This window comes from Somniosus microcephalus, chromosome 20 (assembly GCF_052327205.1).
Source record: "Somniosus microcephalus isolate GS21.2 chromosome 20, FLI_Smic_1.0, whole genome shotgun sequence".
Taxonomy (NCBI): Eukaryota; Metazoa; Chordata; class Chondrichthyes; order Squaliformes; family Somniosidae; genus Somniosus; species Somniosus microcephalus.
Window position 1 is genome coordinate 2,122,741 of NC_141006.1, and position 144,179 is coordinate 2,266,919.

Below are 144,179 nucleotides of genomic sequence, written 5' to 3' on the forward strand. Positions count from 1 at the left end.
GAATCGCCTCCGCACCAAGAACAAGAAGCTCTGGAAAGGCGCTATCCAGAAAGGATCAGGACGTCGCCCCAAAGACTGAATCTATAAATGGATTATTTCAGTTTAATGTGCATGTTAAAGTGTTAATTGTTATTTGAATATTATGGGTACTGCTAATCTAAAAGGGGAGGAATTGTAGTGTATGTACCTTTGAGAGAGAACTACTTTTACAGCTCCTGTATACTGTAGTACCGGCAGTGACCACACCTGTATATAAGCCTTGAGCATGCCTCTGTACTGTTAGTCTTTAGACTTCCCTCCTCCAGTAAACACCTGTTGATTTTTAATTTACAGCCTCCGTAGTTATTGGAAAACATCATACATTAAGAATCACGGATTCAACATATCCCAGTGGTGAAGTTAGTTTAAAGTGCCCCCTGGGATCACGTGGGCCATGGAGAACCAATCAGAGCAGGGAATCTCTATTCATAGATTTGACAGGAAGACTTGTCCATCTATGAATAGAGATCGGCCCCAAACCCGAACTAAAACTTCAAATATTTTTTTTTTAATCACATTTTTAAAATAACTATAAATTACATAAAATAACTACTTTAAACAATAATTTAAATTTTTGAAAAAATTAGTTACAGTTTTTAATGGGACTAAATATATAATTACCTTTCTTTAAATTATTTAACAATAATAAACCTGTGGAAAAAATGTTTTAATTTTACTTAATTCACCACTTACCTTGTGAAAAGCAGGCCTTGCGACTGCTTTGTAAAAGCGTAGCTGCTGGAGACTTACCCTCCTAGAGAAACCTGTAAAAAAACGGAAGTTCCCAGCGTACGCGCTGCCTCTCCAGCGCAAGCATTCGACCTGTGAACACCTTCCTTTAAGGGAACGGATGTTCCGGTCTCCCGCGCATGCGCAGTGCATGCATGAAACCGGCACTTTCGTTGGACCTACGCGTGAGTACCCAGCGTGTACTCACCCGTGGGGACCCGAATTTCTGGCAGTTAACTCTGAGTTCTGTGATGTTGTGAGCTGAGACGGGGAGCAGGACATGACCCCCTACTATGGTTGTTTGTGTCGGCTTAATGCAGAATGTAGGGCTCTGGATGGGACATTCCTGATTCCCATGTTTCATCATCTCGGCATTGGTGGAAACACAGTACTTTCCCATCTGGAGGTACGTATATTTTGCGCTATCTGGCCCCCACCGCTGGATGTTTATGTTGCACATGGGTGACTCTGGATCCAGGGTGAAGCCAGAGGCTGGCTTTCCATGGTTCCTTACATCACAGCGGCACAAATAGGCCCCTCTTCGATTGGAGCAGCGTTCGGGGTAGGGGCTATCCCACGTCTGAGCTTGGTTGATCAGGATCGGGGGGAGCTTCATGTTAGATCCGTGTGTTAATGGAGACATGGAATGCAGGAGTTGATTTAACAAGTGTTTACTGAACAAAGTCAGGAGGTGAACTAACTACACAAGACGCTATACAGGCTTATATACCCGAGTGGTCACTACTGGTACTACAGTATACAGGGGCTTCAAAAACATAGTTCCTCTTAAAGGTACATACACTACAATTCCTCCCCTTTTAGATAAATAGTACATAACATTTTAAGTAATCATTAAATAACATTTTTACAAGAACAATAATATACACATTTGCTGAAGTTAATCAATTACAAATTCAGTCTCTCTGGAGGCTTCCTGACTCGGTCCGGATAACGCCTCGGTGGTGTAGTAGGTTCTTTTGGCAAGGTCGATTCGGCTTCAATGCCAGTGTCGGCTTCATCTGGTTTCAGTATCACCAGATCGGCGGTAGATACTATGGGTATCTCTGCTTCATCACTAGGCGTATAGAGTTGTGGTGTAGGTTGTCCTTTTTCGGATGACTCTATGATCTGGTCAGCATGGTGCCTTATTATGCTTTCTCCAATGTCCATGGTATACATCAGCAGTCCTAGTCGTGTGCAAATCGTTCCAGGCTGCCATTTCTCGGTATGCTAGTCCCGGGCCAAATCTGGTTGACCTATCTGGAAGGTTCTAGTTGGCCTTTCATTCATGCTTTGAAATTGCCGGTTCTCTACGTCCCTTCTGACGTTTGGCTTGACCAAATCCAGCCGGCATCTTAGTCTTCTATTGAAAAACATCATGGCGTGAGTTTGGTTTGTAACCACATGTGTTGCATTCCTGTACGCAAACAAGAAGTTATCCACCTTATGTTGTAGATTTATGTCTTCATTACCCATGGCCTTTATGGCCTTCTTGAAGGTCTGGACAAACCTTTCAGCCAATCCATTGGTGGCGGGATGGTATGGGGCGGACGTGTAGTGCTTAACCCCATTGTTTTTTAAGAACGTCCTGAATTCTTCGGATACAAATTGCTGTCCATTATCAGAACAGATCTGTTCAGGCAGCCCATTCCTGGCGAATATGGTCCTTAATACTGTGATGGTTTTTTCCGTGGTGGTGGAGGACATCTTTATTACCTCCAGCCACTTGGAGTGTGCATCCACCGCGATTAAGAACATTGAGTCCATAAATAGACCAGCAAAGTCGATATGTACCCTTTGCCATGGAGATGAGGGCCACTCCCATGGATGTAGAGGGGCTTGTGGTGGGGCGTTTTGGGGCCTCTGGCATCCTAGACAGCTTTTGGTCATTTCTTCGATGTCTCCATCGATACCTGGCCACCACACAAACGCTCTGGCTAAGTTCTTCATTTTCACTCCACCCAGATGCCCCTCGTGAAGCTCCTTTAGCACTCTATCCTTGAGTTTGGGTGGTATCACCACTCTGGATCCACACATCAAAGGTTCCTCGGCACACTGACAGCTGCTCTCTTCTTTGCGAGAATGCTGGCAACAGTGGTTCGCCATGTGCTGGCCATCCCTTCACCGTTAAATCGTAGACTCGTGAGAGAGTCGGGTCATTTCGCGTTTCCTTTTCAATGGTAGAATTTGTCACCGGTAGACATTCCACTATGGTCGAGTGGAACATCTCCACTGGGTCCACTGTAGGCGCCTCTTCCACCGTTGGCAACGGTAGGTGCGATAACCCGTCAGCATTCCCATGCTGTTTTGTTCCTTTGTATTCTATGTGATATTGGTGTGCCTCTAGGAAAAGGGACCACCTCTGTAGCCTTTGCGCTGTCATAATGGGAACGCCCTTTTTAGGGTTGAATATGGAGATGAGGGGTTGATGGTCAGTCAAAAAGGTAAATTTTTGTCTGTGTAGGTAATGGTTGAATTTCTTCAGCCCCCACACCAGGCTGAGTGCCTCCCTGTCGATCTGGGCATAGTTACGCTCAGCTGAGTTCAATGAGTGTGACGCAAAAGCTATCGGCCGCTCCGAGCCATCAGGGAATCTATGCGATAATACCGCTCCCACGCCGTAAGGGGATGCATCGCACGCCAGTCTGATTGGCAGTGATGGGTTGTAATGAGCCAACACTTCCCTGGACGTGATCAAGCCTTTGCATTTATGGAAGGCACGTTTACAGTCTTCACTCCATTTCCAAACTACTCCCGTTTGTAGCAGTGCATTAAGAGGGTGCAGAACTGTCGACAAGTTTGGTAAAAATTTATGATAGTAGTTTACTAATCCCAGGAACGACCTTAATTGTGAGACATTTTCAGGCGCTGGGGCCTTTACGACCGCTTCAATTTTTTTAGGTGACTTATGCAACCCTTCTTCGTTAATGACATGGCCACAATATGATATTTGTTTCTGGAAAAATTCGCACTTGGGGCGATTTGCTCATAGGCCCCGTTCTGTCAGCCTCGTGAGCACCTGCTCCAAGTTGGCAAGGTGCTCGTTGTCGTTTTCTCCTGTTACAAGGATGTCGTCTAGGCAGCATTGAGTCCCCGGAATCCCTTGCATGACTTGCTCCATAGCTCTTTGCCAGATAGCCGGAGCTGATGCCACTCCGAAAACCAGTCGTTTGTACTGGTACAGGCCTTTGTGTGTGTTTATTGTGAGATACTTTTTAGAGGCCTCCTCAACCTCCATCTGTAGATATGCCTGTGCTAAGTCAATTTTGGTGAAACGTTTCCCTCCGGATAGTGAGGCAAAAATATCATCTATCCTCGGAAGGGATACTGTACCGTGTGAAGAACCGGGTTTACAGTCACCTTGAAGTTCCCACAGATGCGAACTTTTCTCTGTTCTTCAGATTTATCATTATTCAACGTTTTCTTCATGACCGGGACAATGGGTGATGCCCACTCGCTCCAATCTACCTTGGATAACACGCCTGCTTTTTCCAAATTCTCCAGCTCTGCCTCGACTGCTGGATGAATTGCGTATGGCACCGGCCTTGCCTTAAAAAACTTGGGAATTGCCGCATCTTCCACTTTTATTGAGGCGGTGGCGCCTTTCAGGGTTCCTAGTTCCTGTTGAAACACTTCTTTGGCGTTAGCCAAGATTTCTTTTAATCGTCCAGGTATGACGTCATCATCGTTTTTTTTCTTACTGGTCACCGTCAGTGCCTGAATGGAGTGCCAGTCTAAACATATCTTTCTGATCCATTCACGTCCCAACAACGGTGGACCACCATCTTGCAGAACGTATAAATACAACTTCTGTATTTCCTTGCCATTGTATACAACAGGCACCCTTATTTTCCCTCTGGGGTATACTTTCTGCCCCGTATATGTCTTCAAGATAATGGATGTGTCTTTCAAAGGTATATGCGGAAATAGCCGCTCGTAATCCCGTCGACTCATGACGGTCAGAGCTGATCCTGTATCTAGCTCCATTTTGACTGGGGACCCCGTTATCGTGAGGGTAACCCAAATGGTCTGGTAATCTTCTTTGGCAATTACATTATGTAATTTGAGACAGCTTAGTCTCTTGTTTCCGGAGTCGCTATCGCTCTTCTGGTCTTCGGAGCTACTGTCCGTCATCATTTGTACCTTTCTGTACTTTTCCTTATTGACCTTTTTACTGTCAGCGGATTTCTTTCCAGATCTGCATACACGTGCAATGTGTCCCATCTTTCCGCATTGCCTGCATGCTTTGTCCTTGAACCAGCAGTCCTCCTGGTCATGGGTGGATCTGCCGCAGCGATAACATCTCTCGAAACCCCGTGTCATTTCATCGGTGCCGAAGTCCTGTGGCTTTTGCTGTATCTCTGCAGCTCCTCTTGCTGCTGCTTCGCATGATACAGCCACACTGAAAGCCTTGTCCAGTGTCAAATCTTTCTCAGAAAGTAGACTTTTCTGTGTTCCTTCGCTTAGGAGATCGCAGACGAATTTGTCTCGTAGAGAATCTGCCAGTCCTGCCCCGAATTGGCAGTGCTTTGACAGCTTTCATAATTCGGTGAGGTAATCAGCGTTACTTTCATTCTTGTGCTGATTCCTCCTGAAGAATTTGAATCGTTCCACTATCAGCAGCGGTGTTGGGTTTAAGTGCTCCTGTAAGGTATCAACAATCTCCTTAAAATTCTTGTCCATCGGTTTGGCTGAAGTGATCAAGTTTCGTAACAGCCCGTATGTCCTTGCGCCCATCAGATTTAGAAGTACCGATGCCTTTTTATCATCCGCTACTTCATTCGCCTTGCAATATACCTCCACTCTTTCCACATATGTGGTCCAATCTTCTATATCACTATCGAAAGCAGTAATATTGCCAGTCTTCGGCATCTTGAAAATCTAAAATGGCGCTTCCCGCACTTTTCTTTCTTCCCCGCCGAGTTAAGATGGCACCTCCCACGCTTTCCCGCCGCTGCCGCAGCTGCCAACGCTGTTCTCTGCGGTTACCGTTGTGACCTGCAGCTTTTCGCGGTATTTCTTTTTTTTTTATATATCGCTTCAATAGTTTCTCCGTTACTTGGAGAACCGTTCCCGTCGTGGAGCGGACCCTCTGGGACTTTCCCCTCCCTCTGCTCAGTTCGAACGCCGACCTGCTTTGCAGCACCGGCCGCGCCCTGAGTGCTCCACCCTCTCTCTCTCTTTGCTTCTGCTTCCCGACTCGCTGCCCGGCCCAGTTGCAGAGCCACCCGATAGAGCTCTAGCCTGCCGCAGCCCAGGAAGGATCAGTGCACTACCTGCCACCAGCCCGTTTAGCTGGTGAAACCACAGTTTTTTGTTTTTTTTCTTGCTTCTGGCTTCGACCTTCGTCTGAGGAATCGATCTCCTTGAGGTGCTGCCGAATTGCAGGTAAGTTTGTTTCTAACTCATCGCCACTGTTAGATCCGTGTGTTAATGGAGACACGGAATGCAGGAGTTGATTTAACAAGTGTTTACTGAACAAAGCCTGGAGGTGAACTAACTACACACGCTATACAGGCTTATATACCCGAGTGGTCACTACTGGTACTACAGTATACACGGGCTTCAAAAACATAGTTCCTCTTAAAGGTACATACACTACACTTCATATGATGTGTGGATGTCCCGGTCCGTGGTCCCTATGGATTCTACCTTGGATACTTCCCAATCACCTTCTGCCTGGAGGCGAGGTAGCCACAAAACCACCGGTATGATGCTTCCCTGAACCCCGTTCCCTTTAACTAGGTATGATAGCCTGTGCTATCAGGCTCCTCTGGTGAAGTTGTGCCCGGTGAACCATCGACAAATCAGGCTGTCATTTATGAAGGATGGAATTCGATCGTCTCCTATATCTCTGAGTCCATCTGCTATCTGGCTGAGGATATTACTCCCATAAACAGAACAGACCATAGCCCTGGATATGTTTTTCTCTGCTTCGCCCTTATCCTTGATGACTTCATTAACTGTTTTTTCTATTTGTTGGAACACCTTTACCATGCCTCTGATTGTCAAGATATTTTGGGACTGTTCTTGGAGCACATCCCGCCCTTCTTTGTTTGTTCCTGATGGAATCCCGTTTAATTGATTCCTCATTGCCTCGTTGTGTTCCCACATGTTTTCTGCATCGACCCGATTCCAGGCAGCTGTCCCTGCCACTGCCCCTATTCCGACCCACTCCCCCAATCCCCTGTTGTTCTTTGTTTCCTCCTGGCATTAGTCATGTTTAATTCCGCTGTTACCTTTTTCTCATCCCACGATTCCCAGTTATCCTGTGCCTGTTCTTTTTCCTAAGAAATCTCTCACTGTTTCCCCCACCAGCTAATTGAAGTAGATGCGGTATCCTGCGGGACACAGCCCCTGCGGGATATGGCCCCTGTTGGACACAGCCCCTGTGGGAGAGGGGTGTCCCTGAAGTGGAGTAGAATGAGCACTATCCCATATCTCACGTCATTGTGCAGCACTAACCCATTCCTTGGCCCTTTCTCTAGCAGCGAGCATTTCCTCACTCTAGTGCTGCCTGTTTCCTGGCTCTTGCCTTTCTCCTCTCTATATATCTCAATCTGTTGCACCCTCCCCTCCCGTGCTCACACCACAGGGGATCCGTCTTCATAATGCCTCACCCAGCTGCAGTAATTACAATAGAAAGTCATATTACACCTATCCTCTGAAATACTCAACGTGTTGTCCTCGGTGGACTCGTTAGTAGGTCGCAGGATCACTCCTTGATCACTCATGATGATTTGGACCAGGTGTACCACAGGGCTGGCTTGGTCTCTGATTGGGCAGGGTCCCACCCATTTAGGTTCGAAGGCATGTTCCCTTCTTAGGTAATTTAGGACCATCACCACATCCCCAATCTGATACTCGAAGGGCAGAACCTTTTTGTCAACGTACTTTTTATCTGCTGTTGGCTTTTCCCGGTCTGCTGGGCTATGAACTCATTCGTTCTCTGAATATGTTCTACTATTTTTTTTTCAACCACCGCTGGTTGGCCGCCCCCTGCAGGAGTGGGGTGAGAGATGGAGTGAGAAGGTGGGCCGGCGCTCTCATTAGATGCCCTGTCATAGCCTGGTAAGGTGAAATACCCCTGGTGCTATGTGGGGTTGCTCTCATCGCCATCAGGCACATGGGCAGCATGTTAACCCATTGTGCGGGGCGGGCTGCAGTAAACTTGTTCAGCATAGTTTTAAGGGTCCGGTTCCCCCTTTCCACCACTCCTGATGATTGTGGGTGGTGTGCTATGTGTAGTTTGTGGGGGATTTCCAGGAGTCTCTGGAGTTCAGTGAAGAAGTTCCCGGTAAAGTGTGACCCTTGATCACTATCCACCTGGATCGCGATTCGCCACCAGCAGACCACCTCGCACAATAGCAGTTTCGCTGGGGAAGGCCTCGAGCCATTTTGTGAATTTGTCTATCAGGACCAGACAGTACTTGTAGCCCAGGGCCGTCCTGGCTAGAGGGCCTATAAAGTCAATTTGGACATGTGTCCAGGGCCTGTTTGGTGGTGGCGGCCATCGTAGTATTGCCCTATTACAGTGATTGCCCGGGTTGTGCTGAAGATACGCAAGGCTCCTGTGGACCCTGTTCTCAAGGTCCTCATTACAACCGGGGTACCAGGCCATGCTGGAGAGTTTCTCCAGGGTGATCTTTGCAGAATAATGCCCCCCCCCCCAAACGTAACAGATCAAACAGTTCATCTCCCATCGATGGGGGAACGCAGGTTACGGAATAATCCAGGGTATCACCGTACATGAGGATGGGCATCAGGGTGATCGTGTCCTGGTAGAGGAAATTGAGCGAGGCCCATGGGGTTGGACTATAGAGTAACGGTCATACATGGCCTGCAGGGAGGCTAGATCTTTGACCCTACCATGGGAAGGGTGTTGGGTTCCCGCGGTCGGTCCCATGCCAGGGCATTTATAGCAGCTTGTTTGGCGGCCTGGTCATCCATGAAATTACACCTAGCGAGTGGTTCTACAGACCGGGAATGTGCCTTAACCTTACCCACATAAACAGGCACCGTACATCCCCACAACCCCAAGCCAAAGGCCCGCAACAAGGGGGCATGCAGCAGGGGCTTACCGGTGGGGGTACAAAAGTTATTCCCCGCATACTTTGGCAAGGACAGCGGGGTGTTGATAGCAGCGGCACTGTCAGACAAAATGTTAATGCTTTGGGAGGCGGTAACTTGAATGGCAGTTACGAGAGCAGCCACTTCGGTGTATTGCGCAGAATGTGGGGGGCAACAGTATTGGATAACCTAATTTGGTAGGATAATGGCAAACCCGGTGTGCGGTTTACCATCCTTGTGGATTGATGATCATTCAATAAAGACATCCGGTGTTCCCATAATCGGTTCTGCCTGGACCGGGGAGGTGTGGAAGTCCAGCGGGGTCCGTCGTAGAAGAGTCATTGGGGCAGCAGAGTAATTGATTTGGGGGCGACCGCCATGTCACGCTGGGTCAGTTCCAATGTCCAGTGGCTCAGCCGGGCCGATGACACCAGCGAGTCGCCGGGCTGTAGCAGCAGGTGTAGTGGCATGTGTGGGCTGTGTAGATTGAACTCCATGTTATAGCTGAAGTGTTTGATGGCCCAAAAGGTGGCCAGCAGGTGTCTTTCGCAGGCAGAGTAAGTCAGTTCAGCCCCGCTTAGGATTCTTGAAGCGTAGGTAATAGGTAATAGATTGCCCTGGTTATCCTGGCATAGGGCGGCTGTGAGGCTTTTCTCTGTGGCCGCTACCTCCATGTGGAATGGCTCGCTGGGGTTAGGTGAAACCAGACACGTAGCATGTGTGACAGCTTGATTCAGCAGTGTCACTGCGTTTGTACAGTCCTCATTCCAGCTGCGTTGGACTTGGTTGTCGTTTCATTTAAGTAATTGATAGAGCGGTGCGGCGCTTTCTGCAAATCGTGGAATGAAAGTCCGCTGGTTTCCCACCAGCCCGAGAAAGGAATGCAGGGCAGTCTTTGAAGTGGGCAGGGGGAGGCGCTGAATGGTTTCGATCTTATGCTGATCCGGGCTGATGCCAGAAGCTGAAATTCGGATGCCTAAAATGGTGACACTGTCCTGCACCAGCTGGGCTTTCCGCAGGTGAAGTTTTAGTCCTGCTTTTAACAATAGCTGCAGTAATTCCTGAAGGAGTATTAAATGCTCGGCGTGGTCTGTGGGAGCAAACAAGATATCATCAACATACTGGAGCAAACAGGAGGGCCGTGAAAAGTCCTTCAGGGCCGCAGCCATACGCTTGTGGAAAATGGTGGGGGCGTTATGGAACCATTGTGGCAGGCATGTCCAGGTATAGCTCTGATCTTTGAACGTAAAAGGAAATTTAAACTGATCTTCCTGCCTTATGGGGATACTCCAGAAACCATCAGAGAGATCGAGGGTGGAGAAGACTTTGCTGCCATTGGGGATCTGTGAGAGTAGGGTGGGTGTTTCTCGAACCACCAGAGCGCATGCGGGGTAACTGAATTGAGCTTTCAGTAGTCGCTAGTTATCCACCAGCTGTCATCCGGCTTTTTGAGTGGCCAGACGGGGCAGTTAGTTGTAAATGTGCCTTTGTGGACAACACCCTGCTTTAACAATGAGTCGATGGTAGTTCGAATATATGATATACTCCCGGCCGGGTATGAGTATTGTTTCATGGGAGCGTGGACCGGACCGTTAACCTCCTTGTTTTCGGTCATGCCCCCGCAATCATGTTTGTGAGTCGCGAATACACCCGGGACTGACTCTAAGATAGCCCGGACTTCTGGGTCTGCAGAGGTGGCTGGTTCATTGTCCTCTGTTTTTTTAATCGCGAGTACTGAGTGCGCACTGGACACTGGGGTGGGGGGTCCGTTTTGAATGTTCCACCAGATACAATTGTTGGCATAATCAATCACTGTCCGAAGACTGCCGAGCACATCACTGCCTAATATTCCCTGCCCGGTATGCATGTACATATAAATGGGGTTTTGAATCGCGACCTGCGCCCCTCCTATGTCCAATACTGTGAGAAGAGACCATTGTATGGTCGCTTGGGTTGAATTGGTGAAGCCTGATGGGAGCTGGGGCACACCCTTAGTGGATTCGGGGTGGGGATCATGGGTGACAGAGGAGCCAGAATCGACCAGCATCAGTTGTTGCTGGCCTCCCAAATCAACAGTGCAGACTACTGGCCTACCGTGCTCATCGTGTTGGAGAGGGGAAGCCCCCCTCTCTCTGTTAACACCGTGAGTTATAACGCGGATGGCGCTGGTAGTGAGCCCTCCTGCTGTTGTACCACGGAGACCGGTAGGGCTTTCTGACTGAGGCTTAGGGCAGAGGGCTGCCTCCACTCTCTCAACCCGCTGCTCGGTTGGGTCAGGGCCTACCTGCCTTGGGTGATTTTAGCATTGATGGACATAGTGGCCTAGGCCGTGACAGCGAAAGCAGCGTATTGAGATGTTTTTCCCCGGCACTGATTTTCTGGGTTCCCCTGACCTCTGGTTAGGCAGTAGGCATTCAACGGCCGCTACTGCACCTTGAGGGATACTGGCACGGGCCTGGCGCCACGCAGCCTGGCTGCAAGTCTGCAATTTTTTCCAGTTGGTGGCTTTAGAGACGTAAATCCCTAGTGCTTTGTATACCAATGGTTGGAGCCCGTTAAGGAAGAAGGTCTTGATCCCCCAGGTTGTCGAACTTTTCCCCTACCCCCTTTCCCCTGGTGCGCTGAAAGATATCGTGAAGTTTCTGCCCGTACGTATTCGGGCTATCAATAGGGCCCTGCTTGGCGTTAGCAAGGAGTTGGTGGAAGTCCAGGCTAACCTCCCCCAACACTCGGCATATCTCCGCCTCAATATCCTCAACATTGCCTCCTTCTAAAGTGTCCTGACAAGCGCAGGAGTTGTAACACTGCTCCTTCCCACTGTCCAGGGCCCCAAACACCCTTTCCAGGTGAAACAGCGATTTACTTGTACTTCTTGCAATCTAGTATACTGTATTCGCTGCTCACGATGCGGTCTCCTCTACATTGGGGAGACCAAACGCAGATTGGGCGACCGCTTTGCGGAACACCTCCGTTCAGTCCGTAAGGGGGACCCTGAGCTTCCGGTCGCCTGTCATTTTAATTCACCGCCCCATTCCCACTCGGACCTCACCGTCCTTGGCCTCTTGCATTGTTCCACAGAAGTTCAACGTAAACTTGAGGAACAGCACCTCATCTTCCAATTAGGCACTTTACAGCCTTCCGGACTCAATATCGAGTTCAACAATTTCAGATCATAACCTCGGCCCCTATTACATTTTTACTTATATGTTTTATCCACACCTTTGTTTGGTTTTTCACCCCCCCCACTTTCCTTTTTTTTCTCTCTCCCACATGGCAGCTGTCTCCCATTCTGCCAGCGCATTTCACACCTAATCTAGAGCTGTCTTTTGTCTCCACTAGTCGTATCACCATCTCGTCTCGTTTTGAATACCTCTTAATGTCTCTTCTCTTTTGTTCTCTCCCAGCCTGGCCTCTTAATCTACTTCATTCCCTGTGCCTCTTTACTCTTGATAAAGGGTTTAGACCTGAAATGTTGACTCTAATTTCTCTCCACGGATGTTGCCTGGCCTGCTGAGTTTTTTCAGCATTTTCTGTTGTTGTCCTGACCCATTTCTTGATTCAGTTCCGTGGAACATGCCTCCAGGAGGACCTGTTTAAGGTCACTCCCTTCTAGTTCTGGATAAGTAATTAAAAAAATCCTCCAATGCTGCATGAGCTCGAGGGGGTCAGTGCGGACTCCCAACGCTCCCAAGTTAGGTTTTAGTGTCCCGACCTTAACCACAGTAAGGGGCCGTCGGGTAACTATCTCTATCCTGCTAGTGCTCGAGGGGGTCTCCGCGTCTTCTGCTTCCTTGGGCTCCGATTCTGCCTTTGATCGGGTGACCACGCACACTGGTATATTGTCTGCCTCACCACCCCCCCCCCCCCCACCCACCTAACAAGGAAGACGGAGCTGGGGAAGCAGAGGGCATAGGCTCTGTCCGAAACTGTCCAAACAAGAGTCGGGATCTGCCGGTTTAAATTTGGAAACTGCTGCCACTACTGCTCGCTGTTGGCCAATTTGTGCCTGAAGCTGTTGGGTTTTTGCGATGCACAGGGCGTGATCTGCGCCGGGAGAGGCGGTGCTCTGCTGTAGATTCAGTTCCCTTACTGCCCCTGTCGCATCTTCCAACTCCTCTCTCAACCTACGGTTCTCTGCCTGTAACTCAATGTCATTGTCTGGGATCTGGTCTAGCTCACTTTGGGCACACTGTGTTTTATCATCTTCTCTTTGCTCCTGGGACAGCTGGGTGTGGAGCTTAGAGTTGTCCTGCTGCAGCCGGCACATTGATTTCCTTAACCCTTTAGCATCCTGATTTAGCTGCTCAGCAAGTCGGTGTGCCCCGTACGCCAACTGATCCCGGCCGTTCTTCAGCTAAAGTTTGTTTTGTTGGGTGTCTGCCGAAAGTGTGTCAAGAATGCAATGATATTTCCCGCTGCTATCTCCTAAAATTCCTACAACGCCCGTGGCTGCAGCCTCACCGACTTTTTCTGCCAGTCTGTCTAATTATAATTCTCGATGATATGACAACGATATTGTATTTCTGGTTTTACCTTTCAACAAGCTCTTTACCGCTCCCTTCTTTCAGAGAGAATAAAACACTATACTCAGTCTAAGCAACGTCACGTGGGTTCAACCGGTCCCTCCGGTCACCCGACCGGAACTCTACAACTCCTAACTCTGTGATCCCACTTCTGACACCACTGTAAGTTTAGGATCACAGGCCACACACACAGATTACCCAACAGGGCTTTAGAAGTTGCAAGGCTTTTATTAAAGAGCTACAATTTTAAAGCATAATCAGATATTACATATGGTTTAAGCTGAGTATAATAGACCTACAACCCGTGACAATAGAAAGCGATCTACGACTCCCGAAGTGGAACGCCACGACCGGACGGATGGTTGGTTAGACGTCTGATGAGACAGCTTGGAGGTCTCGGGTCAGCAGATTTCTGCAGTCAGTAACAGCAGTCGCCTCTGTCTATGCGTCCCCCGGACTGTTGGAGGTGTTAGGCGTGAGCCAGCATTGATCCACCTCAGAGGCTAAACTTAGTCAAGGTGATAGGCCTGAGCCAGCATTGATTTCCACCTCGGGGAAGCCTTCGCCCCTCGCTGTCTGATTCCCTCTCTCAGCCCTCTATATGTATAATAACAACAGAAAATGCTGGAAAAACTCAGCAGGCCAGGCAACATCTGTGGAGAGAAATTAGAGTTGACGTTTCGGGTCGAAACCTTTTTCAAAACTTGAAAGGAAATGAAATAGATCGAAGGCAGGGCTGCGATAGAACAAAAGAAGTAAAGAGACATTAAGAGGTATTCAGAACCAGACGAGATGGTAATAGGACAGTGGAGACAAAAGACGTCTCAGATTAGGTGTGAAATGTACTGGCAGGATGAGAGACAGCTGCCATGTGGGAGAGAGAAAAAAAAAAGAAAGGGGGGAAAGGGAAAACCCAAAACAAAGGGGTGGAAAAAAATTATAATTATCCCTCTATATGTGTAGGTATTTCGGGGGGCTGTGATCTGTCTAATGTCAATCACCTATAATCCAAGTGTTGTGCGGGAAGACATCCCTCACTGTTTCTCTCTGCATGGCTGACGAGCCCTTTCTCTTATCTTTCTGAGAAATGTTTTGTTATGTTTCTTTAAGGACATTTTATGGCTCCGTGGCTCCTTATTGTCTAGCTACGACTATCCTCCCGTGTTTTCTTGCATTTTATGACCTTCTTATCATTTTGACCTTGTTGACACTTCACCCATTTGTGACTGCAGTTTAGTTTCTGTTCTAAGAGTCAAACTTCATCTATGAATCTAATAGCTGTTTCTTACAGAGGGAAAGAGAGAGGGACAGAGGGAGATAGGGATAGAGAGACAGTGACAAAGGGCGATAGAGAGAGAAACAGAGGGAGTGAGGGACACAGAGAGAGAGGCACAGCGAGAGGGAGAGAGACAGCGAGAGAGAGAGGGGTGAGGGTCCAGGCGCATGTAGTTCATTCCCGGGGACACAGCAGCGGCCGCCCTTTGGAACAACACAGGTGGAGGCACAGCACATGTACAAGGGCTGCTGGAAGGAGGTGAAAGCAAACAAGTTTCAGGCCCCGTTTAAAGCCGGAAAAAATACAGGAAAGTGATGTTGAATGTCCCGCGGTAAGTTCCACTTAAATTTTGCCAGATGTTGTCCCCTTTTTGAAAGAGTTTATTAGAGTTATTGAAATCATGTTATGGGGAGACGGGGAAAAAGATTGTGCCCCTGTTTGTGCCTCTGAGTCTGTGAGAGATGGAGGGAATGGCAGCAGAAATAGAGGAAACAACTTCTCCAGAACTGATCCCAACTCATCGCCAAGGCTGGGGAGAGTTAACCTCACCGCCTTCTTCAGAACTTTAACCATTTTATTCACGTTCTTATTTGAGCTCCGTTTGGAGTTGGAGTTTATTTTATTTTATTGTTGCATGATTAACGACAGCATTGCAGAGGGAAAGACCTACTTGGAGCAACTACTTCTGTCAAAGCTGCAATGAGACTAGAAAGAATTTAAAGATTTTTAATGAAGTTTACACAAAAAATGAACGTTAAAAACACTTTTTCCCCCTATGTTTCCGGTATGATTTTGGAAGAAACAAGGATGAATCAATGTTGCCCTCATCTAAACAAGTTTCAAGCGGGTCCGGAAGTCCTAACGCTTTTAAGGAGGCTCTGAATTGCTTAAACAATTCTAAAATTGAATTTCTCAATATTTGATTTTCAACGATCGACTGAAGTGAGTAGCTTCACACAAACATGCAATCATGCTGTTGAGGATGGGAAGGCATTGGAGGATTTGTAGGAGTTACATATTACTTTTTATTGATTTAAAAAAAATATCATTAAGACGTTTAGGATGTGAACCAAAATGGGCAAAAACACAAACAATTTTACTTTATATAGTATAACAAGAGAAAATGCTGGAAATACTCAACAGGTCAGGCAGCATCTGTGGAGAGAGCGAGAGAAACAGATTTAACATTTCAGCTCTGTGACCTTTCGTCAGAACTGGAAAATGGTGGAGATGTAACAGATTTTAACCAACAGGGAAAGGCGGGAGGGGAGGAAGGAACACAAGCGATGATCTGTGATATGGTGGAAAGCAGTAGTGGGTAAATCCTACCTCTGCACCTGGTTAAAATCTGTTACCTCTAACTTTTTGCAGTTCGGATGAAAGGTCACAGACCTGAAACGTTAACTCTGTTTCTCTCTCGCTCTCCACAGATGCTGCCTGACCTGCTCAGTTTTTCCAGCATTTAGAAAACATAGAAACAAAGAGATAGGAACAGGAGTAGGCCATTCGGCCCTTCGAGCCTGCTCCGCCATTCAATGAGATCATGGCTGATCTTCATCTGAGATCTTAGCTGATCTTACCAGTTCAGTACCCCGTCCCCGCCTTTTCTCCGTAACCCTTAATCCCCTTAGCCTTCAGAAATATATCCAATTCTCTCTTGAAAATATTTATTGAATTAGCCTTCACAGCCCTCTGTGGTAGGGAATTCCACAGGCTCACCACTCTTTGAGTGAAGAAATTCTTCCTCATCTCTGTTTTAAATGATTTGCCCGCTATTTTTAGACTGTGGCCCCTGGTTCTGTGCTCCCCTGCCATTGGAAACATTCTCTCTGAATTCAGCCTGTCCAGGCCTGCCATAATTTTATATGTTTCGATGAGATCCCCTCTCAATCTTCTAAACTCCAGTGAGTACAAGCCCAAACTATTTAATCTCTCTTCGTAGGTCATTCCCGCCATTCCAGGTATCAGCCTGGTGAATCGCCGCTGCACTCTTTCCATGGCAAGAACATCCTTCCGCAGATGGGGCGACCAAAACTGTACACAATACTCCAGATGCGGTCTCACCAGCACCTTGTACAGCTGTAGTAAGGTATCCCTATTCCTATACTCGAACCCCCTTGATATGAAGGCCAACATACCATTTGCCTTCTTAATCGCCTGTTGCACCTGCATGCTCTCCTTCAGTGACTGGTGCACAAGAACACCCAGGTCCCTCTGCACTTCCCCATCTCCCAATCTATTGCCATTTAGATAATAATCTACCCTCCTGTTTTTACCCCCAAAGTGGATAACCTCGCATTTATCCACATTATAGTGCATCTGCCACGTATCCGCCCATTCCCCCAACCTGTCCAAATCGCACTGTAGCCTCCTGACATCCTCATCAGAGCCCACCCCTCCTCCTAGTTTAGTGTCGTCAGCGAATTTGGAAATATTGCATCCAATTCCCTGATCCAGATCATTTATATATATTGTGAACAGCTGGGGTCCCAGGACAGATCCTTGCGGCACCCCGCTGGTCACTGCCTGCCACTCCGAAAACGAGCCGTTTATTCCAACTCTCTGTTTTCTATCCGCCAGCCAGTTCTCTATCCACGTTAATACTTTGCCCCCAATCCCATGAGCCTTAATTTTGCATGATAATCTTTTGTGTGGAACCTTATCGAAGGCTTTCTGGAAGTCAAGGTACACCACATCCACTGGCTCTCCCCCATCTATTTTACCAGTTACTTCCTCAAAAAATTCCAGCAGATTAGTCAAACACGATTTACCCTTTGTAAATCCATGTTGACTCTGTCCGATCCTTTCCCCATTTGTCAAGTGCTCCGCTATTTTATCCTTAATAATGGACTCTAGCATTTTGCCCACAACCGATGTAAGGCTTACTGGTCTATAATTCCCTGCTTTCTCTCTACCCCCCTTTTTAAATATTGGGGTAACATTAGCTACCCTCCAATCCACGGGTACTGTTCCCGAGTCAATGGAGTTCCGGAAGATGATCCTTAGAGCATCTGCTATCTCCAGGGCCACCTCCTTAAGTACCCTAGGATGTAGTTTATCAGGCCCCGGGGATTTGTCGGCCTTCAGTCCCCTCAACTTACCCAACACCATATCCCTAGAGATACTAATTTCTGTCAGCTCCTCCCTCTCATTAGTCCCTATGTTTGCCGATATTCCTGGGAGGTTATTTGTGTCCTCCTTTGTGAATACAGAACCAAAGTATGAGTTTAATTGGTCTGCCATTTCCTTATTCTCCATTATATATTCTCCCGAATCGGACTGCAAGGGACCGACTTGGGATTTTACCAGTCTTTTCCTCCTGATATACCGATAAAAGCTTTTGCAGTCTGTCTTTATGTTTGCTGCAAGTTTACTTTCGTATTCTATTTTCCCCTTCCTGATTAATCCCTTTGTCCTCTTTTGCTGTATCCTGTACTGCCCCCAATCTTCCGGTCTGGTGCTTTTTTTTGCCAGTTGATATGCCCTTTTTTTTGATTTTATGCTGTTCCTAATTTCCCTCGTTATCCACGGTTGAGCCACCTTTTTAGGTTTATTTTTATGCCAAACCGGTATAAACATGTTCTGGAATTCTTCCATTCTATCTTTGAATGCTTGCCATTGTCTATCCACTGTCAATCCCCCCAGAAACACCACCCAATCAATCTTACCCAATTCCCGTCTCATACCCTCGTAATTCCCTTTATTTAAGTTCTGGACCTTAGTCTCTGATTCAATTTCCTCACTCTCCATCTCGACTGAGAGCTCGATCATATTATGATCGCTCTGACCCAAGGGGCCTCGTACAAGAAGATTGTTGATAAGTCCCTTCTCATTGCACAATACCCAGTCTAAAATGGCCTGATCTCGAGTCGGCTCCTCGACATATTGGTCCAGATAACCGTCCCGAAAACATTCCAGGAATTCCTCCTCCTCAGAATTTTTACTAATTTGGGTAGTCCAATCAATATGTAAATTAAAGTCACCCATGATGACAGCTGTGCTCTTATCGCACGCTTCTCTAATTTCCCTTTTTATGCCTTCCCTCACCTCCATATTACTATTTGGAGGCCTATATATCACACCCACTAACGTTTTCCTCCCCTTGCTATTTCTCATTTCTACCCATACAGATTCCGTTTCATCCGAGTTAATATCCTTCCTTTCCATTGCATTAATCCCCTCCTTTACCAGCAATGCTACCCCACCTCCCCTACCTTTTTGCCGATCCTTCCTAAATATTGTATATCCCTGGATGTTAAGTTCCCAGCCTTGCCCACCCTGCAGCCACGTTTCTGTAATCCCAATCAAATCATACTTGTTTACCTCTATTTCCACAACTAATTCATCCACCTTGTTCCTAATGCTTCTAGCATTAAGATACAAAGCCTTCAGGCTTGCTTTTTTCACACTCTCATTATGAATTAGTTTGGCCCTTTGTGTTTCTCTCCTTTGCTTATTGCTTCTCACCTTTCTACCATCTATTTCTGACTTCATATGACTTCCCTCTTTTCCACTATCTAGGTTCCCATCCCCCTGCCAAATTAGTTTAAATCCTCCCGAACCGCCCTAGAAAATATTACCCCGAGGACATCGGCTCCCTCACAGCTCAGGTGTAGACCGTCCCCTTGGTACAGGTCACTCCTCCCCAAGAACTGGTTCCAATGCCTCAAGAATTTAAATCCCTCTCCCTTGCACCACTGCTCAAGCCACGTATTTAGCTTATCTATCTTACTCTCTCTAAACTTATTAGCTCGTGGCACTGGTAGCAATCCAGAGATTACTACCTTTGAGGTCCTACTTTTCAATTTAGCTCCTAACTCCCTAAATTCAGCTATATATATAAATTTACTGTTTATATATCAGATTCCAGCATCCGCTGTATCTTGCTATTGTGAACGATTTTATTTTGTCTGTCTTCCGAAAGTTTGAACAAATCCCAGGAATAATGTAACTATAGATTTCTTCTTAAATGTTTAGTGGAGTGTTAATAGAAACAAGAACGCTGTACTGATGTATGAAAAATGCAGGAAGCTACTTTAGAAGAAACTACTATTTGTTTATTGAGAAAGACACACAAAATACTTTGATTGAACGGGTAATGTACAATTTCGATTTGGCATAAATGTTGGAATTAGGAGTTTGAAAATTGAGAGCACAATGAAGGTTGTTTCCTGCTATTTAATGGGGAAATACCTAAAATAATTCAACACTTTTGTGATAAGAACAGGGATTAATATTGTGGAGAATGTTTGAGAGAAAAAACATTGGAAGCGAAATTTGTAAATTATCCTCTTTATGTCGATATATTAGGAAACATTTCCAAGTCAGTCTGATTGGTTCTCTTGTCCATGAAGAATGATGAATACTTATTTGTGTTAAATCATAGCTTTTCCTGCTTTTTGTTTTTAATTCAGTGACGCAAATTGTGTGTGTGTTTTTCTGCATTTGTGAATAAGTGTTGCTTTTCTGACATGTTACTTGGGGGGTGTGCTGGTTCAACAAGACCACCTTTAGTAATGGAAGAGATTGAATTTGGAAATACGGATACCCGTTTTTGATCAATTATTTCTAATACTGTGAACTAAAGAACTACAGCACTTTATATTTGTTGGTTGTCTGGTTGTATTGTGATTAATATTCTGATTACATATCTGGATGTACAGCATGTCAGCACCATAGGAAAGCCGCCGCTTCTGCTGCTTGTGCAGCCATTGCTATAGTGAATGAGGGATGGGCTAATATGTTGAAAATTTTAAAATTAATACAAATTGCACGAATAGAGCTGTCTCATTCAGCTCACCTTGGGCTTTTGGATTGTTTGTCAATGTGTAACTGAGTGACGTTTCTGAATTGTTAATTTATTATTCTGCAGTTCTTTTATATCCCAGCCATTTCTGACAAGGATTTATTTAAATAGAGTTTGTACATGACGAACTAAAAGCTTTTAATTAATTCTATCGTAAACAAACTTGCAGAATGGGCATGGAAATGACAAATGAATTTCAATATGGGTAAGTGTGAGGTGATGCATTTTGGTGGCAGGAATAAGGAGCCTAGCTACTCCTTGGAAAGTAAGAGTCTAAATGGTGTTGAGGTGCAAAGGGAGCTAGGGGTATAGATTCACAAATCATCAGAAGTAGAAACGCAGGTTAAAAAGCCAGAAAAGTGCAAATAAAGTACGGGTTCATCTCTAGAGAGATAGATTTCAAAAGCAGGGAAGTTATGTTAAACTTGTCTGATTGTCTCATGATTTGAGATGGTGGGTGGCAATATTTCATTACTGTATATATGATATTAACTGGTTGTTGTTGCAGTCGTTGTTGTAAAAGTTGCTTTTCAAAAGTTGCTCTAAAATTTGTAGTTGTAAAATTTGCCCGCAGATGAAAAGGTCGTGTTCAAAAGAGTTTGTGGCCGCTCAGTACAAAAAAATTCGAGGGAACATTGGTGTGGAGGAGCTGAGTATATTAGGTGGGGTGGGGAGGAGCTGAGGCTAATGGTGGGGTGGGGTGGAGCTGAGGATATTAGGTGGGGTGGGGAGGAGCTGAGGATATTAGGTGGGGTGGGGTTGAGCTGAGGATATTGGGGGGTGGGGAGGAGCTGAGGCTATTAGGTGGGGTGGGGAGGAGCTGAGGATATTAGGTGGGGTGGGGTTGAGCTGAGGATATTGGGGGGTGGGGAGGAGCTGAGGATATTGGGGGGTGGGGAGGAGCTGAGGATATTAGGTGGGGTGGGGAGGAGCTGAGGATATTAGGTGGGGTGGGGAGGAGCTGAGGATATTGGGGGGTGGGGAGGAGCTGGGGGTATTAGGTGGGGTGGGGAGGAGCTGAGGATATTGGGGGGTGGGGAGGAGCTGGGGGTATTAGGGGGTGGGGAGGAGCTGAGGATATTAGGTGGGGTGGGGAGGAGCTGAGGATATTAGGTGGGGTGGGGAGGAGCTGGGGGTATTAGGTGGGGTGGGGAGGAGCTGAGGATATTGGGGGGTGGGGAGGAGCTGGGGGTATTAGGTGGGGTGGGGAGGAGCTGAGGATATTAGGTGGGGTGAGGAGGAGCTTAGGATTTTCGATGCATATATCGAAAGTCACAAAGTGAGGCTGAAGCAAAGAGGAGAGCAGTTATTTTATTTGAAATAAATAATATCTTCACCAATATCTTCGAAAAGAATAGTGGTACAAAGTGACAAGCCAAGAGTTTACTCTGCAATAAATACACAGATTTCCTGATAAAATTCCAAAACCACACACAGTTGTAGATGGCTGCGTTTATTAATTATTATTGTTTTTTATTCAATACACTGATACTTTGCTTCAAATATTGAATAGACATTTCTCTACATTACATCTCACAATAGACATTAGAAAACATGCAGACTGCGCAGTTAATTGAGAAGTGATGTTTAACATCGATGAATGCGAGGTGATGCACTTTGGTAGGAAAATAGAAGCATCATGAGGGTAGTGCGTTTGATGTTGTGTATATGGAGTTTCAAAAGGCGTTTGACCAAAATCACGTGACATACCTGTTCATAAAGTTGTAGCCCATGGGATTAATGGGACAGGGCAGCATGGATACCAAATTGGCTGAGGGTCAGAAAGCAGAGAGCAGTGGTGACGGGTTGATTTTATCCTGGAGGGAAGTCTACAGTGGTGTTCTGCAGGGGTTGCTATTAGGACCAGTGCGCTCTTTGATATATTTCAATGACCTAGAGTTGGGTATACCGGGCATCGAATCTCAGAAATGTAGCACACAATGAGAAGGATAGTAATATACTTCAAGAGGACGTAGATTGACTGGTCAACAAGATAACATAAGAAATTGGAGCAGGAGTAGGCCATTCGGCCCTTCGAGCCTGCTCATGTAACACCTTCTAACTGACCCTCATTCTTGCATATAAAGTTATCTCCTTACTCAGTTTAATGGCATATTTTGCATTAACAGAATAAAATATAATTGGAGCCGGAAGCAAGAAACTAAGGCCTAGAAATTCAGTATCACCACGTTTGGGGCGCTACAGTCGAGCGTGTGCTAAATTTAGCACCCGGCGCAAATTAGCGCCACCTTCAGCGAAATTGAGTTGCTTCACCCGAAGAGGTTCTTGCTGCGCTAAAGCAGGCGCTGCACGACTATCCTAAGGCGCTAAGCCGGCGAGTCGAGGCGCTACCACCAAGGGCGGGCGCAATGCAGGTGCAGCCAGTTAGCGATTGCAGGCAGACACGCTGGCACCGGTCACGTCTTAAAGTGGGAGGGTCGATTTGGCTTGCAGCCACGCCCTGCACATTGGAGCCCTGATTCTCGGCCTGGACAGACCTGCTGCGACATTGTAATGCCTACGACCATGGACTGGGCCAGAGAGCGAGCGCAGCGCTTCAGTGAGGGGGCCCTGAACGTTCTGGTTGGTGCAGTGGCGCGCAGGCGACCTATCCTGTTTCCGGACAGTGGCAGGAGGCTGCTGCCCAACGAATATCGAAAAGCTTGGAGGGAGGTGGCACACAGAGTGACCTCCAGCAGCATGGTACCTAGGACCCCAACGCAATGCAGGAAGAAGTTCAACGACCTCACTTGGGTTGTCAGGGTGAGTACCCTTTCCAGTATCCTCTTCATCCCTGCATGTGCAGCTCACTTTATGGCCAAAGGGTCCTGAAAGCCCCAATGCCCAGCCCTCATCCAACATGAAACTCACATGCACATTCACCACTTTACACACTGTAAGGGCTATTCGACCATGGGAGACAGTGCAGCCAAGATCAGGGCTTCACACTGTAAGGGCTATTCGATGATCGGAGACAGTGCAGCCAAGATCAGGGCTTCACACTGTATGAACTATTCGACCATGGGAGGCAGTGCAGCCAAGATCAGGGCTTCACACTGTATGAACTATTCGACCATGGGAGGCAGTGCAGCCAAGATCAGGGCTTCACACTGTAAGGGCTATTCGATGATCGGAGACAGTGCAGCCAAGATCAGGGCTTCACACTGTATGAACTATTCGACCATGGGAGGCAGTGCAGCCAAGATCAGGGCTTCACACTGTAAGGGCTATTCGAAGATGGGAAGCAGTGCAGCCAAGATCAGGGCTTCACACTGTACTCAGAGCCCGTCCTTTCTCTTGCAGGGCAAGCTGGCCCACAATAGGAGGCAGCAGCAATGGACTGGGGGAGGCCGTCCTGAACTTAAAGACCTCAGCGATCTGGAGCAGCAAGTGGAATGGATTATGGCAGGCCAGCTGATTGGCCCCGTCGCCACTGGAGATGCCGACCCCGTTCTGGACAGCAATGGTAAGGTCATCACTTTTTTGACTTCTCTCTTTCCACTTGTACCTCACACCAGCATCCTTTGTCACTGTCGAACCAATGCAGTGCATTGCAACACTCATGCCTCCCTCACTGCCGACCTCTCCTCATGCTAAAGCAACTCTTTTACCTCCCTGCTTTCAGATGCTGATTTGCCAGGTGAGGAGGCGGGCCCTCAAGCTGCCACTGTGAGTGATTTGGAAGGCGAGGAGGAAGAAGAGGAAGCCTGAACTTCAGTGCCACCCTCAGCCGAGGCAGCCCATGGCCATAATGGGGACACGTCTTCCCTGGAGGGGAGCAGGGGGGAAGGGTCTGATGAGTGTGAAGCTCCGGGGCCCAGCGGGCTGCAGCAACGCGGGGGTCTAGGGAAGCTCAGCGGCCTTCTCCCTGGAGGGAGAGTGTGGCCTCCAGTCCTGCTACAGTGAGCGCAGAGGAGGTGCGGCTCCTTGCTGAAATGGGCGCCCAGGTGGAGCACAGGCACACTGAGCTCATGGCTGCAGTGGCAATGATGCCTCACTCCATAGAGTCACTGGCAAGGAGTGTACAGAAATTCGGGGCAGCACAGGTGGCTTCCAGCCAAGTGCTTAGTCGTGCCATGCAGTCACTGGCTGGTCTGATGCAGACAGAGATCAGTGCCTCACGAGCACTAACTGCTGCCACCCTCGCTGGATCGGGCAGGATTCGCCGGGGCCCTCGCTGCACCACAGCAGGCCAGCAGTCTGTGCTTTAGCAGATTGCTGCGCATGCTTCAGTGCTGCCCTGTGTGAGTGCCAGTGTTTCGTCTGACCAGGGAGTGACTGTGCTCTGTCAGGTTGGCAGCTGCTGCCAACACTGTCACTCCTCCACTGCAGCTTCCACCACCTGTAGGACAGACTGCTGCCACCCAAGCAGAGTTGGAGCAGTCAGCAGCCGGGCCCTTCAGGTCCAGAGCTGGTCCAGGCCATTCCCCAAGGTCATCTGCCGACTCACTATCTGACACTCAGCAGCCTTCCCCCAGCCTTGCTGCAGCCACTGGGGTCCCATTGCGGAGGGGCTGCAGGGTGGGAAGGGGACAATCTTGCAAGCGAGGCAGATCACCCTCGCAGGCCAAAAAGTAGGAGGTGTGGCAAAATGCTGTGTTTTTTTTTTGTGAAGGCCGAGGATCATGGCCATTTTTGGTTATCTCTTTTGTTCATTGTCTCCAGGTTGTGAGAGCCAGTTATGTGTCTGACTGTTTTTTGGGGGGTTTCTCTGTATTTGTTTGTCATGCAGGAAGGGCACAGAGATTGTTAAATAAATAATTGTCTTTATTCAGATTGTGCATGTTTGCACTTTGAACTATTTGTTGCCTTGACCGGCTCAGGGTTTGCGGACCGGTTCCATTCATGTTCTTTCAATGGCACAAGCCATTCCCTCAGAGGGGGCCTAGAACCGACTTGCAATAAGCCACTGATGGATGGCCCTTGCACTTTGTGCCTCCCTCCCATCTTGGTGCTCCTCCTCCTCTGGTGGTCCTCCAATGTCTGCTGGCAGTGGCTGAGTCCTGAGGATAGCCAGGTTGTGCAGCATGCAGCACACTACAACGAAATGGGAGACTCGCTCAGGCGAGTACTGAAGGGCTCCACCGGAATGGTCCAGACAGCGGAACCATTGTTTTAGCATGCCAATTGTGTGCTCAATGATGTTCCTGGTCACTTGATGGCTGTCATTGTATCGCTCTTCAGCAGGGGTGCTGGGCGCATGGAGCGGGGTAATCAGTCAGGTGCACAAACGATAGCCCTTGTCCCCGAGAAGCCAGCCTCCTGGGTGAGCCAGGGCTTCGAAAAGGTCTGCCACAGAAGTCTGGCGCAGGGTGAAGGCATCGTGGCTGCTGCCTGGAAAGCGGGCATTGACAGCTAGTATCAGCTGTCTGTGGTCACACACCAACTGCACGTTCAACGAATGGAACCCCTTCCGGTTGCGGTAATCCTCGGCATTCTCTAAAGTCGCCCACAAAGCCACATGCATGCAGTCAATGGTGCCCTGGACCATGGGGAGCCCGCTATTCTTGCAAATCCCATTGCGCGCTCTTGCTGCTTGTCCAGGGTCTTGGGGTAGGAAATGTACTGACGTCTCCTTTTGAAGAGGGCTTTCATGACTTGGCAGATGCAGCAATGCACTGTGAACTGGGAGACATTGGCAAGGTCCCCAGTAGTGGATTGGAAGGAGCCGGTGGCATAGAAGTTGAAAGCCACTGTCACCTTCACTGCCACCGACAGAGACATCCTGCTCCTCAGCTGAGGCTGCATATCTGTCTGAAGCAGGTGGCAGAGCTCAGTGACCACCTCCCTTCTGAATCAAAGCCTCTGAATACAATGCTCCTCAGAGATGTTGAGGTATGAGAACTGCTGGGTAAGGCCTCCTGTGCCGACGCCTGTTGGCCCTCCTCTGTCTGGCCATGATTGGCACTCTCTCTCGGCGTCTCTGAGCCCTCTCAATGCAATGGAGAAACCCACCGTTTCCACCTATTGCAGCCCCCATTATATGTGGCCACTCAAGGTTATGCCAGTGAAAAATCAATCCAACTTCAAAGTTCTGGGCTGAAGCCAGAAGTACCTGTGCGAGCGCTGACTCGATGCAGAAAGCTCTCTCCCTTTGTCTCTCTGCAAATCTCTCTCTCTCACACAGAAGGAGTGGTCCAAAAATGGCTACCACTAAGAAGGCAGGAAGAGCCCCCTTTAAATAGCGCCCCCCCCAGCCCCACAGTGACTGGGAACTGTTCCACTCAACCAGTTGCTGGGAATGCCAGGCGGAAAGAAGGGGGGCGCCACTGAAGTTCTGGTTCGGGGCGCACCAAGGGTGTTGCACCATGAAATGACATCAGGACCTGCGCGTGCAGCTGAGCGGGCGTTGCGGTTTTGCGCCGCAGCTAAATTTCCACTCAATTTCGCGAGAGGCGCTGTTTGTGCCATGCCCGGGCGCTAGCCACTTCGTGCCCTACTTATCTCCCTCTTAAGGCGCTAGCGGCTGGCGCTAACAATTGAATTTCTGCCCCTAAATGCCAAGAAAATTTGTCTAGGCCTTTTCCCTTATAAACTGTTCCTCAGGCTGGAGGGTCTGAGAGCTTCAGATACATTCCTGACATGATGCTACACTTCTCTGATGGCGATTCATTCCGAATCCAATCCCTTTGCTTACAGCATAACCCGAACTCTGATTCAATGAGGCAGACATTTGGCAGATTCTATTTAAGACAGAAAATTGTGAAGTGAAAAATGAGAAGAGGCAATGTGGTCTCAATGTTACAATTTTAAAGGGAGTGCAGGAATAGAGGGACCTAGGCATCTATGTACACTAATCTTTGAAGGTGGCTGGACAATTTGAGAAGTATGTTAATAATGCATACGGGATCTTTCATTTTATTAATAAGCAGTAGAGTACAAAAGCGAGGAAGTTATGCAAAAACTTTATAAAGCACTGATTAGGCTTCAGGTGGAGTATTGTGTCCAATTCTGGGCACCACACTTTAGAGAAATGTCAAGGCCTTGGAGCGTGTGCAGAAGAGATTTACTAGAATGGTTCCAGGGATAAGGGACTTCAGTTATGTGGAGAGACTGGAGAAGCTGGGGTTGCTCTGATTAGAGCAGAGAAGGTTAAGAGGAGATTTGATAGAGGTGATCAAAAGCCTAAATAGATTTAATAGATTAATAAAGGAGCAACTGTTTCCAGTGTCAGTGGGGTCGGTAACCAGAGGACACAGATTTAATGTGATTGGCAAAAGAACCCGAGACAACATGAGGAGGATTGTGTTTTACACAGCGAGTTGTTGTGATCTGGAATGCGCTGCCTGAAAGGGCGGTGGAAGCAGATTCAATAGTGACTTTCAAAGGGGATTTGGAAAAAATACTTGAGATAAAATAAAATACTGTGGAAAGAGCAGAGGAGTGGGATTAATTGGACAGCTCTACCAAAGAGCCGGAACAGGCACGGTGGGCCGAATGGCCTCCTTCTGGGCTGTATCATTCCATGATTCTATCGTCACCGATACCTTCGAAAATAAGAAACTCAACGTGGCTACAGGTGAACAAATAATTAAAAGTTATATCACAGGACAGCAAAGCAATTAAAATGCTAACAATGAATTGGGGTTTATTTCTAAGGCGATAGAATTCAAAAGAAGTGAAGTTGGCCAATGGTGGGAAGTCGTGTTTCACAAGAATCGGTGCTGGGATCACTTTTGTTCACCATTTACTTAAACAGTTAGGACTCAGGAATCGGAAGTGCAATTTCAATCATTGTGGATGCCACCTTAATGGGGGTTTATAATTAATACAGAGGAGGACTGCGACAGAATAAAGGAAGACGTTAATAAATTGGCAGAATGGGCGTGTAACTGGCAAATGAACCTCAATGAAGTGTGAGGTCTTGCATTTTAATAGGAAGGATACGGAGGTCACATACTCCTTGGAAAATAAGTTCTAAACGGGATTGAGGGACAGAGGGATGTGAGGGTACAGTTACATAAATCACTAAAAGTTGCAATGCAGGTTGATAAGGCCATAAAAACAAAGAAAGCACTCGGGTTCATTTCTAGAGGGATAGAATTGTAAAGAATAGAAGTAATGTTCAACTTGTATGGAACCTTGGTTAAAGCACAGTTTGAGTACTGTGAACATGGTCTCCATCTTATAAAAAGGACACAGAGCGACTGGCGAAGGTACAAACAGTATTATTAGAATTATACCAGACCTGAGAGGTTATACCTGTCAGGAAAGATTGCACCGGCTGGGGCCCTTTTCTTTAGGAAAGTGAAGACTGAGCGATAATCAGATAGAGTTCTTTGAGATTATGAAAGGGTTTAATAGGGTAGATTAGAGAAGGTGTTTCCACTTGCAGAAGAGACTAGAACTCGGGGTCATAGATTTAAGACAGTCATTAATAAATCTAATCGGGAATTCAGGAGAAAGCTTTTTACCAAATGAGTGGTCAGAATGTGGAGCTCGCTACCACGAGGAGCAGTGGATGCGAACAGCACAGACACGTTTAAAGGGAACGAGATAAGCACATGAGGGGGAAAGGAATAGAACGATGTTTTGATTGGGTTAGATGAAGGAGGGTGGGCGGAGGCTCGTGTGGAGCATGGACACCGACATGAATATTTAGGGTCGAAAGGTCTGTCTCTGTGCTGTAAATACTTTGTAAATTGTATTAAACATGTATAGGACCCGGGTCAGGTCACACTTAGAGGACTGAGCATAGTTATGTTCTCCATAATATAAAAAGGACATAGAAGAAATGGAGACAGTGCAAACAATACTCACAACAACAACAAGTTGCATTTATATAGCGCCTTTAACATAGGAAAATTACCCAAGCGATTCACGGGAGCGTTATTGAACAAAACATAACACTGAGTCGAATAATCAAAATCAAATCAACTTTTATTGTTATTGTTAGTGCACAAGTGCAGTACAACGAAATGTAGGCTTGCGGCTCCCGAGAGTGTACATTTAGATTAAGACATTTAAACATTCAACATACATTTGGCTTGTAATACATTAACATAAACATAACCATGATAAAGTGCATTGGCAGATGTGCAGGCTTTAGAGTTTATTTGTGGAGTTCTGTAGGAATAATGACAAAAAGCTTAGTCAAAGAGGTAAGTTTTAAATAAGATTTAGAGAAGCAGAGAGGTTCAGGGGGGGAATGCTGAGCTCAGGGCCCAGGCAGCTGAAAGCACAGCCGCCAATGGTGGAGCAGTTCAAATCGGGGATGTGTAAGAGGCCAGAATTAGAGGAGCACAGAGATCTCGGGAGTGTTGTGGGGCTGGTGGAGCTTGCAGGAGTAGGGAGGGCGAGGCCAGGTAGGGATTTTAGCGCAAGGATGATCATTTTAAAATGGAGTCATTGCCGGAACGGGAGTCACTGTCGGTCAGCGAGCACAGGGGTGGCGGTTTACCGGGATTTAGTGTGGGTTCGGTTACGGGCAGCACAGCTTTGGATGAGCTCAAGTTATGGAGGGTGGGAGATGGGAAGCTGACCAGGAGAGGGTTAGTGTTATCAAGTCTGGAGCTACCAAAGGCATGGATGATGGTTTGAGCAGCAGATGAGCTGAGGCAGGGGCGAAGTTCAGCAATGTTACGGAGGTGGAAGTAAGCCGTCCTGGTGATGAAGTGAATATCTGGTCAGAAGATCATCCCGTGGTCAAATACGACACCAAGATTGCAAACAGCAAACTGGTGCTAAGGAGAGGGATAGAGTCAGTCGCTAGGCAACGGAGTTTGTGAAGGGGGCCAATAGCTTCGGTCTTACAAATATTTAGTTGGATGGCACCAGAACCGAAAGATTGCAGCTATCGGGAAAGATTGAACAGGTTGGGCCTTTCTGCTATAGAAGAGAGAGGGCTTTGATGAGGCCTGATAGAGATCTTGAAAATGATGAATGGGTTGGACAGGGTAGGTGTGGAGAGAATGTTTACACTTGTGGGAGAATGCAACACTTGTGGGTCATAAATACAAGACAGTTGCTAATAAGTCGAATCGGGAACTAAGGAGCAATTACTTTACTCAGAGAGTGGTTAGAATGTGGACCTCGCTACCACAGGAAGTGCTTGAAGTAAATAGCTTAGATTCTTTCAAAAGGAAAGTGAACGAGCAAATGAGAGAAAGGGGAATAGAAAGATACTCTGAGCGGCTGAGATGAGGTCGATGCAATGGGAGGAGACTGGTGTGGAGCATAAATACCAGCACACACTGATTGGGCCGAATGGCCTGTTTGTGTTCTGTAGATTCCATGTAATATAATCCCCTGAACTACAGCTCAGCTCTGTCTGCCTACCTAGTGACCAGGCTCTTACTCTGGAAGCTGCGAATGAATTGCTGCCCTCAATATCTGAAGGGTCTCTTTACAGAAGAGCTCAGAGGGAAAGCAGCAAACTAGTGGTCCTGTCCTGAAAGACAATGTGGGAATGTCAGTCAGAAACAGCGCGGAGTCCTGAACACAGAGCTCGCCCCACCACTGGCCAGACCTCCAGTGATTGAGGTGTATTTCAGTGGATGGCAGTCTGGGGCTGAATCTTACATTCCTGGACTGGAAACACTGGGAGCCGCCTCTGGGCTGCGCTCAGTTGTTCTGTTTATTAATGAATTGAATAATTGGGGTAAGTGGATATTTCACCGCCCTCTTCACCTGCTCTCTGAACTTGGTCTGGGTTACTCCATAAATAAATGTGTTTGTGCAGCAACTTAAATCCCGCAGCATATCTCCGACTTGTTCAAAGATATATAAAGAATCAGTGTAATCATTGGGTTTTGTTCCTGTAATACTATAATATAAGAATTCGATAACATTCAACAACCACAGCAGTATGAAACTGCTGGATATGGAGAAGAGTAAAATCACAGACTTCCTTCTGCTCTCCATCTCTGGGTCTCTGCCATTCTCTCCCTTGCTCTCACCCCTCAGTCGCTTACGGACCCGACTGGCCACTAAAATGTGTCTGACTGTCAGAGCATTGAACAACAGAATTAAAGCGAATGGGAGCAATGGGGTTAAAACCGTATCAAACCAGTCAAATCCCACCCACCCGGCCTCAGTAAAATAGTTTGGGATTATAGCACAGTACCACGGCATGTTGTCGATTATCTCCCAGGGTTGAATTGTAAAGTAGAAGGGAATGTTTTTTAAACAGAGCAGGATGCAACTTGTTGCTAGAACCACAGCCGCTGTTTTCCCAGTGCAATACAGTATTTAGTTTTCAGCTTCTGGCAACAAATGGCCACAAATCGATCAAAGGTGAAACTGACGGTGAACCAAACAGAACAGTCTGTGGCTGCACGAGTCAGGACAGTGCGAACACTACACACAGTGGTGATGTCCAGGAAACAGAGTGGGAAATAAAGTCCATTTATCTGGTTCAGTATGACCTCAGTGACAATGACCAGGAGATCCGCCGCTGCCATGCCCACCAGGTAGCGAGTGGTGCAGGTGGAGAGTCCGCACTTTCCCCAGGACAGGATCACAATCGCCAGCAAATTCAGTGTAAAATGGAGAAGGGAAAAGAGACTGGAAATTACTGATCGAACATTCTCCGTGTCTGAGCCAAAACTGGAGGGTGGGGGTCGGGTCAGAGGTGAAAATTTAAAAATATTGTCCCGACCACAACCGCCCGCTTCCGAGTTTAACAGAGACGGGACAGGAGGCGGGTTGGCGATTTAAATATTTTAATGAGGCTTAAAGTCTCTGATTTAACCTATTTTAAAGTTTTAACTATGGTTGACCGTGCTTCCTGTGCCTCGGGAATGCTTTCACCTGGCCCCGCAAGCTCTACCCATCGCCTGGCCCCGCAAGCTCTACCCATCGCCTGGCCCCGCAAACTCTACCCATCGCCTGGCCCCGCAAACTCTACCCATCGCCTGGCCCCGCAAGCTCTACCCATCGCCTGGCCCCGCAAGCTCTACCCATCGCCTGGCCCCGCAAACTCTACCCATCGCCTGGCCCCGCAAGCTCTTACCCATCGCCTGGCCCCGCAAGCTCTACCCATCGCCTGGCCCCGCAAGCTCTACCCATCGCCTGGGCCAGCAAGCTACCCATCTCCTGGGCCTGCAAGCTACCCATCACCTGGCCCTGCAAGCTCTACCCATCGCCTGGCCCCGCAAGCTCTACCCATCACCTGGCCCCGCAAGCTCTACCCATCGCCTGGCCCCGCAAGCTCTACCCATCGCCTGGCCCCGCAAGCTCTACACATCACCTGGCCCCGCAAGCTCTACCCATCGCCTGGCCCTGCAAGCTCTACCCATCGCCTGGCGCCGCAAGCTCTAACCATCGCCTCCCCCCCCCTGGATAGAACCCCACGGTCGGGGTCGGCCATCCACAAGACTGGGGATTGGTCAGACTCCTGGAACCGATTAAACCACCAGGTCTGGGATCGGGCACACCGTGGGATTGGACGCCCCTTCCCCCTCCAGTTTTGTGTATCGGACCTACCTGGTCCTGCTTCGTAGTCCCCCCACCCCCTTCCGACTGGATGCCCGACTGTCAATCAGGCTGACTTCCGGGGTGGGGAACCAGTCAAGGACAAAAGACGTACGCTGTGGAGTTTAGACACCCCAACGTCTAATATTCCGCATCCACCCTACCCCCAACCCGCGCCATCGCCTACGTAACCCACCCCTGTTAAAATCCAGGCCTATATATTTGAGCACAAATGAAATATTTAGACTGCTGCAAATCTGATTAATAAAAATACGTTGCTCTAAACGCTCAGCTGGTCAGGCAGCATCTGTGGAGCGAGAAACAGAGTTAATGGGCTCGATTTTATTAATGGAGGCGGGTTGCGGGCGGGCTCGCTGCTTGGAAGCTTTCGGAACCGCTCCCTAATGCCGCCTCCCAGCAGTAATGAATTTAGCTTGATTGGCCTCGCTACGGCCGACGTGCGAGTACCTCCAGGCAATTGATTGGAGCATATCAGATTCTGGCCTGTTGTTTGAGTAATGATTTAAAGGGGCCATGTCCCCTTTGCAGAAAATGTCAATGGGATGGCTTGGTGCTGTATTATCTAGAAAGGGGAGTTGACCACGGCTGGTGTGAACAACATTTATTGAATGAGTTTGCTGGTCATATTATTCCAGAAAAACATTTTTGATTTTTTTATATATCTAGTTAATATGTGACTAAGAAATGCAAAGTATGCCAGGTGTGTTCTAATCATTGACTTATTAATATTAACTTTTTTTTTCTCTGGCTGCGGCAGGAATGGCAGCCCGAAAACTAAGGCTCCACCATATGTTCTATGAGGGCTTCCTGCATGCTCTTGTGGAGCAGGTTGGAGGACGTCAGGAGGTCCTCGTCCCTGTAACTTAGCTGCAAATTGCTGAGGACGTGAGGCCGTGGTCTGTGTGCAGATGCTCATGGGTTCAGTGTCAAAAAAGATTTAATGATCTGCTGAGATCACCTAAAGTGTGGCCTCTGTGTTCTGGTCAATGGAAGTTCAAGAGTGAGGGCTCAGGGCGAATTCCATGTCGAATATTGGTGGTGAAACTGAGTGCAAACCACCGTTTATTGGACAGGTGATGCTGATGGGATTTTGAGAACGTTGGACTTATATTCATTGCGTGGGGGCGGGATGGAGGCGGTTGGCAGTCTGAAGCCATTTTATTCCGACACTGGAGGTGAATACTCAGCTGAGGAAATATGAAGACATTTCGGAAGCACTGGTGTAAATGGTGACATGGTCAGAACATATGCAACGGAGGCGGAGAAACTTTGTGAATAGAATAGAATCCTTCCAGGAAGCCGGCTGGGAGGAGGTATACTCAAGGTTCATGTGGGAGTCAGTGGGCTTATAGTAGATATTGGTGGAGGTCCTATCCCTGAAATGGAGCGGATGATGTTGAGGAGGGGAAGGGAAGACCACTTTGGTTCACCATTTACATGTTATTCCTGCATTAAAATGGAAGATAGAGCAATTCCAAGGATCTACAGACCAGTTAGCATCGGTGGTAGGAAAGATAATGGAATCCTTACTCAAAGATGTAGCAGAAAAATATCTATAAACACAAATTATAATAACGAGTAATCAGCAGGAATAGAATGGTTACAGCACAGTAGGAGGCCATTCACCCCGTCGAGCCCGTGCTCACTCTCTGCACATACTCCCACTCCCCCGCCCTTTCACCATAGCCCTGCAATTCTTTTCCTTCAGGTACTTCCCTTTTGAAAGCCACGATTGAATCTGCCTCCACCCTTTCAAACAGTGCATTTCCGATCTTAACCACTCGCTGCATATAAAAGATTTTCCTCATGTCACCTTTGGATCTTCAGCCCCTAAAATCTGTGTCCTCTGGTTCTCGACCGTCCCACCAATGGGAACAGCTTCTGTCTATCTACTCTGCCTACTATGTCTAGACCCCTCATGATTTTGATCACCTCTATTAAATCTCCTCTCAATCTTCCCTGCTCTAATGAGAACAACCCAAGCTTCTCTAGTATATCTACATAACCGAAGTCCCTCATCCCTGAAACCATTCTTGTAAATCTTTTTTACACCCTCTCTAAAGCCTTCACCTCCTTCCTAATGTGCGGTGCCCTGAATTGGACACAATACTCCAGTTGTGGCCGAAACAATGCTTTATAACTGTTCCTCATAAATACCTTGCTTTTGTATTCTATGTCTCTAATTAAAAGGCCCAGGATCCCGTAAGCTATTTTTTAACTTTCTCAAACTGCCCTGCCACCTTCAATGATTTTTGCACATGTACCCCCAGGTCCCTCTGTTCCTGCAGCCCCTTTAGAATGTCTTGCTTGAGTAACCTTAGTGAATTCTTTGAATAAGTTTCTGAATGAGTAGATAAGGGTAGTGCAGTAGATGTAATATGCATTGTTTTTTGAAAACCCTTCGATAAGGTACCACATAGCAAACTCGTGAATAATCACAGAGCAAGTGGAGTTAGGGGACCAGCAGCAGAATGGATAGCAGGCTGGCTACAAAAACAGAAAATAGGGAGTAGTGGATAAAGCTATTTACTCAGATAGGTGGACGGTGAGAAGTGATGTTCCACAAGGATCGGCGTTGCGACCACTGTTGTTCACCATTTACATAAACGATATTGGTTTGGGAAGCAGAAGCACAAATTCAACATTTCCAGAGGATTCCAAACTGGGAATAGAGTTAATACAGAGGAAGAATGCAACACAATACGTGAAGACAATAATGAACTTGCAGAATGGGCGTATAAATGGCAAATTAATTTCAATATAGCTAAGTGAGAGGTGCTGCATTTGCTAAGAAGAATAAGGTTCCCAAATACTCCTTGGAAAATCAGAGTCGGAGTGAGGTAGAGGGGTACCGATTAACAAATCATTTAAAGTACCAACGCAGTTTAACAAGGCCATAATCATGCAAACAAAGCACTGGGGTTCATTTCTAGAAGAATAGAATCGTAAAGCAAAGATGTTAGCTTAAACTTATATAGAACCTTGGTTGTCCCACACTGAACGTGTTGTGTAAACTTCTGCTCTCCAAAGGCAGTGATGAAGGTACAAATTGTTTATAGGAATGATACCAGAAATGAGAGATTATGGCCATCAGGAAATATTGAACAGTCTGGGGCTCTTTTCTTTAGAAAAGTGAAGGTTGCGGGCTGGTCTAATAGAGGCCTTTAAATTACGAACAGGTAGAATAGGGTAGATGTTTATACCTGTGATGTGAGTCGAAAACTGGACATCATCAATATAAGATAGTCACTAATGAATCCAATAAAGAATTCAGGAGGAATTTCTTTACTCAGAGAGTGGTTAGAATGTGGAACTCGCTCCAACTTGGAGTTCTTGAGGCGAATAGCAGAGATGCATTTAAGGGGAAGCGAAAGACGTACACAAGGTAGAAAGCAGTAGGAGGTTATGGTGATAGGGTGAGATGAAGAGGGGTGGGAGGAGGCTCCTGTGGAGCAGAAACACTGGCATAACCTAGTCGGGCCGAATGGCCTGTTTTGTGCTGTAAATTCTAAGGAGTTCTCCGTAACTTGAGTACAAATTAATCAAATTCATTGGTTATTTCATAACATTGCAGATATTGAAGTTTTTTTATTTTTTGAAGCAGTGCATGATTGATCTCATTATTACCAATTTATTAATGTGGTGGCCTGGAATGGGAAGAGATATAGCAAAACACTGTCACCGGTGTGTGACGTGTGCAGAATATAACCCAGGCAGGCCTGTAAAAATTAGAATGGCACATCAGCCTCGACCTAGGGGACCTTGGGAACACTTACAAATTGACTTTACTGGCACCCTACCATCATCACACTGAAAAATATATTGTTTAGTAATAATTGATCAGTTTAAAAGGTGGGTAGAGGCTTTTCCTACCCGAAATTGTACCGCATTAACAGTTGCGCGTCTTTTGGCAGAAGAAGTTATCCCAAGGTGGGGAGTACCATTGCAAATAGATTCTGATCAAGGAACGCACTTTACTGGAACAGTGGTAAATACCATTTGCAAATTGATGGGAATCAAACAGAAATTCCACATACCCTACCACCCCGAGAGCTCCGGGATGGTAGAGAGAATGAACAGAACTTTGAAATTAGCTCTGGCCAAAGCTATAGCCGAAACTGGAAAAACATGGGTGGAGGTGTTACCCATAATATTAATGAAGTTGAGAGCAACTTCCAATCGTACCACTGGACTAACCCCTTATGAACGAATGACAAGACGAGCAATGCAATTACCAGAAGGCATTATAACAGGTGGAGCAGATGTGGGGCCCTTAAAAGACAGGCTAAAACGATATGTGTTGGAACTAAGTAACCAACTAAAAGAAATGAGGGCGGGGTTTAGGAACCGTCAACAGGAAAGGGACGAGGAGCTGAAATTACAAATGCTCCCCGAGGTTCCACCTGGAAAACCGGGATTTGCCCCAAAATGGTCTGGACCCTATGAGGTTATAATCAGTGGAGACACCTGTACCTGTCTGGACATAACGTTTGTAGGAAAGTGGAAATATTGGACCCAATTAAAAGTCTATAACCCATAAATTGTTCCCAAGAGAAAAAAACCATGTAATTTAAACCTACAGATTGAATACTGCAAGCAAAAGGTGACAGCCCCAAAACAACATGAGGCTGTTAAGTGTTTTATGTATAGTTGCGTTAATTGGTATTGTCACGGAAGGTATACTTAACTCCCACAAGAAAAGGGAGCTGCATGTAAATACGTTTTAAAATATGTCATGTATAAGTATGTCAAACTGAGTGGGATAGATGCCTGTTGGGTACATACTCCCACAGTATGGCCTGAGCCATACTCCCACACATGCAAAAGGAGGGATACCCTTGCGACCAATACCCTTGAACCTCACAGATATGGCAGAATGGATAATTAATAAAATCATACGAAACAGAAAAATACCACCTTATCCACCTTCGGTAAAACATGGGAACAGAAATGGACTAGCCTAAGGAATGAGTTCCGGGGGGGAGGATATTCGTTAGAAAATTTTAAAGAATGGTATAAGCCAACATATGACTTTACGAAAGAACCCCCCTTTTTAGTTCTTACCAATATGTCAGGAAAGGGCCAGCCGATCGGGGAGATATGTTGGGAGCGCGGTACAGAACAGACTGAAGGGATCAGAATTGATGTGGGAAAAAGTCATTTTATACAAAATTTTACCACATATAATGCAGGAAATTCCATGGAAAGCTGGTGGTTCAATACTACCAATTTGATGAATTTGACCAATAATAAACCATGGAATGGGCCCAGGCGAACAGATACTACAACCAGATGGGTTTTACCATCTTCCGCGCCAACATAAACCCCGAACAACCGGGACAGATATATAATGACATATAGACAGCCTATAATGGGACATACTTCATATGCGGTCATAGAGCATACCCCTGGTGTTGTGTATGTACCTTTAAGGGAATAACTGGTCTCAGCCTGCAGTACCGGCAGTGACCACCCCTGTATAAAAGGCGCTAGCAGCCCTCTGTAGTTTCAGTTTCCCAATTGTCTCCATTCAGTAAAGACTTGTTATGTTCAACTCCTGCTGTCCGTGTCTCAATTATACACGGACATAATATTGGCGACGAGCAAATACGAACTTACCTACAGTCTGCACCAACTCCTGGGACCCATTCCTGAAGTGAAGTGAGCAGAGGTCGAGGCCAGAAGGAAGAAAGAAGCAGTAGAAATGGGCGTCGACCGTGGGCATCCGCCCCTGTGTTAGCGGAGTTGAAGATTGCAGGAGAGGCTGTCGAGAGCGGGGCTTGGTTCCTGTCGACGGTGCTTCAGCTAACCGGGCTGGTGGCAGGTAGTACACTGATCCTTCCTGGGCTGCGGCGGTCTAGAACTCGAGCGGGTGGCTTGCAACTGGGCCAAGCAGCGTTGTCGGGAAGAGGAGAGAGAGAGAGGGAGAAGCACACAGGGCACGGCCGGTGCTACGAAGCCGGGCTGCGGACAGACCCGAGAAGAGGGAGGCAAGAGTCCCACAGGGTTGTTCCATGACGGGAAAATAATAAAATAACAAAGGAAATATATATAAAATGCGCAGGAAGCCGCGAGGAGCTGCAGGTTGCAACGGAAACCGCGGAAAGCAGCGCTAGCAACAGCGGGGAAGAAGGCAAAGCGCGGGAGGCGCCATCTTAATCCAGCGGGGAAGAAGGCAAAGTGCAGGAAGCGCCATTTTGTTAAATCGGGGAAGAAGGCAAAGCGCGGGAGGCGCCATTTTAGATTTCCAAGATGCCAAAGACTGGCTGTATCACTGCCTTTGATAATGCAATAGAGGACTGGACCACGTATGTGGAAAGAGTCGAGGTATATTGCGAGGCAAACGAAATAGCCGATGAGAAAAAGGCATCGGTACTGCTAAACTTAATGGGCGCAAGAACGTACGGCCTACTGCGGGACCTGATTGCTCCAGCCAAACCGAAGGCGAAGAGTTTTAATGAAATTGTTGCTATCCTACAGGAACACCTAAACCCTGCACTGCTGCTGATAACAGAAAGATTTAAATTCCACAGGAGAACTCAGCATAAAAATGAGAGCAATGCTGAGTATCTTACGGAACTACGCAAGCTATCAAAGCACTGCCAGTTCGGAGCAGGACTGGCCGATACCCTACGGGACAAATTTGTCTGTGGACTCCTGAGTGAAGGAACCCAGAAGAGGTTACTCTCAGAGAAAGAGCTGACGCTAGATAAGGCTTTCAACATGGCAGTATCGTACAAAGCAGCAGCCAGGGGAGCTGCGGAAATACAACAAAAGCCACGGGAATACGGCACCCATGAACTGACACGGGGATTTGCAAAATGTTATCGCTGCGGCAGAACTAACCATGACCAGAAGGACTGCTGGTCCAAGGACAAAATATGCAGGCAATGCGGAAAGATGGGACACATTGCACGAGTTTGCAGATCTGGGAAGAAGACCAACGACAACAATAAGGCTACTAAAGAACCGTACAGGAAAGTACAAAAGATGACGGACAGTAGTTCCGAAGACCAGATGAGCGATGGAACAAGTCCTGCAAGGGATTCCGGGGACTCAGTGTTACTTAGACGACATCCTAGTGACAGGTGAAGATGACAGTGGACACCTTAACAACCTAGAACAGGTGCTCACTAGACTACGTGAACATGGGCTATGAGCCAACCGCCCCAAGTGCGAGTTTTTTAAGAAACAGATATCGTATTGTGGCCACGTGATTGATGAAGAGGGGTTACATAAGTCCCCTGACAAAATTGAAGCAGTTGTTAACGCCCCAGCACCTGAAAATATGTCACAACTGAGGTCATTCCTCGGATTGGTGAATTACTACCATAAGTTTTTACCGAATTTGTCCACAATTCTGCACCCACTGAATGCCCTACTACGAACGGGAGTAGCATGGAAACGGAGCAATGACTGTAAGCGGGCCTTTCAGTAGAGTAAGGACCTAATCACTTCAAGAGAAGTATTGGCTCACTACAACCCATCACTACCGATAAGACTGGCATGTGATGCATCTCCCTACGGCATTGGGGCGGTACTGTCACATAAATTCCTTGATGGGTTAGAGAGGCCGATAGCTTTTGCGTCACGTTCGTTAACTTCGGCCGAGCGTACCTACGCCCAGGTTGACCAAGAGGCCCTCAGCCTAGTGTGGGGGGTGAAGAAGTTCAATCACTACCTGCACGGTCAAAAATTTACTCTACTAACTGATCATCAACCTCTTGTCTCCATTTTAAACCCTCAGAAGGGCGCACCGATAATGACAGCACAACGGCTACAGAGGTGGTCCCTTTTCCTAGGGGCATACCAATATGACATCGAGTACAAAGGAACTAAACAGCATGGGAATGCTGATGGATTGTCGCACCTACCGTTGCCGACGGTGGAAGAAGAACTTGCAGTGGACCCAATGGAGATATTCCACTCGACCATAGTCGAATGTCTCCCTGTGACGAATGCAAGCATAGAAAAGGAAACACGGAATGACCCGACACTATCCCGGGTCTATGATTTAACGGTAAAGGGATGGCCCGCACATGGCGAACCACTGCTGCCAGCATTCCCGCCGAGAAGAGAACAGCTGTCAGTGTGCAGAGGAACCTTGATGTGTGGATCCAGAGTAGTAATTCCACCTAAGTTGACGGATAGAGTGCTCAATGAGCTTCATGAGGGTCATCTGGGTGGGGTAAAAATGAAAAACTTAGCCAGAGCGTTTGTGTGGTGGCCGGGAATCGATAGAGAAATCGAAGAGATGACCAAGAGCTGTACAGGATGCCAGAAGGTCCAAAACGCCCCACCACAAGCTCCTCTACATCCATGGGAGTGGCCCTCATCTCCATGGCAAAGGGTGCACATTGATTTTGCTGGTCCCTTTATGGACTCGATGTTTTTAATTGCGGTGGATGCACATTCAAAGTGGCCAGAGGTAATAAAAATGTCCTCAACCACCACAGAAAAAACTATCACAGTCTTACGAACCATATTCGCCAGGAATGGGCTGCCTGAACAGATTTGCTCCGACAATGGACCACAGTTTGTGTCTGAAGAGTTCCGGAGGTTCTTAAAGAACAATGGTGTTAAGCATTACACATCCGCCCCATATCATCCAGCCACTAATGGATTGGCCGAGAGGTTTGTTCAAACATTCAAGAAGGCTATCAAGGCAATGTGTAATGAAGATATACCCCTACAACACAAGGTGGACAACTTCTTGTTTGCCTACCGGAATGCAACACATGCGGTTACCAACCAAACTCCTGCCATGATGTTCTTCAATCGAAGACTACGATGCCGCTTGGATCTGGTTAAGCCGAACATCAGAAGAGATGTGGAGAACAGGCAGTTTCAGAATATGAATGAAAGACCGACCAGGAGTTTTAAGATAGGTCAACCAGTGTTGGCCCGGCACAGAGAAATGGCAGCTAGGAACGATTTGTACACGGCAAGGACCTCTCATGTATACCGTGGACGTTGGAGAGAACATTGTAAGATGCCATGCTGCCCAGATTCTAGAGTCACTGGAAAACGTCAACTCCACACCACGATCTGAAACACCTGGCGATGAAACCGACGTACCAATTGCATCTACCGCAGAACCGGTAATATTGGAAGCAGAAGAACCAAACAAATACATTGATCCCGACTTAACCTTGCCAGCAGAACCAAAGAGGCGTTATCCAGACAGAATCAGGAAGCCTCCTCAAAGACTGAACTTATAATTGCTTAACCTCAACCAATGTATCTAGCAACCGTAATTGTGATTGTAATTAGTTATCATTTAGTTGTTAAATGAATGTTATGTACTGTTTATCTAAAAGGGGAGGAATTGTTGTGTATGTACCTTTAAGGGAATAACTGGTCTCAGAATGCAGTACTGGCAGTGACCACCCCTGTATAAAAGGCGCTAGCAGCCCTCTGTAGTTTCAGTTTCCCAATTGTCTCCATTCAGTAAAGACTTGTTATGATCAACTCCTGCTCTCCGTGTATCAATTATGCACGGACATAATATCTGGCTACCAGAGAATTGGGCAGGATCATGCTATTTGGGGTATGTAGTACCATACGTACAACACATAAAGGAATTGAAAGACCACCACAAGCATAGTCGTACTAAAAGAGAACTTCCCACCTGGCAGGTGGTATTAGGAGCTATGTTCCCCATGGCTGGAATAGTGTTTACTTCTCAAGAAATATGGTTATTGGCAACCATAATTGAGGGAGTAGCCAATGACACGGCTGAATCCCTGAGAGAGATGAGTGCCAAAATGGTAGCCCAAAGAACTGTTGCCCTACAAAATAGAATGGCACTAGATTACCTACTAGCTGCACAGGGAGGTACACGTGCCATGATCGGAGCAGAATGCTGTACATACATCCCAGACAGTTCTGAAAATATTACCAACCTAGCGGACCATATTCAAAAACAAGTAGCTTTGCTCCATCAATCCAATATTGGAGGTGGATGGTTTGATTGGTTACTGGAAGGATCAGGCAGGGATGCTTGGCTAATGCAAATGATATTGATCATAGTTGTGATATGTATACTGCTGTGCTGTGCATTGAGTATCATTAAAATGTGCTGTCAAACTGCTGTGAAAGCTGTGCTGCCAGTAGCTTCTGTCGAAGAATACACCGACCTCCTGCCCAGAAATACGGGTGAAGAAGAAGCGTATGATGACGTGGCCGGAACGGCCGGTTCTCACGAGATGAGTCAGTGGTTGTAAACCAACCCTGTGAAGAAACGAAGAACGATGGTCATCTGGGAGCAAGAGGATCGTGCTCCAGGACCAAAAGGAGGGGCTGTTGGAGGAAAATTTAAAATGGCACCGTACTGCCTGCTGAAATACTTGACATTTATTGACATTTTTCAGACACTGGCATTACAGACAGCTGACTTGATCTGCTTGCGCCAACTTGTGATATCACTTGTACAGACGTAAGACAGGAACGGCTAGTCAACTGTTGGGGTAAAACTGTAAGAATGAAAAATTATGTTTAGGAAGAACAAGGGAGGTACAGGGTGTTTAAGGGCGGGGTTATGCAACTGGCAGGACTTGGGTATCACTGTGAGAATAGGGTTGCGAAATACCAACATGTCACATGAAAGAAGCTAGCTAAAAGTAATATAATTAAGTTGTTTGTGAAAGAAGCTAGCTAACGGTATAATAATATAATTAATTTGTTTTTGACAGAATGTGATTAAGGGTTGCTAAGGTATCGGATTGGCCAAAGTTGAAGGATGCTAAAGTACCAGATTGGCCAAGGAATTAATGTAATAACTGCTAATATGGTACCTTTCCTGTTTTTAAACTGTATAAAAGAAGCTCGGCTACTATTGTAAAACCGAGAAGCTGGCAGCTAAGACCACGGGGTCTACTGTTCTTCTTCTCCCAGAGCGCTCTGTACATTAAACTGTGCATTTTTACTTCTCTCAAACTATTTGGTTGTGTGAGTTTATTCACATAAGTCTAAGTTGGGTAACGCGTCGACGTCGTATATCACTTGGCCTGCTCAGGCTCCAATTAGACCCTAACACTCACCACCTGTCACAGGCCCAGACTGGCAGTTGTGTCCTTCAGGACTCAGCCAGCTCAGTCAGTGGTGGTGCTACAGAGCCCCTCTTGATGATGGGAACTGATTTTCTCAACCCAGAGTACATTCTATGCCCTTGCTACTCTCAGTGCTTCCTCCAAGTGGTGTTCAACATGAAGGAGTACGGATTCATCAGCTGAGGGAGCGGTAGGTGATAGTCAGCTAGGAGCTTTCCTTGCCCGTGCTTGACCTGAAGCCATGAGACTTCCTGGGGTCCACAGTCAATGTTCAGGACTCCCAGGGCCACTTCTTACTGACTGGATGCCATAGTGCCACCACCGCTGGTGGATCAGGACATACCCAGGAATAGTAATGGAGGGGTTTGGGGCATTGGCTGAAAGGTATGATTCTGTGAGTATGACTATGTCAGGCACTTGCTTGACTAGTCTGTGGGGCAGCTCTCCAAATTTTGGCACAAGTCCCCAGGTGAGGAGGGCTTTGCAGGGTGTGCCATTGCTGTGTCCATAGCGGGTGCCAAGGTCGATGCCAGGTTTCATTCTTATTATTTTGTTTCGTAGCAGTTAATTACAACTGAGTGACTTGCTAGGCCATTTCAGAGAGCAGTTAAGAGTCATCCACATTGCTGTGGGTCTCGAGTCTCATATAGGCCAAACCGGGTAAGGACGGCAGATTTCCTTTTCCTAATGGACATTAGTGAACCAGATGGATTTTTACGACAATCCGATAGTTCCATGGTTATCATTACTGATACTAACTTTTTAATTCCAGATGTATTTGATCAGCTAAATTTAAGTTCCCCAGTTGCTTTGGTGGGATTTGAACTCAAAGTCTCTGGATCATTAGCCCAGGTTTTATGGATTATTAGCCCAGTGACATTACCACTACGCTACCGTTCCCTTTCTTAAAAGCAGGTTGACTTTGTTTGATTGTATTATGATTTTCTAAATGCCCTGCTACCACTTCCTTAATAATGGATTTGAGCATTTTGCCAATGACAGATGTTAAGCTAACTGGCCTATAGTTTCCTGCTTTCTGTCTCCCTCCTTTTTTAATAAAAGAGTTACATTTGCGGTTTTCCAATCCGCAGGGACTTTTCCAGAATCAAGGGAATTTTGGAAGAGTACAACCAATGCATCCAGTATCTCTGTAGCCACTCCTTTTAAGACCCTAGGATGCAGGATATCAGGTCCAGGAGACTTGTCAGCCTTTAGGCCCATATGTTTGCTAGCACTTTTTCTCTAGTAATAAAAATTGTTTTAAGTTCCTCGCTCCCTTTTGTCCCTTTATTTTCTACTATTACTGGGCTGATTTAGTGTCCTCTACTGTGAAGACAGATACAAAATGTTTGTTCAATGCATCTGCCATTTCCTTGTTTCCCATTATTGGCCCAGAAATTCCAGAATGGGGCTTGCAGCGCATGCAAGCCCCGTATTTACACTTACCCCGCGCTACTGACGATCAGCTCCAGGGACGCCTGGACTTGGTGAATGAAAAAGAAGAATCCCGGGCAGCGTATGATGTCACGCCACCCTCCTGGGTGCAACCAGCGCGAAGCCAGGAGCGTGCAGTGTAAGTGAGACACGCCCCTTGAGGTCTCAGTTTCACTGGACACGCCCCCAATGTTTCTGTCAAGCTGCTAATCATTTTTACATGCAAAGCAGCAGTTTAAATAGGTTTTTGGAAGTTTTTTGAAGATTTTGGAAACTTTTATAAACTTTTTTAAATGTTTACATTATTTTGAGTAATCTGAAGTAGTTTTAAAGAGAATTAAAGCAATTTAAAGACTTTTAAAAGCCCTAAAAGAATTTTTTTAATTCCATTTATTTATTTAGCAATGTCGTCGTCATACGTGTCTTCACACTGTTCCCTTTGGGGAATTGTATGAAGTGGTGGAAGGATTTATGGCTGTGATTAACGCTCATTCCGTGACCGTAACCATCTTTGAACCAGCCATTAGGGCAGTTAGTCCTATGGCGGGAGGGTTTTACGGGCTCCCACAAGCTATGCAAGGGGGGGGGCCACCCACACCCACGGACGCAAATATCCCACTGGATGTCAACCCAGAATTTAGAGCCGGAGCTCCGACTCCACTTGCCGGGACTGTCTGGAGCGGGGTTCGAAACCCTACCCTGATCTGGCCCAGCGGCGGGTATCCTACCGCTATGACAAAGGCCCAATCCGATTAGCAACGTGAAATGGCAGCATAGGGCTCCAGTCACGGGGAGGGAAAAGGCGCAGGAAACGTATGGGTGTCACCTTTTGTGCGGAGTGGGCCTTTTGCGTAGCAGTAAGCATCCCCGCCGCTGGGCCAGAAGGAGTAGGGTTTTGAACCCCACTCCAGACAGTCCCGGCAAGTGGAGTCGGAGTTCCAACTTTAAATTCTGGGTGGACATCCAGCGGGATACTTGCGACCGTGGGTGTTGGTGGCCCCCCCCCCTCAGATGGGTTGTGGGAGCCCGTAAAACCCTCCCGCCATAGGACTAACCACCCTAATGGCTGGTTCAAAGATGGTTACGGTCACGGAATGAGCGTTAATCACGGCCATAAATCCTTCCACCACTTCATACAGTTCCCCAAAGGGAACAGTGTGAGGATACGTACGAGGATGACCTCTTGCGCAATGCACCTCCTTGGACCCTCAGTCGCAGATGCGAGGGGGCAAGTCGTGCAATTGTTAAATTTTTCATTTTATTGACATGTAAAATGTTGGCCCAGTAATTCCCTTCCAACTGCGCGAGTACGGTCGGGGTACTTACGCATCTGGCCGGATGAAATGCCGGTTTTCAGCATGCACAGTGCTTTTGGGGAAAACCGGCATTTCCTGTCCTCTGAACGAAGGGGTTCAGAGGCAGAATGCGTGCGACTGCACAGGCAGCGCGTGCGCAGTATAATTAGCTGCTTTCATTACTGCTTTCAGTGAGGTCAAGTCCTTACAACTTACACATGAAAAAAGCATGGGTACAGTTGCTCCAGAGGCTGCGGAGGAAGATATTTCTTATCGTGGAGCTTCTGAAAGTATGTATGTCTGTATATATTCCTTTGCGTGTTATGTATATATTCCTTTACTTATGTGTATGAATGTATTCTTTAATTGTGACTTTCAGAGAAAGTAACTTATTGGAAAATCATAATTAAAAACATACATTCATACACATTAGTAAAGGAATATAAAACATACATACATATACGTAAAGGAATATATGTGGACATACATACATAACTCATTCTCACATTCCATTCACACAGCCACAATTGCTCCTTCAACCTACCGTTCTGAAAACCCTTTAAAAAAAAAAAAAAAACTTTAACTTTAAAACTTACTTAAAATTTCTTAAAATAACTTCCCTCCCTTTCCCAAACAAAAATATTGCATTTCAGAAGCTCCACGATAAAATGTTTCTTCCTCCGCAGCCAATGAACCACTTTACACTTGCTTTTTTCAAGTGTAACTTCTGAGTACTTACCCTCACGGATTTCATGAATGAAATCTACGAAGTTCACTGCGCAAGCGCTGCCTGTGCAGTCGCATGCGCTCGAGGTCTGGAAATGCCGGCGTTCCCCGCATGCGCTGTTCATGCTGAACGCCGGCATTTCCAACAGCCAGATGCGTGAGTACCCCGAGCGCACTCACGCCTTTGGCCGCGAATTTCTGGCTCATTATTTCCCCAGTGTCATCTTCTAAGGGACTAACGTTGATGTTAGCTACTCTCTTCCTTTCAATATACTTGTAGAAGCTGTTTATGTCAATTTTCATGTTTCTTGCTAATTTACTCTCATATGCTATTTTCACCCTCTTTATTATTATTAGTCATCCTTTGCTGGTCTCTAAAATGATCCCAATCTTGTGACCTACCACTAATCTTTGCAACATTGTGTGCATTTTCTTTCAATTTGATACCATCCTTAACTTCCTTGGTAAGCCATGGTTGGTTCATCCTTCTCTTCGTGTTTTTCTTTCTCATTGAAATATATCTTTGTTGAGAGTCCTGAAATATTTATTTAAATGTCTGCCACTGCTTTTCTACCATCTTACCTTCTAATCTCTTTTCCCAGTCCACATTAGCCAACTCTCTCCTCATTCCTTTGTAATTGCCTTTATTTAAGTTTAATACTCTAGTTTCAGATGAAAGTTTCTCACCTTCAAACTGAATGTGGAATTCGATCATGTTATGATCACTCTTCATGTTATGATCACTCTTCCCAGAGGATCCTTTACTATGAGATCATTCATTAATCATTTTTCCTTTAACATTATCAGATCTAAAATAACCTGTTCCCTGGTCAGTTCCACAAAGTATTGTTCCAAGAATCTGTCCCGAATACAATCTATGAACTCGTCCTCAAGGCTGCTTTTGCCAATTTGATTTGTCCAATCTATATGAAGATTAAAATCGCCCACGATTATTGCAGTACCTTTCTTACAAGCACTCATTATTTCTTGATTTATACTCTGTCCTATAGCGTAGCTACTGTTAGGGGGCCTATAGACTACTCCCACCAGTGCCTTCTTTCCCTTACTAATTCTTACCTCCACCCAAATTTATTCTACTTCTGGAACTTCCGAGCCAAGATCATTTCTCACCTTTGTACTGATCTCATCCTTTATTAACAGAGCTACCCCACCTCCTTTTCCATTCCGTCTATCCTTCCAAAATGTCAGATACCCGCGAATATTCAGTTCCCAGCCTTGATCGCATTGCAACCACGTCTCTGTGATGGTTATTAGGTCATACCCATTTATTTCTATTTGTGCCGTCAATGCATCTATCTGGTAATGAATGCTGTATGCATTCAGATAAAGACCATTTAATTTAGTAATTTTATAATTTTTCCCTACTCTGACCTTATTTGCTGTTGCCTCTTATGTTTGTACGCTCTGTCCCTTCCTGTCACGTTGTGGCTTTCATTGCCCTTATCGCTACCCTGCACTATTGAACCTGTCCTTTCTCTTTAACTTTCTAAATTTCGCCTTGCTTGAACCCTCCCCCCACCCACTATTTAGTTTAGAGCCGTATCTACAGACCTGGTTATTGGATTCACCAGGACACTGGTCCCAGCATGGTTCAAGTGAAGGCCAACCCAATGGAACAGCTCCCTCTTTCGCCAGTACTGGTGCCAGTGGCCCATGTATTGAAACCATTTTCTGCCACACCAATCCTTGAGCCACGCATTCAAATCTCTGATCATATTGACCCTATCCCAATTTGCTCGTGGCTCAGGTAGTAATCCAATGATTATTACCTTTGTGGTTCTGCTTTTTATTTTAGACCCTAACTGCTCAAACTCTGTCAGCAGTACTCTCTCAGCAGAACCTCTTTCTTAGTCTTACCTATATCGGTGGTTCCTACGTGGACCACGACAACTGGATCCTTCCCCTCGCACTCCGAGTTCCTCTCCATCCCCAAGGAGATGTCCTTTACTCTGGCACCAGGCAGGCAACAAAGCCTTCGTGAATCACGCTCACGGCTGCAGAGAACAGTATCTATCCCCCTAACTGTACCGTCTCTTACCACTACGATATTCCTTTTTACTCTCCCCACGGTGCCGTGTTCAGTTTCATCATCCTCTTTGCAGTCCTTGCTCATGTACACACAGGCTGCAAAAACCTCGTAACCGTTGGACAAGTGCAAAGGATGAAACTCCTCCAATGCTACCTCCTGGATCCCCAAATCTTCATCACTCGCAGTCTCATAGAGAGACGGCCATCTCCTACACAGACATAGGGATCTCCTACACTGACACAGGGAGCTCCTAGAGAGACACAGGAAGATCCTACACAGACATATAGATCCGACACTGACACAGGGAGCTCCGTCACAAACACGTAGGTCCTACACTGACACAGGGTGCTCCTTCACAGACACAGGGAGATCCTACACAGGCTATGGAAGCTCTTTCACAGACACAGGGAGCTCCGACTCAGGCCCAGACAGCTCCGACACAGAGAAAGGGAGCTCCTACAGAGACACAGCCAAGCTCCTACACTGACACAGGGGGCTGCTACAGAGATACAGACATCTCATATACTGACACAGGGAGCTTCTACACAGACACAGCCAAGCTCCAACACTGACATATGGAGCTCCTACACTGACACAGGGAGCTCCTACACTGACACAGGGAGCTCCTACACTGACACAGGGAGCTCCTACACAGATATAGGGATCACCTACACTGACAGAGGGTGCTCCAAGATAGACACAGGGAGCTCCTAAACAGACACGTAGGTCCTATGGTGACACAGGGAGCTCCTACACTGACACAGGGAGCTCCTACACTGACAAAGAGAGCTCCTACACTGACACAGGGAGCTCCAACACTGTCACAGGGAGCTCCGACACTGACACAGAGTGCTCCTACACTGACACAAGGAGCTCCTACACTGACACAGGGAGCTCCTACACTGACACAAGGAGCTCCTACGCTGACACAGGGAGCTCCTACATAGACACAGGGAGCTACTACACTGACACAGGAAGCTCCTACACTGAAACAAGGAGCTCCTACGCTGACACAGGGAGCTCCTACACTGTAACAGGGAGCTCCTACACTGACACAGTGAGCTCCGGCACTGACACAGGGAGCTCCTACACTGACACAGGGAGCTCCTACACTGACACAGGGAGCTCCGACACTGACACAGGGAGCTCCTACACTGACACAGGGAGCTCCTACACTGACACAGGGAGATCCTACACTGACACAGGGAGCTCCTACACTGACACAGGGAGCTCCTACACTGACACAGGGAGCTCCTACACTGACACAGCGAGCTCCTACACTGACACAGGGAGCTCCTACACTGACACAGCGAGCTCCTACACTGACACAGGGAGCTCCTACAGAGACACAGGGAGCTCCTACACTGACACAGGGAGCTCCTACACTGACACAGGCAGCTCCTACACTGACACAGGGAGTTCCGACACTGACACAGGGAGTTCCGACACTGACGCAGGGGGCTCCCACATTGCCACAGGGAGCTCCTACACTGACACAGGGAGCTGCTACACTGACACAGGGAGCTGCTACACTGACACAGCGAGCTCCGACACTGACACAATGAGCTCCTACACTGACACAGGGAGCTCCTACACTGACACAGGGAGCTCCTACACTGCCACAGTGTGATGAAATATGCCATTCATCAGACTCTGTAGTTAACTGTATATATTGTATTGCCTGTTCCGGTGTTTGTACCTTGTATTGCGTATAGGGCACCGCCCCCTTTGTGTGTCGGCTCCACCCATACCTGGCCCTACTTAAGACAAGTTCAGGCTTGTCTTGCAGTAGTACAGCAGCATGCTAGGCAAAGCTAGGTGCAGACACCGGCTTCTTTTCTTTGCTAATAAAAGCCTTGTTTTATTCTGCTAACTTCGAGTCTTGGAGTTATTGAGGCACATCAATTTTATTAGCAAACTTTTAACGATGGATAAACTTTTGAAACCGGAACGCTTGGATTTGGACCCGCATGCTTTGGATGCATCGGCACGGTTTGGACACTGGTTCCAGTGCTTGGAATTCTTCATGGCCAACTCCAAAGCCGTCACAGCCTCTACAGCCACCGGAGATGTGAAACTCGGGATCCTGCAGAATCGGGTAAGCCACCGGGTTTTTCCACTCATACAAGACGCCGCCACCTACCTATCAGCGGCCTACCAATGAGGTGTACGCCAGGCACCTGCTTGCTACCTGCACACAGCGACCCGGAGAGTCGCTAGAGGACTTTCTAGTCACCCTAAAAGTGCTTGGCAAAGACTGCAAATGCAAAGACGTGAAAGCCACGGTATACACAGATGAGCTGATTCGAGATGCCTTTATCACAGGCCTTAGCTCTAATTACATCCGGCAGAGACTGCTAGAGAAAACGGGCCTAGGTCTGACACAGGCTGTGGACACAGCGCGATCGTTGGATGTGGCTCAGAAGAACTCTGACTCTTACTCGGCCCATGCCGCCTCTGTTTCCCCGCCCGGTAGCCCAACACCGTCGGGGCCCTGCTCTCCCCCCAGAAGCCCTACGACCGCCGCGACGCATCAGGGCCCCAAATGCTACTTCTGCGGGCAGCCGAAGCACACCAGGAACCTGTGCCCGGCGAAAAGCACCACCTGCTCTAAGTGCGGTAAGAAGGGGCACTTTGGGAAAGTGTGCAGAGGGAACCCCGCAGGCAAAACCGCCACCGCCGCATGCGCGCCGTGGGAGCGGCCATCTTGGACGCCATTTGTCCGACCTCGTGGGGTCCGCCATCTCGCGAGCAGACAGCGTGGACGCCATCTTACCCGGCCTCGTGTGGCCCACCATCTTGTCCCGATCAGGGCCCTACAGTGTCGTCGATCACAGTGGACCAGTCCAGACCGCACCCACTATCCAAATCGATGGTGGACATTGAGGTAAACGGGTGCAAGGTTAAATGTTTAATTGACAGTGGGAGCACAGAGAGCTTCATTCACCTGGATCTGGTACAACGACTCTCTCTAACTATAGTCCCAACCCAGGGCAGGATCTCTATGGCCGACAAAACCCAGATATCGACTATTGCGGGTTACTGCGCGGTACGATTGTCCGTTAAAGACACTGTATATAATAATTTTAAATTGTTAATTATGAAAGATTTATGTGTGAGCGTGATCTTGGGCCTGGATTTTCAGTGCCACCACCAAAGCATCATGCTCAATTTCGGTGGGACCCAGCCGCCCCTCACAGTGTGCGGTCTGGCTACCCTGAAGGTAAAGCCGCCTTCGCTATTCGCGAACCTTACCCCTAACTGCCAGCCAATAGCGACCAAAAGCAGGAGGTACAGCTGGGAGGACAGGCGGTTTATCGCGACCGAGGTAGACAGGCTCCTGAAGGAGCGCATTATCGAACGCAGCAACAGCCCGTGGCGCGCCCAAGTGGTGGTGGTGAGGGGTAGCGAGAAGAAGCGGATGGTGATAGATTATAGCCAGACGGTTAATCTATACACCCAGCTAGACGCCTACCCGCTACCCTGCATATATCCGAGATGGTGAACCAAATCGCCCAATACCGGGTGTTCTCCACCATCGACCTCAAGTCAGCGTACCACCAGCTCCCTATCAGACCAGAGGACTGTTCGTACACCGCCTTCGAGGCAAACGGACGCCTCTACCAGTTCCTCAGAGTCCCCTTTGGGGTGACGAATGGGGTCTCGGTCTTTCAGAGGGAGATGGACCGCATGGTCGATGACCACCACTTGCAGGCAACCTTCCCCTATCTCGACAACGTCACCATCTGCGGCCACAACCAACAGGACCACGACTCAAACCTCGCGAGGTTTCTGAAAACCGCACAAAAACTCAACCTCACCTACAACGAGGACAAGTGCATTTTCAACACCACGCACCTCTGCATACTAGGCAGCGTGGTGGAGAATGGGGAAATCGGACCAGACCCCGACCGATTGCGCCCCCTACGGGAGCTGCCCCTGCCCAACACTCCCAAAGCCCTGAAAAGGTGCCTGGGGTTATTCTCGTATTATGCCCAATGGGTCCCTAACTACTCCGACAAAGCCCGTCCCCTCTTGAAAGCATCCTCTTTCCCGCTCTCTGCTGAGGCCCATGTTGCCTTCAAAAGCATTAAGCAGGATATTGAGCAGGCCACGCTACAGGCAGTGGACGAGTACACTCCCTTTCAAGTGGAAAGTGATGCGTCTGACTTTGCCTTGGCGGCCACCCTCAACCAGGCAGGGCAGCCCGTAGCTTTCTTCTCGAGGACCCTCCAGGGGCCCGAGATCAGACACTCCTCCGTGGAAAAGGAGGCCCAAGCCATCGTGGAGGCAGGGCGCCACTGGCGGCACTACCTAGCTGGCAAACGCTTCACCCTACTTACCGACCAGCGGTCGGTAGCGTTTATGTTCAATAATAAACAGAGGGGGAAGATTAAAAATGATAAGATCGAGCTCTCCACCTTCGAGTACGACATCATTTACCGGCCGGGGGCCCTTAACGAATCCCCCGACGCCCTCTCACGAGGGATGTGTGCCAACGCCACCGGGGATCGGCTACAGACCCTCCACAACGACCTCTGCCACCCAGGGGTCACACGGCTGTTCCACTTCATAAAGTCTCGCAACTTACCCTACTCGATTGAGGAAGTTCGGTCCCTGACCAGGAACTGCCGCACTTGCGCTGAGTGCAAGCCTCGGTTCTACCGCCCAGATAGAGCCCACTTAATCAAAGCTACACGGCCCTTTGAGCGGCTTAGCTTAGATTTCAAGGGCCCCCTCCCGTCCGTCGACCGCAATGTTTACTTCCTGAACATTGTGGACGAATACTCCCATTTCCCATTCGCCTTCCCCTGCCCAGACATGACCAGCGCCACGGTCATTAAATGCCTCAACAGCCTGTTCTGCCTGTTCGGTATGCCAAGCTATATCCACACGGATAGGGGGGCGGCCTTCATGAGTGAAGAGCTACGCCAGTACATGCTGTCCAAGGGGATTGCCATGAGCCGTACCACCAGCTACAACCCCCGGGGTAACGGTCAGGTGGAGCGAGAGAACGGGACAGTATGGAGGGCAGTCACCCTAACTCTAAGGACCAAGGGCCTCCCTATCTCCTGCTGGCAGGAAGTCCTCCCAGATGTGTTCCACTCAATACGGTCACTATTATGTACCGCCACTAATATCACGCCTCATGAGCTAATGTTTGTGTTTCCCCGGAAATCCACCTCAGGCGTATCCATACCGTCATGGCTCTCCACCCCAGGTCCGGTACTTCTGCGGAAGCATGTGAGGGGCCACAAGACGGACCCCCTCGTGGAGCCAGTGCACCTGCTTCACGCCAACCCACAATATGCGTATGTCCGGCACACCGACGGACGGGAGAACACTGTGTCCATAAAAGACCTCGCCCCAGCCGGTAACAACAGCAACAACGACAACGACTGCAACAACAACAACAACAACCACAACAACTATTACCCACCCACTCCACCCACTATTCTTTCATCACCCCCGGAAGAACACCAGCCAACGGTACCCCCACCACCTACTCCTTCAACAACCCCGGTGGCGCCCCCGGCAGAGACCTAGGAGACCACCCGGGACAGCCAGCCAGCACCCGCGGCACCGCAACCGTTACATCGGTCACAGAGGACTATCACACCCCCAGACAGACTAAATCTGTAGAAGGGGTGAATGTGATGAAATATGCCATTCATCAGACTCTGTAGTTAACTGTATATATTGTATTGCCTGTTCCGGTATTTGTACCTTGTATTGCGCATAGGGCACCGCCCCCTTTGTGTGTCGGCTCCATCCATACCTGGCCCTACTTAAGACAAGTTCAGGCTTGTCTTGCAGTAGTACAGCAGCATGCTAGGTGAAGCTAGGTGCAGACACCGGCTTCTTTTCTTTGCTAATAAAAGCCTTGTCTTATTCTGCTAACTTCGAGTCTTGGAGTTATTGAGGCACATCACACAGGCAGCTCCTACACTGTCACAGGGAGCTCCTACACTGTCACAGGGAGCTCCTACACTGACACAGGGAGCTCTTACACTGACGCAGGGAGCTCCCACACTGACACAGGGAGCTCCTACACTGACGCAGGGAGCTCCTACACTGCCACAGGGAGCTCCTACACTGACACAGGGAGCTGCTACACTGACACAGGGAGCTCCAACACTGACACAGGGAGCACCTACACTGACACAGGGAGCTCCTACACTGACACAGGGAGCTCCTACACTGACACAGGGAGCTCCTACACTGACACAGGGAGCTCCTACACTGACACAGGGAGCTCCGACACTGACACAGGGAGCTCCGACACTGACGCAGGGAGCACCTACACTGACACAGGGAGCTCACACACTGCCACAGGGAGCTCCTACACTGACACAGGGAGCTGCTACACTGACACAGGGAGCTCCTACACTGACACAGGGAGCTCCTACACTGACACAGGGAGCTCCGACACTGACGCAGGGAGCTCCTACACTGACACAGGGAGCTCCTACACTGACACAGGGAGCTCCGACACTGACGCAGGGAGCACCTACACTGACACAGGGAGCTCACACACTGCCACAGGGAGCTCCTACACTGACACAGGGAGCTGCTACACTGACACAGGGAGCTCCTACACTGACACATGGAGCTCCTACACTGACACAGATAGCTCCTACACTGACACAGGGAGCTCCTACACTGACACAGCGAGCTGCAACACTGACACAGGGAGCTCCTACACTGCCACAGGGAGCTCCTACACTGACACAGGGAGTGCCTACACTGACAGAGGGAGCTCCTACACTGAGCCAGGGAGCTCCGACACTGACACAGGAAGCTCCGACACTGACAAAGGGAGCTTCTACACTGACACAGGGAGCTCCTACACTAACACAGGGAGCACCTACACTGACACAGGGAGCTCCTACACTGACACAGTGAGCTCCTACACTGACACAGGGAGCTCCTACACTGACACAGGGAGCTCCGACACTGACACAGGGAGCTCCGACACTGAGACAGGGAGCTCCTACACTGACACAGGGAGCTCCTACACTGACACAGGGTGCTCCTACACTGACAGAGGGAGCTCCTACACTGACACAGGGAGCTCCCACACTGACACAGAGAGCTCCTACACTGACACAGGGAGCTCCTACACTGACACAGGGAGCTCCCACACTGCCACAGAGAGCTCCTACACTGACACAGGGAGCTCCTACACTGACACAGGGAGCTCCCACACTGACACAGGGATCTCCTACACTGACACAGAGAGCTCCTACACTGACACAGTGAGCTCCTACACTGTCACAGAAAGCTCCAAGCTGTTGTGTATGTACCTTTAAGAGAAAAACTGGTCTCAGACTGCAGTACCGGCAGTGAACACCCCTGTATAAAGGGCGCTAGAGATCCTCTGTTGGTAAGATTCGTTTATGCCTTTCACCAGTAAATACTTGTTTGTTTCTCTCCTGCTAGTCCGTGTCTCTATCATTCATGGACTTAACACTGGCGATGAGTTAGAAACGAACTTACCTGCAACTCAGCAGCAGCTCCGACGACGTGTTGAAGGTCGGAGCCAGAAGAAAGAAAAAAAAAAAATAGGCCATTGAAACTCGAGAAACGGGCGTCGACCGTCAATCATCGATTTCAAAACTTGCAGGAGAGACTGTCCAGAGTCAGGCTGGGTTCCTCGGTCCGTGGTTTCCCAGCTAATCGGGCTGGTGGCAGGGAGTGCTCTGATCCTTCCTGGGCTGCAACTGCCGGGCAGCGAGTCGGGAAGCAAGGAGAGAGAGAGAGGGTGGAGCATACAGGGTGCGGCCGGTGTTTCGAAGCTGGGCAGCGTTCGGACCTCAGAAGAGGGAGGGAAGTGTTCCAGAGGGTCTGCTCCACGATGGGAAAATAATAAAAGAAAAAGAATACGCGCAATAAACCGTGGAAAGCAGCGCTAACAACAGCGGGGAAGAAGGAAAAGCGCGGGAGGTGCCATTTTGTTAAATTGGGAAAGAAGGCAAAGCACGGGAGGCGCCATTTTAGATTGCAAGATACCGAAGACTGGCTGTATCACTGCTTTTGATAATACATTAGAGGACTGGACCACGTATGTGGAAAGAGTCGAGGTATATTTCGAGGCAAATGAAATAGCGGAGGGGAAAAAGTCATCAATATTGCTAAACGTAATGGGCGCTAGAATGTACGGCCTATTGCGGGACCTGATTACTCCAGCCAAACCGAAGGTGAAGAGTTTTAACGAAATTGTTGCTGTTCTACAGGAGCACTTAAACCCTGCACCGCTGTTGATAGCAGAAAGATTTAAATTCCACAGGAGAACTCAGCACAAAGATGAGAGCAATGCTGAGTATCTTACGGAACTACGCAAGCTATCAAAGCACTGCCAGTTCGGAGCAGGACTGGCAGATACCCTACGGGACAAATTTGTCTGTGGACTCCTGAGTGAAGGAACACAGAAGAAGTTACTCGCAGAAAAAGAGCTGACGCTAGATAAGGCTTTCAGCATGGCAGTATCGTATGAAGCAGCAGCCAGGTGAGCTGCAGAAATTCAACAAAAACCACAGGAATACGGCACCCACGAAATGACACGGGGATTTGCAAAATGTTATAGCTGCGGCAGAACTAACCATGACCAGAAGGACTGCTGGTCCAAAGACAAAATATGCAGACAATGCGGGAAGATTGGACACATTGCACGAGTTTGTAGGTCTGGGAAGAAAACCAGCGACAACAAAAAGGCTACTAAGGAACCGTACAAGAAAGTACAAAAGATGACGGACAGTAGTTCCGAAGACCAGATGAGCGATAGTGAATCCGAGAACAGGAGATTAAGCTGTCTCAAACTTCACAATGTAATCGCAAAAGAGGGTCACCGAACCATTTGGGTCACCCTCATGATAGCAGGGTCCCAAGTTAAAATGGAATTGGATACAGGATCAGCGCTAACCGTCATGAATCGACGAGACTATGAGCGGCTATTTTCACACAAACCCTTGAGAGAGACATCCATCGTCTTGACGACGTATACGGGGCAAAAAGTATACCCCAGAGGAAAAATAAGGGTGCCTGTCGAATACAATGGCAAGAAAATACGGAAATTGTATCTCTACATACTGCCAAATGGTGGACCACCGTTATTGGGATGGGAATGGATCAGGAAGATAAACTTAGATTGGCATTCCATTCATGCAATGACGGTGGACGGTAAAAAAGATGAAGACGTCACTCCTGGACGATTGTCAACAATCTTAGTTGACGCCAAAGAGGTATTTCAACAAGAACTGGGCACGCTTAAAGGCGTAACCGCCTTGTTAAAAATAGAAGAGAATGCAGTTCCCAAGTTTTTCAAAGCGAGACCGGTACCATATGCAATTCGTCCAGCCGCCGAGGCAGAGCTGGAGAATCTGGAGAAGGCGGGCGTGTTGTCTAAGGTCGACTGGAGTGAGTGGGCGACACCCATCGTTCCTGTCATGAAGAAAACGTTAAGCAATAAGTCCGGAGAGCCAAGGAAGATTCGCATCTGTGGGGATTTCAAGGTGACGGTGAACCCTGTCCTTCACACTGTACAATATCCTCTTCCAAGGATAGAAGACATCTTCGCCTCACTGTCTGGAGGGAAGCGTTTTACAAAAATTGACCTAGCACAAGCATATTTGCAGATGGAGGTTGAAGAGTCCTCTAGGAAGTATCTCACGATAAACACTCACAAAGGTCTTTACCAGTATCATCGATTGGTATTCGGAGTAGCATCGGCTCCGGCGATATGGCAAAGAGCGATGGAACAAGTCCTGCAAGGGATTCCGGGGACTCAGTGTTACTTGGACGACATCCTTGTAACAGGTGAAGATGACAGTGAACACCTTAACAACCTAGAACAGGTGCTCACTAGACTACGGGAACATGGGCTGCGAGCCAACTGCCCCAAGTGCGAATTTTTTAAGAAACAGATATCGTATTGTGGCCACGTAATTGATGAAGAGGGGTTACATAAGTCCCCTGACAAAATTGAAGCGGTTGTTAAGGCCCCAGCGCCTGAAAATGTGTCGCAACTGAGGTCATTCCTCGGGTTGGTGAATTACTATCATAAGTTTTTGCCGAATTTGTCGACAATTCTGCATCCACTGAACGCCCTGCTACGAACGGGGGTAGCATGGAAATGGAGCGATGATTGTAAACGTGCTTTTCAGAAGAGTAAGGACTTAATCACTTCGAAGGAAGTATTGGCTCACTACAACCCAGCACTGCCAATCAGGCTGGCGTGTGATGCGTCTCCCTACGGCATTGGGGCGGTACTGTCACATAAATTCCTTGATGGTTTGGAGAGGCCGATAGCTTTTGTGTCACGCTCGTTAACTTCTGCCGAGCGTAACTATGCCCAGGTTGACAGAGAGGCCCCCAGTGGGGGGTGAAGAAGTTCAATCACTATCTGCACGGTCAAAAATTTACTCTACTAACCGATCATCAACCTCTTGTCTCCATTTTCAACCCTCAGAAGGGCGTACCGATAATGACAGCACAACGGCTGCAGAGATGGTCGCTTTTCCTAGGGGCACACCAATATGACATCGAGTACAGGGGAACTAAACAGCATGGAAATGCTGATGGATTGTCACGTCTACCGTTGCCGACGGTGGAAGAAGAAGACCTTACAGTGGATCCATTGGAGTTATTCCACTCGTCCATAGTCGAATGTCTCCCTGTGATGAATGCAAACATAGAAAAGGAAACACGGAATGAGCCGACACTATCACGGGTCTATGATTTAACGGTGAAGGGATGGCCAGCACATGGCGAACCACTGCTGCCAGCATTTTCGCCAAGAAGAGAACAGCTGTCAGTGTGCAGAGGAACCTTGATGTGTGGATCCAGAGTAGTAATTCCACCTAAGTTGACAGATAGAGTGCTCAATGAGCTTCATGAGGGTCATCTGGGTGGGGTAAAAATGAAGAGCTTAGCCAGAGCGTTTGTGTGGTGGCCGGGAATCGATAGAGAAATCGAAGAGATGACCAAGAGCTGTGCAGGATGCCAGAAGGTCCAATACGCCCCACCACAAGCTCCTCTGCATCCATGGGAGTGGCCCTCATCTCCATGGCAAAGGGTGCACATTGATTTTGCTGGTCCCTTCATGGACTCGATGTTTTTAATTGCGGTGGATGCACATTCAAAGTGGCCAGAGGTAATAAAAATGTCCTCAACCACCACGGAAAAAACTATAGCAGTTTTACAAACCATATTCACCAGGAATGGGCTGCCTGAACAGATTTGCTCTGACAATGGACCACAGTTTGTGTCTGAAGAGTTCCGGAGGTTCTTAAAGAACAATGGTGTTAAGCATTAGACATCTGCCCCATATCATCCAGCCACTAATGAATTGGCCGAGAGGTTTGTCCAAACATTCAAGAAGGCTATCAAGGCAATGTGTAATGAAGATATACCCCTACAACACAAGGTGGACAACTTCTTGTTTGCCTACCGGAATGCGACACATGCGGCTACCAACCAAACTCCAGCCATGATGTTCTTCAATCGAAGACTACGATGCCGCTTGGATTTGGTTAAACCAAACGTCCGAAGAGATGTGGAGAACAGGCAGTTTCAGAATATGAATGAAAGGCCGACCAGGAGTTTTAAGACAGGTCAACCGGTTTTGGCCCGGGACTACCGCACTGAGAAATGGCAGCCAGGAATGATTTGTACACGACAAGGACCTCTCATGTATACCGTGGACGTTGGGGAGAGCATTGTAAGACGCCATGCTGACCAGATTCTAGAGTCACTGGAAAACATCAACTCCACACCACGATCTGATACACCTGGTAATGAAATCGACGTTCCAATTGCAGCTACCGCAGAACCGGTAATATTGGAAGCAGATGAACCAAACAACGACATTGATTCTGACTCAACATTGCCAGAAGAACCTGATACTCCAAAGAGGCGTTATCCAGACAGAATCAGGAAGCCTCCTCAAAGACTGAACTTATAATTGCTTAAACTTAACCAATGTATCTAGCAACAGTAATTGTGATTGTAATTCGTTATCATTAGTTGTTAAATGAATGTTATGTACTGTTTATCTAAAAGGGGAGGAATTGTTGTGTATGTACCTTTAAGAGAATAACTGGTCTCAGACTGCAGTACCGGCAGTGACCACCCCTGTATAATAGGCGCTAGAGAGCCTCTGTTGGTTAGATTCGTTTATGCCTTTCACCAGTAAAGACTTGTTTGTTTCTCTCCTGCTAGTTCGTGTCTAAATCATTCACGGACTTAACACAAGCTAGACACAGGGAGCTGCTACACTGACACAGGGAGCTGCTACACTGACACAGGGAGCTCCTGCACTGACACAGGGAGCTCCTACACAGACAAAGGGAGCTCCTACTCTGACAGAGGGAGCTGCTACACTGACACAGTGAGCTCCTACACTGTCACAGAAAGCTCCTACAGAGACACAGGGAGCTGCTACACTGACACAGGGAGCTGCTACACTGACACAGGGAGCTCCTACACAGACACAGTGAGCTCCGACACTGACACAGGGAGCTCCTACACTGACACAGGGAGCTCCTACACTGACACAGTGAGCTCCTACACTGACACAGGGAGCTCCTACACTGACAGAGGGAGCTCCTACACTGACACAGGGAGCTCCTACACTGACACAGGGAGCTCCTACACTGACACAGGGAGCTCCTACACTGACACATTGAGCTCTTACACTGACACAGGAAGCTACTACACTGACACAGGGAGCTCCTACACTGACACAGGGAGCTCCTACACTGACACAGTGAGCTCCTACACTGACACAGGGAGCTCCTACACTGACACAGTGAGCTCTTACACTGACACAGGAAGCTACTACACTGACACAGGGAGCTCCTACACTGACACAGGGAGCTCCTACACTGACACAGGGAGCTCCTCCACTGACACGGGGAGCTCCTACACTGACACAGTGAGCTCTTACACTGACACAGGAAGCTACTACACTGACACAGGGAGCTCCTACACTGACACGGGGAGCTCCTACACTGACACAGGGAGCACAAACACTAACACAGGGAGCTCCTACACTGACACAGGTGTAAGGGGTCGTTTTAACGAGCTTATGGTGTGCTAAATCGGTTTTGATTTTTGCACTACTCGTGAGGGGTTTCGAAGCGCTCCCCCCTCACGGTTCTAGGCACTGGGCTTATTGCCAGACAACCTTTGTGTGTTGGCCCAACTCGTGACTCGGAAGACAAATGGTCAGATGAGACAGATTGAGTTTTAAATCAAAACGATCTTTATTTTTGAAAGAGAATGTACTCAGAGAAAATGGCAAGAATAAATGCAGACGAAAAATAACCTTTCTCACAGAGGACTAAATTATACACTGAGAAAAATAACTTTAAAGCATATAAACAGTTCTAAAATAGCGATAAGCTAAAAGCGGGGGTGAGGGAAGCGCACGGACACATCGAGGGATAAACCACACTCCTGACTTACAAATACCCTTAACGTTACAAACCCTCCCGTTACTGATTATACCTCAATTATGTCAGTTAGGAAGAGTTGGGCCTTTATGCTCACCAGAATTTCAAAACCCTTCTGGACCTTGGTACTTCTTGTTATGTCTGGAATTTCTGATCTTCACAGAATCACAGAAACCCCACAGTGCAGATAGAGGCCATTTCGGCCCATCGAGCCTGCACCGGCACATATCCCACTCTATCCCCGTAACCCCACATATTTTAATCCCCCTAACACTAAGGGTCAATTTATCCTTATGGGACCGGCTCCTGGACCCTGTTACTTGGTGTCGTCCGGGACCTCCGACCTTCCTTATGGGACCGGCTCCTGGACTCGCTCTCCTGTACAAACTTTGGAAGTCCTCCGAAATCCTCGAGCCGTTTTCTGTTCCGCACGGTCCTCGAACTCCTGATGGCAACTGCACTTGGGCTTCACGGTGTGAACCGTCTCCGGAGGAGTCTTCCTAACTCTGGTCGAATCTTAGACTGACTTGCTGACGATTTGCCTAAACGGTTATACTCTTTCCTGGCCCTAATCTTGGTGCCAAATCAACCGTTTTCCTTTGTTAAGGTTGCTTTAACAAAAGCAAGCACATTAATTTTAACTGCTCGCAAATCGAACTAATGGGAATCCGATTAGTGTCCCTTCGTTTGTGTGTGCTCAGCAGTTTCTGAGAGCGGTTACCACTCTGCCAGCGATTAGCGCACCTCCAGGTGCTAATAGTTTTGTTTACTGCTGTAACCACCTTACAATATCAAAAACAGTAAGGTTCTGGATTCTTCTTAATCGATGATGACTCAGACTGCTGTTAGGTACTGTGTGTGTGTCCTTTTGAACTGGGCCATGAGAACTGCCAACTCCATTCTGTGTTCTCACAAAGTGGCCACTTCAGGGGCCCTACCCATATACTGTATTTCATGGATTTTTGCGAATCTTACACAGGAAGCTCCTACACTGACACACGCAGCTCCTATACTGACACAGGGAGCTCCTACACTGACACACGCAGCTCCTATACTGACACAGGAAGCTCCTACACTGACACACGCAGCTCCTATACTGACACAGTGAGATCTTACACTGATACAGGGAGCTCCTACACTGACACAGGGTGCTCCTACACTGACACAGGGAGCTCCTACACTGACACAGGGAGCTCCTACACTGACACAGGGAGCTCCTACACTGACACAGTGAGCTCCGGCACTGACACAGGGAGCTCCTACACTGACACAGGGAGCTCCTACACTGACACAGGGAGCTGCTACACTGACACAGGGAGCTGCTACACTGACACAGCGAGCTCCGACACTGACACAATGAGCTCCTACACTGACACAGGGAGCTCCTACACTGACACAGGGAGCTCCTACACTGCCACAGTGTGATGAAATATGCCATTCATCAGACTCTGTAGTTAACTGTATATATTGTATTGCCTGTTCCGGTGTTTGTACCTTGTATTGCGTATAGGGCACCGCCCCCTTTGTGTGTCGGCTCCACCCATACCTGGCCCTACTTAAGACAAGTTCAGGCTTGTCTTGCAGTAGTACAGCAGCATGCTAGGCAAAGCTAGGTGCAGACACCGGCTTCTTTTCTTTGCTAATAAAAGCCTTGTTTTATTCTGCTAACTTCGAGTCTTGGAGTTATTGAGGCACATCAATTTTATTAGCAAACTTTTAACGATGGATAAACTTTTGAAACCGGAACGCTTGGATTTGGACCCGCATGCTTTGGATGCATCGGCACGGTTTGGACACTGGTTCCAGTGCTTGGAATTCTTCATGGCCAACTCCAAAGCCGTCACAGCCTCTACAGCCACCGGAGATGTGAAACTCGGGATCCTGCAGAATCGGGTAAGCCACCGGGTTTTTCCACTCATACAAGACGCCGCCACCTACCTATCAGCGGCCTACCAATGAGGTGTACGCCAGGCACCTGCTTGCTACCTGCACACAGCGACCCGGAGAGTCGCTAGAGGACTTTCTAGTCACCCTAAAAGTGCTTGGCAAAGACTGCAAATGCAAAGACGTGAAAGCCACGGTATACACAGATGAGCTGATTCGAGATGCCTTTATCACAGGCCTTAGCTCTAATTACATCCGGCAGAGACTGCTAGAGAAAACGGGCCTAGGTCTGACACAGGCTGTGGACACAGCGCGATCGTTGGATGTGGCTCAGAAGAACTCTGACTCTTACTCGGCCCATGCCGCCTCTGTTTCCCCGCCCGGTAGCCCAACACCGTCGGGGCCCTGCTCTCCCCCCAGAAGCCCTACGACCGCCGCGACGCATCAGGGCCCCAAATGCTACTTCTGCGGGCAGCCGAAGCACACCAGGAACCTGTGCCCGGCGAAAAGCACCACCTGCTCTAAGTGCGGTAAGAAGGGGCACTTTGGGAAAGTGTGCAGAGGGAACCCCGCAGGCAAAACCGCCACCGCCGCGTGCGCGCCGTGGGAGCGGCCATCTTGGACGCCATTTGTCCGACCTCGTGGGGTCCGCCATCTCGCGAGCAGACAGCGTGGACGCCATCTTACCCGGCCTCGTGTGGCCCACCATCTTGTCCCGATCAGGGCCCTACAGTGTCGTCGATCACAGTGGACCAGTCCAGACCGCACCCACTATCCAAATCGATGGTGGACATTGAGGTAAACGGGTGCAAGGTTAAATGTTTAATTGACAGTGGGAGCACAGAGAGCTTCATTCACCTGGATCTGGTACAACGACTCTCTCTAACTATAGTCCCAACCCAGGGCAGGATCTCTATGGCCGACAAAACCCAGATATCGACTATTGCGGGTTACTGCGCGGTACGATTGTCCGTTAAAGACACTGTATATAATAATTTTAAATTGTTAATTATGAAAGATTTATGTGTGAGCGTGATCTTGGGCCTGGATTTTCAGTGCCACCACCAAAGCATCATGCTCAATTTCGGTGGGACCCAGCCGCCCCTCACAGTGTGCGGTCTGGCTACCCTGAAGGTAAAGCCGCCTTCGCTATTCGCGAACCTTACCCCTAACTGCCAGCCAATAGCGACCAAAAGCAGGAGGTACAGCTGGGAGGACAGGCGGTTTATCGCGACCGAGGTAGACAGGCTCCTGAAGGAGCGCATTATCGAACGCAGCAACAGCCCGTGGCGCGCCCAAGTGGTGGTGGTGAGGGGTAGCGAGAAGAAGCGGATGGTGATAGATTATAGCCAGACGGTTAATCTATACACCCAGCTAGACGCCTACCCGCTACCCTGCATATATCCGAGATGGTGAACCAAATCGCCCAATACCGGGTGTTCTCCACCATCGACCTCAAGTCAGCGTACCACCAGCTCCCTATCAGACCAGAGGACTGTTCGTACACCGCCTTCGAGGCAAACGGACGCCTCTACCAGTTCCTCAGAGTCCCCTTTGGGGTGACGAATGGGGTCTCGGTCTTTCAGAGGGAGATGGACCGCATGGTCGATGACCACCACTTGCAGGCAACCTTCCCCTATCTCGACAACGTCACCATCTGCGGCCACAACCAACAGGACCACGACTCAAACCTCGCGAGGTTTCTGAAAACCGCACAAAAACTCAACCTCACCTACAACGAGGACAAGTGCATTTTCAACACCACGCACCTCTGCATACTAGGCAGCGTGGTGGAGAATGGGGAAATCGGACCAGACCCCGACCGATTGCGCCCCCTACGGGAGCTGCCCCTGCCCAACACTCCCAAAGCCCTGAAAAGGTGCCTGGGGTTATTCTCGTATTATGCCCAATGGGTCCCTAACTACTCCGACAAAGCCCGTCCCCTCTTGAAAGCATCCTCTTTCCCGCTCTCTGCTGAGGCCCATGTTGCCTTCAAAAGCATTAAGCAGGATATTGAGCAGGCCACGCTACAGGCAGTGGACGAGTACACTCCCTTTCAAGTGGAAAGTGATGCGTCTGACTTTGCCTTGGCGGCCACCCTCAACCAGGCAGGGCAGCCCGTAGCTTTCTTCTCGAGGACCCTCCAGGGGCCCGAGATCAGACACTCCTCCGTGGAAAAGGAGGCCCAAGCCATCGTGGAGGCAGTGCGCCACTGGCGGCACTACCTAGCTGGCAAACGCTTCACCCTACTTACCGACCAGCGGTCGGTAGCGTTTATGTTCAATAATAAACAGAGGGGGAAGATTAAAAATGATAAGATCGAGCTCTCCACCTTCGAGTACGACATCATTTACCGGCCGGGGGCCCTTAACGAATCCCCCGACGCCCTCTCACGAGGGATGTGTGCCAACGCCACCGGGGATCGGCTACAGACCCTCCACAACGACCTCTGCCACCCAGGGGTCACACGGCTGTTCCACTTCATAAAGTCTCGCAACTTACCCTACTCGATTGAGGAAGTTCGGTCCCTGACCAGGAACTGCCGCACTTGCGCTGAGTGCAAGCCTCGGTTCTACCGCCCAGATAGAGCCCACTTAATCAAAGCTACACGGCCCTTTGAGCGGCTTAGCTTAGATTTCAAGGGCCCCCTCCCGTCCGTCGACCGCAATGTTTACTTCCTGAACATTGTGGACGAATACTCCCATTTCCCATTCGCCTTCCCCTGCCCAGACATGACCAGCGCCACGGTCATTAAATGCCTCAACAGCCTGTTCTGCCTGTTCGGTATGCCAAGCTATATCCACACGGATAGGGGGGCGGCCTTCATGAGTGAAGAGCTACGCCAGTACATGCTGTCCAAGGGGATTGCCATGAGCCGTACCACCAGCTACAACCCCCGGGGTAACGGTCAGGTGGAGCGAGAGAACGGGACAGTATGGAGGGCAGTCACCCTAACTCTAAGGACCAAGGGCCTCCCTATCTCCTGCTGGCAGGAAGTCCTCCCAGATGTGTTCCACTCAATACGGTCACTATTATGTACCGCCACTAATATCACGCCTCATGAGCTAATGTTTGTGTTTCCCCGGAAATCCACCTCAGGCGTATCCATACCGTCATGGCTCTCCACCCCAGGTCCGGTACTTCTGCGGAAGCATGTGAGGGGCCACAAGACGGACCCCCTCGTGGAGCCAGTGCACCTGCTTCACGCCAACCCACAATATGCGTATGTCCGGCACACCGACGGACGGGAGAACACTGTGTCCATAAAAGACCTCGCCCCAGCCGGTAACAACAGCAACAACGACAACGACTGCAACAACAACAACAACAACCACAACAACTATTACCCACCCACTCCACCCACTATTCTTTCATCACCCCCGGAAGAACACCAGCCAACGGTACCCCCACCACCTACTCCTTCAACAACCCCGGTGGCGCCCCCGGCAGAGACCTAGGAGACCACCCGGGACAGCCAGCCAGCACCCGCGGCACCGCAACCGTTACATCGGTCACAGAGGACTATCACACCCCCAGACAGACTAAATCTGTAGAAGGGGTGAATGTGATGAAATATGCCATTCATCAGACTCTGTAGTTAACTGTATATATTGTATTGCCTGTTCCGGTATTTGTACCTTGTATTGCGCATAGGGCACCGCCCCCTTTGTGTGTCGGCTCCATCCATACCTGGCCCTACTTAAGACAAGTTCAGGCTTGCTAGGTGAAGCTAGGTGCAGACACCGGCTTCTTTTCTTTGCTAATAAAAGCCTTGTCTTATTCTGCTAACTTCGAGTCTTGGAGTTATTGAGGCACATCACACAGGCAGCTCCTACAGTGTCACAGGGAGCTCCTACACTGTCACAGGGAGCTCCTACACTGACACAGGGAGCTCTTACACTGACGCAGGGAGCTCCCACACTGACACAGGGAGCTCCTACACTGACGCAGGGAGCTCCTACACTGCCACAGGGAGCTCCTACACTGACACAGGGAGCTGCTACACTGACACAGGGAGCTCCAACACTGACACAGGGAGCACCTACACTGACACAGGGAGCTCCTACACTGACACAGGGAGCTCCTACACTGACACAGGGAGCTCCTACACTGACACAGGGAGCTCCTACACTGACACAGGGAGCTCCGACACTGACACAGGGAGCTCCGACACTGACGCAGGGAGCACCTACACTGACACAGGGAGCTCACACACTGCCACAGGGAGCTCCTACACTGACACAGGGAGCTGCTACACTGACGCAGGGAGCTCCTACACTGACACAGGGAGCTCCTACACTGACACAGGGAGCTCCGACACTGACGCAGGGAGCACCTACACTGACACAGGGAGCTCACACACTGCCACAGGGAGCTCCTACACTGACACAGGGAGCTGCTACACTGACACAGGGAGCTCCTACACTGACACATGGAGCTCCTACACTGACACAGATAGCTCCTACACTGACACAGGGAGCTCCTACACTGACACAGCGAGCTCCAACACTGACACAGGGAGCTCCTACACTGCCACAGGGAGCTCCTACACTGACACAGGGAGTGCCTACACTGACAGAGGGAGCTCCTACACTGAGCCAGGGAGCTCCGACACTGACACAGGAAGCTCCGACACTGACAAAGGGAGCTTCTACACTGACACAGGGAGCTCCTACACTAACACAGGGAGCACCTACACTGACACAGGGAGCTCCTACACTGACACAGTGAGCTCCTACACTGACACAGGGAGCTCCTACACTGACACAGGGAGCTCCGACACTGACACAGGGAGCTCCGACACTGAGACAGGGAGCTCCTACACTGACACAGGGAGCTCCTACACTGACACAGGGTGCTCCTACACTGACACAGGGAGCTCCTACACTGACACAGGGAGCTCCCACACTGACACAGGAAGCTCCTACACTGACATAGGGAGCTCCTACACTGACACAGGGAGCTCCCACACTGCCACAGAGAGCTCCTACACTGACACAGGGAGCTCCTACACTGACACAGGGAGCTCCCACACTGACACAGGGATCTCCTACACTGACACAGAGAGCTCCTACACTGACACAGTGAGCTCCTACACTGTCACAGAAAGCTCCAAGCTGTTGTGTATGTACCTTTAAGAGAAAAACTGGTCTCAGACTGCAGTACCGGCAGTGAACACCCCTGTATAAAGGGCGCTAGAGATCCTCTGTTGGTAAGATTCGTTTATGCCTTTCACCAGTAAATACTTGTTTGTTTCTCTCCTGCTAGTCCGTGTCTCTATCATTCATGGACTTAACACTGGCGATGAGTTAGAAACGAACTTACCTGCAACTCAGCAGCAGCTCCGACGACGTGTTGAAGGTCGGAGCCAGAAGAAAGAAAAAAAAAAAATAGGCCATTGAAACTCGAGAAACGGGCGTCGACCGTCAATCATCGATTTCAAAACTTGCAGGAGAGACTGTCCAGAGTCAGGCTGGGTTCCTCGGTCCGTGGTTTCCCAGCTAATCGGGCTGGTGGCAGGGAGTGCTCTGATCCTTCCTGGGCTGCAACGGCCGGGCAGCGAGTCGGGAAGCAAGGAGAGAGAGAGAGGGTGGAGCATACAGGGTGCGGCCGGTGTTTCGAAGCTGGGCAGCGTTCGGACCTCAGAAGAGGGAGGGAAGTGTTCCAGAGGGTCTGCTCCACGATGGGAAAATAATAAAAGAAAAAGAATACGCGCAATAAACCGTGGAAAGCAGCGCTAACAACAGCGGGGAAGAAGGAAAAGCGCGGGAGGTGCCATTTTGTTAAATTGGGAAAGAAGGCAAAGCACGGGAGGCGCCATTTTAGATTGCAAGATACCGAAGACTGGCTGTATCACTGCTTTTGATAATACATTAGAGGACTGGACCACGTATGTGGAAAGAGTCGAGGTATATTTCGAGGCAAATGAAATAGCGGAGGGGAAAAAGTCATCAATATTGCTAAACGTAATGGGCGCTAGAATGTACGGCCTATTGCGGGACCTGATTACTCCAGCCAAACCGAAGGTGAAGAGTTTTAACGAAATTGTTGCTGTTCTACAGGAGCACTTAAACCCTGCACCGCTGTTGATAGCAGAAAGATTTAAATTCCACAGGAGAACTCAGCACAAAGATGAGAGCAATGCTGAGTATCTTACGGAACTACGCAAGCTATCAAAGCACTGCCAGTTCGGAGCAGGACTGGCAGATACCCTACGGGACAAATTTGTCTGTGGACTCCTGAGTGAAGGAACACAGAAGAAGTTACTCGCAGAAAAAGAGCTGACGCTAGATAAGGCTTTCAGCATGGCAGTATCGTATGAAGCAGCAGCCAGGTGAGCTGCAGAAATTCAACAAAAACCACAGGAATACGGCACCCACGAAATGACACGGGGATTTGCAAAATGTTATCGCTGCGGCAGAACTAACCATGACCAGAAGGACTGCTGGTCCAAAGACAAAATATGCAGACAATGCGGGAAGATTGGACACATTGCACGAGTTTGTAGGTCTGGGAAGAAAACCAGCGACAACAAAAAGGCTACTAAGGAACCGTACAAGAAAGTACAAAAGATGACGGACAGTAGTTCCGAAGACCAGATGAGCGATAGTGAATCCGAGAACAGGAGATTAAGCTGTCTCAAACTTCACAATGTAATCGCAAAAGAGGGTCACCGAACCATTTGGGTCACCCTCATGATAGCAGGGTCCCAAGTTAAAATGGAATTGGATACAGGATCAGCGCTAACCGTCATGAATCGACGAGACTATGAGCGGCTATTTTCACACAAACCCTTGAGAGAGACATCCATCGTCTTGACGACGTATACGGGGCAAAAAGTATACCCCAGAGGAAAAATAAGGGTGCCTGTCGAATACAATGGCAAGAAAATACGGAAATTGTATCTCTACATACTGCCAAATGGTGGACCACCGTTATTGGGATGGGAATGGATCAGGAAGATAAACTTAGATTGGCATTCCATTCATGCAATGACGGTGGACGGTAAAAAAGATGAAGACGTCACTCCTGGACGATTGTCAACAATCTTAGTTGACGCCAAAGAGGTATTTCAACAAGAACTGGGCACGCTTAAAGGCGTAACCGCCTTGTTAAAAATAGAAGAGAATGCAGTTCCCAAGTTTTTCAAAGCGAGACCGGTACCATATGCAATTCGTCCAGCCGCCGAGGCAGAGCTGGAGAATCTGGAGAAGGCGGGCGTGTTGTCTAAGGTCGACTGGAGTGAGTGGGCGACACCCATCGTTCCTGTCATGAAGAAAACGTTAAGCAATAAGTCCGGAGAGCCAAGGAAGATTCGCATCTGTGGGGATTTCAAGGTGACGGTGAACCCTGTCCTTCACACTGTACAATATCCTCTTCCAAGGATAGAAGACATCTTCGCCTCACTGTCTGGAGGGAAGCGTTTTACAAAAATTGACCTAGCACAAGCATATTTGCAGATGGAGGTTGAAGAGTCCTCTAGGAAGTATCTCACGATAAACACTCACAAAGGTCTTTACCAGTATCATCGATTGGTATTCGGAGTAGCATCGGCTCCGGCGATATGGCAAAGAGCGATGGAACAAGTCCTGCAAGGGATTCCGGGGACTCAGTGTTACTTGGACGACATCCTTGTAACAGGTGAAGATGACAGTGAACACCTTAACAACCTAGAACAGGTGCTCACTAGACTACGGGAACATGGGCTGCGAGCCAACTGCCCCAAGTGCGAATTTTTTAAGAAACAGATATCGTATTGTGGCCACGTAATTGATGAAGAGGGGTTACATAAGTCCCCTGACAAAATTGAAGCGGTTGTTAAGGCCCCAGCGCCTGAAAATGTGTCGCAACTGAGGTCATTCCTCGGGTTGGTGAATTACTATCATAAGTTTTTGCCGAATTTGTCGACAATTCTGCATCCACTGAACGCCCTGCTACGAACGGGGGTAGCATGGAAATGGAGCGATGATTGTAAACGTGCTTTTCAGAAGAGTAAGGACTTAATCACTTCGAAGGAAGTATTGGCTCACTACAACCCAGCACTGCCAATCAGGCTGGCGTGTGATGCGTCTCCCTACGGCATTGGGGCGGTACTGTCACATAAATTCCTTGATGGTTTGGAGAGGCCGATAGCTTTTGTGTCACGCTCGTTAACTTCTGCCGAGCGTAACTATGCCCAGGTTGACAGAGAGGCCCCCAGTGGGGGGTGAAGAAGTTCAATCACTATCTGCACGGTCAAAAATTTACTCTACTAACCGATCATCAACCTCTTGTCTCCATTTTCAACCCTCAGAAGGGCGTACCGATAATGACAGCACAACGGCTGCAGAGATGGTCGCTTTTCCTAGGGGCACACCAATATGACATCGAGTACAGGGGAACTAAACAGCATGGAAATGCTGATGGATTGTCACGTCTACCGTTGCCGACGGTGGAAGAAGAAGACCTTACAGTGGATCCATTGGAGTTATTCCACTCGTCCATAGTCGAATGTCTCCCTGTGATGAATGCAAACATAGAAAAGGAAACACAGAATGAGCCGACACTATCACGGGTCTATGATTTAATGGTGAAGGGATGGCCAGCACATGGCGAACCACTGCTGCCAGCATTTTCGCCAAGAAGAGAACAGCTGTCAGTGTGCAGAGGAACCTTGATGTGTGGATCCAGAGTAGTAATTCCACCTAAGTTGACAGATAGAGTGCTCAATGAGCTTCATGAGGGTCATCTGGGTGGGGTAAAAATGAAGAGCTTAGCCAGAGCGTTTGTGTGGTGGCCGGGAATCGATAGAGAAATCGAAGAGATGACCAAGAGCTGTGCAGGATGCCAGAAGGTCCAATACGCCCCACCACAAGCTCCTCTGCATCCATGGGAGTGGCCCTCATCTCCATGGCAAAGGGTGCACATTGATTTTGCTGGTCCCTTCATGGACTCGATGTTTTTAATTGCGGTGGATGCACATTCAAAGTGGCCAGAGGTAATAAAAATGTCCTCAACCACCACGGAAAAAACTATAGCAGTTTTACGAACCATATTCACCAGGAATGGGCTGCCTGAACAGATTTGCTCTGACAATGGACCACAGTTTGTGTCTGAAGAGTTCCGGAGGTTCTTAAAGAACAATGGTGTTAAGCATTAGACATCTGCCCCATATCATCCAGCCACTAATGAATTGGCCGAGAGGTTTGTCCAAACATTCAAGAAGGCTATCAAGGCAATGTGTAATGAAGATATACCCCTACAACACAAGGTGGACAACTTCTTGTTTGCCTACCGGAATGCGACACATGCGGCTACCAACCAAACTCCAGCCATGATGTTCTTCAATCGAAGACTACGATGCCGCTTGGATTTGGTTAAACCAAACGTCCGAAGAGATGTGGAGAACAGGCAGTTTCAGAATATGAATGAAAGGCCGACCAGGAGTTTTAAGACAGGTCAACCGGTTTTGGCCCGGGACTACCGCACTGAGAAATGGCAGCCAGGAATGATTTGTACACGACAAGGACCTCTCATGTATACCGTGGACGTTGGGGAGAGCATTGTAAGACGCCATGCTGACCAGATTCTAGAGTCACTGGAAAACGTCAACTCCACACCACGATCTGATACACCTGGTAATGAAATCGACGTTCCAATTGCAGCTACCGCAGAACCGGTAATATTGGAAGCAGATGAACCAAACAACGACATTGATTCTGACTCAACATTGCCAGAAGAACCTGATACTCCAAAGAGGCGTTATCCAGACAGAATCAGGAAGCCTCCTCAAAGACTGAACTTATAATTGCTTAAACTTAACAAATGTATCTAGCAACAGTAATTGTGATTGTAATTCGTTATCATTAGTTGTTAAATGAATGTTATGTACTGTTTATCTAAAAGGGGAGGAATTGTTGTGTATGTACCTTTAAGAGAATAACTGGTCTCAGACTGCAGTACCGGCAGTGACCACCCCTGTATAATAGGCGCTAGAGAGCCTCTGTTGGTTAGATTCGTTTATGCCTTTCACCAGTAAAGACTTGTTTGTTTCTCTCCTGCTAGTTCGTGTCTAAATCATTCACGGACTTAACACAAGCTAGACACAGGGAGCTGCTACACTGACACAGGGAGCTGCTACACTGACACAGGGAGCTCCTGCACTGACACAGGGAGCTCCTACACAGACAAAGGGAGCTCCTACTCTGACAGAGGGAGCTGCTACACTGACACAGTGAGCTCCTACAGAGACACAGGGAGCTGCTACACTGACACAGGGAGCTCCTACACTGTCACAGAAAGCTCCTACAGAGACACAGGGAGCTGCTACACTGACACAGGGAACTTCTGCACTGACACAGGGAGCTCCTACTCTGACAGAGGGAGCTGCTACACTGACACAGTGAGCTCCTACACTGTCACAGAAAGCTCCTACAGAGACACAGGGAGCTGCTACACTGACACAGGGAGCTGCTACACTGACACAGGGAGCTCCTACACAGACACAGTGAGCTCCGACACTGACACAGGGAGCTCCTACACTGACACAGGGAGCTCCTACACTGACACAGTGAGCTCCTACACTGACACAGGGAGCTCCTACACTGACAGAGGGAGCTCCTACACTGACACAGGGAGCTCCTACACTGACACAGGGAGCTCCTACACTGACACAGGGAGCTCCTCCACTGACACGGGGAGCTCCTACACTGACACCGTGAGCTCTTACACTGACACAGGAAGCTACTACACTGACACAGGAAGCTACTACACTGACACAGGGAGCTCCTACACTGACACAGGGAGCACAAACACTAACACAGGGAGCTCCTACACTGACACCGGTGTAAGGGGTCGTTTTAACGAGCTTATGGTGTGCTAAATCGGTTTTGATTTTTGCACTACTCGTGAGGGGTTTCGAAGCGCTCCCCCCTCACGGTTCTAGGCACTGGGCTTATTGCCAGACAACCTTTGTGTGTTGGCCCAACTCGTGACTCGGAAGACAAATGGTCAGATGAGACAGATTGAGTTTTAAATCAAAACGATCTTTATTTTTGAAAGAGAATGTACTCAGAGAAAATGGCAAGAATAAATGCAGACGAAAAATAACCTTTCTCACAGAGGACTAAATTATACACTGAGAAAAATAACTTTAAAGCATATAAACAGTTCTAAAATAGCGATAAGCTAAAAGCGGGGGTGAGGGAAGCGCACGGACACATCGAGGGATAAACCACACTCCTGACTTACAAATACCCTTAACGTTACAAACCCTCCCGTTACTGATTATACCTCAATTATGTCAGTTAGGAAGAGTTGGGCCTTTATGCTCACCAGAATTTCAAAACCCTTCTGGACCTTGGTACTTCTTGTTATGTCTGGAATTTCTGATCTTCACAGAATCACAGAAACCCCACAGTGCAGATAGAGGCCATTTCGGCCCATCGAGCCTGCACCGGCACATATTCCACTCTATCCCCGTAACCCCACATATTTTAATCCCCCTAACACTAAGGGTCAATTTATCCTTATGGGACCGGCTCCTGGACCCTGTTACTTGGTGTCGTCCGGGACCTCCGACCTTCCTTATGGGACCGGCTCCTGGACTCGCTCTCCTGTACAAACTTTGGAAGTCCTCCGAAATCCTCGAGCCGTTTTCTGTTCCGCACGGTCCTCGAACTCCTGATGGCAACTGCACTTGGGCTTCACGGTGTGAACCGTCTCCGGAGGAGTCTTCCTAACTCTGGTCGAATCTTAGACTGACTTGCTGACGATTTGCCTAAACGGTTATACTCTTTCCTGGCCCTAATCTTGGTGCCAAATCAACCGTTTTCCTTTGTTAAGGTTGCTTTAACAAAAGCAAGCACATTAATTTTAACTGCTCGCAAATCGAACTAATGGGAATCCGATTAGTGTCCCTTCGTTTGTGTGTGCTCAGCAGTTTCTGAGAGCGGTTACCACTCTGCCAGCGATTAGCGCACCTCCAGGTGCTAATAGTTTTGTTTACTGCTGTAACCACCTTACAATATCAAAAACAGTAAGGTTCTGGATTCTTCTTAATCGATGATGACTCAGACTGCTGTTAGGTACTGTGTGTGTGTCCTTTTGAACTGGGCCATGAGAACTGCCAACTCCATTCTGTGTTCTCACAAAGTGGCCACTTCAGGGGCCCTACCCGTATACTGTATTTCATGGATTTTTGCGAATCCTACACAGGAAGCTCCTACACTGACACAGTGAGCTCCTACACTGACACAGGCAGCTCCTACACTGACACAGGGAGCTCCTACACTGACAAAGGGAGCTCCTACACTGACACATGGAGCTCCTACACTGACACAGGGAGCTCCTACACTGACACAGGGAGCTCCTACACTGACATAGGAAGCTCCAACACTGACACAGTGAGCTCTTACACTGACACAGGGAGCTCCTACACTGACACCAGGAGCTCCTACACTGACACAGCGAGCTCCAACACTGACACTGTGAGCTCCTACACTGACACAGGGAGCTGCTACACTGACACAGGGAGCTCCTACACTGACACAGGAAGCCACTACCCTGACACAGAGAGCTCCTACACTGACACAGCGAGCTCCTACACTGACACAGGGAGCTCCTACACTGACACAGGGAGCTCCTACACTGACACAGGGAGCTCCTACACTGACAAAGGGAGCTCCTACACTGACACAGGGAGCTCCTACACTGACACAGGGAGCTCCTACACTGACACAGGGAACTCCTACACTGACACAGGGAGCTCCTACACTGTCACAGTGAGCTCTTACACTGACACAGGAAGCTACTACACTGACACAGGGAGCTCCTACACTGACACAGGGAGCTCCTACACTGACACGGGGAGCTCCTTCACTGACACAGGGAGCACATACACTAACACAGGGAGCTCCTACACTGACACAGTTGTAAGGGGTCGTTTTAACGAGCTTATGGTGTGCTAAATCGGTTTTGATTTTCGCACTACTCGTGAGCGGTTTCGAAGCGCTCCCCCCTCACGGTTCTAGACACTGGGCTTTTTGACAGACAACCTTTGTGTGTTGGCCCAACTCGTTACTCGGAAAACAAATGGTCAGATGAGACAGATTGAGTTTTAAATCAAAATGATCTTTATTTTTGAAAGAGAATGTACACAGAGATAATGGCAAGAATAAATGCAGACGAAAAATAACTTTTCTCACAGAGGACTAAATTATACACTGAGAAAAATAACTTTAATGCATATAAACAGTTCGAAAATAGCGATAAGCTAAAAGCGGGGGTGAGGGAAGCGCACGGACACATCGAGGGATAAATCACACTCCTGACTTACAAATACCTTTAACGTTACAAACCCTCCCGTTACTGATTATACCTCAATTATGTCAGTTAGGTAGAGTTGGGCCTTTATGCTCACCAGAATTTCAAAACCCTTCTGGACCTTGGTACTTCTTGTTATGTCTGGAATTTCCGATCTTCCTTATGGGACCGGCTCCTGGACCCTGTTACTTGGTGTCGTCCGGGACCTGCGACCTTCCTTATGGGACCGGCTCCTGGGCTCGCTCTCCTGTACAAACTTTGGAAGTCCTCCGAAATCCTTGAGCCGTTTTCTGTTCCGCACGATCCTCGAACTCCTGATGGCAACTGCACTTGGACTTCACGTTGTGAACCGTCTCCGGAGGAGTCTTCCTTACTCTGGTCGAATATTAGACTGACTTGCTGATGATTTACCTGAATGGTTATACTCTTTCCTGGCCCTAATCTTGGCGCCAAATCAACCGTTTTCCTTTGTTAAAGTTGCTTTAACAAAAGCAAGCACATTTATTTTAACTGCTCGCAAATTGAACTAATGGGAATCCGATTAGTGTCCCTTCGTTTGTGTTTGCTCAGCAGTTTCTGAGATCGGTTACCGCTTTGCCATAATGGGAATCCGATTAGTGTCCCTCCTTTTGTGTGCGCTCAGCGGTTTCTGAGATCGGTTACCACTCTGCCAGCGATTAGTGCACCTCCAGGTGCTAATAGTTTTGTTTACTGCTGTAACCACCTTACAATATCAAAAACAGTAAGGTTCTGGATTCTTCTTAATCGATGATGACTCAGACTGCTGTTAGGTACTGTGTGTGTGTCCTTTTGAACTGGGCCATGAGAACTGCCAACTCCATTCTGTGTTCTCACAAAGTGGCCACTTCAGGGGCCCTACCCGTATACTGTATTTCATGGATTTTTGCGAATCCTACACAGGAAGCTCCTACACTGACACAGGCAGCTCCTACACTGACACAGGCAGCTCCTACACTGACACAGGGAGCTCCTACACTGACACAGTGAGCTCTTACACTGACACAGGAAGCTACTACACTGACACAGGGAGCTCCTACACTGACACAGTGAGCTCTTACACTGACACAGGAAGCTACTACACTGACACAGGGAGCTCCTACACTGACATGGGGAGCTCCTACACTGACACAGGGAGCTCCTACACTGACAAAGGGAGCTCCTACACTGACACAGTGAGCTCTTACACTGAGACAGGAAGCTACTACACTGACACAGGGAGCTCCTACACTGACATGGGGAGCTCCTACACTGACAAAGGGAGCACATACACTAACACAGGGAGCTCCTACACTGACACAGGTGTAAGGGGTCGTTTTAACGAGCTTATGGTGTGCTAAATCGGTTTTGATTTTCGCACTACTCGTGAGCGGTTTCGATGCGCTCCCCCCCTCACGGTTCTAGACACTGGGCTTATTGCCAGACAACCTTTGTGTGTTGGCCAAGCTCGTGACTCGGAAGACAAATGGTCAGATGAGACAGATTGAGTTTTAAATCAAAACGATCTTTATTTTTGAAAGAGAATGTACACAGAGAAAATGGCATGAATAAATGCAGACGAAAAATAACGTTTCTCGCAGAGGACTAAATTATACACTGAGAAAAATAACTTTAAAGCATATAAAAAGTTCTAAAATAGCGATAAGCTAAAAGTGGGGGTGAGGGAAGCGCACTGACACATCGAGGGATAAATCACACTCCTGACTTACAAATACCCTTAACGTTACAAACCCTCCCGTTACTGATTATACCTCAATTATGTCCATTAGGTAGAGTTGGGCCTTTATGCTCACCAGAATTTCAAAACCCTTCTGGACCTTGGTACTTCTTGTTACGTCTGGAATTTCCAATCTTCCTTATGGGACCGGCTCCTGGACCCTGTTACTTGGTGTCGTCCGGGACCTCCGACCTTCCTTATGGGGCCGGATCCTGGACTCGCTCTCCTGTACAAACTTTGGAAGTCCTCCGAAATCCTCGAGCCGTTTTCTGGTCCGCACGGTCCTCGAACTCCTGATGGTAACTGAACTTGGACTTCACGGTGTGAGCCGTCTCCGGAGGAGTCTTCCTTACTCTGGTCGAATATTAGACTGACTTGCTGTCGATTTACCTGAACGGTTATACTCTTTTCTGGCCCTAATCTTGGCGCCAAATCAACCGTTTTCCTTTGTTAAGGTTGCTTTAACAAAAGCAAGCACATTAATTTTAACTGCTTGCAAATCGAACGAATGGGAATCCGATTAGTGTCCCTTCGTTTGTGTGTGCTCAGCAGTTTCTGAGAGCGGTTACCACTCTGCCAGCGATTAGCGCACCTCCAGGTGCTAATAGTTTTGTTTACTGCTGTAACCACCTTACAATATCAAAAACAGTACGGTTCTGGATTCTTCTTAATCGATGATGACTCAGACTGCTGTTAGGCACTTTGTGTGTGTCCTTTTGAACTGGGCCATGAGAACTGCCAATTCCATTCTGTGTTCTCACAAAGTGGCCACTTCAGGGGCTCTAACCGTATACTGCATTTCATGGATTTTTGCGAATCCTACACAGGAAGCTCCTTCACTGACACAGGCAGCTCCTACACTGACACAGGGAGCTCCTACACTGACAAAGGGAGCTCCTACACTGACACATGGAGCTCCGACACTGACACAGGGAGCTCCTACACTGACACAGGGAGCTCCTACACTGACACATGGAGCTCCTACACTGACACAGGGAGCTCCTACACTGACACAGGGAGCTCCTACACTGACATAGGAAGCTCCAACACTGACACAGTGAGCTCTTACACTGACACATGGAGCTCCTACACTGACACAGGGAGCTCCTACACTGACACAGGGAGCTCCTACACTGACACATGGAGCTCCTGCACTGACACAGGCAGCTCCTACACTGACACAGGGAGCTCCTACACTGACACAGGGAACTCCTACACTGACACAGGGAGCTCCTACACTGACAAAGGGAGCTCCTACACTGACACAGGGAGCTCCTACACTGACAAAGGGAGCTCCTACACTGACACAGGGAGCTCCGACACTGACACAGCGAGCTCTACACTGACACAGTGAGCTCCTACACAGACACAGGGAGCTCCTACACTGACACAGGGAGCTCCTACACTGACAAAGGGAGCTCCTACACTGACACAAGGAGCTCCTACACTGACACAGGGAGCTCCTACACTGAGACAGGGAGCTCCAACACTGACACAGCGAGCTCTACACTGACACAGGGAGCTCCTACACTGACACAGGGAGCTCCTACACTGACACAGGGAGCTCCTACACTGACACAGGGAGCTCCTACACTGACAAAGGAAGCTACTACGCTGACACAGGAAGCTGCAACACTGACACAGGGAGCTCCGACACTGACACAGGGAGCTCCTACACTGACAGAAGGAGTTCCGACACTGACGCAAGAAGATCCTTCACTGACACAGGGAGCTCCTACACTGACAAAGGGAGCTCCTACACTGACACAGGGAGCTCCTACACTGGCACAGCGAGCTCCGACACTGACATAGTGAGCTCCTACACTGACACAGGGAGCTGTTACAATGACACAGGAAGCTCCTACACTGACACAGGGAGCTCCTACACTGACACAGGGTGCTCCTACACTGACATAGGGAGCTCCTACACTGACACAGGAAGCTCCTACACTGACACAGGGAGCTCTTACACTGACACAGGGAACTCCCACACTGACACAGGAATCTCCTACTCTGACACAGTGAGCTCCTACACTGAGACAGGGAGCTCCAACAATGACACAGTGAGCTCCTACACTGAGACAGGGAGCTCCTACACTGACACAGGGAGCTCCTACACTGACACAGGGAGCTCCTACACTGAGACAGGGAGCTCCAACAATGACACAGTGAGCTCCTACACTGACACAGGGAGCTCCTACACTGACACAGGGAGCTCCTACACTGACACAGGGAGCTCCTACACTGAGACAGGGAGCTCCTACACTGACACAGGGAGCTCCTACACTGACACAGGGAGCTCCTACACTGACACAGGGAGCTCCTACACTGACACTGGGAGCTCCTACACTGACACAGGGAGCTCTTACACTGACACAGGGAGCTCCTACACTGACACAGGGAGCTCCTATACTGACACAGGGAGCTCCTACACTGACACAGTGAGCTCCTAGACTGACACAGGGAGCTCCTAGACTGACACAGGGAGCTCCTACACTGACACAGGGAGCTCCTACACTGACAAAGGGAGCTCCTACACTGACACAGGGAGCTCCTACACTGACACAGGGAGCTCCTACACTGACACAGCGAGCTCCAACACTGACACAGCGAGCTCTACACTGACACAGTGAGCTCCTACACAGACACAGGGAGCTCCTACACTGACACAGGGAGCTCCTACACTGACACAGTTTGCTCCTACATTGACACAGGGAGGTCCTACACTGACACAGGGAGCTCCTACACTGACAAAGGAAGCTACTACGCTGACACAGGGAGCTGCTACACTGACACAGGGAGCTCCGACACTGACACAGTGAGCTCCTTCACTGACACAGGGAGCTCCCACACTGACAAAGGGAGCTCCTACACTGACACAAGGAGTTCCGACACTGACGCAAGAAGATCCTTCACTGACACAGGGAGCTCCTACACTGACAAAGGGAGCTCCTACACTGACACAGGGAGCTCCTACACTGACACAGGGAGCTCCTACACTGACACAGGGAGCTCCTACACTGGCACAGTGAGCTCCGACACTGACATAGTGAGCTCCTACACTGACACAGGGAGCTGTTACAATGACACAGGAAGCTACTACACTGACACAGTGAGCTCTTACACTGACACAGGAAGCTCCTACACTGACACAGGGAGCTCCTACACTGACACAGGGTGCTCCTACACTGACACAGGGAGCTCCTACACTGACACAGGGAGCTCCTACACTGACAGAGGGAGCTCTTACACTGACACAGGGAACTCCCACACTGACACAGGAATCTCCTACTCTGACACAGGGAGCTCCTACACTGACAAAGGGAGCTCCTACACTGACACAGGGAGCTCCTACACTGGCACAGCGAGCTCCGACACTGACATAGTGAGCTCCTACACTGACACAGGGAGCTGTTACAATGACACAGGAAGCTCCTACACTGACACAGGGAGCTCCTACACTGACACAGGGTGCTCCTACACTGACATAGGGAGCTCCTACACTGACACAGGAAGCTCCTACACTGACACAGTGAGCTCTTACACTGACACAGGGAACTCCCACACTGACACAGGAATCTCCTACTCTGACACAGGGAGCTCCTACACTGAGACAGGGAGCTCCAACAATGACACAGTGAGCTCCTACACTGAGACAGGGAGCTCCTACACTGACACAGGGAGCTCCTACACTGACACAGGGAGCTCCTACACTGAGACAGGGAGCTCCAACAATGACACAGTGAGCTCCTACACTGACACAGGGAGCTCCTACACTGACACAGGGAGCTCCTACACTGACACAGGGAGCTCCTACACTGAGACAGGGAGCTCCTACACTGACACAGGGAGCTCCTACACTGACACAGGGAGCTCCTACACTGACACAGGGAGCTCCTACACTGACACTGGGAGCTCCTACACTGACACAGGGAGCTCCTACACTGACACAGGGAGCTCCTACACTGACACAGGGAGCTCCTATACTGACACAGGGAGCTCCTACACTGACACAGTGAGCTCCTAGACTGACACAGGGAGCTCCTAGACTGACACAGGGAGCTCCTACACTGACACAGGGAGCTCCTACACTGACAAAGGGAGCTCCTACACTGACACAGGGAGCTCCTACACTGACACAGGGAGCTCCTACACTGACACAGCGAGCTCCAACACTGACACAGCGAGCTCTACACTGACACAGTGAGCTCCTACACAGACACAGGGAGCTCCTACACTGACACAGGGAGCTCCTACACTGACACAGTTTGCTCCTACATTGACACAGGGAGGTCCTACACTGACACAGGGAGCTCCTACACTGACAAAGGAAGCTACTACGCTGACACAGGGAGCTGCTACACTGACACAGGGAGCTCCGACACTGACACAGTGAGCTCCTTCACTGACACAGGGAGCTCCCACACTGACAAAGGGAGCTCCTACACTGACACAAGGAGTTCCGACACTGACGCAAGAAGATCCTTCACTGACACAGGGAGCTCCTACACTGACAAAGGGAGCTCCTACACTGACACAGGGAGCTCCTACACTGACACAGGGAGCTCCTACACTGACACAGGGAGCTCCTACACTGGCACAGTGAGCTCCGACACTGACATAGTGAGCTCCTACACTGACACAGGGAGCTGTTACAATGACACAGGAAGCTACTACACTGACACAGTGAGCTCTTACACTGACACAGGAAGCTCCTACACTGACACAGGGAGCTCCTACACTGACACAGGGTGCTCCTACACTGACACAGGGAGCTCCTACACTGACACAGGGAGCTCCTACACTGACAGAGGGAGCTCTTACACTGACACAGGGAACTCCCACACTGACACAGGAATCTCCTACTCTGACACAGGGAGCTCCTACACTGAGACAGGGAGCTCCTACAATGACACAGTGAGCTCCTACACTGAGACAGGGAGCTCCTACACTGACACAGGGAGCTCATACACTGACACAGGGAGCTCATACACTGACACAGGGAGCTCCTACACTGACACTGGGAGCTCCTACACTGACACAGCGAGCTCCTACACTGACACAGGGAGCTCCTATACTGACACAGGGAGCTCCTACCCTGACACAGTGAGCTCCTAGACTGACACAGGGAGCTCCTACACTGACACAGCGAGCTCCAACACTGACACAGGGAGATCCTACACTGACACAGGGAGCTCCTACACTGACACAGGGCGCTCCTACACTGACACAGGGCGCTCCTACACTGACACAGGGAGCTCCTACACTGTCACAGAGTGCTCCTACACCGACACAGCGAGCTCCTTCACTGACACAGGGAGCTCCTACACTGACACAGGGAGCTCCTACACTGACACAGGAAGCTACTACACTGACCCAGGGAGCTGCTACACTGACACAGGGAGCTCCTACACTGACACAGGGAACTCCTACACTGACACAGTGAGCTCCTACACTGACACAGTGAGCTCTTACACTGACACAGGAAGCTCATACACTGACACAGGGGAGCTCCTACACTGACACGGGGAGCTCCTACACTGACACAGGGAGCACATACACTAACACAGGGAGCTCCTACACTGACACAGTTGTAAGAGGTCGTTTTAACGAGCTTATGGTGTGCTAAATCGGTTTTGATTTTTGCACTACTCGTGAGCGGTTTCGAAGCGCTCCCCCCTCACGGTTCTATACACTGGGCGTATTGCCAGACAACCTTTGTGTGTTGGCCCAACTCGTGACTCGGAAGACAAATGGTCAGATGAGACAGATTGAGTTTTAAATCAAAACGATCTTTATTTTTGAAAGAGAATGTACACAGAGATAATGGCAAGAATAAATGCAGATGAAAAATAACGTTTCTCACAGAGGACTAAATTATACACTGAGAAAAATAACTTTAAAGCATATAAACAGTTCTAAAATAGCGATAAGCTAAAAGCGGGGGTGAGGGAAGCGCACGGACACATCGAGGGATAAATCACACTCCTGACTTACAAATACCCTTAACGTTACAAACCCTCCCGTTACTGATTATACCTCAATTATGTCAGTTAGGTAGAGTTGGGCCTTTATGCTCACCAGAATTTCAAAACCCTTCTGGACCTTGGTACTTCTTGTTACGTCTGGAATTTCCGATCTTCCTTATGGGACCGGCTCTTGGACCCTGTTACTTGGTGTCGTCCGGGACCTCCGACCTTCCTTATGGGACCGGCTCCTGGACTCGCTCTCCTGTACAAACTTTGGAAGTCCTCCGAAATCCTCGGGCTGCTTTCTGTTCCGCACGGTCCTCGAACTCCTGATGGCAACTGCACTTGGACTTCACGGTGTGAACCGTCTCCGGAGGAGTCTTCCTAACTCTGGTTGAATCTTGGACTGACTTGCTGACGATTTACCTAAACGGTTATACTCTTTTCTGGCCCTAATCTTGGCGCCAAATCAACCGTTTTCCTTTGTTAAGGTTGCTTTAACAAAAGCAAGCACATTAATTTTAACTGCTCGCAAGTCGAACTAATGGGAATCCGTTTCGTGTCCCTCCGCTTGTGTGTGCTCAGCGGTTTCTGAGATCGGTTACCACTCTGCCAGCGATTAGTGCACCTCCAGGTGCTAATAGTTTTGTTTACTGCTGTAACCACCTTACAATATCAAAAACAGTAAGGTTCTGGATTCTTCTTAATCGATGATGACTCAGACTGCTGTTAGGTACTGTGTGTGTGTCCTTTTGAACTGGGCCATGAGAACTGCCAACTCCATTCTGTGTTCTCACAAAGTGGCCACTTCAGGGGCCCTACCCATATACTGTATTTCATGGATTTTTGCGAATCTTACACAGGAAGCTCCTACACTGACACACGCAGCTCCTATACTGACACAGGGAGCTCCTACACTGACACACGCAGCTCCTATACTGACACAGGAAGCTCCTACACTGACACACGCAGCTCCTATACTGACACAGTGAGATCTTACACTGATACAGGGAGCTCCTACACTGACACAGGGAGCTCCTACACTGACACAGGGAGCTCCTACACTGACACAGGGAGCTCCTACACTGACACAGGGAGCTCCTACACTGACACAGCGATCTCCAACACTGACATAGGGAGCTCCTACACTGACACAGGGAGCTCCTACACTGACACAGGGAGCGCCTACACTGACACAGGGAGCTCCTACACTGACACAGGGAGCTCCTACACTGACACAGGGAGCTCCTACACTGACACAGGGAGCGCCTACACTGACACAGGGAGCTCCTACACTGACACAGGGAGCTCCTACACTGACACAGGGAGCTCCTACACTGACAGAGGGAGCTCTTACACTGACACAGGGAACTCCTACACTGACGCAGGAAGCTCCTACACTGACACAGGGAGCTCCTACACTGACACAGGGAGCTCCGACACTGACACAGGGAGCTGATACACTGACACAAGGAGCTCCTACACTGACACAGGGAGCTCCTACACTGACACAGGGAGCTCCGACACTGACACAGGGAGCTCCTTCACTGACACAGGGAGCTCCTACCTTGACATAGGGAGCTCCTACACTGACACAGGGAGCTCCCACACTGACAGAGGGAGCTCCGACACTGACACAGGAAGCTCCTACACAGACACAGTGAGCTCCTACACTGACACAGCTAGCTCCTACACTGAGACAGGGAGCTCCTACTCTGACACAGGGAGCTCCCACACTGATACAGAGATCTCCTACACTGACACAGGGAGCTCCTACACTGCCACAGGGAGCTCCTACACTGACACAGGGTGCTTCTGCACTGACACAGGGAGCTTCAACACTGACACAGGGAGCTCCCACACTGCCGCAGAGATCTCCTACATTGACAGAGGGAGCTCCGACACTGACACAGGAAGCTCCTACACAGACACAGTGAGCTCCTACACAGACACAGTGAGCTCCTACACTGACACACGCAGCTCCTATACTGACACAGGGATCTCCTACACTGACACAGGGAGCTCCTACACTGCCACAGGGAGCTCCTACACTGACACAGCTAGCTCCTACACTGAGACAGGGAGCTCCTACTCTGACACAGGGAGCTCCCACACTGATACAGAGATCTCCTACACTGACACAGGGAGCTCCTACACTGCCACAGGGAGCTCCTACACTGACACAGCTAGCTCCTACACTGAGACAGGGAGCTCCTAGACTGACACAGGGAGCTCCTACACTGACACAGGGAGCTCCTACACTGACACAGGGAGCTCCTACACTGACACAGGGAACTCCTACCCTGACGCAGGAAGCTCCTACACTGACACAGGGAGCTCCTACACTGACACAGGGAGCTCCTACACTGACACAGGGAGCTCCGACACTGACACAGGAAGCTCCTACACTGACATAGGGATTGATGTGCCTCAATAAATCCGAGACTCAATTTTAGCGGAACAAAACAAGGCTTTTATTAACTTAGAAGGTATCACACAGTGGAGAGGTATCTTCCATCCAGAGGTCTGCTGTACTGGATGTGAGGCAGGCTGGGCCTGCTTACATAGGGGCCAGGTATGGGTGGAGCCCTACACACAATACAATACAATGGTGAGGAAACAGAACTGAGGTAAGGGAAATGAAACTGAAACCAAACCACAGTCACAGGCAGAGAATACCGATGAGTGATGAATGGCATATTTCATCACATTCACCCCTTCTATAGATTTAGTCTGTTCTGGGGTTTCATAGTCCTCTGTGGCCGACGTGGCTGTTGTGGTGCCACGGGTGTCGGCTGGGTGTCCCCGGTGGCCTCCTGGGTCTCTGCCGGGGGTGCCGCCAGGGTTGTTGAAGGGGTAGTTGGTGGGGGTACCGTTGGTCGATGTTCTTCCGGGGGTGATGAAAGAGTAGTGGGTGGGTAAGAGTTGCTGTGATCGTTGTTGCTGCTGCTTTTGTGGTTGTTGTCGTTACCGGCTGGGGCGACGTCTTTTATGGACACGGTGTCCTCCCTTCCGTCGGCGTGCCGGACATACGCGTATTGGGTGTTGGCATGGAGTAGGTGCACTGACTCCACGAGAGGGTCCATCTTGTGGCCCCTCACATGACTTCGCATGAATACCGGACCTGGGGTGGAGAGCCATGACGGCATGGATACGCCTCAGGTGGATTTCCGGGGAAAGACAAACATTCGCTCATGAGGCGTGGCATTAGTGGCAGTACACAATAGCGACCATATCGAATGGAGCACATCTGGGAGGACTTCCTGCCAGCGGGAGATAGGGAGGCCCTTGGTCCTTAGAGCTAAAGTGACTGCTTTCCATACTGTCCCGTTCTCTCGCTCCACTTGACCGTTACCCCGGGGGTTGTAGCTGGTGGTACGGCTCGTGGCGATCCCCCTGGACAGCTTGTACTGGCGTAGCTCTTCACTCATGAAGGACGCCCCCCCTATCCGTATGGATGTAGCTCGGCATACCAAACAGGCAGAACAGGCTGTTGAGGCATTTAATGACCGTGGCGCTGGTCATGTCTGGGCAGGGGAAGGCGAATGGGAAATGGGAGTATTCCTCCACAATGTTCAGCAAGTAAACATTGCGGTCGACGGACGGGAGGGGGCCCTTGAAATCTAAGCTGAGCCGCTCAAAGGGCCGTGTAGCTTTGATTAAGTGGGCTCTATCTGGGCGGCAGAACCGAGGCTTGCACTCAGCGCAAGTGCGGCAGTTCCTGGTCAGAGACCGAGCTTCCTCAATCGAGTAGGGTAAGTTGCGGGACTTTATGAAGTGGAACAGCCGCGTGACCCCTGGGTGGCAGAGGTCGTTGTGAAGGGTTTGTAGCCGATCCCCGGTGGCGCTGGCACACATCCCTCGTGAGAGGGCGTCGGGGGATTCGTTAAGGGCCCCTGGCCAGCAAATGATGTCATAATCGAAGGTGGAGAGCTCGATCCGCCACCTAAGAATCTTATCATTTTTAATCTTCCCCCTCTGTTTATTATTGAACATAAACGCTACCGACCGCTGGTCGGTAAGTAGGGTGAAGCGTTTGCCGGCTAGGTAGTGGCGCCAGTGGCGCACTGCCTCCACTATGGCTTGGGCCTCCTTTTCCACGGAGGAGTGTCTGATCTCGGGCCCTTGGAGGGTCCTCGAGAAGAAAGCTACGGGCCGCCCCACCTGGTTGAGGGTGGCCGCCAAGGCAAAGTCGGACGCATCACTTTCCACTTGAAAGGGAGTGTTCTCGTCCACTGCCTGTAGTGTGGCCCGCTCAATATCCCGCTTAATGCTTTTGAAGGCGGCGTGGGCCTCAGCAGCGAGCGGAATAGAGGATGCTTTCAAGAGGGGGCGGGCTTTGTCGGAGTAGTTGGGGACCCATTGGGAATAATAAGAAAATAACCCCAGGCACCTTTTCAGGGCTTTGGGAGTGTTGGGCAGGGGCAGCTCCCGTAGGGGGCGCAATCGGTCGGGGTCTGGTCCAATTTCCCCATTCTCCACCACGCTGCCTAGTATGCAGAGGCGCGTTGTGTTGTAAATGCACTTGTCCTCGTTGTAGGTGAGGTTGAGTTTTTGTGCAGTTTTCAGGAACCTCTCGAGGTTCGAGTCGTGATCCTGCTGGTTGTGACCGCAGATGGTGACATTGTCGAGGTAGGGGAAGGTTGCCTGCAAGTGGTGGTCATCGACCATGTGATCCATCTCCCTCTGGAAGACCGAGAACCCATTCGTCACCCCAAAGGGGACTCTGAGGAATTGGTAGAGGCGTCCGTTCACCTCGAAGGCGGTGTACGGGTGGTCCTCTGGTCTGATAGGGAGCTGGTGGTACGCTGACTTGAGGTCGATGGTGGAGAACACCCGATATTGGGCGATTTGGTTCACCATTTCTGACATGTGGGGGAGCGGGTAGGCGTCTAGTTGGGTGTACCTGTTGATCGTTTGGCTATAGTCGATCACCATCCGTTTCTTCTCGCTACCCCTTACCACCACCACTTGGGCGCACCACGGGCTGTTGCTGCGTTCAATAATGCGCTCCTTCAGGAGCCTGTCTACCTCGGTCGCGATAAACCGCCTGTCCTCCCAGCTGTACCTCCTGCTTTTGGTCGCTATTGGCCGGCAGTTAGGGGTAAGGTTCGCGAATAGCGAAGGCGGCTTTACCTTCAGGGTAGCCAGACCGCACACTGTGAGGGGCGGCTGGGACCCACCGTAATTGAGCGTGATGCTTTGGTGGTAGCACTGGAAATCCAGGCCCAAGATCACGCTCGCACATAGATTCTTCATGATTAGTACTTTAAAATTATCGTATACAGTTCCGTTAATGGACAATTGTACCGTGCAGTAACCCATAATGGTCGATGTCTGGGTTTTATCAGCCATAGAGATGGTACCCCGAGTAGGGACCGCCTTTAGGGAGAGTTGTTGTGCCAGTTAAGGGTGGATAAAACTCTCCGTGCTTCCACTGTCAATTAAACATTTAACCCCGCACCCGTTTACCTCGATGTCCACCATTGATTTGGATAGTGGGTGCGGCCTGGTCTGGTCCACTGTGACCGATGCCACTGTAGGGCCCTGATCGAGACAAGATGGCGTCCACGCTGTCTGCTCACAAGATGGCGGACCCCACGAGGTCGGGCAAGATGGCGTCCAAGATGGCCGCTCCCACGGCGCACATGCGGCGGTGGCGGGTTTTCCGGCGGTGTTCCCTCTGCACACCTTCCCGAAGTGCCCCTTCTTACTGCACTTAAAGCAGGTGGTGCCTTTCGCCGGGCACAGGTTTCTGGTGTGCTTCAGCTGCCCGCAGAAGTAGCAGTTGGGTCCCCGACGCGTCGCGGCTGTCGTAGGGCTACTGGGGGGAGAGTGGGGCCCCGACGGTGTCGGGCTGCCGGGCGGGGAAGGTGCCTTCCAAGATGGCGGCACCCTTGGTGCACACGTGGCGGCGTGGACGGCGCGGGCTGAAGAGTAGGCGTCCGAGTTTCTCTGGGCCACATCCAGGGATCGCACTGTATCCACAGCCTGTTTCAGGTCCAATCCCGTTTTTTCCAGCAGTCTCTGCCGGATGTAAGTGGAGCTGAGGCCTGTGATAAAGGCATCGCGAACAAGCTCGTCAGTGTACACTGCGGCTTTTACATCTTGGCACTTGCAGTCTTTGCCAAGCGTTTTCAGGGTGCCTAGGAACTCATCCAGCAATTCCCCAGGTCGCTGTGCGCGAATAGCGAGCAGATGCCTAGCATACACCTCATTCGTAGGCTGCTGGTAATGCACCTTTAAGATGTCGCAGGCGGCCGGGTACGTGTCGGCGTCTTGGATGAGGGGGTAAACCCGGTGGCTTACCCAATTCCGCAGAATTCCGAGTTTCATACTTGCAGCGTCCGTAGCGCCTGTGACGGCTGCGGAATTGTCCAGGAAGAATTCCATACACATAAACCAGTGTCCGAAACGTGCCGATGCGTCCGAAGCATGCTGGTCCAAATCCAAACGTTCGGGTTTCAAGAGTTGATCCATTGTGTTGAAATGCAAGTTAATAAAATTGATGTGCCTCAATAAATCCGAGACTCAATGTTAGCGGAACAAAACAAGGCTTTTATTAACTTAGAAGGTAACACACAGTGGAGAGGTATCTTCCATCCAGAGGTCTGCTGTACTGGATGTGAGGCAGGCTGGGCCTGCTTACATAGGGGCCAGGTATGGGCGGAGCCCTACACACAATACAATACAATGGTGAGGAAACGGAACTGAGGTAAGGGAAATGAAACTGAAACCAAACCACAGTCACAGGCAGAGAATACCGATGAGTGATGAATGGCATATTTCATCACAGGGAGCGCTTACACTGACACAGGGAGCTCCCAGACTGCCACAGAGAGCTCCTACATTGACACAGGGAGCTCCTACACTGACACAGGGATCTCCCACACTGACACAGGGAGCTCCTACACTGACACTGTGAGCTCCTACACTGACACTGCGATCTCCCACACTGACACAGGTAGCTCCTACTATGACACAGGGTGCTCTTACACTGACAGAGGGAGCTCCTACACTGACACAGGGAGCTCCTACACTGACAGAGGGAGCTCCTACACTGACACAGGGAGCTCCTACACTGTCACAGGGAGCTCCGAAACTGACACAGGGAGCTCCTACACTGACACAGGGAACTCCTACACTGATACAGGGAGCTCCTACACTGACACAGGGAACTCCTACACTGACACAGTGAGCTCCTACACTGACACAGGGAGTTCCTACACTGACAAAGGGAGCTCTTACACTGACACAGGGAGTTCCTACACTGACACAGTGAGCTCCTACACTGACACAGGGAGCTCCTACACTAACACAGTGAGCTCCTAGACTGACACAGGGAGCTCCTACACTGACACAGCGAGCTCTAACACTGACACAGGGAGCTCCTACACTGACACAGGGAGCTCCTACACTGACACAGGGAGCTCCTACACAGACACAGGGAGCTCCTTCACTGACACAGGGAGCTGCTACACTGACACAGGGAGCTCCTACACTGACACAGGGAGCTCCTACACTGACACAGGAAGCTCCTACACTGACACAGGAAACTACTACACTGACACAGGGAGCAGCTACACTGACACAGGGAGCTCCTACACTGACACAGGGAGCTCCAACACTGACACAGGGAGCTCCTACACTGACACAGGGAGCTCCTACACTGACACAGGGAGCTTCTACACTGACACAGCGAGCTCCGACACGGACACAGGGAGCTCCTGCTCTGACACAGGGAGCTCCTACACTGTCACAGGGAGCACCTACTCTGACACAGGGAGCTCCTACACTGACACAGGGAGCTCCTACACTGACACAGGAAGCTACTACACTGACACAGTGAGCTCCTACACTGACACAGTGAGCTCCTACAGTGAGACAGGGAGCTCCTACACTGACACAGGGAGCTCCTACACTGATATTGGGAGTTCTTACACTGACACAGGGAGCTCCTACACTGACACAACGAGCTCCTACACTGACACAGAAAGCTACTACACTGACACAGGGAGCTCCTACACTGACACAGGCAGCTCCTGCACTAACACAGGGAGCTCCTACACTAGCACAGGGAGCTGCTACGCTGACACAGGGAACTTCTACAGTGACACAGGGAGCTCCTACACTGACACAGGGAGCTCCTACACTGACTCAGGGAGCTCCTACACTGACACAGGGAGCTACTACACTGACACAGGGAGCTACTACACTGACAGAGGGAGCTCCTACACTGACACAGGGAGCTCCTACACTGACACAGGGAGCTCCTACACTGACAGAGTGAGCTCCTACACTGACACAGGGAGCTCCTACACTGACACAGGGAGCTCCTACACTGACACAGTGAGCACCTACACTGACACAGGGAGCTCCTACACTGACACAGGGAGCTCCTACACTGACACAGGGAGCTCCTACACTGACACAGGGAGCTCCTACACTGACAAAGGGAGAACCTACACTGACACAGGGAGAACCTACACAGACACAGAGAGCTCCTACATATAAAGTATGTGTCTATACTTAATGCAATAATGACGAGACAGCTTGGAAGATTCAACGTAGGTCTTTACTTAATACCAACAGGCGGGAAACTGAAGGGAGATCAGCACCCACATTACTATTTACACCCCAATGGCCAGGAGTGGCACCATGGTATCGCTACGCCCTACAAAGTAGTGCTGCCCTGGCCATAGGTTTAAAGTAGCATACCTATTACATACACAACATTCCTCCCCTTTTAATTAAAACGTACCCGTGCAATTAAGTCAATAGATGACCCATAACTAGGGCTAATAACATTTGGTAACACAATATACATAACATATTTACATCAAGAGTTGTCTACTTATATATATATAAACAGAAACATGTTATAGATTCAGTCTCTGAGGAGGCCTCCTGTCTCGACTAGGATAACGTCTTTCTCTAGTCGGTCTTGGTGTACGCGGCGGTACTTCCGTCACCCCTTCATCACTGGACTCGTCGGTGTCTGATGGCACATCCTGTGCCGTGGAGATCACTGGAGTGCTGAACTCCTCGCAATCCTGAGACCTCTGTAATGATGAACTGGGCCGTGATTCCGCTGTAACAATCTACTGAGATGTTTGAGGTAGTGAATCAGTTGGGTTTCTGGACTCCACAAGTTGATCAGCATGTCATCTGATTATGCCTTCCCCTGTCTCAACTGTGTCCATCAAGGGTCCCTGGCGGGCCTTTATCGTACCAGACCGCCACTTTTCCTTCCTACAATCACGGGCCAACACTTGCTGCCCCACCTCGAAGCTCCGTGTCTGTCTGTCAGGAGCCCTACGAAATACTCGGTTTTCCACATCTCTCCGAATGTTTGGTCTGAGCAATTCAAGGCGAGACCTTAACCTTCTATTAAAGAACATGACGGCGGGGGCCTGGTTGGTCACCGTATGTGCAGCATTATGGTATGCGAATAGGAAGTTGTCCGCCTTGTGTTGTAGTGGCAACCTTTCCTCCCCCATCCTTGATGGCCTTGATGGCCTTTTTAAAAGTCTGCACAAATCGCTCTGCCAGCCCATTTGTAGCCGGATGATATGGTGCGGACATATAATGTCGCACTCCATTCCTTTTTAGGAATGCTTGAAATTCTTCTGCCACAAATTGTGGCCCATTGTCCGAACAGACTTGCTCGGGCACCCCGTTTCGGGCAAAAATGGTCCTTAAGACTGCGACCGTCTTTTCGGCTGTCGTTGATGCCATCTTTATGACCTCCGGCTGTTAAGTCTGTGTGTTATAGTGAGAATTACTACACAGACCACAAGAGTAAATTCAACAGGTCTTTACTGGTTGGAGGTCAGGACTATACTGAATACAATATTATTACACTGTGCTTATATACTGGTGTGGTCACCACCGGTATTACGTATACAGCAGCCAAAGAAAGTAGTACCTTTCTTAAGGTGGACCAGGCTTAAGTTCTCTTAAGGTGGAACAGGTTACATACAGCACAATCCTCCCTTTTTAGCTTAACAGTCATATCCCCAAATAAACATAACATATATACATATATAACCTCAGGTATAACGGTTCAAAGGTTCAGTCTCTCAGGAGGCTTTCTGATTCGGCTTGGATAACGCCTTTCAGTGGTCTCTGATTCTTGTTGTTGAGGTGCCTCCTCTAGTTGGTTGCCAATGTATTGGGTGTCATCATCATCAAGTACATTCTCGGCTGAGGTAGATGCTTCAGGTTCATGAACGTCTTCCACAGCTGTCTCTGTCACAACCATGGGTTCGACCCTTGCTCTCGACTCTACCAGTTGATCCGCATGACGCCTTATCACATTATGACCAATATCTACGGTGTACATCAGAGGTCCTTGTCTGGCCCGGATTGTTCCGGACTGCCATTTTTCGTTACCATAGCCCCTTGCCATCACTGGTTGTCCTACTTCGAAAGTTCGAGTGGTCTTGCTGTTAATATGCCGAAACTGTTTGTTTTCCACTTCCCTCTGCACATTTGGTTTTAACAAGTCCAACTTGGACCGCAACCTCCTGTTATAAAACATCATAGCAGGACTTTGGTTAGTCACGGCATGATCGGCGTTTCGATATGACATCAGGAACTTATCGACCTTGTGTTGCAGCGGAATCTGATCATCATTCATGGCCTTAATAGCCTTTTTGAATGTCTGGACAAATCTTTCAGCCAACCCGTTTGTCGCCAGATGATATGGGGCAGAGGTATAATGTTTAACTCCATTCTTCTTTAAGAATTGTTGGAATTCTTCCGATACAAACTGTGGTCCGTTGTCCAAACAGATCTGTTCTGGCAATCCGTTCCTTGCGAATATTGTTCTTAACACCGCAATTGTCTTTTCTGAAGTAGTGGTATTCATCTTGATGACTTCTGGCCATTTGGAATGTGCATCCACCGCGATTAGGAACATGGAGTCCATGAATGGACCAGCAAAGTCAATGTGTACGTGTTGCCATGGGGCTGAAGGCCATTCCATGGGTGTAGCGGTGCTATCGGAGGTGCATTTTGCACTTTTTGACACCCAGCGCAGCTTTTCGTTAACTCCTCAATCTGTTGGTCAATACCCGGCCACCATACGTAAGCCCTAGCAAGACTTTTCATTTTAACTCCCCCCAGGTGAACTTCATGTAGTTCTTTTAAAACTCTTTCCCTTAACTTGGGAGGAATAATCACTCTTGTCCCGTACATCAAAGTACCATGGCAGACGGACAGCTGGTCTCGCCTTGCCGAGAAATCCGGTAACAGAGGATCACCCCGTGTTGGCCATCCTTTCACTGTCACCTCATAGACTCTGGACAGTGTCGGGTCGTTCCTGGTTTCTCTTTCAATACTTGCATTGGTGACAGGTAAACACTCGATAATGGTCGAATGAAATAACTCAACAGGGTCAACTTTCATCGTGTCTTCATCTTCAGGTAGTGGCAGGCGCGACAGGCCATCAGCATTGCCATGCTGTTTTGTACCTTTGAATTCTATCTGATATTGATGTGCCCCTAAGAAAAGAGACCATCTCTGGAGACGCTGTGCTGTGATCACCGAAACACCCTTCTTAGGGGTAGAAATGGACACCAACGGTTGATGGTCCGTCAGAAGTGTGAATTTTTGGCCCTGTAGGTAATGATTAAACTTCTTCACTCCCCATACAAGGCTAAGGGCCTCCCTATCGATCTGCGCATAGTTGCGCTCAACGGAGGTCAATGATCTGGATGCAAACGCGACTGGCCTTTCCATGCCATTTGGCAATTTATGTGAGAGTACTGCCCCAATCCCATATGGAGAAGCATCACAAGCCAACCGAATAGGCAGTGTCGGGTTGAAGTGAGCCAACACTTCCTCTGAGGTGAGCAATTCTTTGCTTTTGCGAAATGCCTTCTTACAGTTTTCGCCCCAGTCCCATGGTACCCCTTTCTGTAAAAGAGCGTTCAACGGATGCAGTACCGTGGATAGATTTGGCAGAAATTTATGGTAATAGTTAATTAATCCTAGAAACGACCTCAACTGAGAGACATTCTCTGGAGCGGGAGCCTTTACAACTGCCTCTATCTTGTCAGGAGACTTATGCAGCCCCTCCCGGTCAATGACATGACCACAGTATGAGATCCGCTTCTGGAAGAACTCACATTTCTGCCGATTTACTCTAAGTCCATACTCTTTCAGTCTGTTGAGCACCAGTTCCAAGTTAGCGAGATGTTGTTCATCACCATCACCTGTGATCAGAATGTCATCCAGGTAACACTGTGTGCCTGGAATTCCCTGTAATACCTGCTCCATGGCCCTCTGCCAAATTGCTGGAGCCGATGCCACTCCAAAAACCAGCCTATTGTACCGGTACAACCCTCGATGCGTGTTGATCGTGAGGTATTGGCGTGACTCTTCTTCAACCTCCATCTGCAAGTACGCCTGCGCCAGGTCTATCTTGGTGAAGTGTTTCCCGCCAGACAGCGAAGCGAAAATATCCTCAATCCGTGGAAGCGGATACTGCACCGTGTGAAGCACCGGATTAACGGTGATTTTGAAATCTCCACAGATGCGAACCTTCCCTGGATCTCCTGGCTTATTGTTCGCAGGACGTTTCATAACGGGAACAATGGGCATAGCCCACTCACTCCAATCTACTTTAGACAGTACACCTGAACGTTCTAGTGCTTCCAGCTCCGCTTCAACCGCAGGTCGTATTGCATAGGGTACCGGTCTGGCTTTAAAAAATTTTGGTTGTGCATGTTCATCAATCTTGATGTTTGCCGTAATTCCTCTCAGTGTTCCCAGTCCCGGCTGGAACACTTCTTTAGCCTCATCCAATATTCTGGACAATCGTTTAGGTTTGACAGCTGTTTCCCCGGAATCTACCGTTAGTGCTTTCAAGGAGTGCCAGTCCATATTCATTTTCCTAATCCACTCCCATCCTAGTAGTGGTGGACCTCCTTCAGGTAGCACATATAAGTCCATTACTTGGCTTCCTTCGCCCTTGTGGACCACTTCTACCTCTATTTTTCCGATGGGGTACACTCTTTGCCCCGTGTACGTTTTCAATATAACCTCCGTATCCTGTAAGGGAATATGTTGGAATAACCTTCTGTAATCTTTCTTATTCATGACCGTCAATGCCGATCCAGTGACCAATTCCATTATTACTTGGACTCCTGCTATCTGAAGAGTGACCCAAATTGTCTGGAGGTCTGTATCCTTACCAACGTTGTGTATTCTTAAGCTATCCAGTTCATTACTGCTAGCGTCTGAATCTGACTTCTGTTTGGTCAAACTGTTCTTTGTCACCTTGTGTACCTTTGCATATTTTCCTTGCGGTGACTTTTTGTTGCTGGTCTTCTTTCCTGACCGGCATACTTTAGTTATGTGGCCAAGCCTGCCACACGTTCTGCATGCTTGGTTTTTAAACCATCACTGGTTCTGATCGTGCATTGTCTTTCCACAATGATAACATTTGACAGAACTCAAACCCAATTTGTTTGTACCGAGTTCCGGTGGCCGTAGCTGCGTTACTGCCGTGCCTCTTGCTGCAGCCTCGTGTGCTGCTGCCATAGTGACCGCCTTCTCAAGAGACAGCTCATTCTCCTCGAGCAGTCGCCTTTGTGTATCCTGTTTAAATAAACCACACACAAATCTATCTCGAAGTGCCTCTGTCAGTCCCGTTCCAAACTGACAATATTTTGCTAGCTTATGTAATTCCATCAAATATTCAGCATTGCTTTCATTTTGCAGCTGTCTTCTATCGTAAAATTTAAATCGTTCCGCTAGCATCAGCGGCGTGGGGTTAAGATGATTTTTTAGGACAGTAACAATCTGTTCGAACGTCTTATCCGCCGGTTCATCTGGTGATAACAGGTGTTTCAATTGCCCGTATGTCTTCGCACCCATTAAGTTTAGTAATGTTAGTGCTTTATCTGCATCAGGAATTTTATTTGCCTTACAATAGTTTTGTATGCGTTCTACATACATAGCCCAGTCTTCTATATCACTGTCGAAGGCATTAATGTTCCCATGTTTAGGCATCGTAGCAATTTATTGTATTTTTAATGTTATCCAAGATGGCGGCTTCCCGCTCTTGTTGTCGTCCTCCGCCCACAAAATGGCGGTTTTCCCGCACTTGGCGGTCTTCACCCGTCCCCCGACGCTGTCTCCGCTTCACCGTGGCTCTCGCGCCTTCAGTTTCCCCAGACGCTGCGACTTTAGCCCGAAAGCGGCCCTTATCTCCGGTCGCGATCGATGTCCCGCGCTGCGCCTCTCGCTCGAAAACGGCCCGGCCCTTATCTCCGGTCGCGATCGACCTCACCGCCCTTATTCCTCCGTCTTCCCAGCCCCGTCTGTACAGCCAACGCGGTTGACTTTCTGTCGCGTCGCTGCCCGGCTTACCCACCACGAGGTAGTAGAAGAAGCTGACAGTCGCTGATGGAGGCTTCGAGGTCAGGATGTCTTCTGCACTCTGGTTGCTCGATGCCTGCCGCTCGACGTGTCTTCCAGTAGGTGATGAGGGTGGAAACCTCTCTTTGATGTCCTGTCTGTGGATGAAGTCACCGTAGAAATTACTGCAGCAGGGTAAGAATCGGACTCGTCGCCACCGTTAAGTCTGTGTGTTATAGTGAGAATTACTACACAGACCACAAGAGTAAATTCAACAGGTCTTTACTGGTTGGAGGTCAGGACTATACTGAATACAATATTATTACACTGTGCTTATATACCGGTGTGGTCACCACCAGTATTACGTATAGAGCAGCCAAAGAAAGTAGTACCTTTCTTAAGGTGGACCAGGCTTAAGTTCTCTTAAGGTGGAACAGGTTACATACACCACACCGGCCATTTTGAATGGGCGTCCACTACAATAAGGAACATCGCATCCAGGAAGAGGCCAGCGAAGTCCACGTGGATCCTTTGCCACGGCGTTGAGGGCCACTCCCACGGATGTAGTGGGGCTTGTGGTGGTACGTTGTGTACCATCTGGCACACTTGGCATGCTTTTGCTACTTGCTCAATGTCCCTGTCAATGCCGGGCCACCAGATGTAGGCTCTGGCGAGGCTTTTCATTTTGACACCCTCCAGATGACCTTCGTGTAAGTCCTGCAACACTTTATGTTGTAATTTTTGAGGGACCACCACCCTGGCTCTGCACATCAATGTGCCCCGGCAGACGGACAACTGGTCCTTCCTTGCCGAAAACGCCGGCAATGATGCATCACCCTGCGCCGGCCAGCCTTTCACGGTTAATTCGTAAACCCTTGCCAATGTCGGGTCGTTCCGTGTTTCCCGCTCGATACATTGGCTGGTGATGGGCAAGTGTTCCATAACAGCCGTATGACATATTTCCACGGGGTCCTGCACTATCTCTTCGATGTCGGCAGGCAAGGCCAGCCGCATTGCCATGCTGTTTGGTACCCTTATATTCGATAAGGTACTGGTGTGCTCCTAAGATCAGTGACCATCTCTGTAGCCTTTGGGCCGTCATCAGGGGCATCCCTTTTGTTGGATTAAATATCGACACCAACGGTTGATGATCCGTCAGTAGTGTGAAACGTTGCCCATGCAGGTAGTGGTGGAATTTCTTTACCCCCCACACCAGACTGAGGGCCTCCCTGTCGATTTGCGCATAGTTTCTTTCGGCTGTAGTTAACGACCTTGAGGCAAATGCTATTGGCCTCTCCGTCCCGTTGGGAAATTTGTGTGACAACACTGCCCCTATACCGTACGGGGAGGCGTCACATGCCAACCTCATTGGCATTTTTGGGTCAAAGTGTGCGAGCACTTCCTTTGATGTAATGAGTTGTTTACCCTTTTTAAAAGCAGCCTCACACGCTTCGTCCCAATTCCAGGAGACTCCCTTTTGCAGCAATGAATTTAGTGGATGTAAAATGGACAATAAGTTCGGGAGGAACTTATGGTAATAGTTTATAAGGCCTAAGAATGATCGTAACTGAAATACATTCTCAGGGGGCGGGGCCTTCACTACTGCCCCGATCTTTTCGGGGACTTATGCAGGCCTTCCTTATCTATAATGTGACCACAGTATGAGATACGTTCCTGGAAAAACTCACATTTCTGCTTGTTCGCCCTGAGTCCGTATTGTTGTAACCGCAGAAGTACTCGCTCCAGGTTAGCGAGGTGGTCGTTATCCATTTGTCCTGTCACCAGGATGTCATCCAGGTAGCATTGCGTTCCTGGAATGCCCTGTAGGACCTGTTCCATGGTCCTCTGCCATATTGCCGGGGCGGACGCCACACCAAATACCAGGCGATTGTACTGGTACAATCCCTTGTGTGTGTTAATTGTTAGGAGCTTCTTCGAGTCCTGCTCCACCTCCATCTGTAAATAAGCTTGACAAAGATCAATCTTCGTAAAGTGTCTACCCCCAGCTAACGATGCGAATATGTCCTCTATCCGCGGCAACGGATACAGTACCGTGTGCAGGACTGGGTTAATAGTTATCTTAAAATCCCCGCAAATGCGAACCTTCTTTGGTTCCCCCGGTGTGTTATTTGCAGATTTCTTTATAACTGGGATGATGGGCATGGCCCACTCGCTCCACTCAATCTTTGTAAGGACACCTGCACCCTCTAAGGCATCCAGTTCTGCTTCCACCGCTGGCCGAATGGCATAAGGCACCGGTCTGGCCTTACAAAACTTGGGGTTTGCGTCTTGAGCAATAGTTATTTTTGCTCTAATTCCCTTTCAGGTCCCCAGCCCTTGTTGGAACACCTCTGGTGTTTTTGCCAATAGTTTCGACAGCCTGCTTGTAATGGTTGTATCAGCCGTGGTGGTCTCTACTTTTAACTCGTGTATCGACTTCCAGTCAAAATGGATTTTTCTTATCCATTCCCTACCGAAAAGTGGTGGTCCACCATTTGGTAGCACGTATAAATAAAGTCCTGGCACTTTTCTGCCGTTGTATTTAACTGTTACTTGCATTTTTCCCTTCGGGTAAACTTTTTGTCCCGTATATGTTTTTAATTTAATTTCCGTATCCTTTAAGGGAATGCGTTTGAACAGCCTGTTATAATCTTGTTCATTAATTACTGATAGGGCTGAACCCGTGTCCAGCTCCATATTAACTTCGACGCCTGCTACCTTCATTTTAACCCACATTGTGCTGTGGTCCTCCGTTTTGTCTACACCATATAACTTGAGACATCCCAGACCTTTAGGCTCTGCTTTTGTGCCTTCCTGTGACTCGTCTGAGCTACTGTCAGACATCTTATGTATTTTTGTCCTTGCCTTGGCACTGCTCGGATTGCCCCCACGATTGGGTTTCGTACCAGACCAACAAACTTTCGCTATATGCCCCTTTTTCCCACACTGCCGGCATATTTTATCATGAAACCAACAATTACTTTGGTCGTGGGTGGTTTTGCCACAACGGTAGCATTTACCTTTGTGAAATGTCACCTCATGGGTGTCATAGCCGGTTGTGTTTGGTCGTATTTGAGCAGCACCCTGTGCTGCTGCTTCATGGAAGATGCTATTTCAATCGCCTGATCTAGGCTGAGCTGTTTCTTGGCTAGCAACCGTTTATGTGTAGTCTCATTTAACATGCCACAGACAAATCTGTCTCTGATCGCATCCGCCAATATGGCTCCAAACTGGCAATGTTTGGACAACCTTCTGAGCTCAGCTAAATAGGCTGCCTGCGATTCATCATTCCTTTGGTCGCGTCTGTAGAAGCGGTACCTTTCCACTATAAATGGTGGCTTAGGGTTTAAATGTTCCCTTAACGTATCAACAATTTGAGCGTACGTTTTGTCTGCTGGCTTTTCTGGAGTAAGAAGGTTCCTCGGCAGACCGTATGTTTCTGCCCCCATAAAATTTAATAAGGTTGCTACCTTTCGGTCATCTTCCACCTTGTTTACTATGCAATAAAGTTCATGCCTTTCGATACAGGCATCCCACTCTTCTGTGTCCTCAACAAATGCTGACAAACAACCTTCTTTCGCCATTTTAAACTTATGAAGAGAAAAAAAAACTTTTCCCGCTTTCTCCACTAGATGGCGTTTTTCCCGCCTTTTCTCCCTCTGCTGTCAACGACCTCTCTCCAGCATCGTTATTTTTGGCCCTTGCAGCTCCCGTTATTGCCACCGCCGCTATTAACAACGACCTTCCCCTCTCGTGGCCCGCTAGTCCTTGTGGCTCCGTTTGTTCCCCAGATCGCCTGCCCGTTCTGGCCCTTGCAGCTCCCGTTCCCCGGGAAGGATTTCAGTTTACCTGGCCCTGGGTGGACTTTTGCCCCGTGGCTGGAGCGCCCGTTCAGCCTCTTCTCTCAGCTGCCGCAGCCTCCGCTGGAAACCTCTCTCTCTTGCTCCATTGCTGCTGCTCCTCCCAAACCCGGAGTGCTGGGCGGCCTCCTTCGGCCGACGCTGGACTCTGCAGGTTGGCTGGTAAGAAGCCTCTCTCCTTCTCTTTCCGTACTGCTACCGTTCCTTTGTTGCACCGTGTACTGGTGAGTTCGAACCTTACTCATCGCCAGTATAAAGTATGTGTCTATACTTAATGCAATAATGACGAGACAGCTTGGAAGATTCAACGTAGGTCTTTACTTAATACCAACAGGCGGGAAACTGAGGGGAGATCAGTACCCACAGTACTATTTATACCCCTATGGCCAGGAGTGGCACCATGGTATCGCTACACCCTACAAAGTAGTGCTGCCCTGGCCATAGGTTTAAAGTAACATACTTATTACATACACAACACTACACAGACACAGGGAGCTCCTACACTGACACTGTGAGCTCCTACACTGACACAGGGAGCTCTGACACTGACACAGGGAGAACCTACACTGACACAGGGAGCTCCTACACTGACACAGTGAGCTCCTACACTGACACAGTGAGCTCCTGCACTGACACAGGGAGCTCCGACTCTGACACAGGGAGCTCCTACACTGACACAGGGAGCTCCTACACTGACACAGGGGGCTCCTACACTGACACAGGGAGCTGCTACACTGACACAGGGAGCTCCTACACTGACACATGGAGCTCCGAAACAGCTGCAAAGATTCTAGATTTGGGTAAGGCCGACTTCAACGGGATAAGATAGAGACTGTCCACAGTAAACTGGGCAAATCTGTTAATTGGTAAATCGACAGAAGTTTAGTGGGATATATTCAAAAATGTACTAATGTGATGCAGAACCAGTTTATACCCAAAGGGGCAAGAGCTCTACCTGCTAAAGAAAACAGCCATGGGTGACTAAAGCGGTAAGGGACAGCATCAAACTAAACGCAAACACATAGAAAAATGCAAAAAATAGCATAGACCCTGGCAAATGGGAAAGATACAAAGAACAGCAAATGTTCACAAACCCGATAGTAAGAGCTACAAAAAGGGTGTATGAAAGAAAACTGCAAGGGGTATCAAAATCAACACAAAATATTTTTTACAATTATATCAGAAAAAGAGGGTAGCCAGGAGCAATGTTGGCCCCTTCGCATCTGAAAGCAGTGATCTTATCAAGGATGCAAGGGAATGGCGGACAGGTTGAATAATTAATTTGCATCAGTATTTAGAGTAGAGGAAGAGGATAGCAAACCAGAAATCCCAAGGAAAGTAAATCAGGGACAGGGACTCAATAAAATTAATGTAAGAAAAATAATAGTAATGAAGAAAATAATGGCACTAAAGATTGACAAATCCCCAGGACCAGATGGTTTCCTTCCCAGGGTTTACAGAAAGTCGTTGAGCACATTGCAGATGCCCTAACTATAATCTTCCAAAGTTCTCTCGCTACAAGGACCGTTCCTTTAGATTGGAAAATTGCTCATGTAACTCCTGTAATTAAAACTGGTGACACAGGGAAACCAGAGAGTTATAGACCAGTTAACATAAGATCTGTTGTTGGGCAATTGCAAGAGACTATAATTAAGGATAGGGTGACCTCGAAAATTTTCAGTTGATGAGTGAGAGAGACTTTAACAGACACAGACGACACCTGCACCAACCCAGATAGCTCTTACACAGAGAAGGGTAGCTCCTAAAGAGAGCCAGGGAACTCGTTCGCAGACATGAACAGCATCTACATACACCCAGGTATCTCATTTTAGAGCAGCAATAGGTCCTACACAGGCCCAGACAGCTCCTACGCAAACACGGGCAGCTAATGCACAAATACAGCAGGTGTTACAGAGACTCAGACAGCTCCAAGCTTGACACAGGGAGCTGCAACACAGACACAGCCACTGCTGCACGGATCCAGGGAGCAGCTATACTGACCCAAGCCCTCCAACAAAGAAAAGTGTTCTACATGGACCCAGACAGTTCCTTGAAAGGCTCAGACTGCTCCTGCGCAGACCCAGAGAGCTCCATTCACAGACACAGAAAGGTCATTTCAAAGACCCAGGCAGCTCCCACAGAGGCCCTGCAGCTCCTACACAGACCCAGACATGTCGTACATAAACGCAGACTGCTCCTATGCAGAACCAGACAGCTACTGCCACAGTCCAAGCGAGCTCCAACAGGTACCCGGATTGTTTATATTGGAGACACAGGCAGCTACTACACAGTTCCAGCAGCTCCTACAGAGACACAGACAACTCGATCCCTGACACACAAAGCTGCAAATCAGACTTAGACAGATCTGACCCAGACAAGGGGAGCTCCTACACAGACAGAGCCATTGCTATATAGAACTAGTTGTCTCCTAAACTTAACAAGACAGGTTTTACACGGGCCCAGACAGCTATTGCAGAGCCTGAGATAGCTACTGTTACAGACCCAGACAGGGTCTACACACACCCAGAGAGAACCTTTCACGGATACGCAGATAAAGACGCAGACATTTCCTACACTGAGCCAGACAGCTCCTATGCAGAACGAGCCAACACTTACACAAACCATGAATGCTCTTTCACAGAACACACAGCTCCTTCAGAGATCCAGACAGCTCCTGCACAGACACCGGAACTGCTACACTGATCGAGACAGCTTCCAAACAGATCCAGACAGTTCGTAGACAAATCTAGATGGTTCCTGAATTTTCCCAGACAGTTCCTATCACTTTTGCAGATAGCTCCTAGGCAGACACGGATAGCTCCGACACAGGGCCAGACAGCTCCCACACAGAGCCACATAGCTCCGACACAGAACCAGACAGCGCCAGCACACACCCAGAATTCTCCTATCACAGACACTGTGTGCATGTACACAGATCTTGAAGCACATATAAAGGCGCTGGCGGTTCTTAAATGGACCCAGACAGTTCCTACACAGACACAGCATCTGCTACACAGACCTAAACGGCTCCTAAACAGACAAAAACTCGTCCCAAATGGGTCCAGACAGCTCCTACACATGCCCAGATAGCGTGTCTCTCAGTGCCATATGGCACCGACCCAGACCCGGACAGCTACTTTCACAGATCTAGACGGCTCCTGCAAAGACACAGACAGCTCCTACACATACACAGACAACTCCAAGACAGACCTAGACTGCATCTACAAAGACCCCGACAGCACTTGTTAGAGACCCAGACAGCACGTACATAGACCCAATAGCTGCTACGTAGAAGTAGGCGGCTCCTTATCAGACACAGACTGGCATTATAGGAACCCAGACAGCTGCTACACATACCCAGGCAGCTACTTTAACAGACCCAGGCAGCTATTACACGGACCCAGACAGCTATTAATCAGATCCAGACAACAATTTCACAGGCCAGACTGCATCCAAAGATACCCAGACAGCTGCTTTTAGCAACCGAGACAGCTGCTCCACCAACACAGACATCTCCGACACAGACGCAGACATATCATTTTAGAGATCTAGACAGCTCCTACATCAACTCAGACAGTTCCAGCCTTGGCAAGGGGAGTTGTGTTGCAGACACAGACACTCCTAAACAGACCCACGGAGCACCTGTACTGACCCAAGTCAAACTACACAGAAAATGACAGTTGTAAACATTGTTCCTAGAAAGGCTCAGACTGATCCCACGCTGACCCAGAGATCTCCATTCACAGAATCAAAATCCACATTTCACAGATCCAGGAAGCTCCCACAGAGGCCCAGCAGCTCCTACACAGTTCCAGCACCTGCTATGCAGAACCAGACAACACCTACAGAAACCTAGACTGCGCCTAAACTGACCATGACAGCTCCTAGAAATACCCAGTCAGGTCCTACACAGACAAAGGAAGCTCCTACACAGACCCAAAATGCATCTGCAGAGATCCACACTGGTCATTTTAAAGTCCCAGCAGCACGTATCCATACAAAGAAAGCTGCTACAGAAACACAGACAGCTTCTACACAGACCCAGATAGGTGCAACCCTGACACACGGTGCTGAAACACAGATATAAACACAGGGAGCTTCTAATATGGAGACTTGGCTGCAGGGTGACCAAGACTGGTAGCTGAATAGCCAAGGATATTCGATATTTAGGAAGAACAGGCAAAAAGGAAAAGGAGGTGGGTGGCCTTGTTAGTAAAGGATGAAATCAGAGCAATAGTGAGAAAGGATATTGGCTCAGAAAATCAAGATGTAGAATCAGTCTGGGTGGTGCTAAGATGCACCAAGGGGAAGAAAACATTGGTGGGAGTTGTCTATAGGCCTCCAAACAGTAGTGGTAATGTAGGGGATGGCATCAAACAGGAAATTAGAGATACATGTAACAAGGGTACTACAGTAATCATGGGTGATTTTAATCTACATATAGACTGGCCAAAGCAAATTAGCAATAATACTGTGGAGATTGAGTTTCTGGAGTGTGTACAAGATGGTTTTAATAAACCAATATGTTGAGCAGCCAACTAGGGATCAGGCTACCCTAGATTGGGTATTGTGCAATGAGAAGGGGTTAATTAATAATCTTGTTGTGTGGGGTCCTTTAGGGAAGAGTGACCATAACATGATAGAATTCTTCATTAAAATGGAAAGTGAAGAATTCCAATCTGAAACTAGTGTCCTAAATCTAAACAAAGGAAACTACGAAAGTATGAGGAGTGAGTTGGCTATAATAGATTGGGGAGCTTCATTAAAAGGCATGACAGTGGATAGGCAATGGCTAACATTTAAGGAATGAATGCCTAAATTGCAACAGTTATACATTCCTTTCTGGTGCAAAAACACAGAAGGAAAAGCGGCCCAACCGTGGTTAACAAAAGATATTAAGGATTGTATTAGATCCAAAGGGGAGTCATATAAAGTTGCCGGAAAAAGAAGCAAGCCTGAGGATTGGGAGCAGTTTAAATTACAGCAAGAAACAACCAAGTGTTTGATTAAGAGGAGAAAAGTAACGTATGAGAGTAAACTTGCAAGGAACATAAAAGGAGACTGTAAAAGCTACTACAAGTATGTAAACAGAAAAAAGATTGATGAAGACAAATGTAGGTCCCTTAAAGTCAGAAAAGTGAGAAATAATAATGGGGAACAAAGAAATGGCTGTGCAATTAAAGACATACTTTGGTTCTGTCTTCATGGAGGAGGACACAAAAAACTTCCAAGAAATGCTCGGGAACCAAGGGTCGAGTGAAATGCTCGGGAACCAAGGGTCGAGTGAAATGCTCGGGAACCAAGGGTCGAGTGAAATGCTCGGGAACCAAGGGTCGAGTGAAATGAGGAATTAAAGGAAATTGGTATTAGTAAAAAAAAGTGCTGGAGAAATTAATGGGACTGAAAGCTGATAAATCCCCAGGGCGTTATAATCTGCATCCCAGTGGATGCCTGGTTTCGTGAATCCTAACCACTAGAACACCAGGGTAGCCACAGGAAGCTTCCTGCCAGCAAGCAGAGCAATGCAACCTTTCCTCCTTGCTCCTTTGAAATTCAGATCACTTTCACGCCAGGCAAATGTTTCGGACAATATGACATTTTTTAGGCGAGAACACAAAGAGGAGTCATACAAAGTTGCCAGAAAAAGTAGCAAGCCTGAAGATTGGGAGCAGTTTAGTATTCAGCAAAAAAGCACCAAAAGATTGATTAAGAGGGGAAAAATAGAGTTTGAGCGTAAAGTTGCAAGGAACATAAAAGCGGATTGAAAAAGCTTCTAGAAGAATGTAAAAAGACAAAGATTAGTGAAGACAAATGTATGTCCCTTACAGTCAGAAACGGGAGAATTTATCATGGGAAACAAGGAAATGTCGAGCAATTAAACAAATACTTTGGTTCTCTCTTCAAGGGTCTAGTGAGAAGGAGGAATTAAAGGAAATTAGTATTGGAAAAATATAGTGCTGGAGAAATTAATGAGACTGAAAGCCGATAAATCCCCAGGGCCTGATAATCTGCATCCCAGAGGTAGCCATGGAAATAGTGGATGCATTGCGTGTCATCTTCCAAAATTCTAAAGAATTTGGGACAGTTCCTACAGATTGGAGGGTGGCAAATGTAACCTCAGTATTTAAAAAGGAGGGAGAGAGAAAACAAGGAACTACAGACCGGTTAGCCTAACTTAGGTAGTAGCGGAAATGCTAGAGTCTATTATAAAGAATGTGATAACATGACACTTAGAATATATCAACGGGATTAGACAAAGTCAAAATGGATTTATGAAAGGGAAATCATGTTTGACAAACCCACTGGAGTTTTTTGAGGATGTAACTGGTAGAATAGATAAGGGAGAACCAGTGGACGTGGGGTATTTGTTTTTTTGGAAAACCTTTGATAAATTCCCACATAAGAGGTTAGTGTCCAAAATTAAAGCACATGGGACTGGGGGTAATAGACAGGCATGGTTTGAAAATTGGTTAACAGAGTAGGAATAAATGGGTCTTTTTGAGGTGGCATGCGGTGACTAGTGGGGTACCGCAGGGATCAGTGCTTGGGCCCCAGCTGTTCACAAAATATATCAATGATTTGGACGACGGAACCAAATGTAATATTTCCAACTTTGCTGACGACACAAAACTTGGTGGGACTGTGAGTTGTGAGGGGGATGCAAAGTGGCTTCAAGTCGATTTAGACAAGTTGAGTGAGTGGACAAATACATGGCAGATGCAATATAAGTTGGATAACGTTACCCATTTTGGTAGAAGGCAGAGTAGTATTTCAATGGTGATAGATTGGGAAATGATGATGTAATGAGGGAGCTGGGTATCCTTGTACACCAGTCACTGAATGCAAACATGCAGGTGCAGCAAGCAGTTAGGAAGGCAAATGGTATGTTGGCCTTCATTGCAAGAGGATTTGAGTACAGGAGCAAGGATGTCTTACTACAGTTATTCAGGGCTTTGGTGAGACCACACCTGGAGTACTGTGTTCTGTTCTGGTCTCCCAAAGGATATACTTGCCATAGAGGGAGTGCAGAGAAGGCTCACCAGACTGATTCCTGGGATGGCAGGACTATCGTATGAGGAGAGATTGGGTCGTCTAGGCCTGATTCACTAGAGTTTAGCAGAATGAGAGGGAATCTCATTGAAACATATAAAATTCTGACAGGGCTAGACAGACTGATGCAGGGAGGATGTTTCCCATGGCTGGGGAGTCAGGAATGAAGGGTCACAGTCTCAGGATACGGGTAGGACATTTAGGACTGAGATGAGGAGACATGTCTTCACTCAGAGGGTGGTGAACCTGTGGAATTCTCTGCCACAAAAGGCTGTGGAGCGCAAGTCACTGAATATATTTAAGAAGGAGATATATAGATTTCTAAACACAAAATGCATCAAGTGGTATGGGGAGAGAGCAAGAATATCATATTGAGTTAGAGGATCAGTCATGATCATATTGAATGCTCGAAGGGCCAAATTGCCTACTCCTGCTCCTACTTTTCTCTGTTTCTGTTTTGATGTTTCTCACCCTAGTCTCTCTCGCTCCCCAATCTCTCTCTCTCCCTAGACTCTATCTCTCCCACGCCCCAGGCTCTCTCCCTCTATCCATCTCTCTCTCACCCCCAGTCTCTCTCTCAACCCACTCTCTCTCGCTCACCATTCTCCCTCTCTCCCTAGTCTCTCTCTCATTCTCTCTCTCTGTCTCACTCTCTTCCTCTCTCTCGCAGCACTCCCTCTCTCTCCCCTTCTGTCTCTGTCCGCCTCTCTCTCCCAGTCACTCTCTCGCTCCCCAGTCTCTCTCCCTCTTTCTCTCTCCCCATCACTCTCTCTCCACAGTCTCTCTCACCACATCTCTCCCAGTCTCCCTCTCTCTCCGGTCTGTCACCCAGTCTCTCTCTCTCTTCCGCTCCCTCTCCCCCTCTCTCTCTACCAGTCTCTCTCTCTACCCCAGCCTCTCTCCCCATCTCCCGCTCCTGTCTCTTTCCCCCCACTCTCTCTCTCCCTCCAGTCTTTCTCTCTCCCCCCTCTCTCTCTCCCTCCAGTCTCTCTCTCTACCCACTCTCTCTCCTAATTTCTCTGTCCAGCACTCTCTCTCTCCTAGTCTCTCTCTCGCTCCCCAGTCTATCTCTCTCCACCAGTCTCTCCCGCTCTCCATGACCTTCCTCGTCTTTCTCTCCCCCACTCTATCCCCCACTCTCTCTCCCCCCACTCTCTCTGTGCCCCCTCTGTCTCTCCCAGTCACTCTCTCTTAAGAGTAAGAGGATAACTAAAGAAAGGGTAGCACCTATTCGAGATCATGAGGGTAATCTGTGTGTGGAGGCGGGAGACGTCGGAAGTGTTCTTAATGAATACTTTGCGGCTGTATTCACAAAGGAGAGGGGCGAAGCAGATATTGCTATCGGGAGGGAGGAGTGTGAAATATTTGATGAAATAAACATAGTGAGAGAGGAAGTATTAAGGGGTTTAGCAGCTTTAAAAGTGGATAAATCCCAAGGCCCGGGTGAAATACATCCCAGGCTGATAAGCGAAGCAAAAGAGGAAATAGCAGAGGCCCTGATCATCATTTTTCAATCCTCTCTGGCTTCAGGTGTGGTACCAGAGGACTGGAGGACTGCTAATGTGGAACCCTTGTTTAAAAAGGGAGAAAAGGATAGACCGAGTAATTACAGGCCACTCAGCCTAACCTCGGTGGTGGGAAAGTTATTGGAAAGAATTCTGAAGGACAGGATAAATCTTCATTTAGAAAGACACGGATTAATCAAGGATAGTCAGCACGGATTTGTTAAGGGAAGGTCGTGTCTGACAAATTGAATTGAATTTTTTGAGGAGGTAACAACGATGGTAGATGAGGGTAATGCGTTTGATGTAGTGTATATGGACTTTAGCAAGGCATTTGATAAAGTTCCACATGGCAGACTGGTCACGAAGTTAAAAGCCCATGGGATCCAGGGCAAAGTGTCAAGTTGGATTCAAAACTGGCTCGGAGACAGGAAGCAGAGGGTAATGGTTGATGGGTGTTTTTGTGACTGGAAGGCTGTTTCCAGTGGGGTTCCGCAGGGCTCAGTATAGGCCCCTTGCTTTTTGTGGTATATATCAATGATCTTGACTTGAATATAGTTTTTCCAGCATTTTCTGTTGTTTCAATGAAACCATATAATTTAATTTGGAAACGAAATTCCACCAATCAATTTAGTAAGACAAAAAACTGAAATACAGTATCGCAGGCATGAGAGAGGAATTCTAAAATTTGAAATTGGACCCTTGAATTAACACAGTAGGATGCAGTGCATCACGGATCTACTGATGAGCCATATCTTGTTAAAATAAACAATACATTGCTGTGCGAATGCAGCATCAAATTTAAAGTTCGCTTCCGAATATTATCAAAATGGTCCAGTCTTAGAGGATTTCATCATCGCAGGAACTGAAAACTGAATATATTTGTTCAAACAACAAGAACTAATTTAAACGATGCTGTTACCCGACTGTCCCAGTGGACATCCTGCACTGTAACATAGAAACATAGAATATAGGAGCAGGAATAGGCCATTCGGCCCCTCGAGCCTGCTCCGCCATTCAATGCGATCATGGCTGATCATCCAAATTCAGTACCCGGTCCCTGCTTTCTCCCCATATCCCTTCATCCCTTTAGCCTTAAGAAATATATCCAACTCCTTCTTCAATATATTTAATAAAGTGGCCTCCACTGCCTTCTGTGGTAGAGAGTTCCACAGGTTCACCACTTTCTGGGTGAAGAAATTCCTCCTCATTTCTGTCCTAAATTGCCTACCCTTTATCCATAGACTGTGTCCCCTGGTTCTGGACTCCCCGACCATCGGGAACATCCTTCCTGCAACAAGTCTGACCAGTCCTGTCAGAATTTTATAAGTTTCAATGAGATCACCTCTCATTCTTCTAAATTCCAGCGAGTACAAGCCCAATCGACCCAATCTCTCCTCATACGTCATTCCTGCCATCCCAGGTATCAGCCTGGTGAATCTTCACTGAACTCCTTCAATGGCAAGAACATCCTTCCTCAGATAAGGCGACCAAAACTGAACACAATACTTAAGATGTGGTCTCACCAAGGCCCTGTAAAACTGTAGCAAGACATCCTTGTTCCTGTACTCAAACCCTCTTGCTACGAAGGCCAACATACCATTTGCCTTCTAAACTGCCTGCTGCACCTGCATGCTTACCTTCAGCGACTGGTGCACAAGGACACCCAGGTCTCGTTGCACTTCCCCTTCTCCCAATCTATTGCCATTTAGATAATAATCTGCCTTCCTGTTTTTGCCACCAAGTGGACAACCTCACATTTATCCACGGTATATTGCATCTGCCATGTTTCTGCCCAATCACCCAACATGTCCAAATCATGCTGGAGTTCCTCGACATCCTCCTCACAGCAGACACACCCACCCAGCTTTGTGTCATCTGCAAATTTGGAGATGTTACATCTGGTTCCCTTGTCTAGATCATTAATATATATTGTGAATAGCTGGGGTCCTAGGACCGATCCTTGCGGTACCCCACTAGTCACTGCCTGCCACCCGGAAAAAGACCCATTTATTCCAACTCTTTGCTTTCTGTCCGCCAACCAGTTCTCTATCCAAATCAATACCTTGGCCCAACCCCATGTGCCTTAACTTTACATTCTAATCTCTTATGTGGGACCTTATCGAAAGCCTTCTGAAATTCCAGATGCACCACATCCACTGGTTCTCCCTTATCTATTTTACCAGTTACATCCTTAAAAAATTCCAGTGGATTAGTCAAGCATGATTTACCTTTTGTGAATCCATGTTGAATTTGTCCGATCCTGTCACTGCTTTCCAAGTGCTCTGCTATTACATCTTTTATATGGACTCTGCACTTTCGCCACTACCGATGTCACGCTTACCGGTCTGTAATTCCCCGTTTTCTCTCTACCACCTTTTTTGAATAGTGGGGTAACATTACCTACCCTCCAATCCATGGTGACTGTTCCAGATTCCATCGAATGTTGGAAGATGATCAGCAATGCATCTACTATTTCTAGGGCCACTTCCTTAAATACCCTAGGATGTAGATTATCAAGCCCTGGGGATTTATCGGCCTTCAATCCCATCAATTTCCCTAACACCATTTCCCTACAAATACTGATTTCTTTCAGTTCCTCCCTTTCATCAGACCCTATGTTCCCCGGCATCTCTTGGAGGTTATTTGTGTCCTCCTTTGTGAAGACAGAACCAAAATATGTATTTAGTTGGTCTGCCATTTCTCTGTTCCCCATTAGAAATTCCCCTGATTCTGACTGCAAGGGACCTACGCTTGACTTCACCAATCTTTTTCTCTTCACATTACTATAAAAGCTTTTACAGTCAGTTTTTATGTTCCCAGCAAGCTTACTCTCATATTCTATTTTCCCCTTCTTAATTAAACCCTTTGTCCTCCTTTGCTGAATCCTAAATGGCTCCCAATCCTCAGGATTATTGCTTTTTCTGGGCAATTTATATGTCCTCTCCTTGGATCTTATGCTATCCCTAATTTCCCTTGTTAGCCACGGTTAAGTCACCTTTTTTGTTTTAATTTTATGCCAAACTGGGATGAACAAATTCTGTAGTTCATCCATGCGGTCTTTGAATGTTTGCCATTGCCTATCCACCGTCAACCCTTTGAGTGACATTCCCCAATCAATCCTACCCAACTCGCGCCTCAGACCATCGTAGTTTCCTTTATTTAAATTTAGGACCCTAGTCTCTGTGTCAACTACTTCATTCTCCATCTTAATGAAGAATTCGATCATATTAAGATCGCTCCGACCCAAGGGGCCTCGTACAACAAGATTGCTAATTCATCCTTTCTCGGTACATAATACCCAGTCTAAGATGGCCTGATCTCTGGTTGGTTCCTCGACATATTGGTCCAGGAAACTATCCTGTAAACACTCCAGGAACTCCTCCTCTACAGTAGTGTTAATAATTTGCTTAGCTCAATCTATATGTAGATTAAAGTCACCCATGATGAATGCTGTGCCCTTATTACACGCTTCTTTAATTTCCCTTTTAATGCCATCCCCAACCTCCGCCTTACAGTTTGGAGATCTATATACCACTCCCACTAACGTTTTCTGCCCCTTGGTATTTCTCAATTCTACCCATACAGATTCCACTTCATCAGAACTAATATCCTTCCTTACAATTGTGTTAATCCCTTCTTTAACCAGTAATGCTACCCCACCTCCCTTTCCTTTTTGCCAATCTTTCCTGAATATCAAATACCCCTGGATGTTGAGTTCCCAGCCTTGGTCATCCTTGAGCCACGTTTCCGTAATCCCAACCAAAGCATATTCGTTTACCTCTATTTGCACAGCCAATTCATCCACCTTATTACAAATGCTCCTTGCATTAAGACACAAAGCCTTCAGGCTTATTTTTTTAATGCTCTTAGACCTATTAGAATTATTATTTACTGTGGCCATGTTTGATTTAAACCGTTGATTTCTCTGACTGCCACTTTTGTTGTTCTCCTTCCTATCTTTTGCTTTTATCCTTGTTTCTCTTTCCTCTGCCCCCTTGCTCAGGTTCCCAACCCCCTGCCATCTTAGTTTAAAAACTCCCCCAGAGCACTAGCAAACACTTCCCCTAGGACATCGGTTCCAGCCCTGCCCAAGTGCAAAACCCACCCAGAACCGGTTCCAATATCCCAGGAACTTGAACCCCTCCCCCTGGCACCATTCCTCTAGCCACATATACAGCTGAAATATTCTTCTATTTCTACTCTGACTAGCACGTGGCACTGGTAGCAATCCTGAGATTACTACATTTGAGGTCCTATTTTTTAATTTACCTCCTAACTCCCTATATCCAGCTTTTAGGAACTCATCTAAATGTTTAAATGGAAAGCTCTGTGAATGGATTGCCTTAGAGATTAATGCAGGGAGATTGCCTGCAGCATGAAGGGACAGATCTCTTAATGCAGAAAATGTTGGAAAAAGTTTACACAATCGGATCCATATACTTGATCGTCCTTGCAGTCATTGGGGTTCCAGGTGAGGGACTTCAAATATATAGTTATCCAAATCTCTGCGAGTTGCACTCGGGGCATGGCAGTTCGTCTGAGGTGCAGTATTAGCTTGAGGTGATTTAAGAGTTAGAAATTATGTATTAGGTTCAAGTGATGTATTAGAAAGAAGTGATGTATTAGATTGAAGTGCTGTTATAGGTTGAGGGGCTGTTTAGATTGAAGTGCTGTGTTAGATTGAAGTGTTGTATGAGATTGAAGTGCTGTATTAGATTGAAATGTTGTATTAGATTGAAGTGCTGTATTAGATTGAAGTGTTGTATTAGATTGAAGTGCTGTATTAGATTGACGTGCTGTATTAGATTGAAGTGCTGTATTAGATTGAAGTGCTATATTAGATTGAGGTGCTGTATCAGATTGAAGTGTTGTATGAGATTGAAGTGCTCTATTAGACTGAAGTGCTGTATTAGATTGAAGTGTTGTATCAGATTGAAGTGTTGTATTAGATTGAAGTGCTGTATTAGATTGAACTGTTGTATGAGATTGAAGTGCTGTATTAGATTGAAGTGTTGTATTAGATTGAAGTGTTGTATTAGATTGAAGTGCTGTATGAGATTGAAGTGCAGTATTAGATTGAAGTACTGTATTAGATTGAAGTGTTGCATTAGATTGAAGGGCTGTATGAGATTGAAGTGATGTATTTTATTGACATGCTGTATTAGATTGAAGTGCTGTATTAGATTGAAGTGCTGTATTAGATTGAAGTGATGTCTTAGATTGAAGAGTTGTATTAGATTGAAGTGTTGTATTAGATTGAAGTGCTGTATTAGATTGAAGTGCAATATTGGATTGAAGTGCTGTATTAGATTGAAGTGCTGTATTAGATTGAAGTGCTGTATTAGATTGAAGCGTTGTATTAGATTGAAGCGCTGTATCAGATTGAAGTGCTGTATTAGATTGAAGTGCTGTATTAGATTGAAGTGCTGTATTAGATTGAAGTGATGTATTAGACTGAAGTGCTGGATTAGGTTGAAGTGCTGTATTAGATTGAAGTGCTGTATTAGATTGAAGTGCTGTATTAGATTGAAGTGTTGTATTAGATTGAAGTGTTGTATTAGATTGAAGTGCTGTTTTAGATTGATGTACTGTATTAGGTTGAAGTGCTGTATTAGATTGAAGTGTAGTATTAGATTGAAGTGCTGTATTAGATTGAAGTGCTGTATTGGATTGAAGTGCTGTATTACATTCAAGTGATGTATTGGATTGAAGTGCTGTTTTAGATTGATGTGCTGTATTAGCTTGAAGTGTTGTATTAGATTGAAGTATTGTTTTAGATTGAAGTGCTGAATTAGATTGAAGTGCTGTATTAGATTGAAGTGTTGTGTTAGATTGAAGTGTTGTGTTAGACTGAAGTGTTGTATTAGATTGAAATGCTGTATTAGATTCAAGTGCTGTATTGGACTGAAGTGTTGTATTAGATAAAAGTGCTGTATTAGAAGAAATGCTGTATTAAATTCAAGTGCTGTATTGGATTGAAGTGTTTTATTAGATTGAAGTTCTGTATTAGATTGAAGTGTGGTATTAGATTGAAGTGCTGTATTAGATTGAAGTGTTGTATTAGATTGAAGTGCTGTATTAGATTGAAGTGCTGTAATAGATTGAAGTGCTGTATTAGATTGAAATGCTGTATTAGATTGAAGTGCTGTATTAGATTGAAGTGCTGTGTAAGATTGAAGTATTGTATTAGCTTGAAGTGCTCTATTAGATTGAAGTGCTGTATTAGATAGAAGTGCTGTATTAGATTGAAGTGCTGTGTCAGATTGAAATGCTGCATTAGATTGAAGTGCTGTATTAGATTGAAGTGCTGTATTAGATTGAAGCGCTGTGTTAGATTGAAGTGTTGTATTAGATTGAGGTGTTGTATTAGATTGAAGGGCTGTATTCGATTGAAGTGCTGTATTAGATTGAAGTGCTGTATTAGATAGAAGTGTTGTATTAGATTGAAGTGCTGTGTTAGATTGAAGTGTTGTATTAGATTGAAGTGTTGTATTAGATTGAAGGGCTGTTTTAGATTGAAGTGCCGTATTAGATTGAGGTGCTGTATTAGATTGAAGTGTTGTATTAGATTGAAGTGTTGTATTTGATTGAAGTGCTGTGTTAGATTGAAGTGTTGTATCAAATTGAAGTGTTGTATTAGATTGAAGTGCTGTATTAGATTGAAGTGCTGTATTAGATTGAAGTGCTGTATTAGATTGAAGTGTCGTATTAGATTTCAGTGTTGTATTAGATTGAAGTGCTGTATCAGATTGAAGTGTTGTATTGGATTGATATTTTGTATTAGATTCAAGTGTTGTATTGGATTGAAGTGCTCTAATAGCTTGAAGTGCTGTATTTGTTTGAAGTGTTGTCTTAGATTGAAGGTCTGTATTAGATTGAAGTGCTGTATTAGATTGAAATGCTGTATTAGATTGAAGTGCTTCATTAGATTGAAGTTTTTCATTAGATTGAAGTGTTGTATTAGATTGAAGGGCTGCATTAGATTGAAGTGCTGTATTAGATTGAAGTGCTGTATTAGATTGAAATGCTGTATTTGATTGAAGTGCTGTATTAGATTGAAGTTTTGTATTAAATTGAAGTGTTGTTTTAGATTGAAGGGCTGTATTACATTGAAGTGCTGTATGAGATTGCAGTGCGGTATTAGATGGAAGTATTGTATTAGATGGAAGTGCTGTATTAGATTGAAGTGTTGTATTAGATTGAAGTGCTGCATTAGATTGAAGTGCTGTATTAGATTGAAGTGCTGTATTAGATTGAAGTGTTGTATTAGATTGAAGTGTTGCATTAGATTGAAGTGCTGCATTTGATTGAAGTGCTGTATTAGATTGAAGTGTTGTATTAGATTGAAGTGTTGCATTAGATTGAAGTGTTGTATTAGATTGAAGGGCTGTATTAGATTGAAGTGCTGTGTTAGATTGAAGTGTTGTATTAGTTTGAAGTGTTGTATCAGATTGAAGGACTGTATTAGATTGAAGGGCTGTATTAGATTGAAGTGCTGTATTAGATTGAAGTGCTGTATTAGATTGAAGTGTTGTATTAGATTGAAGTGTTGTATGAGATTGAAGTGCTGTATGAGATTGAAGTGCTGTATGAGATTGAAGTGCTGTATTAAATGGAAGTGCTGTATTAGATGGATGTGCTTTTTAGATTGAAGTGTTGTATTAGATTGAAGTGCTGCATTAGATTGAAGTGCTGTATTAGATTGAAGTGCTGTATGAGATTGAAGAACTGTATTAGATTGAAGTGTTGTATTAGATTGAAGTTTTGTATTAGATTGAAGGCTGTATTAGATTGAAGTGTTGTATTAGATTGAAGTGTTGCATTAGATTGAAGTGCTGCATTTGATTGAAGTGCTGTATTAGATTGAAGTGTTGTATTAGATTGAAGTGTTGCATTAGATTGAAGTGTTGTATTAGATTGAAGGGCTGTATTAGATTGAAGTGCTGTGTTAGATTGAAGTGTTGTATTAGTTTGAAGTGTTGTATCAGATTGAAGGGCTGTATTAGATTGAAGGGCTGTATTAGATTGAAGTGCTGTATTAGATTGAAGTGCTGTATTAGATTGAAGTGTTGTATTAGATTGAAGTGTTGTATGAGATTGAAGTGCTGTATGAGATTGAAGTGCTGTATGAGATTGAAGTGCTGTATTAAATGGAAGTGCTGTATTAGATGGATGTGCTTTTTAGATTGAAGTGTTGTATTAGATTGAAGTGCTGCATTAGATTGAAGTGCTGTATTAGATTGAAGTGCTGTATGAGATTGAAGAACTGTATTAGATTGAAGTGTTGTATTAGATTGAAGTTTTGTATTAGATTGAAGGCTGTATTAGATTGAAGTGCTGCATTAGATTTAAGTGCTGTATTAGATTGAAGTGCTGTATGAGATTGAAGTGCTGTATTAGATTGAAGTGCTGTATTAGATTGAAGTGCAGTATTAGATTGAAGTTCTGTATTTGATTGAAGTGCTGTATGAGATTGAAGTGCTGTATTAGATTGATGTGTTGCATTTGATTGAAGTGTTGTATTAGATTGACGCGTTGTATTTGATTGAAGTGTTGCATTAGATTGAAGTGTTATATTTGATTGAAGTGTTCTATGAGATTGAACTGTTGTATTAGATTGAAGTGCTGTTTAAGATTGAAGTGCTGTAATAGATTGAAGAGCTGTATTAGATAGAAGTGTTGTTTTAGATTGAAGTGCTGTATTAGATTGAAGTGTTGTACTAGATTGAAGTGCTGTCTTAGATTGAAGTGCTGTTTTAGATTGAAGTGCTGTATTAGATTGAAGTACTGTATTCGATTGAAGTGATGTATTGGATTGAAGTGTTGTATTAGATTGAAGTGCTGTATTAGATTGAAGTGCTGTATTAGATTGAAGTGCTGTATTTGATTGACCGGAGAAGCAGCTGACCTGCGCGGGAGCAGCCCGAGGCGGGAGAGCTTAAAGGCTTGAGAGGAAGCAGTCAGAGGCACCGAGGCCCACAGCCCCGAGACCGGAGAAGCAGCGGACCTGCGCGGGAGCAGCCCGAGGCGGGACAGCTTAAAGGCTTGAGAGGGAGCAGTCAGAGGCACCGAGGCCCACAGCCCCGAGACCGGAGAAGCAGCGGACCTGCGCGGGAGCAGCCCGAGGCGGGAGAGCTTAAAGGCTTGAGAGGGAGCAGTCAGAGGCACCGAGGCCCACAGCCCCGAGACCGGAGAAGCAGCGGACCTGCGCGGGAGCAGCCCGAGGCGGGAGAGCTTAAAGGCTTGAGAGGGAGCAGTCAGAGGCACCGACCAATCCAGGTTCCAGGAGAGAGGTAAAAAGTAATCGGGACCAGCGGGAGCAGCGAGGAGGAGCTCGGGAGAAAACCCGGCGACCAGCGAGGCCCGAGACCAGTCGGGAGCAGTGAGTCGGAGCCCGGTATAAAAACCGGAGGGAGGCGAGGCCCGAGACCACAGCTGGGGCAGTCGGGAGAGCAGGAGGCCAGTAACTGCTGGGGCAGTCGGGAGAGCAGGAGGCCAGTAACTGGTGAGTTTAAAAGCTCACCTTTCGCGGGCTTTTTCTTTCACAGCTGGTGCAGTCGGGAGAGCAGGAGGCCACTAACTCTTATATAGGTGGAGCTGTTGCTAAACCCGAAACACTACAGTGTAGTGTCTCCCACCCTTCCACCTCCTCTAACCTTTTAGGGGTTAGGGGAAGTTGAAAAGGTAGGTTCAATTTATTTTATTTCAGGAGCCTAACCTAGGTGGAAAAGGTTCCAGGACAGGAGGCGGCAGTGAAAATACAACACCAGAAAACAGGTAGGTGACTGGTTGGTGAGTACTTTCACAAACTTATTCTAAGTAGAATTCAATAATTAAGCTAAATCGTAGTAAATAAAAGGGTATTGTAAGGGTTAAGTCATGGAAGGGCAGCTCGGACCCGTGTCATGCTCCTCCTGTGCCATGTGGGAAATCAGGGACACTGTCCCTGACAACTATGTGTGCAGGAAGTGTGTCCAGCTGCAGCTCCTAGCGGACTGCATGGCGGCGCTGGAGCTGCGAATGGACTCACTCTGGAGCATACGCGATGCTGAGGATGTTGTGGATAGCACATTCAGTGAGTTGGTCACACCGCAGGTAAAGGCTAGCTCAGACAGTAAATGGGTGACCAAAAGGCAGGGTAAAGGCAGGAAGGTAGTGCAGGAGTCACCTGCGGTCATCTCCCTCCAAAACAGGTTTACCGTTTTGGGTACTGTTGGGGGAGATGACTTATCAGGGGAAGGCACCAGCAGCCAGGTTCAGGGCACCATGACTGGCTCTGCTGCACAGAAGGGCGGGAAAAAGAGGGATAGGGCTATAGTGATAGGGGATTCAATTGTAAGGGGGATAGATAGGAGTTTCTGTGGCCGAGACCGAGACTCCAAGATGGTATGTTGCCTCCCTGGTGCAAGGGTCAAGGATGTCTCGGAGCGGGTGCAGAGCATTCTGAAGGGGGAGGGGGATCAGCCAGTTGTCATGGTACATGTAGGTACCAACGATGTAGGTAAAAAGAGGGAGGAGGTCCTACAAGGTGAATTTAGGGAGTTAGGAGCTAAATTGAAAAGTAGGACCTCAAAGGTAGTAATCTCTGGATTGCTACCAGTGCCACGAGCTAATAAGTTTAGAGAGAGTAAGATAGATATGCTAAATACGTGGCTTGAGCAGTGGTGCAAGGGAGAGGGATTTAAATTCTTGACGCATTGGAACCAGTTCTTGGGGAGGAGTGACCTGTACCAAGGGGACGGTCTACACCTGAACTGTGAGGGAGCCGATGTCCTCGGGGTAATATTTTCTAGGGCGTTTCGGGAGGATTTAAACTAATTTGGCAGGGGGATGGGAACCTAGGTAGTGGAAAAGAGGGAAGTCATATGAAGTCAGAAATAGATGGTAGAAAGGTGAGAAGCAATAAGCAAAGGAGAGAAACACAAAGGGCCAAACTAATTCATAATGAGAGTGTGAAAAAAGCAAGCCTGAAGGCTTTGTATCTTAATGCTAGAAGCATTAGGAACAAGGTGGATGAATTAGTTGTGGAAATAGAGGTAAACAAGTATGATTTGATTGGGATTACAGAAACGTGGCTGCAGGGTGGGCAAGGCTGGGAATTAACATCCAGGGATATACAATATTTAGGAAGGATCGGCAAAAAGGTAGGGGAGGTGGGGTAGCATTGCTGGTAAAGGAGGGGATTAATGCAATGGAAAGGAAGGATATTAACTCGGATGAAACGGAATCTGTATGGGTAGAAATGAGAAATAGCAAGGGGAGGAAAACGTTAGTGGGTGTGATATATAGGCCTCCAAATAGTAATATGGAGGTGAGGGAAGGCATAAAAAGGGAAATTAGAGAAGCGTGCGATAAGAGCACAGCTGTCATCATGGGTGACTTTAATTTACATATTGATTGGACTACCCAAATTAGTAAAAATTCTGAGGAGGAGGAATTCCTGGAATGTTTTCGGGACGGTTATCTGGACCAATATGTCGAGGAGCCGACTCGAGATCAGGCCATTTTAGACTGGGTATTGTGCAATGAGAAGGGACTTATCAGCAATCTTCTTGTACGAGGCCCCTTGGGTCAGAGCGATCATAATATGATCGAGCTCTCAGTCGAGATGGAGAGTGAGGAAATTGAATCAGAGACTAAGGTCCAGAACTTAAATAAAGGGAATTACGAGGGTATGAGACGGGAATTGGGTAAGATTGATTGGGTGGTGTTTCTGGGGGGATTGACAGTGGATAGACAATGGCAAGCATTCAAAGATAGAATGGAAGAATTCCAGAACATGTTTATACCGATTTGGCATAAAAATAAACCTAAAAAGGTGACTCAACCGTGGATAACGAGGGAAATTAGGGACAGCATAAAATAAAAAAAAAGGGCATATCAACTGGCAAAAAAAAGCACCAGACCGGAAGATTGGGGGCAGTACAGGATACAGCAAAAGAGGACAAAGGGATTAATCAGGAAGGGGAAAATAGAATACGAAAGTAAACTTGCAGCAAACATAAAGACAGACTGCAAAAGCTTTTATCGGTATATCAGGAGGAAAAGACTGGTAAAATCCCAAGTCGGTCCCTTGCAGTCCGATTCGGGAGAATATATAATGGAGAATATGGAAATGGCAGACCAATTAAACTCATACTTTGGTTCTGTATTCACAAAGGAGGACACAAATAACCTCCCAGGAATATCGGCAAACATAGGGACTAATGAGAGGGAGGAGCTGACAGAAATTATTATCTCTAGGGATATGGTGTTGGGTAAGTTGAGGGGACTGAAGGCCGACAAATCCCCGGGGCCTGATAAACTACATCCTAGGGTACTTAAGGAGGTGGCCCTGGAGATAGCAGATGCTCTAAGGATCATCTTCCAGAACTCCATTGACTCGGGAACAGTACCCGTGGATTGGAGGGTAGCTAATGTTACCCCAATATTTAAAAAGGGGGGTAGAGAGAAAGCAGTGAATTATAGACCAGTAAGCCTTACATCGGTTGTGGGCAAAATGCTAGAGTCCATTATTAAGGATAAAATAGTGGAGCACTTGACAAATGGGGAAAGGATCGGACAGAGTCAACATGGATTTACAAAGGGTAAATCGTGTTTGACTAATCTGCTGGAATTTTTTGAGGAAGTAACTGGTAAAATAGATGGGGGAGAGCCAGTGGATGTGGTGTACCTTGACTTCCAGAAAGCCTTCGATAAGGTTCCACACAAAAGATTATCATGCAAAATTAAGGCTCATGGGATTGGGGGCAAAGTATTAACGTGGATAGAGAACTGGCTGGCGGATAGAAAACAGAGAGTTGGAATAAACGGCTCGTTTTCAGAGTGGCAGGCAGTGACCAGCGGGGTGCCGCAAGGATCTGTCCTGGGACCCCAGCTGTTCACAATATATATAAATGATCTGGATCAGGGAATTGGATGCAATATTTCCAAATTCGCTGACGACACTAAACTAGGAGGAGGGGTGGGCTCTGATGAGGATGTCAGGAGGCTACAGTGCGATTTGGACAGGTTGGGGGAATGGGCGGATACGTGGCAGATGCACTATAATGTGGATAAATGCGAGGTTATCCACTTTGGGGGTAAAAACAGGAGGGTAGATTATTATCTAAATGGCAATAGATTGGGAGATGGGGAAGTGCAGAGGGACCTGGGTGTTCTTGTGCACCAGTCACTGAAGGAGAGCATGCAGGTGCAACAGGCGATTAAGAAGGCAAATGGTATGTTGGCCTTCATATCAAGGGGGTTCGAGTATAGGAATAGGGATACCTTACTACAGCTGTACAAGGTGCTGGTGAGACCGCATCTGGAGTATTGTGTACAGTTTTGGTCGCCCCATCTGCGGAAGGATGTTCTTGCCATGGAAAGAGTGCAACGGCGATTCACCAGGCTGATACCTGGAATGGCGGGAATGACCTACGAAGAGAGATTAAATAGTTTGGGCTTGTACTCACTGGAGTTTAGAAGATTGAGAGGGGATCTCATCGAAACATATAAAATTATGGCAGGCCTGGACAGGCTGAATTCAGAGAGAATGTTTCCAATGGCAGGGGAGCACAGAACCAGGGGCCACAGTCTAAAAATAGCGGGCAAATCATTTAAAACAGAGATGAGGAAGAATTTCTTCACTCAAAGAGTGGTGAGCCTGTGGAATTCCCTGTCACAGAGGGGTGTGAAGGCTAATTCAATAAATATTTTCAAGAGAGAATTGGATATATTTCTGAAGGCTAAGGGGATTAAGGGTTACGGAGAAAAGGCGGGGACGGGGTACTGAACTGGTAAGATCAGCTATGATCTCAGACGAAGATCAGCCATGATCTCATTGAATGGCGGAGCAGGCTCGAAGGGCTGAATGGCCTACTCCTGTTCCTATCTCTATGTTTCTATGTCAGATTGAAGTGCTTTATTAGATTGAAGTATTGCATTAGATTGAAGTGTTGTATTAGATTGAAGTGCTGTATTAGATTGAAGTGCTGTATGAGATTGAAGTGCTGTATTAGATGGAAGTGCTGTATTAGATTGAAGTGTTGTATTAGATTGAAGTGTTGTATCAGATTGAAGTGCTGTATTAGATTGAAGTGCTGTATGAGATTCAAGTGTTGTATTAGATTGAATTGCTGTATTAGATTGAAGTGCTGTGTTAGATTGAAGTGCTGTATTAGACTGAAGTGCTGTATTTGATGGAATTGCTGTATTAGATTGAAGTGCTGTGTAAGGTTGAAGTGTTGTATTAGATTGAAGTATTGTATTAGATGGAATTGCTGCATTAGATTGAAGGGCTGTGTTAGATTGAAGTGTTGTATTAGATTGATGTGTTGTATTAGATTGAAGTGCTGTATTAGATTGAAGTGTTGCATTTGATTGATGTGTTGTATTAGATGGAATTGCTGTATTAGATTGAAGTGCTGTGTTAGATTGAAGTGCTGTATTAGATTGAAGTGTTGTATTAGATTGAATTGCTGTATTAGATTGAAGTGCTGTGTTAGATTGAAGTGCTGTATTAGACTGAAGTGCTGTATTAGATTGAAGTGCTGTATTAGACTGAAGTGCTGTATTAGATTGAAGTCCTGTATTAGATTTAAGTGCTGTATTAAATTGAAGTGCTGTATTAGATTGATGTGTTGTTAGATTGAAGTGTTGTATTAGATTGAAGTGCTGTATTAGATTGAAGTGCTGTATTACATTGAAGTGCTGTATTAGATTGAAGTGCTCTATTAGATTGATATGTTATTACATTGAAGTTTTGTATTAGTTTGAATTGCTGTATTAGATTGAAGTGCAGTATTAGATTGAAGGGCTGTATTAGATTGAAGTGCTGTCTTAGATTGATGTGTTATTAGATTGAAGTGCTGTATTAGATTGAAGTGCTGTATTAGATTGAAGTGCTGTATTAGATTGAAGTGTTGCATTTGATTGATGTGTTGTATTAGATGGAATTGCTGTATTAGATTGAAGTGCTGTGTTAGATTGAAGTGCTGTATTAGATTGAAGTGTTGTATTAGATTGAATTGCTGTATTAGATTGAAGTGCTGTATTAGATTGAAGTGCTGTATTAGACTGAAGTGCTGTATTAGATTGAAGTGCTGTATTAGACTGAAGTGCTGTATTAGATTGAAGTCCTGTATTAGATTTAAGTGCTGTATTAAATTGAAGTGCTGTATTAGATTGATGTGTTATTAGATTGAAGTGTTGTATTAGATTGAAGTGCTGTATTAGATTGAAGTGCTGTATTACATTGAAGTGCTGTATTAGATTGAAGTGCTCTATTAGATTGATGTGTTATTACATTGAAGTTTTGTATTAGTTTGAAGTGCTGTATTAGATTGACGTGCAGTATTAGATTGAAGGGCTGTATTAGATTGAAGTGCTGTCTTAGATTGATGTGTTATTAGATTGAAGTGCTGTATTAGATTGAAGTGCTGGATTAGATTGAAGTGCTGTATTAGATTGAAGTGCTGTATTCGATTGATGTGCTGTATTCGATTGAAGTGTTGTATCAGATTGAAGTGCTGTATTAGATTGAAGTGCTGTATTAGATTGAAGTGCTGTATTAGATCGAATTGTTGTATTAGATTGAAGCGTTGTATTAGATTGAAGCGTTGTATTAGATTGAAGTGTTGTATTAGATTGAAGTGCCGTATTAGATTGAAGTGCTGTATTGGATTGAAGTGCTGTATTAGATTGAAGTGTTGTATTAGACTGAAGTGTTGTATTAGATAGAAGTGCTGTATTAGATTGAAGTGTTGTATTAGATTGAAGTGTTGTATTAGCTTGAAGTGTTGTATTAGATTGAAGAGTTTTATTAGATTGAAGTGTTGTATTAGATTGAAGTATTGTATTCGATTGAAGTGCTGTATTAGATTGAAGTGTTGTATGAGATTGAAGTGTTGTATTAGCTTGAAGTGCTGTATTAGATTGAAGTGCTGTATTAGATTGATGTGTTAATAGATTGAAGTGTTGTATTAGCTTGAAGTGTTGTATTAGATTGATGTGTTATTAGATTGAAGTGTTGTATTAGATTGAAGTGCTGTATTAGATTGAAGTGCCGTATTAGATTGAAGTGCTGTATTAGATTGATGTGTTATTAGATTGAAGTTTTGTATTAGATTGAAGTGCTGTATTAGATTGAATTGCAGTATTAGATTGAAGGGCTGTATTAGATTGAAGTGCTGTCTTAGATTGATGTGTTATTAGATTGAAGTGCTGTATTCGATTGAAGTGCTGTATTAGATTGAAGTGTTGTATGAGATTGAAGTGTTGTATTAGCTTGAAGTGCTGTATTAGATTGAAGTGCTGTATTAGATTGATGTGTTAATAGATTGAAGTGTTGTATTAGCTTGAAGTGTTGTATTAGATTGATGTGTTATTAGATTGAAGTGTTGTATTAGATTGAAGTGCCGTATTAGATTGAAGTGCTGTATTAGATTGATGTGTTATTAGATTGAAGTTTTGTATTAGATTGAAGTGCTGTATTAGATTGAATTGCAGTATTAGATTGAAGGGCTGTATTAGATTGAAGTGCTGTCTTAGATTGATGTGTTATTAGATTGAAGTGCTGTATTAGATTGAAGTGCTGTATTAGATTGAAGTGCTGTATTAGATTGAAGTGCTGTATTAGATTGATGTGCTGTATTAGATTGAAGTGTTGTATCAGATTGAAGTGCTGTATTAGATTGAAGTGCTGTATTAGATTGATGTGTTATTAGATTGAAGTGTTGTATTAGATTGAAGTGCTGTATTAGATTGAAGTGCTGTATTAGATTGAAGTGCTGTAGTAGATTGAAGTGCTGTATTAGATTGATGTGTTATTACGTTAAAGTTTTGTACTAGATTGAAGTGCTGTATTAGATTGAAGTGCAGTATTAGATTGAAGGGCTGTATTAGATTGAAGTGCTGTCTTAGATTGATGTGTTATTGGATTGAAGTGCTGTATTAGATTGAAGTGCTGTATTAGATTGAAGTGCTGTATTAGATTGAAGTGCTGTATTAGATTGATGTGCTGTATTCGATTGAAGCGATGTATCAGATTGAAGTGCTGTATTAGATTGAAGTGTTGTATTAGATTGAAATGCCGTATTGGATTGAAGTGCTGTATTGGATTGAAGTGCTGTATTAGATTGAAGTGTTGTATTAGACTGAAGTGTTGTATTAGATAGAAGTGCTGTATTAGATTGAGGTGTTGTATTAGATTGAAGTGTTGTATTAGCTTGAAGTGTTGTATTAGATTGAAGTGTTTTATTAGATTGAAGTGTTGTATTAGATTGAAGTATTGTATTCGATTGAAGTGCTGTATTAGACTGAAGTGTTGTATTAGCTTGAAGTGTTGTATTAGATTGAAGTGTTTTATTAGATTGAAGTGTTGTATTAGCTTGAAGTGTTGTATTAGATTGAAGTGTTTTATTAGATTGAAGTGTTGTATTAGATTGAAGTGCTGTATTAGATTGAAGTGTTGCATTAGATTGATGTGTTGTATTAGATGGAATTGCTGTATTAGATTGAAGTGCTGTGTTCGATTGAAGTGCTGTATTAGATTGAAGTGTTGTATTAGATTGAATTGCTGTATTAGATTGAAGTGCTGTATTAGATTGAAGTGCTCTATTACACTGAAGTGCTGTATTAGATTGAAGTGCTGTATTAGATTGAAGTGCTGTATTAGACTGAAGTGCTGTATTACATTGAAGTGCTGTATTAGACTGAAGTGCTGTATTAGATTGAAGTGCTGTATTAGATTTAAGTGCTGTATTAGATTAAAGTGCTGTATTCGATTGATGTGTTATTAGATTGAAGTGTTGTATTAGATTGAAGTGCTGTATTAGATTGAAGTGCAGTATTAGATTGAAGGGCTGTATTAGATTGAAGTGCTGTCTTAGATTGATGTGTTATTAGATTGAAGTGCTGTATTAGATTGAAGTGCTGTAATAGATTGAAGTGCTGTATTAGATTGAAGTGCTGTATTAGATTGAAGTGCTGTATGAGATTGATGTGCTGTATTAGATTGAAGTGTTGTATCAGATTGAAGTGCTGTATTAGATTGAAGTGCTGTATTAGATTGAAGTGCTGTATTAGATTGAAGTGTTGTATTAGATTGAAGCGTTGTATTAGATTGATGCGTTGTATTAGATTGAAGCGCTGTATTAGCTTGAAGTGCTGTATTAGATTGAAGTGCTGTATTAGATTGATGTGTTAATAGATTGAAGTGTTGTATTAGCTTGAAGTGCTGTATTAGATTGATGTGTTATTAGATTGAAGTGTTGTATTAGATTGAAGTGCTGTATTAGATTGAAGTGCCGTATTAGATTGAAGTGCTGTATTAGATTGATGTGTTATTAGATTGAAGTTTTGTATTAGATTGAAGTGCTGTATTAGATTGAATTGCAGTATTAGATTGAAGGGCTGTATTAGATTGAAGTGCTGTCTTAGATTGATGTGTTATTAGATTGAAGTGCTGTATTAGATTGAAGTGCTGTATTAGATTGAAGTGCTGTATAAGATTGAAGTGCTGTATTAGATTGATGTGCTGTATTAGATTGAAGTGTTGTATCAGATTGAAGTGCTGTATTAGATTGAAGTGCTGTATTAGATTGATGTGTTATTAGATTGAAGTGTTGTATTAGATTGAAGTGCTGTATTAGATTGAAGATCTGTATTAGATTGAAGTGCTGTAGTAGATTGAAGTGCTGTATTAGATTGATGTGTTATTACGTTAAAGTTTTGTATTAGATTGAAGTGCTGTATTAGATTGAAGTGCAGTATTAGATTGAAGGGCTGTATTAGATTGAAGTGCTGTCTTAGATTGATGTGTTATTAGATTGAAGTGCTGTATTAGATTGAAGTGCTGTATTAGATTGAAGTGCTGTATTAGATTGAAGTGCTGTATTAGATTGATGTGCTGTATTCGATTGAAGCGATGTATCAGATTGAAGTGCTGTATTAGATTGAAGTGTTGTATTAGATTGAAATGCCGTATTGGATTGAAGTGCTGTATTGGATTGAAGTGCTGTATTAGATTGAAGTGTTGTATTAGACTGAAGTGTTGTATTAGATAGAAGTGCTGTATTAGATTGAAGTGTTGTATTAGATTGATGTGTTGTATTAGCTTGAAGTGTTGTACTAGATTGAAGTGTTTTATTAGATTGAAGTGTTGTATTAGATTGAAGTATTGTATTCGATTGAAGTGCTGTATTAGATTGAAGTGTTGTATGAGATTGAAGTGTTGTATTAGCTTGAAGTGTTGTATTAGATTGAAGTGTTTTATTAGATTGAAGTGTTGTATTAGATTGAAGTGCTGTATTAGATTGAAGTGTTGCATTAGATTGATGTGTAGTATTAGATGGAATTGCTGTATTAGATTGAAGTGCTGTGTTCGATTGAAGTGCTGTATTAGATTGAAGTGTTGTATTAGATTGAATTGCTGTATTAGATTGAAGTGCTGTATTAGATTGAAATGCTGTATTACACTGAAGTGCTGTATTAGATTGAAGTGCTGTATTAGATTGAAGTGCTGTATTAGACTGAATTGCTGTATTACATTGAAGTGCTGTATTAGACTGAAGTGCTGTCTTAGATTGAAGTGCTGTATTAGATTTAAGTGCTGTATTAGATTAAAGTGCTGTATTCGATTGATGTGTTATTAGATTGAAGTGTTGTATTAGATTGAAGTGCTGCATTAGATTGAAGTGCTCTATTAAATTGAAGTGCTGTATTAGATTGATGTGTTATTAGATTGAAGGTTTGTATTAGATTGAAGTGCTGTATTAGATTGAAGTGCAGTATTAGATTGAAGGGCTGTATTAGATTGAAGTGCTGTCTTAGATTGATGTGTTATTAGATTGAAGTGCTGTATTAGATTGAAGTGCTGTAATAGATTGAAGTGCTGTATTAGATTGAAGTGCTGTATTAGATTGAAGTGCTGTATGAGATTGATGTGCTGTATTAGATTGAAGTGTTGTATCAGATTGAAGTGCTGTATTAGATTGAAGTGCTGTATTAGATTGAAGTGCTGTATTAGATTGAAGTGTTGTATTAGATTGAAGCGTTGTATTGGATTGAAGTGCTGTATTAGATTGAAGTGTTGTATTAGATTGAAGTGTTGTATTAGATAGAAGTGCTGTATTAGATTGAAGTGTTGTATTAGATTGAAGTGTTGTATTAGCTTGAAGTGTTGTATTAGATTGAAGTGTTTTATTAGATTGAAGTGTTGTATTAGATTGAAGCATTGTATTCGATTGAAGTGCTGTATTCGACTGAAGTATTGTATTAGCTTGAAGTGTTGTATTAGATTGAAGTGTTGTATTAGATTGAAGTGTTGTATTAGCTTGAAGTGTTGTATTAGATTGAAAGTGTTTTATTAGATTGAAATGTTGTATTAGATTGAAGTATTGTATTCGATTGAAGTGCTGTATTAGATTGAAGTGTTGTATTCGATTGAAGTGTTGCATTAGATTGAAGTGTTGTATTAGATTGAAGTGTTGTATTAGATTGAAGTGTTTTATTAGATTGAAGTGTTGTATTAGATTGAAGTATTGTATTAGATTGAAGTGCTGTATTAGATTGAAGTGCTGCATTAGATTGAAGTGCTGCATTAAATTGAAGTGCTGTATTAGATTGCAGTATTGTAATAGATTGAGGTGCTGTATTAGATTGAAGTGCTGTATTTGATTGGAATGCTTTATTAGATTGAAGTGCTGTATTAGATTGAAGTGTTGTATTAGATTGAAGTGCTGTATGAGATTGAAGTGCTGTATGAGATTGAAGTGCTGTATTAAATGAAAGTGCTGTATTAGATGGAAGAGCTTTTTAGATTGAAGTGTTGAATTAGATTGAAGTGCTGCATTAGATTGAAGTGCTGTATTAGATTGAAGTGCTGTATGAGATTGAAGTTCTGTATTAGATTGAAGTGCTGTTTTAGATTGAAGTTCTGTATTAGATTGAATTATTGTATTAGATTGATGTTATGTATTAGATTGAAGTACTGTATTAGATTGAAGTGCTGTATTAGATGGAATTGCTGTATTAGATTGAAGTGCTGTGTTAGATTTAAGTGTTGTATGAGATTGAAGTGTTGTATTGGATTGAAGTACTCTATTAGATTGAAGTGTTGTATTTGTTTGATGTGTTGTCTTAGATTGAAGGTCTGTATTAGATTGAAGTGCAGTATTAGATTGAAATGCTGTATTAGATTGAAGTGCTGTATTAAATTGAAGTGCTGTATTAGATTGAAGTGCAGTAATAGATTGAAGTGCTGTATTAGATAGAAGTGCTGTATTAGATTGAAGTGCTGTATTAGATTGAAGTGCTGTATTAGATTGAAGTGCTGTATTCGATTGAAGTGCTGTATTAGATTGAAGTATTGTATTAGATTGAAGGGCTGTATTAGATTGAAGTGCTGTATGAGATTGAAGTGCGGTATTAGATGGAAGTGCTGTATTAGATTGAAGTGCTGTATTAGATTGATGTGTTATTAGATTGAAGTGTTGTATTAGATTGAAGTGCTGTATTAGATTGAACTGCTGTATTAGATTGAAGTGCTGTATTAGATTGATGTGTTATTACATTGAAGTTTTGTATTAGATTGAAGTGCTGTATTAGATTGAAGTGCAGTGTTAGATTGAAGGGCTGTATTAGATTGAAGTGCTGTCTTAGATTGATGTGTTATTAGATTGAAGTGCTGTATTAGATTGAAGTGCTGGATTAGATTGAAGTGCTGTATTAGGTTGAAGTGCTGTATTAGATTGAAGTGCTGTATTAGATTGATGTGCTGTATTCGATTGAAGTGTTGTATCAGATTGAAGTGCTGTATTAGATTGAAGTGCTGTATTAGATTGAATTGTTGTATTAGATTGAAGCGTTGTATTAGATTGAAGCGTTGTATTAGATTGAAGCGCTGTATTAGATTGAAGTGCTGTATTAGATTGAAGTGTTGTATTAGATTGAAGTGCCGTATTAGATTTAAGTGCTGTATTGGATTGAAGTGCTGTATTAGATTGAAGTGTTGTAATAGACTGAAGTGTTGTATTAGATAGAAGTGCTGTATTAGATTGAAGTGTTGTATTAGATTGAAGTGTTGTATTAGCTTGAAGTGTTGTATTAGATTGAAGTGTTTTATTAGATTGAAGTGTTGTATTAGATTGAAGTATTGTATTCGATTGAAGTGCTGTATTAGATTGAAGTGTTGTATGAGATTGAAGTGTTGTATTAGCTTGAAGTGCTGTATTAGATTGAAGTGCTGTATTAGATTGATGTGATATTAGATTGAAGTGTTGTATTAGCTTGAAGTGTTGTATTAGATTGATGTGTTATTAGATTGAAGTGTTGTATTAGATTGAAGTGCTGTATTAGATTGAAGTGCTGTATCAGATTGAAGTGCTGTATTAGATTGATGTGTTATTAGCTTGAAGTTTTGCATTAGATTGAAGTGCTGTATTAGATTGAATTGCAGTATTAGATTGAAGGGCTGTATTAGATTGAAGTGCTGTCTTAGATTGATGTGTTATTAGATTGAAGTGCTGTATTAGATTGAAGTGCTGTATTAGATTGAAGTGCTGTATTAGATTGAAGTGCTGTATTAGATTGAAGTGCTGTATTAGATTGATGTGCTGTATTAGATTGAAGTGTTGTATCAGATTGAAGTGCTGTATTAGATTGAAGTGCTGTATTAGATTGATGTGTTATTAGATTGAAGTGTTGTATTGGATTAAAGTGCTGTATTAGATTGAAGTGCTGCATTAGATTGAAGTGCTGTAGTAGATTGAAGTGCTGTATTAGATTGATGTTTTATTGCATTAAAGTTTTGTATTAGATTGAAGTGCTGTATTAGATTGAAGTGCAGTATTAGATTGAAGGGCTGTATTAGATTGAAGTGCTGTCTTAGATTGATGTGTTATTAGATTGAAGTGCTGTATTAGATTGAAGTGCTGTATTAGATTGAAGTGCTGTATCAGATTGAAGTGCTGTATTAGATTGTTGTGCTGTATTCGATTGAAGTGTTGTATCAGATTGAAGTGCTGTATTAGATTGAAGTGCTGTATTAGATTGAAGTGCTGTATTAGATTGAATTGTTGTATTAGATTGAAGCGTTGTATTAGATTGAAGCATTGTATTAGATTGAAGCGCTGTATTAGAATGAAGTGCTGTCTTAGATTGAAGTGTTGTATTAGATTGAAATGCCGTATTAGATTGAAATGCTGTATTGGATTGAAGTGCTGTATTAGATTGAAGTGTTGTATTAGACTGAAGTGTTGTATGAGATAGAAGTGCTGTATTAGATTGAAGTGTTGTATTAGATTGAAGTGTTGTATTAGCTTGAAGTGTTGTATTCGATTGAAGTGTTTTATGAGATTGAAGTGTTGTATTAGATTGAAGTATTGTATTCGATTGAAGTGCTGTATTAGATTGAAGTGTTGTATGAGATTGAAGTGTTGTATTAGCTTGAAGTGTTGTATTAGATTGAAGTGTTTTATTAGATTGAAGTGTTGTATTAGATTGAAGTGCTGTATTAGATTGAAGTGTTGCATTCGATTGATGTGTTGTATTAGATGGAATTGCTGTATTAGATTGAAGTGCTGTGTTCGATTGAAGTGCTGTATTAGATTGAAGTTTTGTATTAGATTGAATTGCTGTATTAGATTGAAGTGCTGTATTAGATTGAAGTGCTGTATTACACTGAAGTGCTGTATTAGATTGAAGTGCTGTATTAGATTGAAGTGCTGTATTAGACTGAAGTGCTGTATTAGATTGAAGTGCTGTATTAGACTGAAGTGCTGTATTAGATTGAAGTGCTGTATTAGATTTAAGTGTTGTATTAGATTAAAGTGCTGTATTAGATTGATGTGTTATTGGATTGAAGTTTTGTATTAGATTGAAGTGCTGTATTAGATTGAAGTGCTGTACTAGATTCAAGTGCTGTATTAAATTGAAGTGCTGTATTAGATTGGTGTGTTATTAGATTGAAGGTTTGTATTAGATTGAAGTGCTGTATTAGATTGAAGTGCAGTATTAGATTGAAGGGCTGTATTAGATTGAAGTGCTGTCTTAGATTGATGTGTTATTAGATTGAAGTGCTGTATTAGATTGAAGTGCTGTATTAGATTGAAGTGCTGTATTAGATTGAAGTGCTGTATTAGATTGAAGTGCTGTATTAGATTGATGTGCTGTATTTGATGGAAGTGTTGTATCAGATTGAAGTGCTGTATTAGATTGAAGTGTTGTATCAGATTGAAGTGCTGTATTAGATTGAAGTGCTGTATTAGATTGAAGTGCTGTATTAGATTGAAGTGTTGTATTAGATTGAAGCGTTGTATTAGATTGATGCGTTGTATTAGATTGAAGCGCTGTATTAGATTGAAGTGCTGTATTAGATTGAAGTGTTGTATTAGATTGAAGTGCCATATTAGATTGAAGTGCTGTATTGGATTGAAGTGCTGTACTAGATTGAAGTGTTGTATTAGATTGAAGTGTTGTATTAGATAGAAGTGCTGTATTAGATTGAAGTGTTGTATTAGATTGAAGTGTTGTATTAGCTTGAAGTGTTGTATTAGATTGAAGTGTTTTATTAGATTGAAGTGTTGCATTAGATTGAAGTATTGTATTCGATTGAAGTGCTGTATTAGATTGAAGTGTTGTAGGAGATTGAAGTGTTGTATTAGCTTCAAGTGTTCTATTAGATTGAAAGTGTATTATTATATTGAAATGTTGCATTAGATTGAAGTATTGTATCGATTGAAGTGCTGTATTAGATTGAAGTGTTGTATTAGATTGAAGTGTTGCATTAGATTGAAGTGTTGTATTAGATTGAAGTGTTGTATTAGATTGAAGTGTTTTATTAGATTGAAGTGTTGTATTAGATTGAAGTATTGTATTAGATTGAAGTGCTGTATTAGATTGAAGTGCTGCATTAGATTGAAGTGCTGCATTAAATTGAAGTGCTGTATTAGATTGCTGTGTTGTAATAGATTGAGGTGCTGTATTAGATTGAAGTGTTGTATTAGACTGAAGTGTTGTATTAGATAGAAGTGCTGTATTAGATTGAAGTGTTGTATTAGATTGAAGTGTTGTATTAGCTTGAAGTGTTGTATTAGATTGAAGTGTTTTATTTGATTGAAGTGTTGTATTAGATTGAAGTATTGTATTCGATTGAAGTGCTGTATTAGATTGAAGTGTTGTATGAGATTGAAGTGTTGTATTAGCTTGAAGTGCTGTATTAGATTGAAGTGCTGTATTAGATTGATGTGATATTAGATTGAAGTGTTGTATTAGCTTGAAGTGTTGTATTAGATTGATGTGTTATTAGATTGAAGTGTTGTATTAGATTGAAGTGCTGTATTAGATTGAAGTGCTGTATCAGATTGAAGTGCTGTATTAGATTGATGTGTTATTAGCTTGAAGTTTTGCATTAGATTGAAGTGCTGTATTAGATTGAATTGCAGTATTAGATTGAAGGGCTGTATTAGATTGAAGTGCTGTCTTAGATTGATGTGTTATTAGATTGAAGTGCTGTATTAGATTGAAGTGCTGTATTAGATTGAAGTGCTGTATTAGATTGAAGTGCTGTATTAGATTGAAGTGCTGTATTAGATTGATGTGCTGTATTAGATTGAAGTGTTGTATCAGATTGAAGTGCTGTATTAGATTGAAGTGCTGTATTAGATTGATGTGTTATTAGATTGAAGTGTTGTATTGGATTAAAGTGCTGTATTAGATTGAAGTGCTGCATTAGATTGAAGTGCTGTAGTAGATTGAAGTGCTGTATTAGATTGATGTTTTATTGCATTAAAGTTTTGTATTAGATTGAAGTGCTGTATTAGATTGAAGTGCAGTATTAGATTGAAGGGCTGTATTAGATTGAAGTGCTGTCTTAGATTGATGTGTTATTAGATTGAAGTGCTGTATTAGATTGAAGTGCTGTATTAGATTGAAGTGCTGTATCAGATTGAAGTGCTGTATTAGATTGTTGTGCTGTATTCGATTGAAGTGTTGTATCAGATTGAAGTGCTGTATTAGATTGAAGTGCTGTATTAGATTGAAGTGCTGTATTAGATTGAATTGTTGTATTAGATTGAAGCGTTGTATTAGATTGAAGCATTGTATTAGATTGAAGCGCTGTATTAGATTGAAGTGCTGTCTTAGATTGAAGTGTTGTATTAGATTGAAATGCCGTATTAGATTGAAATGCTGTATTGGATTGAAGTGCTGTATTAGATTGAAGTGTTGTATTAGACTGAAGTGTTGTATGAGATAGAAGTGCTGTATTAGATTGAAGTGTTGTATTAGATTGAAGTGTTGTATTAGCTTGAAGTGTTGTATTCGATTGAAGTGTTTTATGAGATTGAAGTGTTGTATTAGATTGAAGTATTGTATTCGATTGAAGTGCTGTATTAGATTGAAGTGTTGTATGAGATTGAAGTGTTGTATTAGCTTGAAGTGTTGTATTAGATTGAAGTGTTTTATTAGATTGAAGTGTTGTATTAGATTGAAGTGCTGTATTAGATTGAAGTGTTGCATTCGATTGATGTGTTGTATTAGATGGAATTGCTGTATTAGATTGAAGTGCTGTGTTCGATTGAAGTGCTGTATTAGATTGAAGTTTTGTATTAGATTGAATTGCTGTATTAGATTGAAGTGCTGTATTAGATTGAAGTGCTGTATTACACTGAAGTGCTGTATTAGATTGAAGTGCTGTATTAGATTGAAGTGCTGTATTAGACTGAAGTGCTGTATTAGATTGAAGTGCTGTATTAGACTGAAGTGCTGTATTAGATTGAAGTGCTGTATTAGATTTAAGTGCTGTATTAGATTAAAGTGCTGTATTAGATTGATGTGTTATTGGATTGAAGTTTTGTATTAGATTGAAGTGCTGTATTAGATTGAAGTGCTGTACTAGATTCAAGTGCTGTATTAAATTGAAGTGCTGTATTAGATTGGTGTGTTATTAGATTGAAGGTTTGTATTAGATTGAAGTGCTGTATTAGATTGAAGTGCAGTATTAGATTGAAGGGCTGTATTAGATTGAAGTGCTGTCTTAGATTGATGTGTTATTAGATTGAAGTGCTGTATTAGATTGAAGTGCTGTATTAGATTGAAGTGCTGTATTAGATTGAAGTGCTGTATTAGATTGAAGTGCTGTATTAGATTGATGTGCTGTATTTGATGGAAGTGTTGTATCAGATTGAAGTGCTGTATTAGATTGAAGTGTTGTATCAGATTGAAGTGCTGTATTAGATTGAAGTGCTGTATTAGATTGAAGTGCTGTATTAGATTGAAGTGTTGTATTAGATTGAAGCGTTGTATTAGATTGATGCGTTGTATTAGATTGAAGCGCTGTATTAGATTGAAGTGCTGTATTAGATTGAAGTGTTGTATTAGATTGAAGTGCCATATTAGATTGAAGTGCTGTATTGGATTGAAGTGCTGTACTAGATTGAAGTGTTGTATTAGATTGAAGTGTTGTATTAGATAGAAGTGCTGTATTAGATTGAAGTGTTGTATTAGATTGAAGTGTTGTATTAGCTTGAAGTGTTGTATTAGATTGAAGTGTTTTATTAGATTGAAGTGTTGCATTAGATTGAAGTATTGTATTCGATTGAAGTGCTGTATTAGATTGAAGTGTTGTAGGAGATTGAAGTGTTGTATTAGCTTCAAGTGTTCTATTAGATTGAAAGTGTATTATTATATTGAAATGTTGCATTAGATTGAAGTATTGTATTCGATTGAAGTGCTGTATTAGATTGAAGTGTTGTATTAGATTGAAGTGTTGCATTAGATTGAAGTGTTGTATTAGATTGAAGTGTTGTATTAGATTGAAGTGTTTTATTAGATTGAAGTGTTGTATTAGATTGAAGTATTGTATTAGATTGAAGTGCTGTATTAGATTGAAGTGCTGCATTAGATTGAAGTGCTGCATTAAATTGAAGTGCTGTATTAGATTGCTGTGTTGTAATAGATTGAGGTGCTGTATTAGATTGAAGTGTTGTATTAGACTGAAGTGTTGTATTAGATAGAAGTGCTGTATTAGATTGAAGTGTTGTATTAGATTGAAGTGTTGTATTAGCTTGAAGTGTTGTATTAGATTGAAGTGTTTTATTTGATTGAAGTGTTGTATTAGATTGAAGTATTGTATTCGATTGAAGTGCTGTATTAGATTGAAGTGTTGTATGAGATTGAAGTGTTGTATTAGCTTGAAGTGCTGTATTAGATTGAAGTGCTGTATTAGATTGATGTGTTAATAGATTGAAGTGTTGTATTAGCTTGAAGTGTTGTATTAGATTGATGTGTTATTAGATTGAAGTGTTGTATTAGATTGAAGTGCTGTATTAGATTGAAGTGCCGTATTAGATTGAAGTGCTGTATTAGATTGATGTGTTATTAGATTGAAGTTTTGTATTAGATTGAAGTGCTGTATTAGATTGAATTGCAGTATTAGATTGAAGGGCTGTATGAGATTGAAGTGCTGTCTTAGATTGATGTGTTATTAGATTGAAGTGCTGTATTAGATTGAAGTGCTGTATTAGATTGAAGTGCTGTATTAGACTGAAGTGCTGTATTAGATTGATGTGCTGTATTAGATTGAAGTGTTGTATCAGATTGAAGTGCTGTATTAGATTGAAGTGCTGTATTAGATTGATGTGTTGTTAGATTGAAGTGTTGTATTAGATTGAAGTGCTGTATTAGATTGAAGTGCTGTATTAGATTGAAGTGCAGTATTAGATTGAAGGGCTGTATTAGATTGAAGTGCTGTCTTAGATTGATGTGTTATTAGATTGAAGTGCTGTATTAGATTGAAGTGCTGTATTAGATTGAAGTGCTGTATTAGATTGAAGTGCTGTATTAGATTGATGTGCTGTATTCGATTGAAGTGTTGTATCAGATTGAAGTGCTGTATTAGATTGAAGTGCTGTATTAGATTGAAGTGCTGTATTAGATTGAATTGTTGTATTAGATTGAAGCGTTGTATTAGATTGAAGCGTTGTATTAGGTTGAAGCGATGTATCAGATTGAAGTGCTGTATTAGATTGAAGTGTTGTATTAGATTGAAATGCCGTATTGGATTGAAGTGCTGTATTGGATTGAAGTGCTGTATTAGATTGAAGTGTTGTATTAGACTGAAGTGTTGTATTAGATAGAAGTGCTGTATTAGATTGAAGTGTTGTATTAGATTGAAGTGTTGTATTAGCTTGAAGTGTTGTATTAGATTGAAGTGTTTTATTAGATTGAAGTGTTGTATTAGATTGAAGTATTGTATTCGATTGAAGTGCTGTATTAGATTGAAGTGTTGTATGAGATTGAAGTGTTGTATTAGCTTGAAGTGTTGTATTAGATTGAAGTGTTTTATTAGATTGAAGTGTTGTATTAGATTGAAGTGCTGTATTAGATTGAAGTGTTGCATTAGATTGATGTGTTGTATTAGATGGAATTGCTGTATTAGATTGAAGTGCTGTGTTCGATTGAAGTGCTGTATTAGATTGAAGTGTTGTATTAGATTGAATTGCTGTATTAGATTGAAGTGCTGTATTAGATTGAAGTGCTGTATTACACTGAAGTGCTGTATTAGATTGAAGTGCTGTATTAGATTGAAGTGCTGTATTAGACTGAAGTGCTGTATTAGATTGAAGTGCTGTATTAGACTGAAGTGCTGTATTAGATTGGAGTGCTGTATTAGATTTAAGTGCTGTATTAGATTAAAGTGCTGTAGTAGATTGATGTGTTATTAGATTGAAGTGTTGTATTAGATTGAAGTGCTGCATTAGATTGAAGTGCTCTATTAAATTGAAGTGCTGTATTAGATTGATGTGTTATTAGATTGAAGGTTTGTATTAGATTGAAGTGCTGTATTAGATTGAAGTGCAGTATTAGATTGAAGGGCTGTATTAGATTGAAGTGCTGTCTTAGATTGATGTGTTATTAGATTGAAGTGCTGTATTAGATTGAAGTGCTGTAATAGATTGAAGTGCTGTATTAGATTGAAGTGCTGTATTAGATTGAAGTGCTGTATTAGATTGATGTGCTGTATTAGATTGAAGTGTTGTATCAGATTGAAGTGCTGTATTAGATTGAAGTGCTGTATTAGATTGAAGTGCTGTATTAGATTGAAGTGTTGTATTAGATTGAAGCATTGTATTAGATTGATGCGTTGTATTAGATTGAAGCGCTGTATTAGATTGAAGTGCTGTATTAGATTGAAGTGTTGTATTAGATTGAAGTGCCATATTAGATTGAAGTGCTGTATTGGATTGAAGTGCTGTATTAGATTGAAGTGTTGTATTAGATTGAAGTGTTGTATTAGATAGAAGTGTTGTATTAGATTGAAGTGTTGTATTAGCTTGAAGTGTTGTATTAGATTGAAGTGTTTTATTAGATTGAAGTGTTGTATTAGATTGAAGCATTGTAATGGATTGAAGTGCTGTATTAGATTGAAGTGTTGTATTCGCTTGAAGTGTTGTATTAGATTGAAGTGTTGTATTAGATTGAAGTGTTGTATTAGCTTGAAGTGTTGTATTAGATTGAAAGTGTTTTATTAGATTGAAATGTTGTATTAGATTGAAGTATTGTATTCGATTGAAGTGCTGTATTAGATTGAAGTGTTGTATTAGATTGAAGTGTTGCATGAGATTGAAGTGTTGTATTAGATTGAAGTGTTGTATTAGATTGAAGTGTTTTATTAGATTGAAGTATTGTATTAGATTGAAGTATTGTATTAGATTGAAGTGCTGTATTAGATTGAAGTGCTGCATTAGATTGAAGTGCAGCATTAAATTGAAGTGCTGTATTAGATTGCAGTGTTGTAATAGATTGAGGTGCTGTATTAGATTGAAGTGCTGTATTTGATTGGAATGCTTTATTAGATTGAAGTGCTGTATTAGATTGAAGTGTTGTATTAGATTGAAGTGCTGTATGAGATTGAAGTGCTGTATGAGATTGAAGTGCTGTATTAAATGAAAGTGCTGTATTAGATGGAAGTGCTTTTTAGATTGAAGTGTTGAATTAGATTGAAGTGCTGCATTAGATTGAAGTGTTGTATTAGATTGAAGTGCTGTATGAGATTGAAGTTCTGTATTAGATTGAAGTGCTGTTTTAGATTGAAGTTCTGTATTAGATTGAATTATTGTATTAGATTGATGTTATGTATTAGATTGAAGTACTGTATTAGATTGAAGTGCTGTATTAGATGGAATTGCTGTATTAGATTGAAGTGCTGTGTTAGATTTAAGTGTTGTATGAGATTGAAGTGTTGTATTGGATTGAAGTACTCTATTAGATTGAAGTGTTGTATTTGTTTGATGTGTTGTCTTAGATTGAAGGTCTGTATTAGATTGAAGTGCAGTATTAGATTGAAATGCTGTATTAGATTGAAGTGCTGTATTAAATTGAAGTGCTGTGTTAGATTGAAGTGCAGTAATAGATTGAAGTGCTGTATTAGATAGAAGTGCTGTATTAGATTGAAGTGCTGTATTAGATTGAAGTGCTGTATTAGATTGAAGTGCTGTATTCGATTGAAGTGCTGTATTAGATTGAAGTATTGTATTAGATTGAAGGGCTGTATTAGATTGAAGTGCTGTATGAGATTGAAGTGCGGTATTAGATGGAAGTGCTGTATTAGATTGAAGTGCTGTATTAGATTGATG